The sequence below is a fragment of the Erithacus rubecula genome (assembly GCF_903797595.1).
Source record: "Erithacus rubecula genome assembly, chromosome: 10".
NCBI classification, from domain to species: domain Eukaryota; kingdom Metazoa; phylum Chordata; class Aves; order Passeriformes; family Muscicapidae; genus Erithacus; species Erithacus rubecula.
Window position 1 is genome coordinate 23,747,993 of NC_136662.1, and position 143,734 is coordinate 23,891,726.

A 143,734-nucleotide genomic window follows, 5' to 3' on the forward strand; every position below is an offset into this window, starting at 1 on the left:
ATTCTTCAGTGGCAGGGAAAATACCATTTCTGGACTTTTCTAAAATATACTACAGCAATCAGGACAACAAACACTTTTCAGTAAAACTCTTCTAGAAAGCAATTCATGTATTCTATGTGACTGAGGGGTGGAACAGTACTTCAAACCCCAAGAGTTCTGGGCTATGGGTAGTGAGGTGTTTTCTACTGCCTGTTTTCCCCCTCCCAAAACACAATTGTTTGCACCCTCCACAGAACAGCACACCAGTATTTACACTGTGTTCATTTATACAATATCTCTAGGATAGAGGGAGGGGATAATGATGAAAGTTGATGTCTGAAAGCCAATCTAAGCTTCTGAACTACATAATACATTTGTCTTGGTTTATGGATTCAGTTGGGGCAAGGTTTTTTCCAGCTTAGAGAACATCACCATTTACATTAGATGAAATATCACTGGGCACACAATTAGACAGCAGAACTATGCAGTTACATTTTACATAACCTTCTGAACTTTAGACTTAGTCACAGCCTTTCTTTTAAAGCATACCTGACCTGACCCAACCCTAGGGGAAAAAAAGCCCCAGATCAGGGAGCCTGAGGTCATCCAGCCTCACAGGCTTTCTCTGAGAAAGGAACCTGAGCTTCCTGTCTTTTCACTGCTTTCAGTTCTGCTTCCCTCAGATAAGAGAATTGAGGGTCACTGAGTTTTCTTCAGTTCCATCTTTAGCAGAGCTGGGGGGAAGCTGCACCTCAATGCAACCTCGGCAACAGGAGCCACTCACACCCCAATTTAGGGGACAGCCTCACCCTCACTCCAGGCAGGCAGGCTGGAGCTGGGGCTGCACTCAGCAGCAGGGGCTCTCACCTATCAGTATGAGGCGGGAGGTCTGGAAGAGCTGCTCGTCGTCCCACTCGGGGTGCTGGCGCTTGAGCACGTCGCAGACGCGGTTGTGCTCGCGCAGCCAGATCGTGGCGTACATCATGAGCCCCGGCACCAGCCCGAACACCTCCTGCCCCACGGAGAACTGCAGGTGCTCGGGCACGTGGGGCGGGTACAGCATCTCTGCCTGCGTGTCCCGCACCGTCGGCGGGTACATTTCGCCATCGATCATCTGCGCGAGGGGGAACAACAGGAGCCGTGAGCTGCCGTGCTTGGGTTAAGCTCTGTCGGCTCTGACTCACACTTCAGATCACCTACACCATCCACACAGCGCCCATTTAGGAAATCTGGGCCGTTCAGTAAGAAGGTAGGAATTCTGAGCTAAGACATACCTGGTATTTTAGCTTTCCGTCCTTTCGAAGCCTCAGTTTAAGTTGTCTCTCCAGAGTCTCTCCATAAATGTGGTTCAAGTCAACCTATAAAATAGAAGCATTTGGGACATGAAGCCAACCTGCATTTTTTGCTATTTTAGGATAAGTCCCACTTCTATGGATACCAATAGGAGCTCAACCTCCTAGATATTTACCTTTTAATTATATTACCACTACCTTATAAGTATCATGCACCAATATTTAAGATGAAGCCAAATTATTTCCTGGCAACTGATGCCATCTCTGCACAAGAGGAGGTCGTTACATTGGCAGTTTAAAAGGTCTGTGTTTAAAGTGTCAGCAACTTTTTATTATGCAGACAGCTTTCTATATATACACACACAATTTATAGCTTTTGTTTGGACATAGGAGTGACACTTCTAGTGAAGAACTCTTTGTCCAAAGAATGTCTATCTTGTAGGTAAAGATCTTAAATCCAAGTCTGCTTTTGAAGCTCTTTTTAAACTAAGGCTATTAGCAGTACATAAGCAATACTGAAGTGCTGGATACAGCTCTTTGAAACTGACAGAGTCCAGAGAAGTTCTGGATATTCAGTACATCTAATACACTTTAGGTGAAAGCAGATTTTTGGGAACAATAAGAAATCACTGGGCAGGTATTTTAAACAGAACCACGTGTACAAAGCACGCAGCTCTGACCAGGGAAGAGAGGTTACCAAACACTGGAATTTGGCCTGAGGAGCAGTTACAGAAGGGGTAATCCCAGGATTGTGTGCACAGGTGTTTGTGTCCCCTGGCAACCCAGAGGATGCCATTCCAGCCATTGCAGGTGCTCAGCTGCCCCCAAAGAGCCTGAGCCATGTCCCCAGCTGTGACCGTACCCCGTGGCCGAGCGCTCTGGTGAAGGCAGGGCCCCGCTTGTGGTCAGTCTTGAAGAACTGGTGGGTGAAGTGCTGGGCAAAGAACGTGAACATCACATTGGTGCCTTGCGGGTCGGGAATAAACTTTCTCCTCAGCAAAAACTTCTCCACGATCAGCTTCGAATCCGGAAGCTCTTTTTTACCTGTGGGAGAAACAGACAGTGAGATACTCAAGACAACCCTTTATGCAATACTTAAGTTTATTCCTAACAAAAAGGCTTAAGACTTTCAGTGGAATATGATGACAGCAGCATACAAACAAGAGGAATTACCTATGGTCACTTTCTATGCTCACTTTCTTGATTTTATTGGAAATTTCTAAATTCCCTGTTTATAGCATACAACTCAATAGCAAGAACCAGAATTATATATTTTAGATCTTCAAACAATATATTCAAAACATGGTTATTCCTAAAGTCAACTACCCTGAAAAAAGGCTAGAGACAAGCAGGTCTCATAGGAACTACTACTTTTTTTTTTTTCCTCTTAGAAAAGACAAGCAATCCTTAAGTGTCTGGTTTATTCCTCACCTTTAACACCCATTGGTGTTGGGCAGTCAAGTCCTACTGGTGGAAGGCTTCTCGTGTAATAGGAAAGATTGGAATAAGCTTCCCAGCTTTTGTAATGGTAGTCACTATTGTAAGTTGGTGGGCTCTCAATCAAGTGTGATCTTGCTGAAAGACAAATAAATATTTGGTTATTTTTAACTGCACATTTTAGTCTCAAAAAGCAAATCACAGAGCCAGATCTTTTGCATATATTTGGCAGCAGCTGCAAATTCCACACGTATCAGTTACTGATGATAAGTGTGATTACAGTTACTGAATAACAGTACTGGATTCTGGCGGATCAGATCAATCTCACTATTAACATGAGCAATGGCTCAATGCCAGCAAAATGCTGGACTCTTGCAGAAAGCAGAATCAAGCTGCATTTCAGCATGTTTCCTACAAGCCCAAATCATGCAGAAGTCTTAAATTCTGGTGTTTTAACTTCAGTGCAATTTAGGCTGCTTGGTTTGTAGACAAACCAATTCAGTGCATTATTCTGGAGTAAGCTTTAAAAGGACTGGAAGAGACAATTCACACTTACACGTTAGTACATATCTCATGATAGCATCCCGCAAGAAGGGAATGTTGTTGATGATATTCCAGACTCCTTGGAAGTGGGTGAGGATGTAGTGGACAGTGTTTGGCGATGGTTTCAGCGTTACCCTCAGCCACGTGAAGAATTCCGCTGCGAGCAACAATAGGAGGGTTATTGTTAATTAGCTGACAGAGGATAACCCGCGAGGGTGGAATCGGACTCTGCGCTTCATTTCCACGGAGAGGGGCGCGGATACTCACGTGTGGTGCAGTTCTGCCCGTAGTAGCCTGTCCTGGTGCAGTCACACTCGTAGCGATCCGGCCCGGCCGTCATGCAGACGCCTCTGTTCTGGCAGGGGTTCGAGCAGCACGGGTTGGCTGTGGGAACCAGAGCTGGGGTTAGCATCCCTGCAACACACTCCCGCCTTGCCAGCACTTCACACAGCGAACCGAGTGAAAGCACCACAGCGACCATCCATCCACGGCAGCCTCCGGGATACCAGGCAGCAGCTTTTAAAAGCGCAGGAATTCCATTGTCTGCTGCCAGCAGCAATGCCCCTGAGAAGCGCAGATCATCCCTCCCGGGCCAGCGGGCCCACAGAGAGCAGAGAAAGGGCAAAAGAGCGAGAAGCAGAAAGGCAAGCGGGGCGGACTCACCGGCGCGGCCGGCGGCCAGCAGCGCGGCCAGCAGGGCCAGCGGCAGCAGCGGCATGGCGGGGCTGGGCTGGGCAGGGCTGGCTCGGCAGCTCCAAGTGCCGGCCCTTGCCGCACATCCCGTATTTATGGCATGAGGAGAGCAGCCGGCTGAGTCACTAGGCGGAAGCAATGAAGCCGGCGCGAAACAGTCGCTTGCAGCCCGCCCCGGCCCAGCCCGGCCCCGCTCGGCAGGCGTCGCCTGTGAGGGGACGGCGCGGGGAGCCCTGCACACGCCGCGGCGCGCTGAGTGACCGCTTACTGTTTATCTAATTCATTACGCAGGAGCTCGCAGGGCTGTGATCACACACGGGCACGGCGGGAAGGAAGCAATGCTGGAGGGAATCGAGTTCTATTCCGTTTTTTCCTTCAGCACTTTTCAATTCAGTCCCAACCCCCCCCCCCCCCTTCCCCCCCCCCGGAACCACCAGTTGCACTATAACAAATTTTCCCTCGTTTCTTTGAGAATACTTTATCTTTTGGTCATAGGTTAATTTTTATTAATCAGAAAGCTTTGCTGCTATTTTTAGTCCCTGTTGCGTGAGGAACAACAATGAAAGGAGGATGTCGTGATTGTGCAACCCCGCAGTGTGAGCTGCACTTTCGCCCTCGAGGTCAGCATTAAACACCAACAACCAAAGTGGCTTCATTAAAGATAGCTTGTGAGGCTGATGGGGTTTGAATTACAAATCCGTGACTCGACAGAAAGTGGATTCAAGCCGATTTAACCATCATCTTATTTTTGGTGCCAAAGTGTATTGTGGTCAGTGAGTAATTTGTGTACATCGGTAGTGGATCTTCCTGAATGTTTTAGGAGTGGTACAAGAAAAGCTGCATAGACAAGAGAAGGCAGATAATATTTCTTTATACATTTGCATTCAGAAACCACAGGCTGGGTCATACACTTAAGCAGAGGATGTCATTCAGCCCAACTGAACCAGGGGCCAGTGGAGCCTGCCACAGCCACATCTTGCTCAGTCTTATCAAATGTAATAAAGGTGATTTTTTTGCTCTTGCATAAGCCAAATAAATTAATTATGGAATGCTGGTTATTCAGTGGATCAGCCTATGGCATGCACAGCACCATGATCTACACACATTTTTGTACATTTCATATGTACATTTCACACTGATTTTGTTCCATGGCACAGAGCTTTTGTGGATGCTGTCACAAACAGCAGGCGAGACATTGTGTTTAAATAATATGCATAGCAAAAAGTTTTTGAGTGTAGAACCAGCAGCATCAAGGGGAAAACTGAAGTAATTGTATGCAGCCAATTGCCCATAAAATGATAAGACAAAGGTAAGTGTATTGTGGTTTAGAGGACCCTGGAGATACAGGTAACACAATAGTGTTGCTTCTCTGAAGGCTGCCCTTCCCCACTTGTTGCTTTGGGATTAGCTCAGGTAAAGAACTGATTATATGTTGGAGAGGGAATTTTTTTTAAGAAGGGAAAGTTTGCTGTGGCAGGATTCACCACCAGGTGGAGATTTTATACATCAAGTGCTCTTTTTGTTTTCAGCACATAAACCATCTTAGAAAAATAACACTAATTCTTAACATTCTGTTACTTGAAGTACCTTTGGTCCAGGTGAGAGCAGCCTGTGGAACAGAGAACCTTCGTCAACTTCAGCCTTTTTGCATTCACTGACCTTTTTGGAGGAGGCAATTCCCTGAAGCTGTTCCTGTTTCTATTTTGGTGTAACTGTATCGATTCACACCTTTCCAAGGCAAGGGTTCAGGTTCAGTAAGGACTAACATGCTTCAAGTAATGCCACCAAAAGAAGAGGAGATGGAGTGGCAATAGGGAAAACATATCTGAGCATTGGTGCTGCTCTGTTTTGCAATGGATTAGCTGAACCCAGCTGAATTAGCACTGAATTGATCCTTGAGTCTTTTTTATGTGTTTGAAGTATTTTCCTTCCCTTTGTGACTTTTTGTAGTGCAGTAGTTTCCTGGGATGTGATTCAGTTTCATTTGCTGTGCCTTTTTCCTGCTCTTTTATAGCAGAAGGAGCTCAATCTGAAGTTTGCTGCCAGTTTGGATGTGTTGCTCCCAAAGCAAGCACAATCTGAGGCTGATCAGACACAGATATAATAACAATCCTGGAAGTTCTGAAAATATTATTGAGAACTGAAGGACTTTTGAGGGAAGTTAGTGTCTTTAAGCTGCTATTTTGTGTCTTTTGCAGTATTAGAACACTCTTAACAGAAGGGTTTGGTTATGAAATTGCTTTGTGCTTTCGTGGGATCACCCTGGCCAGACAACTGGGCTCTACTTCTCTCTCTTCCTGCTGTGTGCTCATGGAGCACTGATCACTTGGGTTCCACTTTTTTTGGCACCCTGGGTTGTGCTGGAAAACAAAAATTGGAGACAAGAGAGGTTTGCTTATTTTCTCCAGGAATTTTTTTTTTTTTTTTTTTTAATGTGCAAAAAAAATGGTGTGTGGCACATAAGTCTACATCTGACTTAAGCAAGACCAGTGCAAGTTTGATTCCCTCCTTTTATTTTCCTTTTTAGAGCAGCTTCCCTTTGGACCTTAGCTGCTGGAAAACAACATAAATCCACAGCTTGTGTTTTATTTGCAAGCCAGTAAGAGTTTTGAGGAATGCTTTCTAGTATGATAGATTTTATTTTATCATTGACATCTGCATAGAGTAAGCCCTCCTCAACAAACCCTTTCCAATTTAATAATGTCTCTGAGTTCTTGTTTTAATTCCCTGGCATTCTTAACAGACCTAGTTGTAAGTTAGAGGCTGTAATGAAACAGGTGAGTAGAGTGACTTTACATCAGATTTACCTGCAGAGAAGAGATTCTTTGCCAGATGCCTGTGTGATATCATGACTGCTTGGAACATCAATTTGTTATCAAACCAGAGAGGAAAAGAACACAATAATTGCTCCATTTTGCTCACCTTAATTGTGGATCTCCACCTGATCCAAAGCAAGGCTGAGCTCTTTCCTTGGGAGGTGCCCAGACACTGAATCCCCACAATTTTAAATGAAAGGGAATGAATGAAGCCCCTGCAGAAATGGCTTTCAGAACTGTGTTTTGTTTGTTCAGATGAAGTGGATTAGATGATTCCTTTCCTCATTGGCACTCTTGGTAGTCATAACTTCAGTCCTGCCTGACTAGTTCCTGGACAAACAAGCCCTAAATGACTTAAACTCAGCTTGAAACTCTCTAGGACGAGCTTTTTCCAAGGAGTGTAGATGAATGGAGGGTGAAGCACAGTATTTTTATCCTATATGGTAGTATGAGGCAGAGGCTGACTGAAAATTTCATTCTAGCTATGATCGATCCCTTTTTTTTTTTTTTTTAAGTCACTGGACTTTAAATTTCTTTTTATGGTAAAGGGGAAGCTATAAACATGAGTTATTAGATAAACATAAGATTTTGGCAGCCACACTCTGGGTTAGACTTTTTGTCTGTGATTTTTTTTGCTGTGGATTAGACTGTGGATTTCTTTAAGCTTCAAATATTTTTTCAGAGACTTTGCTGAACTACACTCATCTATGGGATTTTTTTTTTCCTATATAAACTGTACCTGCTAAAATGGAAAATATTTTTCGTTGTTTCTTGACTGAAGAAAGGGATATTTACTTTATTGGCAGTTGTTACCAAAATTAAGCTGTGAACTTCCCTGGGATTTGCAGAGCCCCTGTTTTTTCCCCATGCAGCCTCCATGTGTTTCTGATGTGGACATTTGATCACAGGCAGCTCTGAAATACGTCATGAGATTTTGTAACTGCCTTACATAAAGAAACGTCAGCTGACATTTTATCTGCTTTTGGTCACCAGCTGCAACTCACATTAAGGTAATTGCTGGGCCATTTTTAGAAAGCATTGTATATTGAAATGCTATCTTTCTGTGGGAAACCCACACAGAAAACCCTCCTTAGAGAGATTTCCAAATACTTCCCTCCTCAATGCAGATGCTAGAGTTTTCTTTTAGCAACTTCCTGCTTAACTTTTAGTGAAATCTATCATCCAGCCTCATTCTCTTTTGTTGTGCAAATACAATCACGTGGAATTTTCCGATGCTTCAAGAACATGGACATTAAACTGGGATAAAGGAAACTGAAGTAGATTTTGCTGAGTGGAAAATTGTTTCAGTGTAATGCTTTCTTACATAAAACATGCCTTTGGGTGCTGAAGTTTATTTAGCTTTATTCATTAACCCCATATTTCATTCAGTTTAAAGAAAGGAAACATTACTTCTGCAAATAAGATTTTTTTTTTTCTATGACAGCATTTACCAGATTGGTTTACAACAGTGCAAAACCTGATGTTCCACCCAGCTCTGCAGGGTTTTGTAAGGTTGTCTGTGAATTCATTCTTTCATGGAATCACAGAATCCCAGGACTGTTTGGATTGGAAGGGATCTTAAAGCCCATGCAGTTACACCCCCTGCCATGGGCAGGGACACCTTCCACTAGTCCAGGTTGCTCCAAGCCCCATCCAGCCTGGCCTTGGACACTGCCGGGGATTCAGGAGCAGCCACAGCTTCTCTGAGAATCCTGTGCCAGGACCTCACCACCCTCAATATCCTTCCCAGTATCCCATCTGACCCTGCCCTCTGCTAGTAGGAAGCCATCCCCTGTGTCCTGTTCCTCCATCCCTTGTCCCAAGTCTCTCTCCAGCTCTCCTGGAGCTCTTTTAGGCACTGGAAAGGGCTCCCAGGTCTCCCCAGAGCAATGACATCCAGTTCTTTGAGAAGGGGGAAGCTTCACTCTGAAACTCCTGGTTGTGACCCTTCCCTTGGTGCCCACAGGGAAGGTGCCACCAAGGTATCCCCAGGCTCTTCCCTGGCGCCTAGAGGGGATTCAAATATTTATACTGGGACACTGAGTTCCTTAAAATTGACTCTAGCTCTTCCCAGCTGGAGGCTGGAGGAGTCATCTAGTGTCTAGTGACAGAAGAATGTTCCATGACACAGCTCCCATGGCAGCCCTTGGGATGGACAGTGCCCACACAAATGATGGCTGTGGCTTGTGCCAGGGTGGGGAGGCTCCTGCAGCATGCCCAAACTCCTAAGGCTCCTCTCTACTTATCTTCACTTCCAGATTTAAATCAGGACTGTTTTCCAATGATTTGTCACTTTGCCACACTTCCAACATACTCTGACAATTTAAAAAAAAAAAAAAAGGAAGAAATGAAGAAATAAAAGGGATGAAATGATATTGAATGAGCTGATTACTGGTGAGGGAAGAGGACTCGGTGACCAGATTAAAATTGTGCCTTATGATCCTTTTACATAACAGGTCTCCAGAAACTCAAATTATTTGTAATTACCGCTGGGAATTGTAAGCACTTGAAGAAATACTCTGAGTTCAGCCACTCAGGTCAGAACAAGAGCAAGACAATGTACACCTTGGGAGAGACAAACTGGAGAAATTTCTGCTTTATTCAAAGTAAAATTAGATGATTGGGAAGGAGACATCACATCATATTGTGTCTTGCCAAGACATATGACTCTAAGCAAAAGCAGATCATCTGGAAATTGTTCAAATGCTTTTGTACTTTTTTAGATGGCCAATTATGCAATGGCATAAAAACCTGGCCAGCTCACTGTGCTTAAAATCCAGTCTCCAGAGAAACTGTGCCCTGGAGATGCTCATCAGGAGATAAAGCCTTGCTGGCTTTGACTCCTCTCCCTAGAATGTGCACTTAGGGAAAGCATATACTGATCAAAGTTACAGAAATAGAAAATAATTAAGGATCTACAAGCCCTGCAGTGGCTGTAAGACCTCAGACAAACTGCCCAGGGAGTTTATATTTGCCAGGAAAAACATCCCATGTCTCTTTTTGGTGCTGGGGCTGTGTCAGTCATCCCTCTTCAGGAATATCATCTGTTTATTGTTGCTGTTTGGATATCTTGGGGAACCTGAAACCAGCCAGGTGCCCCTTCTGCCTGCAGAAACAGCTCTTTGCAAAGAGCAGAACTGGGGATCACAGCATCCTTAAGGCTGGAAAAGACCTTGGAGACCATCAGCTTCAACTATGATTCCCAAGGGAATGTGTTCTCATACAAGAGTGTTTGTTCCAGGACCTGAAGTGCCCAGGTTAGGGACTAACTCATATCTAGATGAATTACTGTTTTTACAAGTAAAGTGTGTGAATTTATGGTTCTTATTACTGTCCTTCACACAACTCATCCAATATCACAAATTTTGATGGTGTTTCTTTGTGGAGCAGCAAATTTGGTTTCATATTGACATGTCTCTCTTCCACTATTTTACTGTTTATCCAGAGGCAGTCCTGACTATTACTTTGGGATTTATTTCTCATCCTGACCCCCAGTGTAGAGAAGATAAATCATACAAGAAAACAATCAGCTTGTCTGGTTCAGTGGTTTGCAGGAGCTGTGGAAACTCAGTGCTGGTTGCCTCCCTGTGTGCTGCTTGGAGGGAGTTCATTAAGTAAATGAGAGCTTTGCAGCATTCTGGTGATGTGTGTTATTTTGGGGTTTCTGTTCAGGTGGCATTCTTCCAGGGATTTTGTTTTGGAGAGAGTTGCCAGCAACCTCCAGTGGGCTGGAGGCCAGGTTTAGGTGAAAATAGCAGGGTTTATGTCACCAGCAAAAAGCTCTGTCTGGGCAGCTAATTTTGGGCTGGTGCTTCTTTGAGGCATTGGCAGTTCCTGCGTATGACTTGTTCCAGCCATCACAAAGGCTGTCACAGCCTTGGGACAGGCCATCAGTGAAGCCCAGGCCAGCAGCTGGTGGCAGGGCTGGTGGGAATCACAATTCCCTGCTTTTCAGGGAGCTTTTCTATGCCTGCAGCTCTGTAAGGGGAAAGAACACACCTGACTGTCTGCAGCGCCTGGGTTTCCTCTTGAATAGATTTCTGTGGGAAGGGCCAGAGCTGCCATGCAAACCACTCCCCGTGGCTCCTTTCACCACAAACACACTCCTCTACCCTCTCTCCTGGACTCCATGAACTGGGATCACCCAGGGTTGGGCCCATGTGGGGTGGCTGGGAATAGAAGTGTGGATGTGGCAAGAGAGACCTCGTGAACTTCTACTGACTGAACTAGTGTGAATGGCTGCAGCTCCTGCCCAGATCCATTAAATATGGATTGTTCCACACATGTTGCAGCTCGGCTCCTGGGGATTTTAAATGTTGATAGACTTTCCAGAGGGTAGGAAAGAGGGGAAATATTTATGTGTATATTTCAGGTATATTTCTGTTATACTTGAGCAATAGGAATGCTGGGCCCCTTACCCAAGGCTCCTTTCTCCCTGCTCTGCAGCACTAATGAATGTAAATGAGTAAAGGCAGGACTGTGAGCAATGCTGAAAGGGGAAAAAGCCCCCAACAAATGCAAAGTAGAGCAGGAATCACCAGGTAACCACGTCACATCCTTTTCTGCGTGCTGCACCCACTGGGCATGCAATATTTTCATATCAGGTGATTTGTTACCTGCTCCAAAACAAGTCTCTGCAGCCCCATGGAGATTTACATTGCAATGATTTGGATGCTCTACTTATCGTTGGGCTGGAATATTTTAGTGATTGCCAATTACCTGGAAGTCCTTCTCAGCACAAGGCAGTGCAAGATCAGTATGAAATAAAGAACTTATGCACAGCATCAGAATCTGGAGAGTTAAAATGTTTATGAGAGTAAGACAAGCCTGTTTGCAGAACTCCTCAGCTCCAGTGGTTTCATACGCTGCTGGATAACACTTATCTAACTTGGAACCACTTCCTATGCAAAAAACCCTAAATGACTTCAGGCTTGTGTTGATTGAGGTAATGTGTTTAATTCCGTACCCTAAGGCTGTTCGGATTTCATCCAGGTGAACATTTCAAAACATTCCCTTCCCAGGTGTTCTGATTCCAACTTAATTAGGAGGGTGATTTTAATTTTACTCTTTCTCAGCTGTTCCATTTTCTCTGATGCTTAATCAAAAGATTAATAAAATCTTCACCTCCTGTGCATTAAAAACTGCTTTTCCACCTGATTTAGCTCTGTCCTTAAGGTGAATCTTTTTCTCTCACTTTGAATTTCACATTTGATATAGCCATTTTTAACCTCCTTTTCAAATTACCAGTATCTGAGGTCAGTCCTGATTTTGGGATGGAGTGCTCGTCCCTCAGCTCTGATGCCTGTTGTGCTTGGGATCAGGCATTCATGAACAGGAGCTCTTCTTGAGAATGTCTTTAAATACAGTCATCCTGGGCATATCCATAACCATTTCCAGCTGTGGAATAATGTATTTGAAGCTTGTGGCAAACAAGCCACATTTGCAGAGTTTTTCTTTAAAATACATTTTTTCTTGAGGATGTGCAAAGTGCTTTGTTTTGACAAGAGCTGAAATTATTTTAGTCCAACCTGGTAAAGGTATTCACTGCTCTGCCCTTGCCAAGCACCTGACGTGGATTAGAAGTGTGGTTTCCTAGAGAGGTTTTAGAATCACAGAATCATTGAGGTTGGAAAAGACCTCCAGGATCATCCAGTCCAATCTGTGACTGATCACCAGAGCTGGACCAGAGCACTCAGCCCAACATGGCCTTGTCATCCAGACCTGAGTGCCATATCCAATCATTCCTTGAACACTTCCAGGGATGGGGAACTGGGCAGCCCCTGCCAGTGCCTGCCCACCCACAGTTTTGAGTTAGTAAACCTGCTGGGTGCTGTGGCTAGGGGGAGATCCCTATAAAAATAAAAACCTCTGGAGAGGAAAAAAAAAAGGAAAAAAACCTTTATTTTGCTACACTCAAAACGGAAAGGTAATTATTAACATGAAGGTAACCAATGCTAAAAAAAATAGTTTGTTTAGTTACTGAATAAGTACCATTAGGCAAATGAGATAGCAAATTTGAATTGACGTGCATCCTAAAATAATCCATACAAATTTTGCAGGAGTGATAGCCAGTGGTGCCATTCTTTGAGGTCACACCTCCTCCTTCTATCCACATGACGTAATGTGGGCTGGGAGCTGTGTGAGCCTTGTTTGCCTTCCTGGTACAGGAGATGTTCAGCTCCCTGAGGTTGTCAGAAACCCCTGACACCTCCTGAAAAGTTTATGGGGGATTATGTAAGCTCTGGAACACCAGGCTATCCCCGTGTCACTGTGTGTGTTCAGCACAGAGACTGGATTTAAGGAATGATGGGCATGGCTAGGTGATCATTTTTGGCTTCCTGTTGTTCTTATGTTTGAACAGAGAATAAAGGTGAAAACGTAGCAGGAGCAAAAATAATCATCTATCTTTAGGCTATCACTCCCATTGTCTTCCCACTTTGTTATCAAAAAGGAAAAATGTTGGTTTTCAAACAGTTTATCAACTGAAAATTTCCAGCAAGTTGCTCTCAGCTGGGTGTGGACACACATATGATTCAGTCTATTTTTAGAACCCCAGAATCCCAGAATGGTTTAGTTGGGAAGGACCTTAAGGCCCTGCCTATCCCTGCTGCTTCTTACTATCCCAGGTTGTTCCAAGCCCCATTCAGCCTGGCCTTGGACATTTCCAGGGGTGGGGAGTCCACAACCTTTTCCTGATGGTGAGAGTGTGCAAGCCATGGATAGTGATGTACATTACATGCCCTGCTCTATCTCCTCTCCCTGACTCTGACCTCAGCCATTCTCCTGGCCAGGTTTCCAGTATTTATGTTGTATGAACTTTACTAGATAAACATGTGTAAGGCATAATAAAATTCATTTAAACAGGAAATTGTAAATAAGAAAAAACAATATTAAACAGATCAACATTTTGGAGAGAGAACACAAAATTTATCCACACGTCTGTTGAAATAGTGACTCTTTTTGGGCTGTTTCCCTACAACTTTAAAAATGGAAAAGGTGGAGCCAAAATAAGGGTTTACAAAGGATTTTGATTTAATCCTGTCTGGTGAATATCTCCATTGCAAGTGGCACAACCTTGTGCCCATCCTTTAATGCACAGAATTATGATGAGGAAAAGTGGACTCTGATGCCCTCAGCTCTGAAGAGCCATGCATCTCTGTAAGCATGAAAAAATAGTAATTAATACAAGTGGGACTCTACTGGAAAAGCTTTAGGAATAGCTGAACCTGGGGAGAATTGAATGGGAGGTTTGAGCTGCTGACACAAGCCCCAGAACAAAGACAATTGAAGTGTGTGCACTGTGTTACAGATTTTCCTGTGATGCTCCTGCTGCTCTTCCAGCACGACCTGCCTCATTCAGAGAAGGGTGAGGACCCATCTATGTATTTCCAGACACCAACCATATTTATGTTCTCCCTTATGCTCAAAGATAATTACTTAAGGAGATATGTATTCTTAAGAGCAAACCCATTGCTGTCTTTGCTATTAATGGCATTATTAATCATATGAATGTTCTCAAATCTTCACCCAATCCCAGTCTCAAAGCTTCTGTATTTGTGACCAATTTTCTCACTTCTTCTGACAGAACATGGGGGAAATATAGGGTATTATTTAAAAGAAAGCATAATATTAGGAAGTGAATAATTATTTGTTTTGCATATTTCTAGTTCATCTCAAATTTCCATGTATGCAAGGCTCTATGTTATCACCTTAAGCTTTATGCAAGATATCCCTGGAGAAACAAGCAAGTAAATTAGTTCTTCCAGAGCTAGAAGAGGAAGGGTGACTTTGAGATTAAAATTAGGTTTTTGCCATTAACTTTACATGCAGCCTGGTGAGAACAGTTGGGTTCCTGTGCCAAACCCCAAAATGTAAGAGGAACAGGACTGGTTTTTCACCTCTGCCTTGTCCCCTGGGCAGGGGCACACTTTGGAATTCTTACTGAATTCACCATACTTGGGGTGCAGGGGCAGTGGGAGCTGATGTCACAAAGTGCAAACAATCTTGCCAACAACATGGATTGGGGGTTGTGATGCAAACTCTGGTCACCAGGTGTGAGCTGTGCTCATTGGGTTGACCCTTCTTGTGCATTTCAGTTAAGATAAATTTCCAGGTCACTCCATGCATGCTGAGAAGGGGTGTGCAAGCGAGTTGTCTTGTACTCATGTTTGTTCAGGTCCATCCATGCTCAGCCCCAGCTTATTGGGTTTCCAGACATGAATCCATGACCCCTTCCTTCCAGGATGACCCTTGCCCATGAGCTCTCACTTGCTTGGCATGTTGTTGGCTGAGCATGACCTCAGTTTTCTCAAAGCCAGCCTATTTCCAGCTGAAGTTTTAGGATCCCAATCCCATTTATTGATCCCTAACCATCCACCAAATATCTCTCTCCTAGCAAATTTTAGCTGTATCTTGTACATCTTTTAGCAAAAACCAACACAAATGACATTTGTTTTTTCACAGAGGGAAGAGTTTCACAGAGTTGAAAACCTGTGAAAATGCCCAAGAATTGCAGCTTTTGATTAGCATTAGGACGGTGAAATTAAATCTGGAATCAACAGGGATGCAGGGACATCTTTGCTGTACAGAAGAGCATCTGGCTGCCAGAGAGTGATGAGCATCCTGGTGGAAAGCATCATTCCTAATCTTCCAGCTTTCTTGGCAGCAATTTTTACCTTTAGAGTAGAGAGGCCCTGGCACAGAGAAGCTGGGATTGCCCCTGGATCCCTGGAAGCATCTAAGGTCAAGTTGGATGGGCTTGGAGCAAGCTGAGATAGTGGAAGGTGTCCCTGCCCATGGCAGGGGGTGGCACTGGGCTGTAAGGTCCCTTCCAACCCAAACCACTCTGAGATTCTGTGAATTTATTAAACCTGAGCATATCCAGTTGTATAGAGGAAATCTCAGCTAGTTAGTATTTCTCCTTTGGTTTCTTTTGCCTTTTTTGGTTGGCAGCAATGGGTATTACTCCACAGTAATGCAGGCTGTGTTTGCCTTGCTTTTTGTGCCTGTTTGTGGCTCATACTATCCTGGACAGATACATTTATACAGATACAGATAAACCTTTCCTGACAGGTTTTCTGACAGCCCACTGTGAACAATTTATTTGGTGTGTTTGAAGCTCTAGATTTAATTCCAATCTGACTAAGAAATCTGGCTATGCATTTAGAGAGGTCTAGCTGTAGATAAAATTTTAGGTAAAATGTAGATAAAATCTTACTTAACCACTATAAGAACTTGCAGTCAAGTTGATTTAGGAGTAGGCTGTTTCAAGCCCCTAACCCAAGTGAATGCCATTAATGCAGAGGCTCTGTGTGGTGCTGGTGGGTTCAGAATTTCACCATGCTCTGTGCACCCTGTTTGCACCAGGGGCCTGTTGCACACAAAGAAGGTAAAATTAACAATGGCAGATGGAATTCCTGGTCTTCCTTCTCACCCTTTGCTCCTGCATGCCCAACCAATTACTTGAGGCTGTGGATGGCGAAAAGACAGGGATATTTATCTAATTTGGGAAGGGAGTTGAAGACTATTTGTGTGCCAGGCACAATCCTAGAGATTGCATAACTGCAGTAAAATCACAGAGCTGTTCTGGCCCTGTCTGAGTTGGCATAGAGTAGGAGCAGAGTCCTTTGCTGGAACAAACAGTTCTCAAGTCAGCCTCAGTGCAGGGATCCCCTCCCTGGGATCCTTTCAGTTTTGTGGAGTTTTTAGTACTGTGGTGAGTTTAAACTGGAAATAATTTCCACCAGGGAAAGAGCAGTTAGTTTTTTCTACCTAATCTTTCCTTGCTAATGGCCCTCTGTGTCTGCTGGACTACTTGGGATTTTCTGAGCACTTTAACTTGGATTTATGACCTAAGCTCAGCTAGAATTGCAAGCACTGGGACCTTCAAAAATGTTAGAATTGCTGCTCAGTTCTTAGAAACAATAAGGCATCTGGATGTTTTACACTGATGGATAAACATTTGAAAAAGAAAAGGTCTGGATCCAAGATACATTTTTAGGACATCAAAAGTGAATCAAACTTTAAAATCTTCAGGTGTTTTGTTCAAGCTTGGGCTAAAAATTATTTTTTTATACCCAGAAATAGTAATGTGCCCCTTCAAAATTCCAGCATGCATTCCTAGGAGAGTTTTATAAAACTACTGTCTGAAGGGATGACAGCTTAGTACAAAACAGAGTTTGAGTGAAGCATTATCAAAAGGGAGAAAAATGTAATTCTGCCATCTTAAATGCAAAGCTCCTTGAAATTTCCTATAGGCTGATAATGGGTTGATCAGCAGTAAGTCAAAGATGTTCAATAATTATGGTTTCCTTACAGAAGTAACTTCCTAGTTATTAGGAAGTTAAGTGAGTATGATTTTGAGGTTGGTCCCATCCCATACCAGAGTGGGATTGTAATGGTTTTTAGTACAATTCCACCTAGAGTCTGTCATTCTCTTCTGAGTAGAGAAGAGCTGGAAGAAGTTCAGACCCAGAAATAAACCAGGTAAGTGCCTGGAAGGCTGGAGTTCTGAGAGGATAATAAAGTAGGTAAATATACAGCACAGCTTGGCTCCATGACAGTTCACCTTCTATGGACACACTGGCTGGGGAAAGAAGATTTTCAGGTGTCTTTAAAAATAGCAGATGAAGTAATGGAGGAAATATTCATCTGGATACAGGGGAGGGAATCCTTTGAAAATAATGTCTTGCATATCATCCCATTCTCTCTCTGAGAAGTGATGGAAACATTGGAGGGTGCTGAGCAAGCAGCACGTGAGGAATGGGGAGAAGGTGGCCTGGCAGCAGGCACAAACTGCTTTTGAGAGGCAGGAGAGAGGGCAGAAAAGCCTGTCCTGTTCTCTCCTCCCCCCAGCGCTGTGCTGGGAGTGGCTGCTGGAGGACAGCATCCTGCTGAGCAGCTGGGCTGTTCCATGTGCCAGAGCCTCTCCAAGCACAGCTGCTCTGAGGGTTTTATCTCAGCGCCTGAGAATCCCTCCAGCCCTGCCTGGAACACACATTCCATCCCAATGACTGGGATTTTAGGTAGCAGGACACACTTTAATTGCCTTTCTCATGTGGCTGGTAGCAGAGAGCTGTGATATCAGAGCTTGAGTTCAGGGCTGGCCTGAGAGCAGAGTGAGAAATGTCCATCCAGAGGAGCCAGAGCAAGGAATTCCCATTGCCTACAGTGACACCAATTAACACCGATTAACTGGGGAGTCATGCCCTGACAGGAGCCAGCCTGGGAGGACTGGGGGTGTTCACCTGGAGAAGAGAAGGCTCTGGAGAGACCTCAGAGTCCCTTCCACCCCCAAAAGGGGCTCCAGAAGAGCTGGAGAGGAACTTGAGCCAAGGGATGGAGGGACAGGACAGGAGGCTTCCCACTGCCAGAGGGCAGGGTTAGATGGGATATTGGGAAGGAACTATTCCCTGTGAGGGTGAAGAGACCCTGGCACAGGGTGCCCAGAGAAGCTGTGGCTGCCTCTGGATCCCTGGCAGTGTCCAAGGCCAGGCTGGATGGGGCTTGGAGCAACCTGGGCTAGTGGAAAATGTACATGGCATGGGGGCAGAGCTGGATGAACTTTTAGATCCCTTCTGACCCAAATAATTCCATTATTCTGTATTTTCCATACATGATAACATTCCATGTTTATTCTTTACTGAGGGGTGCTGGGGGTTAGGTTCTTTCCTTTTGTTACTTTTTACTTAGGGAATTTTGTCCAGTAAATTACTAGGAAACAGTAACGACTCTGTATTTAAGAAAAACAGAAGAAGTGGCCAAGGGAGAGGGACATCTGCTTGTGCTTCTCCTATCTGGTGCCCATGCCTGTGGCTGAGAGGAGTGTAACTGGGTCCCTGGTTCTGCTTGTTATTAAATCCACAGTTGCTGTTGTTTTGTTTGCCTTGTTACACATACTAGTAAAGAACTGGTGTTTCTCTTCTCATATCTTTGCCTGAGGGCTCCCTTAATTTCAAAATTACAGTAATTCAGAGGGAAGGTGGTTATATTTTTCCATTCCATGGGAAGCTCCTGCCTTCCTTAGCAGACATCTGTCTTTCAAGCCAAGACAGTGGGTGATATTCCCAAAGGGACAACAGAAATCCACAGAACAGAACCACACTGGAGAGGTGGAGTATGGGTAGAAAAGGCTTCTGGCAGAAGGACTTGTTTGGTGACCTTTACCCCTCAGTAGTGTTATAATAAATCCCAAGGAAACACATAGGAAATTGGACATTTGTAGCAAGTAATGGCCTGGAAGAACAGCCTGCAGACTTAGGCACAGCTGAAACCAAATTAATCATTAAGCACAATAATGGTTTGTCTTCAACAGTTTATTATAAGAAAAGTAGCTTTTTATTGTCAGGTATTCATGCTTTAGGATTTTTTCCTGGTTAAGCTTAGGATGGTTTACGCAAAGAGAGCGCAGAAAGGATTTGGTCTTGGAAAAATGAATGTGTTAATGAGAATTAATTCCCCTGATGGAAATGATCCCATAGGATGCAGAGCAAATAAAGGAGGTGGCCATTTATGACCCATTTCAGACCAGCCCTTAAGCATACAATTAAAATTAAGCATATATTTCTATTTCTTTGACATCAATGGGACTTCAACAGGTCTTAAGGGATGTCTTAACTAGAGAAGCTTCCACCACCTCATAGTGCTGCTGATTTAAACCTTGACTGAAACAGACATCCTTAAAGCCTCCATGCATTTTTATGTGATGTTCAATCCCACTGGCAAATGTATATTCTATATAACAATAGAATAAAAATCTAGTGCCAAGTCATATTCAGAACCAGAGCTGGCTGCAGGATTAATGGCAAGATTTTATGCAGCTTTGTCACAATTTGTCTCCCCAGGAAGCTTTGTTTGGGGGTGTATAGGGAGAGGGCTCATTAGGGAAAAGGCAGCAGGGAATATTTTTACATTCCTTGAATGAAATGCCATCCTCCCACATGAAAAGAGAGGAGGTGGCCAGCAAGGAAACAAGGGTTTGTTCTGATAAGCAAAGTGCTGGAATAAACTCTGTGTGCTTGGCATCAAATGAGAGGGAGTGCTGGTGTAAACTGTGCTGAACCTGCTCTCAGGGCTTGCTTGCTGAGGCCTGGGTATTGACAACTATTGATGAATGCCAGCAATAGTTTATGCTACTTCTGTGTTTAGGAAAAAAAACCAAACAAACAAAAAAAAAAAAGGCAAGCAGAGCAAAAGGAGAAGGGTAGGGGTCTGCAGGCTCAGGAGTGGAAGGTGCAGAGGGCCCTGCTCTGCAGTCAGCACTGTTCCACCAGGGCAGCTGGGTGGAATTCCCCCAGAGAAAAGAGAAATTCTGCAAATGTCTCATGCACAAGAACTGCTTTGTCCTCCTTATTTTCAGCATCCTGACTAGTTCTAACAATTTGCATACCTGAGTATCTTGTTACTATGATGATTCTTCAACAGGGTCTTTATGAAACTACCAGTATTATTTGAGCTATTTTTCTCATGTTTTTCTTTAATTTGTTTGCTCCTGCAAGTGGCATAGGACTGTGTCCTTCTGCCACTAGCAGGCTGGTTTGTCATACAGAAACATTCCCATGTCACATAGTGACAAAAATATAGTTTATGCCTCAATCTGTGGGTATTTTTATTTCAGCTGTTTTAGTTGGCACTTCCACAACAGTGAGCCCTGTTGGACTCATGGTAAATACAGAGTTATGTCCCTTCATAATTTATTTTGGGGAAATCCAGGAATGTAAAGAAGCATAATCATTGAGGACTAAGCTGTTGCACCCATTTAGTCATTAATAAGAAGAATTATGCTCTATCAAATAACATCCTCTTCTAATTCCTGAATAAGGCTTGTTTTCTTTGGCAAATTGCTGTGTATTCTTTTCCAGTAGATAGTGATATTTGTAAGTGGTGAATCATTGGGTCAGAGAATATCCTGAGTGGGCTCACAGGGATCATGGAGTCCAACCCCTGACCCTGCACTGACACCCCAATAATCCCACCCTGTGCATCCCTAGGAGCTTTGTCTAAATGCTCCTGAAGCTTTGGCAGCCTTGGGGCCCATTCCCTGGGGAGCCTGTTCAGTGCCTGCCCAGCACCCTCTGGGAGAAGAAGCTTTCCCTGATCTCCAGCCTGACCCTTCTGTTGTGGCATTCTGCACTCTGATCTTTGGTTCTCCCCCAAGGCAGTGGGTAAGTGAGACAGAGATGGTGTTTAAAGGCAGCATCGTGGAGAGAGGCCCTCCCAGAAGAGACACTGCTTGTGGGGAAGAAGTCCCCTTTTTCACAGAATCATTGGAATCTCCTCAATTTTCTTATGTAACAAAAAAGTTACCTTATCCTGGGAGGGTCCAGTTCATTACTGTCAGAGGTAACAAGTAAAAATCCCAAGGCATAGCTCATGTTTAGGAATCATCCACCACAGAGATTTTAATTCCTTAGGAACAGAGTAGCCTTAGGCCACCCCTTCCTTTCCCCAGACCCCTCTGTCCCAGCACAGAGCATGAGTCCATGGAGCTATAGAACAGAGATCACAGGGCTGGAAGCCTTTCTTGCCTCATACTGCCTTGAGCAGAGACACCATGGATGCCAGGCTGGGGCCAACAGACCCCAAAGTTTAAGAGAATGAAGGAAGATACAGGAAAATTACCAGAGTATTATTGTAACTCAACATTGTGCAAAAAGATTAATTGGAATAGTCAGGTCCTGAGACATGAAATACACTTCTTTTTCTTGATGTATTGGAATGCCCAGGTTTGTCTGTAGAATTGTAAAAAAATCCTTCTGCATGCACCATATCAGCTGATCTGTGTTGATCCACATCCCTCTGTGATGAAGGCTTTGGATATTTCCAGGTTTTCCTTATGTTTCTTAACTTCTACTATTCTGGGGAGAGTAGTGGCTTCCTGCTGGGCATGGTGGTGTGGGTGATGTTTGCTTCATCCTAATGTTTCCAGCTATTTCTGAGAGCAGATGTCTTTAATCACAAGAATCCTCCACTTCAGAAATGAATAGTGGAAATATTCATCACTGAATAGAATTGACTGCCAGGGATCAATCTGATAAGGAACAGCAACTCACAAGTTCAGCTGTCAGTGAGAAATCTTTTTGCTCTTAATCCAGAGTGCCTTTGACTATTTATAAGATAGAGAAAATATTTCATAATTTCTCAGGGAGAGATGTCCAAGTCTGTACAATACCTGAGAAACAGCTGGCTCCTGATTTCCTTATTTTTATTTGTTTATTAAGGCAAACATGTTTAACCTCCAGCTGATCTATTCCTCAGCATCAAACAAAAACCAAGCTAGAAAAAAATGCAATTTTTTCATTCCACAGACGTAAAAATTGCTCACTATTCTGTGTATTCTGCAGATTTGGACTCAGTTCTTTCAGAAACAGCAGGTTGGGAGATTGTTCCATATAAGACTTATTTTTGATTATTTGATGCCTGGTACCAGATTGAATCAGTACATTGAAGTTCTGCTGCTCTAGAAGTATTTTGAAAATTCAAATTCAGCCTCAGCACACAAAGGTATCTTTTTTTTTCCTATGATGGAAAAGGTCTGAGGGTCCATAACCCCTACTGGTTAAAAAATTGTCCTGTTTGAGTTTAACTGGTTTTACAGAATGTTTCTTTGTGGTTAGGGAATGTTTTTATGTGCTTTGCCTTTGTCATAACAGTATAATAGGTTTAGGGCATTAGGGAATAAGATTTCCTGATAGCCAAAAACTTTGATGGTAACTAGGAAGTTTCCTGAATATTAGGGCATATTTAAAATAAACCCAGCCTCTGCCTGGTGTAATATCTCATATCAGTCTTTGATGTGGGGTTTTCTTGTAGTTTATGGGTGTGAGACAAACAAAGTAACAGTAAGGAGAATGAGGACAAAATAACCCAAAGAGGTTAAGGCAGTTTTTGTCAACAGAAGATGCAAAACTCAGCAAAGACATTTCTCCAGAGCTTCTTGTTGGTGTGTCACACCTGGAGTTTTGCACTGCTCCATTATAATGGATTTCCATTATAATTTCTGATGTGGAACTGAGTCTCTCATGGGCACAGCAGAGCTCACATTGATTTTAGTCAACAGAGAAGCAGAAGAGTAATGGCTGCATGGAAAGAAAAAGAAGGCCTTAGAATAAAAATGGCCTCATTGAGAGAGGAAATGGGCAAGTTACCCTTTAAGTGTTGTCTTTGAAGAGCCTTGAACTGACCATAAAACCAACGACCCGATGCTAATAACAGAGTGTGAAGTGAATATTGATGGTGCATTACTCTTAAAAGGGGCAAACAAGGTTGTCCAAACACCTTCAAGCTATTTAATGAAAATATGTCTTCTCAAAAATGTATCTCCAATATAATCTCTGGGTTCCTCTCAGTTTTCTTGTGATATGTGGTAGAATTCTTTGTACTTCTTAGGAGTGGGGTTGACTTAATTTCTTTTGATCACAAGGTCTTCATTAGTTACTGATTTTTCGTTTAAATTTCAAACTGAATTCTATTTCTTGTCACTTTTTGTTTGCACTGACTTTTCCTCTAATAATGGTTATAGGACACACCTGAGTCTTCTGGACCAGTGAGTCCTCACTTCTTTCCAGGGAACATTAAATTATATCTGTAAATATGTGATAGCCACATGATTTTTTCAAGGGGAAATGAATTGGAAACTGCTGGGCACAGTTGTCAACAAGGTACTGGGAAAAAGGCTGGTGGGAAATGACAGTGACAACAACAGATCTTCAGAATAATGAGCTTCCTGCCATTCATGCTCTTAAAATGTTTGGGGTTTTTGGTCTATTGGCTCTTTTAGTGAGTGTTTTTTGTTTAGGCTGAGGCAACTTTATTTATATCCATAATGTAAGTGCTACTCCTGGATATTATTTAATAAAATATTTGATCCTATACTCATCTCACTTAAAGTGTCCCAGTATAAATAGGATCAGTCTCGGTATAAAACTATTCTAATTTGTTGAAAAATTACAAGTCAAAATCACATGAAAATCCAGTTTCCTGTCTAGGAAAGCTGGAAATATCAGGCTCTGGGCAACATGGTCTGACCCCAGAGCTGCCTCTGCTTTGAGCTGGAGGTTGGATAGGAGCCTCCTGATGCCCCTTCCAGCCAATTCTCCTGTGATCCTATCATTTTATGAGGCCAGACACCATAAATACAATAGCAGGCAATTACAGGGACTGACTTCTCCCTTAATATAAAGGTTTCCCCCGACATGCTGCACTTCAAGCACTAGGGGGATATTTCAAGATCACAGGACTGTGACTGAAACCTGCTGTTATTTTAGCCCTTTATGTTTGTTTCCATAAGTGCCATGGGTGACTCAGCCATAGCCCCAGAAATCCACACTGTAGGTGGAAGCAAAGAGAGAAAGACGAAGAGGAATATCAAAGAATCAGACACCTGATTGAGAACTCCCTTCAGAAGTCTCTTCTGGTGCAAAGTTTTCTCATTCACAATGAAAAGTCCTCCAGAATTATTATTTGTTTTTTATGTCACAGGGGAAATACTTTCATGTGGGAATGGGGTAGGTAGGGGCAGAAGTAAATTGGCTTGGAGGAAAAGCCATTTTTCTGCAGCCCTGATGTATCTGATAAATGGTCTTAAGGAGTAAAGTGGGAAAAAGGAATGCATTTACTCTGCCAGATGTCAATGGCAGAAGGCATCAGCTTGAAAATCCTGCATTAGGCAGAGCCCCAGCTAAGCCATGTCAGGATATGCAATGGATAAGAAAATGGCTATTTTGCACTAGGAGAAATCTTAATACCAAGTTTACAGTTCCCTCCCTCACCTCATGGTGCTATAGATAATGATTTTCACCACAGGAGGAGAGATATTTTATCTTGAAAAGAGCAAATGTCAGCCTTCCATGGAACACCTCATGTTTGTGAGCCTGATCAAAGAGTGATTTTTCTCTGTTGCATGGTGAAACGTCTGGAAGAAAATAGTGGGTTTGTATGAAGCATCTGACAAAATATCCCTTTTTGTTTACTTAGGAGCTGTTTGTCCTGCTATTCCCACTCTCTCTTTTCCATGGTTTGCCTGAAGCCATGCCCTGGAGGACACACTAAGAGGTCCCCTGTAATTTGGCATGGTTTTCCTTAAAGTTCTGCTTCAGGAGAGATCTCTGTGTGCTGGGTGACTCTCAAGGCTCTTTTTCACACCCTGTCATTGCCTTGCCGCAGCCCAGGGCTGGTTTCCAGTGCGGGGCAGCCGCAGGAAGGGAGGGAAGCCAAGGGGACAGCGAGAAGTCCGGGGGCTCTGGCAGCTCTGGACACACGGCAGGTGGGGCGAGGGACACTGCAGCAGGCAGCTCTTAGTGGGAGGAAATAGCCTGAAACTAGAAAAAACAAACCTCACATAAAAGACAAAGGGAAAGTGGTTTCTTAACCCGTTCCAAGGTTAGTTGGTGAGGCGCCCCGCAACACAGGACCTGCAGTGTGTGGGGGAAGAATGAGGGGTGGAGGCAGGCGGCTGCTAAACTACCTTTGTCACGGGGAAGAAAAATAAATCGTGAAATCCGACCCATAATTTTCTTAAAGAAACAGGATTAAGAGCAAAAATAATTCATAAAGTAACAAGAACGGTCACAATGTATAAAAAAAAGCTTTTTATTTCTCCTTGCGTCAACAAGAAGGGAAGAGGAATTTTTGACATTTAGTTACTCAGCTCCTTATCAGCTCCTTAGGAGTCTGAGTTGTTTCCTTGACCAGGGAGAAATCAGGGTTTTGATAATCAGAACAAACTCTGGGAGTTCTAATGGAAATACTGGAGTTCCCCTGTTTGCTGGGGGTTGTGTTTATTCCGGCGTTTGCTATCTGTAAAACCACAAAAACTATAACCAGAGTCCTCCCCTGGGAATCGTGCTTTGGAGAGATTTAAAATGCTGAGCAAGAGAGTCAGAGATAAAGGCTGGGTTTGCAATGCCCCCTCCTTGGCAGGGTTCAGGGGCAGCTGATCAGGAGCAGCACGTGGCTCCACACAAGTCTGTGGCTGGAGCAGGGCTGTGCCAGGGAGAAGGTGGAGCAGGATGACCCCCAGGAATGTGGCTCACACCTGCCCAGGGCACACCTGATCACCTCTGAGAGCTGAGAACTCTGCTTCTCCTGCTCAGCAGGGCATCTCTTGGGCACTTCAAATAAGAACATTTGGAGGAGTTAGAGCACAGACAAGGGGGTCAGACCTTCAGCCTTGGTGGTCAATCCCCAGTCAAAGGGGAAAGAGTAACTGACTCAATGAGAACAATTTTATTCATGCTTTTGTCATCTCTGCATGTCTCCAATCCTGAGTTCGTCTGACACATTTCAGAGTCCTTTCCTACCAAGAGACGAGGTGGTCTTCAGACAGTGGTTGACCGTGGAAAACAAAAGAGCCCAAATAATGGCACCATCGTGGATTCGCTGCATTTTTCTGGTTAATGTTCCCTCAAATGGCACATTGAGGATGTGGAGGAGGAGGCTGCCACATCAAACAGGCGCTTTCTGAGCTGGCAGTCCTAAGCTGGCTTTCTAAACATACACTTGCCCTTCTTTGTGACAGCACTTACAGGGCAGCTCTTCCCTACCCTGCGTTTTCCCCTCACAAATGAGACAGACCACTAAGTCATCAGTGGTGGCCAGAGAGGCTCAGCCCCTCACTGCATCACAGCAGGGGACCAGTAAGATAATGGAGAAAATGAGGTTTCTGCCTTGCTTTGGGAATGGCTTGCTGTCCTCTAATTATGGCTACTGCTTTGCCAGACACTTAACTTTGTTAATACAATGTGAATGCCACCTCTGTGCCCTTGGTTTGTAGAACAGTATCCTTTGGTTTGCTGCACTTTGAGGAGGTCTCGGTTGAGTCATTTAAGCCTTTTCCTCCACCCTTTATCTTTGCTTTCTTATGACCACATTTTTCAAAGAAGTGAGTCCCAATTTAGGCACTGAGTTTGTGCAAAGCCCCAGCGTAAAAATGGGTCTTTGGAAAGAGCTTGACGTCAACATTGAAGTGAAATTCAGTCTCATCTTTTGGTGTGTCTGGAGAACAACTGGCATCTTTGAGACGTGCCATATTAAGAGTGCAGGTTATGGGCAAGAAGCAGCTGAGGTTTGAGCCTGTCAGACTCTCCCACTGACTCATTGTGAACTCCAAAAGCCCAGGTGGGAAATACTTTTTAGGGTGTTAATCACAGGATCATAGACTAATGGAATAGTTTGGGTTGGAAGGGACCCTGAAATCCATCCAGTGCTACCCCCTGCCATGGGCAGGGACTCCTTCTACTATCCCAGGGTGCTCCAAGCCCCATCCAACCTGGCCTTGGACACTGCCAGGGATCCAGGGGCAGCCACACTCACAGGAACAATTATTTCTTAATCTAAATCTGCCCTCCTTCAGTTTGAGGCCACTCCCTGTTTAGCAGGAAACAATGCAGCAAATAACACAATACAATTTAGAGATAAAATTTCCAATTTCAGTTTATTTCAAAACACTTCAATTTTAAATCTATTAAAGCAAAACAGAAAAAAATGCGAATGAATGGAAGGGAATTCTGAGATCTTTAATCATTACAAAGGGTGAAAGTGACAGAGTTATCATTACTTTAAATTCCACTTTTTAGGTGGAAGTGCAAAGTGGACCAAAGGGGAGTGAGTGATCAAGCAACACCTTGGTGGACGTGGCTGAAGTTCACAGGGCACAGTCAACGCTGTTTCAACACCCATCCTTTCAAAACCAGGAGTCTCTAAGTCGAAGTGTTACACGTGCAAATGTTCACGAGGTACTTGCAGAGAACGAAAGTGTTTTCTGGTCACACCTGCTGAATTAAACACCTTGAGGGAGGCACATTTTCACAGTAACCGCCGCCGCGACAGCAAGGGATTTTTAAAGCGAGGGATATTTTAATGCAAATTCCATTTATTTGATTGGTATTTTCTGTCACACCGGCCGCTCGCTCCGGCTGCAGCGCCCAGAGCGACGGAGCCGCCGCAGCCCCGCCGCTGTCCCTGCACACAGCCGCTGTCCCCATCATGTCCCCTGTCCCCTCACACCCCGGTCCCTCTCACAGCTACTGTCCCTCACAGCCCGGCCGGCGCCCGGATCCTCCTTAAGAGGCGGTGGCGGCGCGGGCCCCTCCCCGCCCGGAGCGCGGAGTGCCCCGCGGCGGGAGCGGGAGCGGGACGCGCCCGGCGGAGCCCGGCACGGTAAGCGCGGGCTGGGAGCGGGGCTCACCGGGGCCGGGCGCGGCTGGAGCGGCCCTAGGGCGGGCGGGGAGCAGCGCCGGGGCTGGAGCCGCCCCCGCGGCGGGACAGGACGGTGCAGCCCGGGCCGGCGGAGCTGCCCGCGCTCCCTGCGCAGACACCCCCGGTGCGCCCGCCCCGCTCGCTGCGCGGAGAGGGTCCGAGAGGTACGGGGGGCAGCGCGGGGGAGCGGGCTGGGAGCGGGACCGCGGCTCCCGCACAGGTCCCGCAGCTCCATCCCAGCCGGGCCGGGGTGCGTGCCCGGCCCTTGTCCGGCGGCTGGCACTGACACCGGCACCGGCGGCCGTGCGAGCTGGGGGGAAGTGCGGCAGGGCGGCTGCAGAGGGAACATTTCGCAAAATGCATGCGAGAGCAGCTTATCTCTTGGGTCTGATTTGAGAGAAATACCTGTGCGAGTTCCTGGTCACGGCCTTTAGCAGGTTTTGGTTCATTTATATTGGTGTGATCACGGACCAAAATCACAGGAAGCCCATCTATCCCACTCTCTGCCCTGGACAGAGACACCTTCCACTATCCCAGGTTGCTCCGAGCCCCGTCCAGCCTGGCCGTGAGCGCCTGGTTTTAATGGGGCTCCCTGGGTTTCTTTGGGACCGGGCTCCCGCTTACAGGTGCAGCGTCACTTGCTCTGTCCTGCACCAGTGCAGAGATGCTGGCACCAGTTCCGTGCTGGTGCTCCCGCTGGGGAGCTGCTGGGGCTGTGTGACCCCTGCCCAGAGCTTGTCCACAGGCAGCTTGTGCCTTTGCTTTTGGGGAAAATCCCTTCGGCTGCCTGAACTGCTGAGTGTGGAATTTCCCATGTGGATGATGGGATGCAAACTCCCGGTGAAAGCTCCAGCCCCGAGGGAGGAGCAGTGGCGTGAGTAGGATCTGTGACTGCAGTGGATGTTCCTGGCAGAAGATGCTGTTCTGCACTTCAGCGGGGTGAAAGGCACGTGAAGCTACTGATGCAGTGGATGAGCTGCTTTGTGGTTACCAAGAGTTGTTCAGCCTGCTGAGCAAGATTCAAGACAGAAAGCATGAATCTAAAACTCGTGTGCTTATATTATTTTCTTTTCATTAGCGAGAGGTTTTCACTAACAAGATAAGAGATAAATGCTCTTCCAGCACTGTTGTCTCCCCAAATCTTCACTTTCTGCACTCTCGTGTTCCCCTATGGCATTGATCCATAACAAAAAAAAAAAAAAATGCAATTATTGATTTATGCTTGAATCATGTAAATTAATCTTTTATTGCATGGCCAGTCAATCTGCGCCGGAAAAACACCCGTTTGGCTCTTGGCACCAAGTGCTGTTTATGACTTGTTTTTCTTAAAAAAATTAGAAAAAAAGCCAAAAAAAAAAAAAAAAGAGGAAGAAAGAACAGTTATCCAATGCTGCTGCGTCACTGGGGTTACATACTTGATTTCATCTTAACTTGAATACGTTTCACTGAACATTGTTCTAGTGACTATAATTTTCATGGCACTTTGAATAGGTTACTTTTGCCAGTTGGCCTAAACCAGCTAGAGTGGGAAATATTTCAGGTTTTGCTATGGTTTTTCCCTTCAGTTCATGAATGTTCATCCTACAAAGGGGAAAAATCATGAGCATGGGGGTGAACACTGAGTATTTCCCTCAGAGGTATTCCTGCAAAGCCATTGAGCAAACTTCACTGACACTTTGGATAACCTCAGTTCTTCCTGACAGTGCCAAGGGCTGAACCCAGTGTAATGCAGAAATGACTTTCTGGGTGCACACTGCTGCTGCAATAATGGGAATGGCTCTTTTGGAGTGTTTGAATTGATGTGCAATATTCAGGGATGTGGCAATTCGGAGACTTCCATGTAGGTTGGAACAGGACAGTGTTGGCAGTGGAACTGGAGACTTGGGAACTGTGAATTCAATTCACATGAAGTTAATTAAATGGCTTGGGATGGAAAATATCAGGGATAACAGCAAGTAGCATCCAGAGAATGAGGTGTTCAAGTATATAAAAACTGACTACAAAATATGAGAAAAACTTGGTTTTCCATGGAAAATTTCTGGCTCAAGAGGTAAAAGCTCAGAGTATGGTATGGCCTGTGGTGTATGTGGAGTTGAGAGATTAAATTCCAATTTATTTTTACTTGACACACAACACTATCCTCTGTATCAAGGAAGGGGAGTGGCATTCCTTGAGGGAGCAAAACTCAGTTCTTAACTAATTGTTTAATTGACATTGATGGGCAAGAATGTGTCAAAAATATTGGTGTCTTACAGTGTGGAAGTGATTTAAGCAATAAAAGCAGGTCCTTCCCTACAGCTGTGGTTCAGCTAGGGATTCAGCTTCCAGTGAAAGCCTGGGGGCCCCTCATGAGACACACTTATAAACTGAGTATGTAACTGGTCTGGCTTTATTTCATTCATCCTTTCTAAACAGAAGCTCCACATATTTGTGGAAGAATTTGTCTTTGATTTGATGAGCAGGGGCAGCAGGATCTTGCTGTGAGGTGATGAACTCTTGTCTGGGTTTGCTGTGGCACTGTGATATAACTGTGTCTTTCTCAGTAGTCTGAAAAACAAATCCCAGAACCTGCCTTGGTAATGGAAATTACCTCATCCCTGCCCTAGGTTATAATAACGTGATGTAGTAACAGAATACTTTCAAAAGAATTCTTCCTTTTTTAAAAGAAGAAAAAAAATCAGCCCCTCACCACCTTGGTATTCAGACTTTCCTGAGGGTTTTCATTCAGTGTTTACCTCAGAGAGATGACCCAAATTTCCTGACTGTACCAATTTCCAGTAGCCTGTGTGTCAACGTCTGGGGCAGAGTTACTCAGTCTATGAGGCAGGGATGGGAGGTGGGCTTTAGACAGGGGAAAGTGGTCCCCAAAGCAGGACCAAACTAAGCATCCAAAGCTTCCAATACTTTCTTTTATTTTTTAAACAGGTTATGGGGAAAGCAAAAGAAACCCATGAACATTTAAATTTTACTTCAATGAAAAATATTGTGCCGATACTGCAAGTGAGAATTAATGGACATTTTTTTGGAAATATCAATTAGTTCTCCAGCTTGAACACATAGTGGAGGTGTCCAAGACCAGTTGGAAAGGACTTGGAGCAGCCTGGGATGGTGGAAGGTGTCCCTGTGCATGGCAAGGGTGGAACTGGATGGACTTTAAGGTCCCTTCCAACCCCAATCACTCTGGGCTTCTGTGGTATTATACAGAATGACACAGTTCCTGTAAAAAATAAGCCCACAGGGTTGGTGAGAGGAAAGTATCAGCCATATATTGATAGATGTACAGATTTGATTAATTTTCTCACAGGTTCATTATGGGCTGTCAGCAGTGGTGCTTCCTCAGCCTGTGCTGGTCCTGTCTTGGCTGACAGTATAGCCAGGGCACACAGACACTGCAGCTTTTCTCACACAATGTTTTCCTTTCCCTTGTGGGGATGACACTTCCATCTCAGCTCACACTTTTGCTGCGTGCTGGTAATTCCAAGACTCTCAGCACGTGTAGGGAAGGATGTTTTTGGGATCTGGACTGACAAACAGCCAGAGTAGGAGTCAGTGTGGGAGTGTCCCAGACTCTTTAAGTGACCCCTGGAGGAAAAACTGGTGCTTCCATAATAAAGTCCATGTGATTCCAACAGATATCCCTCAGAGCACAAAGATGATGTGCTGGGAGTGCCCTCTGCTCTGTGCAAGGGGCAGAGTCTCTGGGGCTGGTGTCAGAGCTGGAGTGCCTGTGATGTCTCTGAGCTTTGGGCTGCTGTCCAGGCTGCACAGCTCTGCTGGCAAACCCTCTTAAATTGTGATCTTTTATCTCCTTCCAGATGAGTGGTAGCACTGGGTAATTTGTAGAGAAGGATACAGAGCTGCTTTTGCTCCTGATAACAACATTACTTCAGCTTAGGATGCTGAAAGTATATTTTTCAAAATACAGCTAAGTCTGCAAACAAAAATCCTTGTCTTTCCATCTTTCCAGCTGCCCTAAATATGCAAGTTTAGGAAGGAGACACAAAATACTGGGTCAAAAGCTTCCACATACACAAGTTCTCAACTATTTGAGTTGTATCAGTCACATCTGTGTTTTTTTGTGGTTATCTGATAGTAAAGCTGTTGAACTGACTCATCTTTGATACTCATCTGATATTTTCCTTAGAATGATTTCAGCATAAATCAGTAAAACTCTAATTTCTTTTTCTATTAGTATTATCAGTGCTCATATCCTTTGCCAAGATGTATAGGAATGTGCACTTCTACAATAAATTATCCTTTTATATTTACTGGGATTATAAAGGTCCTCATTTATGCACACACAGAGATAATAATCTGTAGAAATGTCTATTTCTTGCAGTAAGTGGCAGTCCCAGCTCCCAAGGGATTGCATTTTATTACACATGCATGAAGGACAGGACTGATAAATGGAATTGATGGAGTGAGAATTGTATGCACTTGTTCAGGCTGTCTCCTCCCATCTGCTCCATGGCCTTGGCCAGACCATTAAATGAAAAGATTTGGCTTTGCAGGTTTGGTGTGAAGTTACTTTTGATTTGGTGGTGCTGCCCCTCCCTCCCATTACCATGTCTGTTTCTCAAGGGTAGAGATTATAAATAGGATTTAGTTACTAAAACTGTGTTTCTCATGCATTTGACTTATTACACTGTCAAGTGAATGCTAAAAACAAATGGCCTCAAGCAGAGGTTTCATTCTGCCCCATCTCAGGGTAAAGCAACCAGCAGCTGTGGATGATTGCACTGAACAGGGAGCAGTGCTGGCTGTGGCATGCACCATCACTTTGCATGCTCCATCCCAAAAACTGTGCCTTTGGACCTCGCATGCAAAACTGGAGCTCTATGCAAAGCCAGCAGCTGCTGCCTGATCTGGCAGTCCTGGAAGAAACAACATAAAACTACATTTTGGGGAGAGGGTGGTTGTAGACCTGTGGAATGTGACTAAATAGAAACTTTCTGGTTGGATCCGCTTTTGTTTTGTTTTTCAAAACTAGCTTGTAATGGAGAATTTTAAAAGACTTTTGAGGCATATCTGTTCTTTAATTTGATCAATGTGGGTGTGTGTTTAAGTGAACGTTGCAATAGTGGTCATCTCTTGTCCTGCACAGTTTCTATGAAATACAGAACTAACCATTCATGTGTTGCTGTTCTGTTGGAATTCTTCTCCTCTTTAATCCAAGCCAAATAGATAATGAGTTTCTAACCATAGCACTGATTGTAACACTCCTTTATTTCCTGATAAAGGCAAGACTCTGTCATTTTCATAAACCTGGTGGTTTTGGACTGTTGTATTGTGAAGAAAATATAGTTTTCCCCATGTAACCAAAGCCCTACAGCTGACGTAAGGACAGTGCTGGTGAGAAACCTGACACAGATGGGAACAGGATCTAAGAGGAGGGTGCTGGGAAGCAGGTCCTGGCTTTCCCTAAATCCAGAGTATTTTTATGAGTGTGTTTGTTTCAGTGATGATCCTGTCAGACTCCCTGCTTTCCCCAGGCACTGTAAGGTTCCTGTAGGGAGCTGCTGTGAAGCCTGTGCTGCTGGTAATGAGAACCAGTTCTTTGCTAATAGCAAAGCCTGCCAACATCTTGCATTTCTCTGGCATTTTCCATTTGGAATAGCACATGTCCACACAGGCTTTCTTAGTGAGTGATTACATTCAGATGGGACATGCTTCCAAGTGTTATTTTTCTCTCTAAACTTAAATTCCTTTTTCCAAGAAGCCCAAATTCATTAATGCAGTGTGCTATTCAATAAGCTCTTCAGCTCCCCTGTGGCCTGAAGAATGCAGGTTAAATTTTTTTAAGGGTATTTTTGATATAGAGAATATGATAGTGGATATTAGGAAGAAGTCCTTCCCTGTGAGGGTGGGAAGGCCCAGGCACAGGGTGCCCAGGGAAGCTGTGGCTGCCCCATCCCTGGTAGTGTCCAGGCCAGTTTGAACAGAGTTTGGAGCCACCTGGGATAGTGGAAGATTCCCCTGCCCATGGCACAGGACTTTAAGGCCACTTCAAACCTTCTGTGATTCTGTGAAATTAAAATCTTCTGAGGCATTAAGTCAAATCTGAATCAAAATCACCATCTGAAAGAAATGGTGTGGGTAGGGCAAGATTGTTCTCCCCCAGCTGAGTGTGACCTTTCCTGGCCACTCACTGCCTGTTTTCATTTTGACTATAAATGGGGTTAAACTCTCCCTCAAAAAGTTTTGTTTAAACTGATGTAGTTCTCTTCTGGCAATTTTGTGCTTTGACAAATTGACATTTTCTTTATAAAAAGTCTTGAAAGGTGCTTGAACACCTGCACTATGTAATCTCTGCCTCTAATGTGTCAGTCATTTCCCTTTCACCACAGAGCCAACACATCCATGGGTGTTTAATATGCTGAGAGAGAGTTTGAGTTGGCAAGGGAGATAGTAAGCCCTCAGTGTCTTAAGAAATAGTTAAATTAGAAGTTTAGGTAGTTTGGTAAGAGAGTAGTCATAGTTCATTTAAGTTTCCTGAACCAATCCTCTGTGCCTCAGAGAGGAGTATGAAAGTCCCCCTTGTGTCCCAGATTTTGCAAAGCTCTTTTAACAAGGGGATATGTAAATTTGGGGTTTCTTCCTCCCTTTGATTGCTGTCCTTTTACTTTTGAAGTCAGTGTTTGTGGCTCCTTAGCGACTGAAGTTATTGTGTCACACTCCTGAAGGCCATGTTTAAGTTGCTGTATTTTTATGGGTTTTGTTACTTCCGTGGATTTTTCTGCTTTGTGTAACCACTGATGGAATTAACTTCCTGGTACTAGTAGAATCACATAACTGTAAAGAGAAATGTTGTTTTCTTTTTCTTTTTTTTTTTTTTTGCTCATGATAGGGAAGATTTTCCAATAATTGTATAAAAATCTATCTCCAAAGCTTTAGTTGGGAATGTTGGGCATTCATTTGTAGTGGCTTCAGTCCTTCCCTTCATCCTCTCAGGGCTTCACTGTGTGTCTGTGTGGGTAACAGTTACCTAAAAATGAAGTGGCACTTAATTCAAAGCTTTCTTCCTAAATCAGCACTTCCCTGTGGGTGGGACGAGAGGGTGATGCCTGGAAAGGCTGACCTGGAACAGAGACTGGGCAGAGTAAAAGGAATAAAATAGGTATTTATTGAAAGGATCCACCTTGGGCAGTGCAAGAGCCTGGCTGGGGCTATACCCAAATCAAATCCAAGATAGATCCTGGTCACGAGTTTTTAACTTTTATAAGTTTTGGTTCATCTGCATGTTGGGGTCAATTGTCCAACCACAGCCCCAGGCCATGAAGTCTCAGCCCCCTGGCTTGCCCCCTTCCCTTCACCATTGTTTCTGCTTTTTGGGTACAGTTTGTCCTTGGTTCTCAAGCTGGAAAAGGATTGTTTTGTCTAACTACCCTGTGAAGAAAATTTTCTAACGCCTAACATGAATTTTCAGAGTTACACACCAAGCAGCAGAGAATCTGAAAAATATAAAAGCTAAAACCCAAGTCATCATTTCCCCCCTTTAAAGCCCATCCCAATCCAAACCAGTCTGACATTGTATTTAACAGCTGAGATCCAGGGCTGAAGGTCTGCTTGGCCAGAGGCTTGGCAGTGTGGAACCAGGTGGGATTTGCTCCAGGTCTGGCTTTGCTCAGCGGCCAAGGGTTGGATACAAGACAAAGATCACTGTTATGGAAGTACTTAATCTCTCATCTCAAAAATGTAATATGTGTTGGGCATGTCTATGTTTGACTTTGTGTCTGTGTGTTAAACATATATTTATGTTACTTACTCAGATCCCAGCTTGTCAATACCCATGAAATATTTCCATATAAATTTTACTCTCAGCATTTAAAGAGGCTGAAAAATGTCAGCATCAGAAATTTGTTCATCACTACTTTTACTAGAAAGTCCAGACAGATTTCCTTGAGTCACTCCAACTTTGTCATGCTTTTAGTGCTATGACCATAGAGACCAAAGGAAGTGCTGCACAATTGTCCCCTTGGCTGCAGACGGTGACCAGGAGCTCATGTTTGCAGTGAGGATCCCAAAACCAGAAAGTTGAGTCACATAGTGCAGACATGACGAGCGGGAGATGACAAAACACACCTTGTGCGTGCAGCCCTTCCTCCAGCCTGGCAGTGCCAGCAGCCTTTACCAAAATGCCAGGAAATCCCCAAAACTGATACCAATTCAACTAAAAAGGAACGAAAAAGATACTGAAAGGAAACACTGACCTTAGTTCAGCTAAATTTGTTTTACATGCACTATCTAACCAGAAGCTAGCTGTTAAATTTTACCAGCTCATTCCATTTTTAGCTGTTTTTGTTGGGTTTTTGTGTGAAGCCGCTGCAAAACTGTAGTGCAGGACTGTTGAAGCCTGAGTGCATCAGGCACCTTTGTGTGTTGAATTCTTCCCCCCAAACCCCATGAACACTTAAATAAAAGCTTATTCTAGAGGTTTTGTTTTTAAACCATTCCTGCTTTACAGCAGGGAAGCAAAAGAAGGGGAATGAAGGTGTGGATAAGTTAAAGGTATGTACAAACCCAACCCTCATGATTTTAATAGAATCTTCAAAAGGCGTTGGCCCAGAAATACTTAGGAGTTGGCTGAGCTCAGTGCTGTCCCCAGGGGACAGGGATGGATTTGTAATGAGATTTTTGGAGGCTGATTCTAGAGCTCTAAATCATGCAGCAACAGTTCTTTCAGTGGTGCCAGTGAGGCTTCTGGAAGGGGGATCCTGAGGTTTTGGCAGGAAGCAGCTCTTGACCACAGCACAGCAGAGCAAGTGGAAAGTTTTGCCAATGCTTCAGGTAAGAAAGAAATGCAGGGGAGGTTTTTTTCCCTTCCTTTCCCCCTTCACATGAGCTTTAAAAGAATATAGTCAACAAAATGCTCTGCCCAGTCAGGTGTTGCAGTTGAGATGTCTATCATTTAATTTTAGGAGTTCTTGCATAAGTGTTTGCATTCCTGGCAAGACTTTGGAAGCTGCCACTGGCAATGAGTTTTTCCATTTCAGAGAGCCTGGCTCTGAGTACTTGGGGCACCAAATATCTCAAAATTCAAAAGTGAACCTTAAGCTGGGCTTCCAAAAGTGAAAATACCCTTAAACAAATAACTGTCAAACATCCTTGGAAGTGTCCAAGCCCAGGTTGGATGGGGCTTGGAGCAGCCTGGGATAGTGGGAGGTGTCCCTGGCCATGGCAAGGGGTGGCACTGCATGAGCTTTAAGGTCCCTTCCAACCCACATCATTCCAGGGTTATATGATGGAAAGTTTATTTGTGGAATAACTAGGCTCCAAATTCCTATGGTATAGAAATGTTAGGCATCTTTCCATCTGGTTTTCCTAATTGCACTGTGCCCATAGTAAATTACCTGCAGAGATGATCTTGAAATGACACAAATAATAGGTGGACCTGAGTAGTGCATTCTAATTGTTTTAGATCTAAATACTAATAATTCTTTTTCGTGGATCTTCCGTCAGATTTTTCACATTCCTCTTTGTTTCTTGGCTTTCTTGCTGGAAAACAAGTGAGCTGCTTCCCACAAAAGCCTGACCCACGCAGTGGGGATTACTGGTCAGCTGCCTGAGGTTTCTTGACCAGTTTTGAGACTCTGCCATCTAAACTCTCTTCCTTGTGGCTTTGATTTCTGTAGCAAGGGATAGTCATTGTTGCCGTTTTTGAAAAGTACTCTTGGCATCTCTCAGCTGAGTTTGTTGTTTCCTCTCAAGGCTGTTTCTTATTTTCAGTGCAGTTTCACTTGAAGTGAAACATGATGTTGAAGAACAGTTATTTAAAGGTATTAACTCAAGGAGATCTTTCATTCCTTGGATAAGTGAACTTCTTACTTTGAATTTGCTCAGTTCCACTTTGAAATCTTGTTGTGAGTTAGCCATACAGTGAGTTCACATATGGTGACATGGGTTTTTCTCATAACCTCACAGGCTGTTGAAGTGAGTGGTTCTTGTTAAGTTTCCTTTGCGTAAGCAGGATAATTGTAACATAAACCGTTGTGCCCTGAATCAGTTGTCTCTTCCTCAGGCCTGCAGATGCTGTCTGTGGGGAAACTACAGCACTTGTCTGGCTTTTCAGTCCAGGGAAATTCCATAGCCAGTGTGACACAGGTGTGGGTATTCAGGCAGAGATCCTTCTTGAATATTCCTGCTGGGGTGGCCATTCCTTCCAGAATGTTAGATAGGGAGACTGTTTTGAATCCAGCCTAATTCAAGTTTATTTGATGCCCCTGACTCACCAATTCTTGCCTCCTGTAACATGGAGTGTGCTCATGGCTTGATAATTTTGTAACTCCTGTCTTCCTCACTTTTGGCCTCTAAAGTAGCCTTCAGCACTAGAAGAGGTGAAACTTAGCACTGGTGGTGATTGTTGGGACTTTTCCAGAGTTTCAGCCCTGCTAGAGTGTTCACAGCCCTTCTTCCACTGTTGCTGTGTCACCCATACTTTCAGTAATTGATTGTAGGCCAACAAGTCATCTTTAAAAAAAGATTCACTATCTTTTCGTCTATTACCTCCCCTGTAGCAGGAAGTCAAATCTAAAAATCTCCTCTCTAGCTGTGCTGTGTCAACTTCCTTGACAAGCTTCACCCCACAGTGTCCTCCAAAAATGTGGCATAAAGGTTGAATTTTTGCCCTTTGGCTCAGAATCCTTCCTCCCACCCGTGCTTCCTTAGCAAGGCATGGGGAGAGCAGTCATAGATAACTGCAGAATCATTGGGGTTGGAAAAGGCCTGTGTCCAATCCCCACCTTGTCACCAGCCCAGAGCAGTTCCTTGGACACCTCCAGGGATAGGGATTCCCCTGTGGGCAGTCTGTTCCAATGCTGACAAGCTTTTCCATGAAGAATGTCCAACCTCACAGCTCGAGGCCATTCCCTCTCATCCTGTCCCTGTTCTCTGTGTGCAGAGTCCAGCCCTCCCAGCTGTCCCCTCCTGTCAGGGAGCTGTGCACAGCCAGAATGTCCCCCTGAGCCTCCTTTTCTCCAAGCTGAGCCCCTTCCCCAGCTCCTTCAGCTGCTCCTGGGGCTCCAGCTCCATTCCCTTCCCTGGACATGCTCCAGCCCCTCAAGGTCTCTCTGGCCATGAGAGCCCAGAACTGGACTCAGCACTCAAAGTCCTCAGCTGTGACACCAGAGCTGGGACAGCCCAGGAGCCATTGGCCTCTGGTCCACCTGGGCACACCTGGACTCATTTTTAAGTTCTGTCCCAACACCCTCAAAGCCTCTCCCAGCTTTCCAGCCACTCTTCCCCTCAGCCTGGAGCTGCAGGGGGCTGGGGTGACCCAAGGCCAGGACTCAGCACTTGTCCTTGTTGACCCTCATCCCTTTGGTTGTGGCCCATGGGTCTCCTTGGCACATCAGCAGCCCATCTACTTTTCCATTTGTGGTGGAAGTGGAGTGATGGGTGCTCTACATGGAGTCAGAGGTAATCCTTCCTCCTTGTGTGGGAAGCCCTAAATTAAGAAATAACATTACAGTGACTTTCCAGGATGCTAGTAACAGAGTATTTGTTATTTCTGTTATACAATCACAGGATCAATCTAACCAAATAAAATGCTGTAATCTGATTTGATAGAAATGGAGGGTGACATTCATACAAAAAGCTTGAGTCATTACTTAGCTTATTCTTTGCCTCTTTCTATTCTCCTAATAGATTGAAAGTTAATGACTGTGCTGGTGAGTCACACTTTTTATTTTAAAACTGTTTGTGTCTTTAATTTTTGAAAAAGAATTGGACAGCTTAATATAAACAACTCCCTCTAATGATTTTTCTTACACTCGTGAGGACGTATTCTGGTGATGATATTTATATTGTGCTGTGTTTACTCATTTTCAGAGCTTTTCCACTCAGTGAGACTAACTCCAGAGTAAGCTTGTGCTCAGCATGGGAAAAATCTCATTATTCTTCTTATCTTTTGGCATATCCTGTACAACTGAGTTATCTGTAGGAATGTTCTGATAATGAAAATGTTCCAGTAATAATTTCTGTCTGTGTGTGTAGCTTCTTTTTGTGAGTTACTCTGTTATAATTTGTCTTCCAAGACAATAATCCCTTCTCTACTTAAGTCTGTCACCTCAAGTGAGTATGAGCTGATATCACAGAAGACTCTTGACTCAAGGAGTGACCCAGCTATCCACTGATAGCTTGGTACTGATGGCTTCTGAAACTGTGCCTAGCAATGACACCCTTGTCTTGACACAAGTAGAGTTCACTTTTGGGTGAAAGTGAGATTTAGGCACTTAGGGAAAGGCTGGCTCTCCATGACAGGGCCAGGCTAAACTCTGGCCTGTTTGCTGTGTAATTTGTAAATTTGGACATTGACCAATAAAAAAATCAGAGAATCAGAGGGTCATGGAATGGTTTGGGTTGGAAGGGACTTTAATGCCCATCCAGTTCCACCCTCTGCCCTGGGCAGGGATTCTTTCCCAGGTTACTCCAAGCCCTGTCCATCCTGGGCTTGGATACTTCAAGGGATCCAGGGGCAGCCACAGCATCTCTGGGCACCCTGTGCCACCCTCACAGGGGAGAGTATCTTCTGTATGTCAAACCTAAATTTTCCCTCAGTCAGTTTGAAGCCATTCCCCCTTGTTGTGTCACTACAATTCCTGATGCAGTGTGCTCCTCTGGCTTCTCTGTAGGCCCTTTCACATCCTGAAAGGCTGCTGAGAGGTCTCCACATAACCCTCTGTTCTCCAGTTAACTTAATGTCTTCTTTGATTACCTATCATATACAGTTACACAGTCTGGCCAGCTGTTTTTCCTTTAGGAGGGAATGCTGTCAGCCCCAGCAACAACACAGTCACAGAGGGTGTGATACCACCAGGGAAACAAAACAATCTGTGTTGGTGATATCAGAGTGTCCTTGAAGATGTGCTTAGAGGCACTGCTTCCCTGCATCTGCCAGGGGTGGGGTTCACCAACTCCAGCTAAAGAGCAGGGCTTTGTATGTGCTTGTGATACAGCCCTGAGTTAGCTGTGATCAGCCTGGGGGAGAGGAGGCTGGGGCAGAGCTCACTGGGGGCTGCAGCTCCTCCCAAGGACCAGCTCCAGTCCCTGCTCCCTGTGACCAGGGACAGGACCAGGGAGCTGGGCTAGAGGAAGGCTTTCCTGGATACCAGGAAAAGCTTCTTCTCCCAGAGGGTGTTTGGAGCTGAACAGGCTCCACTGGGAATGGGCACAGCCCCGAGGCTGCCAGAGCTCCAGGAGAGTTTGGACAGCACTGCCAGGGATGCACAGGGTGGGATTGCTGGGGTGTTTGTGCAGGGACAGGGTTGGACTGGATGGTCCTTCGGGATTCCTTCCCACTCAGGACATTCTGTGATTCCATGAAGACTTTTCTGTTAGGCTGTGTGGGATGGACTGTGTGTTGGGGAAGTGTTAAGCAAGACAATTTTGGGATCACAGCTCTGTTTGCTGCAGATGTTGGCAGTAAACATTCTTCAATACTTTCTTCATGGCTCTTGATGAGTGTAATCAGGATTTCCTGGTAGTGCTGTATTTGGCTCCTCTAAAATTTTTAGATCTAGAAATCTCTTTGTGTGCTTTACCCAAACTCCATGGGTTATGTAGTGTGAGATTCCAGAGGGTGTAATTAACTGATTTGAATTAAATCCATTAAGTATTCAAGTCACTTAAACATCTTTCTCTTGAGATGTCTTGCTGGCTCTGGGAAGAGCACGGATAGCTGTCCCTCTGCCAGTCCTACAATGGGACCTGTGCTTGTCACATCCTGAGAGGCTCTGACTAGCACAGCAAGCCAGGAGCTGCATTTGGAGCAGCATGGCATGGGCAGGGCTGGGCTGGGGCCGTGTGTGAGCTCTCCCTGCTCCCTGTCCCTGCCGGGGTTGTGCCTGTTGCCCGCTCTCTGTGCGGGTGTCGGATGCAGCCGCTGATGACGTGCTTGCATTTTTGTCCATCTGCACCATCCTTGCCTCATCCAGCATGGAGGGCAGATGGTGCTTGGGGACTCGTCCTGGCCCCAGTTAAAGAGATTGTTGTCTGCAGCGCCACGAATGTGCTTCCTGCAGATGTTGAAATGAGGTGGGGGTTATAAAGGAGAGAGAGATGATCTCATGTCTGAAATTTTAAGGGATCATCTGGGGAGCTGGCGCTCTGCCTTTCGGATGCAGGACATTAACTTGAACCAGGCTTTTTGTCCTGGGTCTAACCTATTCTCTTATTTCCCAGACAGAGCAGTATCCTTGGCTTGGTTTTGTGTATCCTCTCAAAGTAAGCGTGGTAGTTGGCTGTGCACTTAGGGGAAATGAGTATTTTCTGGTTTTACAAATTTCCTCTCCGTTACGTGATTGGATAGCTCGTGCTCTTCCCTTTCCTGGAGTGCCTTCTAAGATGGCAGTATTCCTCCAGAAATTATGTAACTGGGAAGGTTTACCATGGTTCTCCAATGTTGAAGTCTTTTTTATTCATACTTCCTCAGATAAAAATGAATAAATAAACCCAGGGTGATTCCAAGCCTCAAACTATTGTTAGGGCTGACAGGAAAGGGCGGTCAGGCATGACCAGGGGAGTGATGGAATCACTGTCTCTGGGACAGAAGACGTGTTGGATATGGTGCTTTGGGACATGTTCTGTGATGGACCTGGCAGTGCTGGATTAATAGTTGGACTTGATGATCTTGGAGGGCTTATCAAGCCTTAATGATTCAGTGATTAAAGAAAGACATTGTAATGTTCTAGTGATGATAATTAAACTAATTTTTTATTGTGTTACCTTCATATAGTTGCTCAAGAGCAAAGGTTTAGGAGTGACATAAATCATCATTTAGGGTTTATCCTGCTGTTTCAGAATTTAGCATTAGGAATCATTCCCTTGAGACCAAACCCCACGTGGTGCTTCACTTCTTTTCACTTCAAAATTTCTGCTGATGGTTCAGGTCTGACTATGGTCCAGCTGGATCTGAGAACTGAGAACAGTTCCCAGGGTTTTTTAGAGATGCAGAAAAGAATAACCTCTGTTGCTTTGATGGTTGAAAACAGTTGTGACTTTGAAGGCCTCTGATGGCCCCTGATCTTCACAGAGTGCTCAGAAAGGAGTGGCCTGTGGAGAGCCTGTAGAAGAGCCATGAAGTCCTGGTTTACAGTTTGCCCCTCCAAGCCTCTGGAGCATCCCCTGACAGCCAGGGTTGGCTGGGAGGTCACATACAGCTCCAGCAGCTGGAATTCCCTCCCTGGATTTACAGAGGGCAGTATTGCTGCTCCTGCAGAGCTTGTAATCATAAGTAGGATTGTAATGCATGGAAGAATAAATACTACAATATATTTATGGGATAAATGTAATTCCTCTCTTCATTTGTTTGTCTGTAGAGCTGCTAGAAGCACTGGGATGACTGGAATTTAAGATACTTGATCCCTGCTCTTACCCTGAGGTAGAGGAAATAAGTGCAAGAAATTTCTCCAGCTCAGGCAAGTAAATACCTATATCTCCACAGCTTATGTGAAATTAAGTTCTTGGTAAAAAAATGAATTGTGGAAACCTTCCTAACGAGTAGAAACTCATTTGCTCTGTAAAATACAATTTAAAAGGAACAGATTAATTTTAATTATATCTTTTTATTTTATTTATTAGTTGAAGGACCTTTAATACGGAACTCTGCTCTGAGAAAAGGGGAAGCCTCTCCTGTGTGGGACTGAAATAGATATTTGGCAGTTGCCTAGAATAAACTAAGGCAAAAATGTCTATCATAGATCCTTATCAACACATTGTGGTAAGTAGCACTGAATCTTATATATGTATCATCTACTCTGATATACACTGTCTTGTATAATGACTTCCCTGCTGGAAATTACTCTAAATAAGCACATAACATTGGAGTTGTTACTATTTCCTTCAATAAATGGTAGATGTGTCTATCTTTCTTCTTTACAGTGCAGTTTGGGGGGGAGGGGGGTTGTACTCTTTTCATTAGTATGAATGAAGGGATAAGTTGACAATTTGGGATATTTAGATCTGAAACTGGTGTGTATCACTAATGTTGGTTAGAGAATCCTCAAAATACATCATGCAAACTCTGAGTAAGATGATCTGTGCCACTCAGCAGCACACTGTACCCCTGCTGCCTTCCTCCTGCTTTATTCCAGTGTTCTGCTGCATCCTTGTCCCAGCTATCAAACCCTTGGGGTGGCAGTGAGCCAGTCAATCCTGCTGAATGAGAGAAAAACGGTTCAATAAAAACAAGACAAAAAATTCTTAGGGAGAAATCATTCCCTGTGAGGAATGTGGGGAGGCCCTAGCACAGGGTGCCCAGAGAAGCTGTGGCTGCCCCTGGATCCCTGGAAGTGTCCAAGGCTGGGCTGGGCTGGGCTTGGAGCAACCTGGGCTAGTGGAAGGTGTCCCTGCCCATGGCAGAGGGTGGCACTGGATGAGCTTTAAGGTCCCTTCCAACCCAAACCATTCTGAGATGGCATGGAAGGGTTAGAAAATCCATCCTGTGCTGTTGGAGCTGGCCCAGGGGAGGGTGAGCTCAGCCCATGGAAGTGTAGAAGTAGGAACAAGGGAAGGAGGAGGGAGATGGGAGCAGAACTGCCCTTTGTGGGGTGAGCCTGTGGCTCAGCAGCCTCTGAATGCAGCTGTGCTGGAAGGGAGTTTCCAAAGCAAACACTGGAATGGCAATTCCTGCCCAAGCCAAATCTGGAGCCACACTGGGTATGTTCCTATCAGGGGCTTCTTGTAACAGCACCAGGCTGACAGCAGCAACAGTGAGGTGTCCCCAGAGATAGCTGCCAACACTTGTCAGTGTTTTACTTTTACATGGCTAAAAATACTCCCTGTGCTTCCTAGAAGTGATCTCTTATCAACCCTGTGGTTTGTGCCCCATGCACTCACATCCTCCACACCAGTGTACAGCCAGCAGATGTCAAACTGGCTTTTACTGCCTCTCCAGTCCTGTGAACTGCTGGGAGGGATGACAAACTTCAGGGTGATGTCTGTGTTAAAACAATACTGACTGAATTCCTTTCAGCATCGGTGCCCTCTTCTGGATGGATTGCTTGGAATGATCTGTACCTGTATGGGAGAGGTCTCTGAGGCACTCAGTTTTATTTTATTAAATCACTTACTTAAAAGGACTTTTTGATACCAATTATCAACAAAATGGAGCTGTCCTACAGATAGATATAATGAATAAAAAAGTGTGTATAGTAAATGTAGTTAGAGCTCCCTGGGAATGCTGAACTGTTGCTGTGGGAATGTTGCTAATTTCAGAATCAACACTCTTTGTGCAAGAGCTGATCTTTTAATTGCTTGGCAAGTGAAGGGAAATCTTTGAAGTTTTTGAATTTGAAAACTGAAGTCTTGTGGAAAGTTTTACAGAAATGTTGAACAGGCATGGGCAGCAGGCTCACATCATTGCAAAAATCTTGGATTTAAATGATATTTAGCATTAAATTACTCAAAAGGATTCTGCATTTTTCAGAAGTCCTTGTTCTGACTGTTGTGTGTTTTCTGATCTTTTTTTTTCCTCATTTTATGAAAGACTCTGAGGTATAAATTAAGATGTTCAGAAAGCTGCCACAGGTGCAGACAGAAGTTACTATTCAAAAAATGCAAAGAATTAAAGTATGTAATACAGCTTCATTTACTTTGATAAAGTAAATATTATAACAAGGATAAATATTATAACAAGGGAAAAAAGCACTTGTGTGTGGGCACAAATGTTTGTCTTAATTATAATACCCTGTGAAAGAAGAGCATGGACTCAATGAAAATAAATTACTTAAGTAAACAGGCAGATATTTTCTTTTGTCCAGCCCCATTATTGGGAAGTAAACCCATTTAATTCTTGTGCAGTCTGCCTGTGCCAGAGCTTCCTGCCTGGCACAGAGAGTGGCAGTGTCCTGGTGGAGCCCTGCTCTGTGACTCAGCATTCTGGAATATGACAGGTGTGATACTGAGCCCATGCAAATCCCTGCTCTGGAAGGGTGGCAGGCACAGCGAGATGTGGGGCTGTGTCCCAGCCCATGGTGGGAAGGGGGTGGGTGGTTCTGTGCTCACAAATGCAGGGGCATCTAAAAGAGAGCAAAGCAGATAATTAGGGAAATTCTGCTGAGGGGATGGAAAGCACTCAAAGGTGAGAAAGGAGCAAAGGAGGGAGAGCTGAGGTGTGAAAACAGGAGATGCTGTGCAGTCACTGGAAACCTTGTGGATTGAACACTGCCCACCCAAGTCTCCATAACTCAGAAAACCCATATTCAGACAAGGCATGGTAAAAACTTTTTGGTATTTCACCTTTTCTCTCTACATTTATGGAGAAAGAAGATGTGAAATGAAACACATGTGTAAAGTGAGATCACTTTGGACGGTGTATTTAATTTTTTTAAATCCATAGAGTCCCACAATGGATTGAGTTGGATGGGACCTTAAAGCCCATCCCACCTCACTGCCATGAGCAGGGACACCTTGCACTGGAGTTAATTGTGAGCTTTTGAAATTTGTAACCTGTCCAAGATTTTTAAAGGAATGTAGATGTTGCTCCTCTCAGTGTTGCAACGTTTAAGTGATTTATTTACCATCATCTGTTTTTCAGAAGTACTTGAGGAATTTGTACAGATTGTTATCAAGATTTAAGGTGAACATAAGTCACTTGAGAAAATGCAGCTTAGTCATCTAAACTAGCAAGGTCTGGATTTGTAAAGGCATTTGGAATCAATTCATTTCTCATGGTGTTTTCAGGGGCCTTCTTCAGAATTCTTAAATTAAAAGCTAAAATAAAAAATAAAGCTAATTAAAAAATGCTTCAGAAATGTGGACATTTAGGCCTTTTGATCTCCTTAGAAACTGGACCCTAAGTGGAAAATTGCCCTAATTTCCACCTGCACTTAATTTGTACAAAAAACATTTATTTTGGTGTAAGAAGAGATCTAGACTTTTGAAATTCCTGTGTGTATCTGTGTATTTATTTTTTTTTTTTTTACTAAGAGGGAGATTGTTTATTTCAGTAGTGGCAAGTTTCCTCCAAGTGTATGACTATGGCCAGATATTAATAACTGTGTATAATTGTAATCTTCAGTGTGTTTTTTTTGGGTGAGGCACAGGGAAGAAGACACTGCTTTTCTTTTGCCAGGCCTCTGTGTTCTCACATGCCTTTCAGAGGATCCCAGTCTTAAACCAGACTTAATTTTCTTGGCATGATGGAATGACGTGATTTGCTACTTAAGTCAATAAAAAGCAATTTTTGTGAAGGCATTAGTAAAACAGTTATCAACTTATAATAGAAATAATGGTGATCTCTGTGCTGCTAGGAAGAGAGCAAACTGGTAAGTGGTGGTTTGGTCTTGCTTTGATGGTAGGCATATGAGTTTAGACATATGGGAGGTGCAAGCAAATTACTTTACAGAGTGCTTGTTCTCAGGGAGTGTCATGTAGTACCCCCTTTGTCCAGTCAGAACTGTGGGGTATCACAATTGCACATAAATTTCACCTATCAGCTGAGAACTAAACCCAGCACACCCATGTCCCATCCCTGTCACTTAATTATAACTCCACTGTTAAAAGCTCAGTGATCTCTGATTTGTGGTCGAGGACAAGCTCTTTCTTGACAGCTGAGGAAAAGGAGGAGGGTAGTGTGTTTGTACTTTGGGCTGTTTTCTTAATTACAAGGTTGTATATGACAAAGGAAATGCTTCAGTCTATGGTGAAGAAACTGAGGCCAGTTGTGAAACCAACTTCACCAATCTGGCAGACTTAGGAGATAATATAGTAGGAAGATGATAAAGCAGCTTTGAGCGTTTTCAGACAGCAAACTGAAAACAGGGGGCAGCAAGAGTTGGTGATTCCTGGAGAGTCACAGCTTGTAAAGTTCTTGGGGCAGGGTAAATGACAGAGCTGGGGTGACTTCACACAGCTGTGTTGTCCCAGCCCTTCCCAGTTACCCATGAAAATCCCCATTTACCCCACCGTGGAGGAAAACTCTGGACTTCTTTTTGCCCTGTGGCAGAAGCAGAAATTTGTTCAGGGAGATGTCACATCCTCCTTCCTGTTGATCCATCTTGTAATCTGCAGTGCAGAAGGTGATGGATATCACTCAGCCATTGGGATGTCAGCCCATGGAGGGCTGTTAAATAGGTGTTGCTTCCTAGGAACTCTGGGCTCCCACAGCTGAACCCTCTCTGCTGGGTCTGACGCTTCTGAGGTGAGCAACATCCCACTGGGAGTATTGGGAAGAGTCTGAATTCCCCTTCTCCTGTGGTTGCTGAAGCACTTACTGTGCCATGGCAGTTTCAGTGCAGCACAGCTGGCATTGCCACAGTTTCCCCCACGTGCTCCCTTGGTCGTGGATCCAGATAGTTCCTATGGCTGCCAGGGGAAAATTCCAGAGCCAGGCAGAGTCCTGGCCAGAGCCTCCCACAGCTGAGTGCAGCCAGATAAAGCTGATAAACTCGGTGTCTGGGGCAGGCAGTGGCTGCAGTGAAGTCACCCCTTGCACTGCTGTGGGTGTTTTCCCTGGAGCCTTTGCCATGGGATGTGGCCGTGCCTTTGCACACCCCAGGCTTCTGCAGGAGTTGTGTTGGTACTGCTGGAGGTGCTTCTTAATGACTCCTGACTCAAATGCCCCTTAAGCACTCACAAGTCATTCTGCTGTCTTAGGAAGATTAGTTTTAACTTTCTTTTTTTCTTTTTTTTTTTTTTTTTGAGAAAATGGTGTGTAGCATCTAAGATACTAAGTTTTTTCTTTATTCACATGAGAGGGATCCAGTTTAGCTCAGGTCTCTGGGTGTGAGCTGTACACACAAAATAAGAAGGCTTGGCTAAAAAAAAAAAAAAAAGGAAGTATCCAGATGAAAAAATAGCAGGAAAGCACCAGGCAGAGGCTGAATAAGCATGTCCCATAGCACGGGTATTGTCTATAATTTTAAATTAATTTCAGTGAATTTCCTGATGGTGGCCTTCTCCATGATTGTTGTGGTCCCAGGGACTGATAGGCTGTGTTTATTTTAATGTACTTCACAAGGTTGGTGGGTAGTTAGGAAAAGATAGAAAATATACAGATCCTGACTTTAATACCTCATATTTCCTCCCAGTTTTGTGTCCCTGAAAAGCCAGTATTGGCTGCCCTGCAGTTGACACTGGTCATTCTCAATAGTATTCAGCAGGTTGGTCAAACTCAGGGCTATGTAGATAAAACAACATATCAACAGCTGAGTCAATATCCTCTTTTACTTTTTGTTTCTTAATTTCACATCTTTTCCCACTTCCCTAGTTTGTTGAGGACACACTTGCTCCTAGGGCAGGCAGCTCCTGCTGTGTGTTTGGGCTTTGCAGGAAAGGGAACCTCCAGAATGTGCATGAATGTGCTGGTGGCTGTTTTAACAGCTTGCTTTGCACCTTCCTTACATTGTCTTGAGGCTGCCTTCACGCTGAATATTGATGTGTACTAGAAGGTACAGCACTAACTCTACCCCTTGTGTGTGCAGTGTGCATTTATCTGCTCCAGAACACAGACTTTGAAGTAATTCCTGCCATTCTTTTTAGCAGGGGAAGGCAATTACTAAGACGAGCTGTAAAACACTGTTTTTATTCTTCCCTTGCCGTACCCAGTGGTTCCTGCCTGACTAAATGCCTTGGAGCAGGTTCTGTGGTGAGGGGGAGTGTTGTTGGTTGAGATTAGCAGGTGTGGCTGCAGGAAAATCCAGCAGCCCCAGTGCAAGTAGCTCTTGGTAAAGCTCCAGGGTGCAGTTCAGCTTTAGGATGCTCTATCCAGTATGAGTTTCCCTTACGTTTTGACTGGGTGATTTCTCTCTCTGTTTTTGTACAAAATGAAACTTTATTTTGATAGATAAGTTTTTTGTTTTTTTTTTTGGTTCTGGAGTTTAATCAGCTCTCACTCTCTGACTTTCAGGTGGAACACCAGTACTCACACATATTCACTGTGACAGTAAGGAAAGCCACAAATGTCACCAAAGGAGCCATTGGTGACATGCGTGAGTATTGCTCTTTCTGTTTTGCCCTTTCTGTTTTGCCTTCCTTCTGTGAGCCTGTTGCCGTGGGCAGGGGGAGATGTGACTCATTAAATGGTGCATTAAATGGTTGTTAGTGGGCTGGAGCTGGTTTCTGTGTGTCTTGCTAAAGCAGGGGCAGTGTCCCCGTGTCACTGCTCACTCTCACTCGGAGAGCAGATCTGCCGCTGCTTTCCATTGATCAGAAGGGCTGAGTGAGTTGTAAATGATTTGCTTACAAGCCAGCAACACCTACAATTAGCTTTTTGGCTCCCTCAGAAGTGCTGTGTGAGTGCAGTGAAACTGGAAATTGCTGCCGCCTCATAGGGCTGTGGTTTGGTGGGGGGAAAAAGCCTAGAGCTCTGCTGAGTCAGTGCAGAAAGCAGAAAAAATGTAAGCCATTTAAAAAAAAACAAAACACTCAAATGGGTCAGCAGATGTTGTGGTGGAGAGATGGATGACACCAGCACTTCTTCCTCTTTCTGGGAGGCTGCTGAGCCTCTGGACTTTGCAGCTGAACAGGAAGCCACTAGGAAGAACAACTCTGCTCTGATCTTAAGGAGGGAAGAGAGAGAATATATTGGCCAAATCTGCAAAAAGAATATTCCTGCTTCCTTGGCTCTGTCTGCTTTGGTGCCAGGCCATCCCTCCCTTTCCCTGTGCTTCCCAAGTCTTGCAAGCTGGGGCAGGGAGGATGAGTGTGACTGTTGTCTCCTGCTCTCCCATCCAGCTGACTGGACATACAAGTGTTTCCCAACTCCTGGAAACTGCTTTTGGGTCAAACTCTGACCCAGAGCTTTGCTTCAGAGGATTTTCATAATTGAAATCTACTGATGATGCTAAATTTGCAGGAGGGTTACTTGAGAGGGAGATGTTCAACAGCCACAAGTACAAGGGAAGAGAGGGGAGCCCTGGCAAAGGGGAAAAGAGGGAATTGGGGGGTCTATCTTCCTGTGGAGTAAGGGGAAGGAGCACACAGAGAAGATGCAGTGATTTTTGTGTGTGTATACAGATATTTATAATTTCATATATATGGTGGTCTTTAGATAAGAAGAGCTCAGGAAAAGTGCTGGAAGGGTGGAATAAGGAGCCCATGAGTTTGTGTGTGTAAGATGAGTTAAATGGAAAGACACAGGTTCTGCAGTGGGTCACAGGCATCTGTCCTGAGACAGTTTGGGCAACATGGGCAGGGAAAAAAGGGAGGCTGAAGTGGGGACCCCATGATATGATATTAAAGGGAGTACGGAAAGGGTGACACAAGACAGAAGATCGTAGCAACCAGAGCAAATATGGGTGACCTATAATATAAACTTAAAATATTATCCATTAATGTAATTCCTTGAAAAAAATCCTCTTATCTTAACAAGTCATCAAAATAAAGAAGCTGCTCAGAAAGAACATTTTATTTTGATAAAACCTGCCGGAGTTATGCTGTAGGGTCACTGAAACCTGCTTGGCTTCTTGTCTGAGGCAACTGCCAGCTCAGTAGCCTGAGGCACCCCTAGTCTGTGGCATCTCTGGGTGAGCTTCCAAGGATCCAGGGCTGGTTCTTGGGGTCCTGTTGAATCCCCCAAAGTGAGAAAAACACATCATTGCTTCTTCTGTGACAGACCATATATAAGCTCTGTTTGGGGTGGGTACCTGAATTCCACTTCCCTCATGGACACTCCCAAGCTGTTGACTCTTCTGGGAGATTGCCCTTAATTTTTTTTTTTTTTTTTTTTTTTTTTTTTTGGCTGTTGTTGCTCCAGATTATGAGCCACAGGTGCTCTGGGAACAAGAGAATTAATTTTACATTGTGGGGTGATGGAGGCCTGGGGAACCATGAGGGATTTTGTTTGTGTTGTTGTTTGTTTTTCTGTATCAGCCTTTTCAAGACTTTCTGGAGCAGCTCTGACAGATCTGTGCAAATCTAAGTTTATGAAATACACTGAAGTGCTTTGTGTGATATTTTTCATCTGGAGGCTCTGAACTCTTCCTGTCCTCAAGGAGTTTTAGCTGGCAGATCTGGTGTATTTGTGGTGCCCCACACAGGCATTGACTCCTCTGGCATGGCCATCCACACCTCTGTCTCCTAAAGCCCAGGCTGGGCAGATAACCAGTATTTCCAGAAAGTTTTCCAAGGTTTCTTGAGCTCTTCATGAATGGGCAGTGTAAATGGTTGTGTCATCCTCAGGCCATTTCATCATTCTGTGAATTAGTGTGTGGGGGTGATAAATGAGATTTCCTGTAAGAAGTCACCACACAGAATGGAGGGGATGGAGAAAAAGAAGTTTGGGGGAAGACTCTTTCTTTCCCAGTTCATTCAAGTCCCTTCTTATTTCAGGTGCCTGCCATTTACTGTAGCCTCTATAGAAGTCCTTCCTTTATTGGTGTCACTTGTTTCAGTTTTAGTGTCCCTGTCTGAGTGACTTCCACACCCTGCATACTGTCCTGTCAACATCTAGGTGATGCAGCTGTAGGTTTACAAAGGTTTAAATCATGGTTTGTTTAGAGGCTGCTGCTCTGGTGGGTGTGCTCAGCTCCTTTCCAGGCTGGAAAATTTATGAGCTGAGTAAGTGCACAGATGGGTGCTGGGTGACCTTGGCTGGCCACTCTGTCACTCCCTCTGTCAACAGGACAGGGAGAGAATATGTCCAAAGGGTCAGCATGAGGACAGGAACAGCTCTCACCTCTTACCCACATAGGGAGACAGGCTCAGTTTGAGGAAATGACTGTAATGTATTGTCAGTTAATTGTAGCAGAGTAGGATACTCAGAAATAAACCTAAAACCACTTCCTGCTGTACACCTTTCCTTTTTTCCATCTGCATCCCTCTCTACCAGCTGTTGATGGGATTGGAATCAGCCAGTGGACCCTGCTGAATTGGCAGAAGCACAGCTCAGTGAAAAAGAAGACAAAAAAGTTATTAGGAAGAAATTGTTCCCTGTGAGGGTGGTGAGGCCCTGGCACAGGGTGCTCAGAGAAGCTGTGGCTGCCCCTGGATCCCTGGCAGTGTCCAAGGCCAGGTTGGACAGAGCTTGGAGCAACCTGGGATTGGGGAAGGTGTCCCTGCCTGTGGCAAGGAGAGCTTTATAGTCCCTTTCAGCCCAAACCATTCTAGGATTCTGTGCCCCTGCTGTCCAATACCTGCTACATAAAGCTATTACCAGGTGAAAATTCAGAAAATCTATATGGCTTTGGTGAGGATTTCATTAGCTTAATTGCTTAGATTGCTGCTGATTACAGACCTTGTAAAACCACTTCTCTGACTGGACCTCTTGCCTCTGTCCCAGTGAGTTCTTATATAGTAGATGTGCAGTTTTGAGTCTTCTCAGATGCCACCTGGACTGCAGAGCCTTTCCTTGCTTCCATGATAGTATAAGAATTTATAAAAAAAATACAGAGTCCCAAACTGCAGCATTGTGGAAGAGAAGTGCTTGCAAACTGGGTCTCCTTTCCATAGCATCTCTCCCCTTCTGGACTTTCAGGCATCTTGGCAGAAAACTGGGCCAGAGGAAGCATTGTAAAATTTGTCTTCTGTCTTTAAATGTGTATTTAAGTGTACTGGCTTTCACAACAAATGGTGGCATCTACAGAGGAAACCAGTTGTGTGACTCTGATCTTAATGATCACTCATCTTGCTTAATCCTGTTTGGGATTTGCAGATTTTTCTTGCTTCATTTTCTTTGATGCTGTGGTAGTGAACAGTGTCATTACAAGTGTTTTTAGGAAAAAAATCCCTTTTTAAAAATGTTTCAAGTTTGATAGGTTGCAGCACTGGTACTCAGCTTCTCTCCCAGTAGCTGTCCCCTCTGTTGGAATCAAAGATGCATTTTCCTGCAGCTCAGCTGTCAGATAAACAAGTGCTAGGAGCAGTGCAGTCACCAGAGCTCAACTCTGGTTGCAAAACTTGCCCAAACAGAGCTGGGAAGCAGCTCCTGGGTGGCTCTTGGCATGGTCAGCCCATGTCACTGCAGCCAGCTGTGGACATCCCCCAAGTTTAGGACATACCCTTCATCATTGCTTCCTGCATCTCCAAAGGAAACTGAGGTGGGAGCACACCTTTACCTGTCTGGCTCTGCTCTGGGATCTGGGAATGAGGAAGGGGTGTCCAGCATGCACTGCTTGTCCCTCACACCCTGTGCCCTGTTCCCCATGAGCCAGAGCTCCTGGAGTTGAAGCTGGCTTGGTTAAACCCAACTGACAGCAGTCCAGGCAGGTGTGAGCAGGGTTTTAAACCTGGCCTAGCTGAAAGGAAGGAACTGGAGATTTGCCTGCTTGTATCATGGCTTGTGTTACTGCAGCTTGTTCAGGACTCATCCAGCTGTTCTCTGGAGCTGGCCATTCCTGCACCCTGAATTAGCTACAGTGCACTTACCTGTCAGACTGCCATCAGATAAGGCTCTTCCTGCAAGGCCCTGGAGCAGGTCCTGATTTTTGCAAGGGGAAAACAAGCTAAACTGCTCCCCTTCTCCAGCCTAACAGCCTGGGAAAAGTAGGTCAGAGTTGGCCAATCCTCCACATCCTACAAGCTGCATGTACAAATCTTCATGTGGCTGAAATATGGATCCATAAAAGATGGATAAAAGAAAGAATCTTAAATGAACAGTGCTGCTAACAACTGCTCAAGATCTCAGTCTAGCACTGAGGCAACCAAATTCTAGATTTCAGTTTCCTTGGCACACCCAGTATCCTTTCCCTTTTGTAGGGATATCCAGTGCTGGGATGTGAAAGTCATGTTGGAAACAGGCTCGTGTGTTCCACAGTGAAACTGATCCAGAGAATGCTGCTCTTCTCAGCTGCAAAAACATCATTTTGATGAGAAATTCTGTGCATGAATGCTTGCCATGAAATTGCTGAGGGGGGGACCTGTTTCTTTGAGAGGTCAGTTAAAACTGATTCCCATCCTAGATGAAGCTCTGCCATGACTTTCTTATGTCATGATGGTGACATGGAGCAGTGCTGGCTCAGGCCTGGGATCCATCAACGCTGTGTTCTACTTTGTTCTGATTTTCTTCTTAAATCTGTTATCACAGAGGCATTGCCAGCCTCTCTCATTGCCCAGCCTTGGCCAGCAGCCTGTCCATCTCCAGAGCCATCAGGGATTTGCTCTGACAGACATGGTTGGAAGTTTCCAGCAGCTTCTCACAGAAGCCACCTCTGTGGCCCCTGCTACCAAAAACCAGGCTGTGCAAAAACAACACATGGAGTGAGATAGTTCACTGGTTTAGCAGTGGGAACTAGATATTTAAATTCCTTAAAAAATCCTGGCTCTGGCACACTACTAGAAAAATATTATTTTGCGTAATGCTTCAGTCACTTTTCCGTGTGTGTCTGCAAAGGGGCTTGTACAGATAACATAGAGGAGGCAGTGTTTCTTTGCTCTTGGCACTTCTACAAATGTGGTTTGACCAAAAGCTGACATGTTTAGGGTTTTTTTTTTCCCTTTCAAGGCTGGATCAATGGAAGCACATCAGTCCTGCACCAGTGAACTGGGTGATAGTCCAGCGCCTGTGCTGGGAGCTGGTTCTTCCCCTCGCTGAAGTAACACCAGAGATGAAAAGCACTGTCATAAAAGGCACAAATAATTTTTAATGAAGGTGTTACCTAATCCCAGGATTTCTCAAAGCATAGCTGCTGCTTCAGAGCTGCCTTACTTCCCTTGGAGTCACCTTCCGCTCACAAAATCTGGCACTGCATCACCCCTTTGCAAAACCTCCAAAGCCACCAGCCCTGACATTCCCTGTGGTGCCTTAAACACAGGCAGCAGTGAGAACTCCTGAGGGTTTTTGGTTTCTGTGGCCTTCTGGCAGGTCTCCTGGCAATCTGCATTACTGCTAGGATATGGATTTTGTTCTGGAGTATCTCAAGTATCTGTTCCATGGTTGGAGGGACAGTTATTGATAAGTGCCATTTTAAAGAATTCCCTTTTTTAAAAGCTGAAAAATCACATGAAACTGGGAAAACTCATGAGTTTAAAATCCATTATTTTTTCTCCTGACCACGGCAGAGACACCAAATCATATTTCCATGCCACTCTAAAGCCCCATAAAATTCACAATTTGAATAGATATGCCATTCTTATTTAGCTTCCTTTCCCTTTGAGGAAGGAGAGGTCATTCAGCAATTCCCATTATTGGCTTGACCTCTACCAGGCTGCTCAGCTGCATGTGCAAAACAAGTTGTATTGTGGTGCAGCAAGCCAAAAAAATGGTGGGAAATACACAAAGAGGGTCATTTGGGACCTAGTAAGTTTTTATCAATGGGATTGAATTTAATGGTGGATAAATTAAGGTTATTACCACTTTTTATTTTGAGATAGTTATGTGTCCATCTTAGTATTGTACTTGAATGGGCTTTCTATAGTTTCTTTATGGTAGTTATGCTGTTGAAATAATTAAAATTGACATGACTGAAATATAAATCATATATCTGAAATACTAATCATATTAGTATAGAGACCTGATGACAGTCATTTCACCAGACTAATAACATAAGATCAAATGGTTTCCAGTCATTGCAGAAAATTTTACAGGTTTCCCTAATAGCCAGATTGCTTAAAGCATTACTCATTTTTCACTGTGAAAATGTTTGACCCTAATTACTATCCACTATGTGTTTCACTTGGTGATTCATAATATAATTCAAAAGGAGAATCCTATAGCCATGACTTAACCAGGAGATAAATCAAATGAGGAAAAGTCAGCAAATCCTTACTTTTTACTTCTCAGCCATTCCTAAGGGATCAGTTTAAAAACAGCAGTGGAGATGCTGACTCTGCTCTTGTTTTTGGATGTGTATCTTCAGCCCCTGGAGCTTTGGATGGGGGGGGGCTGTAAGTCTGAGTAGTTTTGCTGGTAGTTTTTGGTCCCCATCCAAGGAGATTTTGGTTAATATATCTTCAAGAAGTATTTAGAATTGCTTATAGCAATATCTTAATCAGAGTAAGCAGTATATTTTCTCTTCATCTAAAGAAGGAAGTTAAAAAACAATAGATTTTCATTTTCTTAACTGAAAATAGCTCCAAATAAGCTTTTGAACATGAAAGGGCAGGTGATTAAATCTTTGCCTTGGGTTAAAAAGCTAATAAAGAGATGGAGTGAGGTGACTTGGCAATACTGAACTACCAAGACTGATTTTTCCAAATTTAGTTGATCCATGCCTTGGGTTTAGTTTCTGTTTCAACACTTACCAGAGTTTGCCTTATAGGAAGTTAGTAATGGATCTGCATGTCAGAGTACTGGGGTTTCTATGTGCTTTGGGCTTTTAAATATGGATAGGAAGCCATTTGTTGTTTGTGCTGATAAGAAAAATTAGATTTTTGTAACAGAGTTGGGACCCATCACAGCATGATCTGAATGGAGAGGGAGGCATTGATGTTTTGCCCACAAGTCTGCCCAGCCATCAAGATTTTATCTAAAATCCAGGTTTTTGTAGGCAACTTCAGCCTTTTGGCAGAGCAAACCCAGGTGTTTATTGCCAAAGTGTGCTGGATATCAAGACTTAGCAAATGAGACCTTGTCGCTTCATGGATTTTTATTTCAAAGAGCCTTGTTTCTCTTGATTCTTGTCTTTGTGGCAGAGCTTTGTGTAGCAGTTGAAAGGAACTAATAGAAAAGTTGTCAAGTTGGAACATCTGCTGAGGAAAGACTTGGGGCTTGATCCCCCACTTGCCCTGCCCATAACAAAGACACAAGATCAGACATAATTCCTCAGGAGCTAATAAAGGTTGCTATTTAAAGGCTTTCCAGCTGATCCCCGGCTTTAAATACCTGCTTGTTCCTTACTCAAGGAGCACTGAGACCACCTCATTGTAGCAATTAGCTGAGCCCCACAGGTATGGAGCACAGTCCTAAACTCCTTGAGAAGTTGGATTAGGATAACACTGAACAGGATTTGCCTGGAGACACATTCAGAACCTCCTGAGTTCTCCAGCCTCCAAAAGCTTTTTTTTTTTTTTTTTTTTTTTGGCTGTTTGGTCAGGTTTTTTTCCCCCAAGACATTTGATTTGAAACTATCCAACTTCTTTGTTTTCCTCTTTTCCCTCCTGTCCCAGCAGGAGGGAGAAGTGGTTCTGGGCCTCAGGAATCTCATGGATAAGGTCTCATTGAACTCCCAGAGTTTCTATAATTTGCCTTTATTGAAAAAAAGGTATCTTTAGACTTAAAATGTGTACAAGGAGGAATGTTTGGACTTATTTTTCTTCATGATAGGATTTAATCTCTTTCCAAAACAGGCCTTTAAGGAATTGTTTGTGGTGAGTATTGGTTTGCTTGATAAGTTTCACTAAAGTAGAGGACAAACTTGGAGGAGAGGATTCAGGTTTCTCCTGAGGGACAGCTCTGGATTCTGCTCCCTGTGCCAGGGACAGGACCCAGGGAATGGCTGGAGCTGGTCAGGGCAGGGTCAGGCTGGAGATCAGGGAAAGGTTCTGCCCCAGAGGGTGTTTGGAGCTGAACAGGCTCCCCTGGGAATGGGCACAGCCCCGAGGCTGCCAGAGCTCCAGGAGAGTTTGGACAGCACTGCCAGGGATGCACAGGGTGGGATTGATGGGGTGTCTGTGCAGGGACAGGGTTGGACTCCACAATCCCTGTGGGTCCCTTCCCACTCAGGATATTCTGTGATTCCCTGTTTCAGTATTGGAAAGACGTGGGTGTTTTACCACAGTAGAGCAGGAGGCTTTTCATGATGCACCACAACCACAGAAATAACCTCCCTTACTCTCCTGGGAAGTGTCTGAGCCCTGGCCCCATTTGATACAAAAGTCCCCACCCCCCTCGTTGTACAGAAATACAGAAATATTATTAGAAAGTGCATTTTTAGGCTGCATTCTGTGATCTCAGGAATAGTTATTTTTAGACACATCCGATGGGATTTGCCAATGTTTCCTTTTCTCCCCCTGGTAATTCCTATCAGCTGCAGTTGCCATATCTCTGCTTCCAGTTGGGCTTCTGCTGTGTAAATAAGGTCCTGATCCTGTGGTGACTCCCCAGAGCTGTGATGGTGGCAGTGTGTCAGAGCTGAGTGCTTCTTACGCTGCAGGGCTGTGACTGATTCCCTCCATCACTCCCAAACCAGCAAAGGTGAAAGAGGATCCAAAGCTCACAGCAAACTGCTTGTTTTCCTTGTTTTGTGGGATACTTGCTGCTGTGACACGAGCCAAAGCCATTAAAGGCTAGAAAGAGAGGAGGAAGTAAAAGCTTTTAAAAACGTTTACCACTGCCTGGCAGATGTTTGCATATTCCCAATAAACTTGACTCAGTCCCTGTGCCATTGTTTGCTCAAGGCTTTTCCCCACCCCTCCTAAAAGCCTAATGTTTCTTTTGGGGAGATTATTGGTATCATTGTATCATTTCTGTCATTACACTTATGCAATTTATAGAGTTATATCTTTCTGTCCTTGACCATGAGCAGATCTGTGGTTTCACACTATTTTATCACTTATTCCTGCCCAAGCTGGAGCTTTCCCTGGCCTGACCTGTGTTCTGCTCCACAGTTGACACTCCAGATCCCTACGTGGAGCTGTTCATCCCCACTGCCCCTGACTGCAGGAAAAGAACCAAGCATTTCAACAACGACATCAACCCTGTGTGGAACGAGACTTTTGAGTTCATTCTAGACCCCAATCTGGAGAATGTTCTGGAGGTAAATCCCAGGGCTGGGATGGCTGGGGACATGAAGGGTAAAATAACAGTGGCTTACGTGTGTGTGGCATCTGATATCTCAAGATTACCCCTTTGTTTAAAATGCTAAACCTGGGTTTAGCTGTGGTGTTAAGCAAGAGGTGTTGGATAAATTGAATTCTTCAAGGAGTAGCCTGAAGAGTCATTTGAAGATACGCCTGTGAGTCATCTCTTGGACAGCTCCTGAGGGATAGTAGTTTGTTTTCCTTACATCAGCTGTGGAGTACTCCCTGCTTCCTCCCTGATTCCACTCTTACAGACAGGGAATAGTAACTCAAATGTCTGCCCATGGAGACAATGCAAAATGCTGATTCTGCTGTGTCCTCCTTGCCTGGAGCCCACCCAGGAATCTTCTGGGTACTATTTCAAGTGCAGCCTTGTTGGCCAAGCTGCTGTTCAGCCTCAGTGTGTTAAATTTCTCCAGTCTGAGTGGGCATGGCAAAGATCTAAGGTTATCTCTGGTCCTTTGTGAGCTTTGTTCTTCGTAGAGAATGTCCCTACCACCTGTTCTCTTCTGACCCAACTTACACAGTTCAGTCTAAATTGGCCAACTGGAATGGGGCTGCAGCCTTTGAAGGTTTTCCTTGAGCTTGTGATCATCAGACCTTGGGTCTGAAAGGGAGTTGTGCTTCCTACAATATCCCTGTGTTCCTGGGGAACATTTTGAGCTTTTACACCCATAGTCAACTTGTTGGATCATGAAGAGCTATCCCATGCACTCTGCTCTAGGTACAAAAAGTATTAGGGAATTCACAATGATTTTCTGGGCGTCAGTTCCTGCCTGTTCCTCTGGTGCCATTGCTGACCCTACTGGAGCAGACCTTGCTCTGAGCTGTCTGACACTTAAGCAGCTTCCATAGGAATGTTTGAATTTCTTGAGGACAAAATTTGGTTCAAGGGTTTTGAAAAGAAGAAAATTTACTGCAGTCACAAGCACAGCAAGATGGGTTGCAGGTAGAGATGTGTCTTTGCAATAAAGAAAGGCTGTTGCTGGTTCTGAGATAGTGCAATAAAATTCCCTGAAAATTGCCTGCAAGGAGTAGATGATAACATTTAATAATGGTTAATTGTTGGCCTGGTAGTGTAGGCAAGAGCCTTTGAATTCTGCAGTGAAGTGCAGTGTCAGAAATATGTAAAATCACCTCTCCACCCAAACCCTCTGTGAATTCTGAAGCTCAGACTCCACAATCCTTGTGACTCCTTGGATTGTTTTAATCTGCAATTTTAACTCTATCCCGAGTGCAGGTTTCCCTCTGAAGTGTAAGCAGCTCTTCAAAGTTCCATTAAGAAGTTTTTGCTTTTTTTTTAAGAGACAATGCTCACAGCTTGCAGGAATGAGTATAAAGTTCTGCAAGGAAACAGAAAAATGTAAATACCATTATAATAACGACTCTGCCCTAAAATAAAGATAATTCATAATTGCAAAGGGTTGCTTGTGGCACAGGATGAAAAAGATTCTTTATAGCTGAGAAGAGGCTGATCCCAGATGAAGCAACTGATTATTCAAGTGATTGTATCTTGATTTCTTTTGTTTCCTGTAAAAGATACAGTCCAAGCCACGAACATGTGATATTTTAGAATATATAATGCCACAAAGTGGGAAAAAAACCCCGTAAATCAAATGAGTCTGGAGATCTCATTTAATAAACATTGTGTAAATGATAATTTGAAATTCTTTCTGAATATTGCACTTGGAAAGCAGCCACTGAGGGGGAAAAAAAAAAAAAGTCTGCTAAACATAGATCCACATGGATTAGAGCAAAAGCATAGATTAGTGTTCTGACATATCCACATCCATGTTTGGATATTATCACATTTTGGAAAGGTCTCTGCTCCAACATGGAGGGTATGAGAAGAGACTTGAAGGTCTGCCTGGATACAGAGAGCAGCTTTGTGTAAATTGGAATGCTGCACACTTTGCCAAATCACTGCTGTAACAGTCTTGGTCTGTAGACTCAAGGCTGGGGTATGTGGATTCCATCTTCTCTCAAAAGTTGCTGGATGGTTTTCTGCCCTATCGCAGTTGGAGCTATGCACGTTTCTCCATAGGGAAATTTTACTGACTGGAAATCTAAAGGTTCTGTGCTTTATATGTAGAATTTGAAGGTATTAGAAAGATGGTGATATTTGCTGCCAGAAAGATGCTGGGATGAAAATCCCATTGTGAATAATCCTGGTGTACTCTTGCAGTTCAGTTCCTTGAATTGCCACCTCCATTGTCCATTTGCTTATCCTGGTTTAAAAGAAATGTCAGTTGGCACTGGGCATTGACTGGATTGAGTCAGGCCCATTCTTTTTCCATATAGTTTTTTTTTTTAATTTCAGGCATAGGCTTGATGGAATTAAGGGATTTCTTGCAGTAGGATTGACTATTCAGATATCTCTTCCAGGTAACTCTCATGGATGCCAACTATGTTATGGACGAGACTCTTGGCACATCCACATTTCCCATCTCTTCTCTGAAACTGGGAGAGAAGAAGGAAGTCCAGTTAACTTTCAATGATGTAAGTTGGACATTCATGACTTTGCTCTGGTCAGAAGTTTTCTGAGCATTCACTGTTGCCCACAGATAAACACAGAGGCTAAAGACACTTTTAAGCCTTAACTATTTATCTTCTTACAGCCCTGCTGAGAGGAGAATTAAGCAAAGCAGTGCCACTGAATGCCTTGGTGTCCCTGCTGGAAGAATCATCTTTGAAAGTCTAGTTTGGAACTTTCTCTGCCTAAAGCAGTTTCTTCACACTCGATGCAGTTTAGTTTCAGTTAGTGTGAGGTTACTCAGAGTTTGCTGGTCAGTGCATTCACTGCCCCTCCTGCTGCTGCCTGTGGCTTCCAGAAAGCTGGAGGAATTCTTTTATTATTACACGTTTCACTTTCTGTAAGTGGCTTGTTGTAACACAGCCCTAGTTAACATGCAATGATGCAGTAATTGGATTACTACCTTCAAGCATGTCTGCAAAACAGCTGAAATCACTTGAAGGGGACTTGTCTGTAATGCCTGGAAACTATTGTTAAATCTGGGTGGAATTGAGCTTGTTCTGCACATATCAAAATCTATAAATACCATCTGCATTGTCATACCCTTAGGGCAATTGGAAATTTGATAGCCTCTATTATTTTTCATTTTTAAAATAGCAGCATTTTTTAAAGTTTCTGCATATTTATTTGACTAAGTGTTTCAGTACCTCTTGGGCTTCCAGAGCATGGGCTGAGAGCAGGTCCTGGTTCTGCCAGGCATGAGGTGGGGCAGTGAGAAAGAACTGATGAATACATTTTGCAAACACAGTTCACAAAGCTCATTCAATTAATACAAGGCCTTGCCCTGCTTGAACTTCTCATCAGTGTTCAGCAGAACTTGGTAGGGAGTCACAGGGGGAAAAAACAGTGCAAAAAAGGCAAATACACTCTGAAATTTATAAGCAAATAGTTAAGGGGAGATAGGTTGAGTCTGATGTAGACAATGTATACATAGCATGTGTTCCTGAAATAGCTGAGGCAGCTTGTATAAGGCACAGAAAATGCCATGATACTTCCCTGTAGGAATGCTTCCCTCCAAGGATTTATTTCATGTGCATACATTTTTATAAGCATTGGATCACTGCATGGTTTCAGGAGTGCTTTCTAAATTAGTAATTTCAGGTGGGGAATAATGTAATTGCTTCCCTGCCTTTGAAGTGCTTCATCAGTGACTCTTCACTCTGTTTGTTCATGTTCTTCCCTTTGTTGTTTCTCTGCCTTTTCCCCCTACCTTGCTCATGCCCTGCCTCATTTGCAATTCCCATTTCAGAATTGGGTCTGCATGTGGGAGTCAGAGGCAACTTTGAATCCCAGATCCTTCAGTGCTGTCTGAGGGTCAAGCAGACATTAAGTCTGGTGGTGTAGTGGCTCCATCCTTGGTGCTCACATGCCCCAAGTGAGGAGGAGAATCTGATTTTACACAGAGGACAATCTGAGTCTGTCACTCCTCCAGGGCTGCACCAGTGAGGCCATTGCACAGAGAGAGGGTGAAAATACCTCTCCATTCTGTCTTAGTTCCACAGCCAGTGCTCCTGGATTGTGCCTGAATTGGTGCTTTAATCATAATTTTTAACTTCTTGCCTGCAGGCAACCCTTTCTGTGAAAGGCAGAACCTGTAGCTCGTGGCCAGGGAGTTCAGTGTGGTTGGCAAGTGAAGCTGTTGTGCAGTGACATTTATTGGATTTTCCAGCAAGTTGTAAGCAGTCACCCTTCCTGATTGCTAATTAAGGCATGTTTATCTGTGAAGAGACACTTGGTGGCTCCTGTGGAACACAGAGCAGGGATTCCCTCACACAGGTGGCACTTAGATGTGATCCCCTGGTGCTTCTGCCAGCCATGAGTGGGTGAAGAGAATCAGATCCCCTCAGGACAGGGATGAGTTGCACTGTCAGGAAAGGATTAGCAGTGCAAGAAAGGCAAGGCAGTGGGATCTGAGGAATGAAAGCACTTACCAACATTTTCCACTGTATTCAGTGCTAGTGGTGTATTTTGGAATCACACTGTATGCTTTAAAAAAATCCATTGAGAAGAATCTCATTCATATGTGCCAAAAATATGTTCCTTTAAAAAAAAAAAAAAGAGGAAAGAAAGAGAGAGAAAGAAAGCAGTTCTGACAGTGGTTGTTGATGTTTTTGTGGTTTTGAGTGCTGTAATCATATTTAAACATTTCTTGTTTAGGTCACAGAAATGACTTTGGAATTGTCTCTGGAAGTATGGTGAGTATCTCATTTTAATTTTTTTTAAGGGTGAAAATTATGCTAGCCACAAAGAAATTTTTTTATTTAAAACTTTTCATTAAAATTTTCATGGAATCACAAGATATCCTGAATTGGAAGGAACCCACAAGGATCATAAAAGTCCATCTCCTGGCCCTGCACAGGACACCCCAAGAGTCCCATCCTGAGGGAATTTTCTTAAAAATATGTGAGGTGGAGTGCAAAAATTCCTCATTGTAGCATAGAAGTACCAGGTTGTAAAAATGAGGAAGTCTTACCCCTTTGGTTTATTTTCACATTGTAATTCTGTTATTGACCAAACACCCTTACTGGATTGAGAGGTTCCAAATGTTTTCAGGAGTGAGGCCATCCCATGTAAATCTCTCAGCCTGGTTTATGTGAAGGCCTTTCATTCTCAAGGGTTTTGTTTCTAAAAAAACCCACAGATCTCACTCAGGTGCAGCTTCATCCTCACTGTTTCACCTTCTCTGGGAACTTGGCCCCTCACATGAACTTTCAGCTGCTGTTACAGAAGCTGCCCCTAAAATGTATTTAAATGTAAATACCACACAGTGAAGATTCAGGTGAAGATTTAGGGCCAGGAGTTCTCCATGTAAAAGCTAAGCAGGTGCCTACCTTTATTTACCCCTTTTTTTTCCCCTCTCTAGCTATCTTTCTCCCTCATTGTTCACTTATGCTGGGAAAGACCAAAAATCACAATGAGGCATAATCAGAACAACACATTTCAAGTCTAAGACTTATTTTCTGGTAACAAGGAATTTAAGGAGTCATTTTTTTTTTCTGTAGCTATAAATAGGAGCACTGTAAAAGTCAAATTATTTCCTGATTACTCCAGAGACTGACAAACATCCTCCAGGGATAATTTCTGCTCATCATGTTGTACTAGGAAAATGCATTTTGAGACACTCTAAACCAGTCAGACTTTGTACATGACAAGAATTTCATATCTCTGACATTAAATAAACACAAGATGCTTGGCTGTGTCTTCTTTTTAGGCTTTGAAATGTAAAGAGTCTTATAAAGTTCTTCTGCTATTCCCTGTTATCCATGCAAATTGTGGATATCTTCATGGAACATTGCTTCTAGGGAGTCTTTTCCCCCTTTTTCTTAATCTTATTATTTTATTACATAACAGGTTGTTTTAAAAATCTGGACAATTATTATCTGAGCCTCAATGGATCCATTTCACCATTGTGTGCTTTTCAGTGGGTACCAGGGTGGATTGTCCACTCCTGCTCTCTGCAGTCCATGGGAAGTGGCAGCTGAAGTTGTACCTTTATTTTAATACAGCACTGAGATCCTTACACAGCCTTGTGCACATTTTTTATTCCCACAACATGGGGAAAAATACAGAGAAAAGGGCTTAGTTTTTCCCGTGGTGTGCCAGTGTGATCTGTGGTGTAGATTTATAATTGCATGTGAGTGGAGAACTCACTCTATTTAATTATTTGCTTTTGGCAGGAAAATTAATCCACAAACACCAGAGGTTTATGTCCAAAAAGGAAACAGAGGAGTCTTTTTTGCTTTATTGGAATAAAGGGAGAGGCCATGAGGCAAATTTTTTGAGGATCCAGCCTCCTTTTATCCTAATTTCCTGGCCACATTCCCCTCTCTCTTTCCCCACTGGATGAGGTACTTGAGAGGCATAGACTTCCCAGAACACCTGATACTTGAGATTCCCCTGTAATGTATAACCCTCCCCTTTAATTTTTAATTCTTATAGAATTCATGGTTTTCCCTCATTGCTTCTTCCATCTTTCAATATCCAGTTTCATTTATCAGCAAACCTGCAGTTTGTTTGTAAAGGCAAGTATCCTTTTCAATTCATCAATCAGTGGAATCCATCCCATTGTTTCTTTTATCTCTCAGTGCTAACCTTATCTAACAGCAGACCCTGCAGTTTATTTGTAAAGACAAATCTAACATTGCTCTCACTTTTAATGGGTTCTATATAAAATGCACGTATAAAATGTACTTTGCCTCCATCACTTCAGAGCTGATGGATGGTGTCACATGGAAAACACTAATTTCATTTCGTGTGAGTGGGTGAGGCCTTTCTGCTCCTGTGCCATGGAGATGCTTGGAGCTGCCCCTCCTGTGACAGCCTGTCCCTTTTGCCCAGCTCCTCCACAGACCTGCGGTTCAGCATGGCCCTGTGTGACGAGGAGAAGAGGTTCCGCCAGCAGCGCAGGGACAACATCATGCACAGCATCAGATCATTCCTGGGGGACAGCAGCCACAACCTCACCTCTGCCCGTGATGTAAGTTTGGAGAGTTCCTACCAGCATCCTCTGCAGTCCTTCATTTGCCTGGGAGAGGAGAGAATGAGGTGTGCGAGGTGGAAGGGTTCAATGGAGAAAGATTGTTGTGTATAAAAATTCTTTTCCTCTGTGAGCATACAGTATTTAGCCTGGAGAGTAATTTTTCTTGGCTCTAAATTTGTAAATTAAAGTTTATGGCCGGAGGAAGCTATAAAAGGAGAGATTTAGATTAGGTATTAGGAAGAAATTCTTCCCTGTGAGGGTGGAGAGGAGCTGGCACAGGTGCCCAGAGAAGCTGTGGCTGCCCCTGGATCCCTGGCAGTGTCCAAGGCCAGGCTGGATGGGGCTTGGAGCAACCTGGGATAGTGGAAGGTGTCCCTAGGATGGCAATGGATGAGCTTTAATGTCCCTTTAAACCAAATCATTCTGGGATTCATTGGCCCCTTAAACAAACTGCTCCAATTTTTCCCTGTTTGAATCCCAGGCTTCGTTAAGGTGTTGGCTCTGAGGGGAGATTGCCATCTGAAAAGTGCCTCAGGGTGTATGAAATACCTGCTGAATCCTGCAGTGGCTCTGGGCACTCACCCAGCACAGAATGTGCCCCTGCATGCCCAGTACCCATCCCATACTTTGTGACCTTCATCTCTGAAAGACTAGGCAGGAAATGAGCTGGTTTAAATTTAGAGTCAGCTTGGAAATTAGTTTATTTCTTTCCTTCCTTCTTTTCCTCGAGCCTTGGATTTCTTTGGGTTAGGGTTATGAAGTTTTATTTCTTTGAAACATGAGGAACTGCAGTTTTCCTTGACTGGCTTTTTGAACCAAGCCAAGGAGAAGGGAAGCCAGTAGAACTCAGTGGGCTGATGGTGGCTTGGGTTAAATCACAGAATCAGGGAATGGTTTGGGTGGCAAGGGACTGTAAGGACCATCCAGTCCTACCCCCTGCCATGGGCAGGGACATTTCCACTGTCCCAGGTTGCTCCAAGCCCTTTCCAGCCTGGCCTTGGACACTTCCAGGGATCCAGGAGCAGCCACAGCTTCTCTGGGCACCCTGTGCCAGGGCCTCCCACCATAGTGAGAAAGGGGCCCAGATCCTACTGAGCTCTTCAGTGATTTCATACAACACTACATTATTTAGGGTTAATTAAGAATCCACTTGGTACAGATCGCCTTACTTTCTTGTAGCTTTTCCATCCTCTTCCTTCCCTGCCCATTCCCTCTCCTGTGCTGCTTCCAGAATTGTGACAGGAACACTTTGTGCCTGTGGGGGTGTTTAGCAATGAACAGAGTCCTTGAATTAATCTGGGTTGATTCCTTCATTGGCATTGATTCCTTTTTGTGCATTTTTAGTATAAGGAGAGTGTGACTGTTTTGAAACCAGCACTGAAGAATATCTATTGCATTTCCATGAAGTTTTCAGTAGGTGGTAAATGCTTTATTGTTGTGTACTTTTGAACTCTGTCTTGCTTTGTGAATGTTCTTCTGTGAACTTTTTGAGGAACATAAAAGAATTTAACAAGTATGGTACTAATTTTAATTGGACTGAGATAAACTGTGTGTATTGTGAAGACACATTTTCAAGGTTTTTTGATTTTCAGTTCAGTTATTTTAATTTTGACACATGCAGATCTTATCAGAGTAAGAATCTGTCAGTGTGGCATTAGTGTGACCTAAAGCAAACAGAATAGGATCTTCCTCAGAAAGGATTTGGATATTCTACCAAACTCCAGTTGGAGCTCAGTGCCTCAGGTCTCAGTTCCATGCAGGTGGTATCTGTGCATTAATTATTACAAAGGTTAGCTAAGATCTCTTATTCTTTGTGTCATCATCTTCCCTTAGTATCCCTCACTGTCTCCAATATTGAAATTTTATCAGTTAAACTGCATCTTCCCAGACAGTAACTGTAGGTATCATCCCATTTTTCATATGCCAAATGTGTATCTCTAAGCTGACTTCTCAGAATTTTTATCTGTTTCTTAGCAATGAAAAAACCCTTTTTGTTCAAATTAAACTCTAATTTTGCTTTTATTGCTGCAAAAGGAAGATAGCAGGAGGATTTATGGGATGTTTGCAGTCTTAACATGAAGCTAGGAGACATTGAGTAGTTTTAGCTGTCTGTGGGCCTTGTTTAATCTTGGACAAGTCACATACTCAGAGTTACCCAAGCTGCTTCATCTGTGAGTAGCTTGTGCTTTGCAGGGCTGCTGAAAGATTTTAATACCTCTGAATTCATTATACATGTCTGAATGGGGAAGTGAGTAGTTTAAATTTCCTAACTTAATCCTGAGGCACATTCTGGAAACACAGAGGTAGAGATTTCTTGTACTTCTGTTATTGCTCAGTTTATTGTTTTAATTTTTGCTGCTTCAAGCAATTTTCTAAAAATACCATAGTCTTCTAAAGAAAGCATATAGTTCTTTGTGACTGGATTTGCAGAACAATTTTTTAATAATCATTTCTGTGCCCTATGGCATTCTTTTTCCACCACAGGTATTCAGATTTTGTGCACTGTGTTTCCAGGGCATTTGGATAAAGACATCTGCACTACTCATTCCCAAAACAAGATTTAATATGGTTTAGCTTTTTCTTGCCTGATTACTGGAAGATATGATTAAGAACCTTTTGGTTTGAGTGAACTCATGTGCTGGTTGTTCTGTACAAAGGATTTGGGATTCAGGAGTGTGCAGCCCTTGGTATCCTCTTTCCTCTGTTCTTCATCAGGACATCAGGTTTCTTGGTTCTTGGCTCTGGGTGCTGCTCCTTCCCCCCTCCCTGTTTTTTCTGTATTTATCCCCTAGGGCAACTTGCAGAATGGGTGTATTTCATTTCAATTTTTAGTGTTTTGTGCCCTTAAACACATCAGAGACTGAATTGGAGCTAAAAAGCTGGTTTTAAAAACCTGCCTGCTTCCTCTGCAGAGCAGGAGAGGACTCTGAATCTGCCTCATTTGATTTATGCTGTAGCTCAACTTCTATTGAAATAAATGAGTAGAAATGTCCAGTAAGTGCTTCTCTTCAGTTATTTTTAATCATAAAGTTAAACTTTTCTTTATTTACTGTGCAATGCCCACGGGTGCTGGGGAGGTTCATCCTGGAGAAAAGGAGGCTCAGGGGGTCCTTCTGATTCTCTGTAACTCTCTGACAGGAGGGGACAGCCAGAGAGGTCTGACTGTTCTCCAGGGAACAGGGACAGGAGAGGGAACAGCCTTGAGCTGTGCCAGGAAAGGGTCAGGTTGGATATTAGGGAAAGTGTCTTCATGGAAAGGGCTGTAAAGCATTGGAAGGGGCTGCCCAGGGCAGTGGTGGAATCATGATCCCTGGAGATGTTAAAAAATGTGTGGTTGTGGCACCTGGGGACCAGGTTTAGTGGAGAAGACAGTGTTGGTGCTGGGCTGATGGCTGGACTTGATAATCTTGGAGGTCTTTTTCAACCTGAAGGATTTTGTGATTCCATCATCCACCTCTCCCTGTATCCACCCTTCCCAGTGCAGGGACCTGGGATGCCCAGCGTGGATCCAGGAAGCATCTGCAGTCAGGATGCTGGTGGCTCTCCTGGACACTGCCAGCCCATCCCCATAGCAGATTCCTCTGCCTGCTGGGGGACACTCCCATTCTCCCTGCTGTCAGTGCACTGATGAGTGGAACAGTGGTGCTCTCACATGCCTTCTCCAGGCTTGCACCTGCAGGTGACATCTCCATCCTGTTGGGATGTGTCTGCTCAGGCTGAGTGGGCAGTGCTTTCAAAGCCTCCCCATGTTATTAAAGGAGTGATTACTGACATGGCTCTTCCTTCAAAGCAGCTGCTCTGTTATTTGGGGTGTTGGCTTAACAAAACATATCCCAAACCCTTCCCTGGGCTGTGTCATTTTTGGGATAGATCCCTATCTCTGGAGATGCACCATGAATGTGGGGCTGGGGAATACTTGTGGTTTCTATTACTAAAGCTGAACACTTATGAAGGAGGTAACAAAATGATCCCACTGCATCAAGAATAAGCAGTTTTGGGGAGTGGAAGCCTCAAAGAAACATCTTGAGTGCCTTGGTCATTGTTCATGGGCATTTCCTTGTGACAGTCTGTCCTCAGGGTAGTTTCATGGCTTGGAGCATGGAGTCTGCAGAAAGAACAGGACTCTGTCATCATATGGATCCTTTTCTTGTCACTAATCCCATCTACTGGCAGCTGAAATTGCCTTTCAGGGAGATTTTTGACAGATTAGCAGTTTGATCAGATAGGGGCTTTCTGCACAGCTGTGTGATTATTTTTACACTCAGTAGCAACCAAGAGGTGGTTCCTTTGTCCCTTTTGAACAGTGGAAAATTTTCCTGGGTTTTGGAAACTGGGAACCAGGTGAGCCCTTTACTTAGGCCAAAACATATGATGGTGGGAGCAAAGGCATTTTTATTTAATTTTGTCTTCTTTTTAGATACCTGGGGAAGGTGTGCAGTTGAGGGGAATGGCCTGGATGTCTTGGCTGGGCACTAAGAAGGAGAAAAGTGTAAAATAAACCCCTATGGACACAATTTTAAACCTGCTGCCACAAAAAACATGTCTAGTTCTGCTCACTTCTCTGTTGGTGGCTGAATAGTTGTCCAGATCCCCATGAATTCCCATTACCTCTCTGGCAGTTTTTGCAAAGTGGTGGTAAAATTGAGATTGTCTTCATGCTATGTAGTAATACTGGATGTTTTTGTTATAAAACTTGTTTTTAAACTCCCAGTCAAAATATTATTTGTCTCTGTTCTGTTTCTCATTAGCAAATTTTACTGCCTTTGGCTCTGTCACAATTATATGAGTTGGATTAAAACTGGTGTTTAGGTTGCTTTAAAAATCTCTGTGGTCTTGTAACTGAATAGCTCATTTAATAACTGAATTTAATATCTCCTCCATTTCGGATTGTGGTTAAGAAGGACAGACATTCTGAAGAAATTCTGAGTGTATTTTTGTTAAGAAATCTTGCTGCAAGTGATGACTTGTTCAAGTTCTAGTTGCTCCTGGGGTGTCCAGGGGCTGTGCAGGGTGCTGCCAGTGTGTCCCCAGTCCCTGATGTGGTGTGCTGCTCTCGCCCTGCAGGTGCCGGTGATCGCCGTGCTGGGCTCGGGAGGGGGGTTCCGGGCCATGGTGGGCTTTGCTGGAGTCATGAAAGCACTCTATGAGTCAGGAGTCCTGGACTGTGCCACATACATTGCTGGGCTCTCTGGATCCACCTGGTAAGGCCTTTCTCTTGGTTATCCTCATTTTCCCTGCAGCATGTTCTGGTGGAATTGTCACGAGAGAACTGACTTGTTTCTATGGTTATAATTTTACACATGCAGGTCTGCTGGGGGAGGTGTTTTGGATGCTCTTTCAGGAGCTTTGAGAGGAGGGATGGGTGAAAAGAGGTGCCACACATATGCATCCATATTTCTTTATCAACACCTAATGTGTGTTTTATTTTCCTGATGAAATGTGAAAAACCAAAAAAAATCCCTTGTGGTTTGAAGCTGATAACTCGATCAACCCAAAATGTGTTGTATGCTTTGAGAAGGCTTTTAGAGCTCCTCAAAATCATGGAAAGATTGCCAGATAACAACTGGCAGAACCAGAGGATACAGTCTTAAGCTGCATCAAGGAAAATACAGGTTGGATATTAGGAAAAAGTGTTTTACAGAAAGGGTGATAAAATACTGGAATGGTTCGCCCAGGGAGGTGGTGGAGTCACCATCCCTGGATGTCCTTAAAAAGACTGGATGTGGCACTCAGTGCCATGGTCTAATTGAAGTGTTGGGCTGAGTTGGACTCGATGATCTTGGAGGTCTCTTCCAACCTTGTGATTCTTGTGAAAGATCTCTTGCTCCAGTTTACACCCAGTGTAAAATGCTGGTGGATTTACTGGGAATGTCTAGGGTCTGGCTGCCACCCTCCAGGACATCCCACTGTGGATTACCCACTGTCTCAGTCCTACTGGCACTCTTTAATTTAGACAATACCTCAGGTTTTAAATAGTTCATTTGGCCTTGAGGAGCAGGCACAGGTATTGATGGGGGAGATATTACTGTTATCTTCAGCTCCTCCTAAGTAGCTGTGAAGAAAAGAGATTATTTTTGGAGAAGCCCAGAGAAAGGATGAGGAGTAATTGGATTAACTCTTAGAGAAACTGTGTTGCAGTGAGAGTGGCCAATCACTGGAATGTGCTGAGCCATTCTCACCTGAGTAGGCTGGGGATAGTGTCATCCTCTCAGCCTGACTCAGGCAGTGCTCATGTGAAAGCTGAACTTGACTGAGCACAGCCCTGAGCAGCCTCACCTGACTTAGGCTGGCTCTGCATTGAGCAGGAGACTGGAGCAGAGACCTCGAGGGTCCTTTCAGACTCAGGCATGAGATTATACAAATGTCTCGATTCTTAGAAGAAAAAGACTTGTAATATAAATGAGCAGGGAATCTACCTGGGATGAATTTTATCACCTGGTTTAGCTCTAAGGAAGCACATGAATTTTAATTCCACACTCTAACTCCAAAGCTGACTCTTGAAGGAGATAATGATCATTTTATTCCTTGTATGGTTTTTTTCATCAATTATTTTTCATTATGTGAAGATTGCTTCCCAGACTAGAGGGAAGCTTTCAGAATGCCAGGAGGACTTGAAATGCCAGAAGTATCCGTGAACTAGAGTAAATTTCTCAATTAGATTGGACTCTAAAAGGTTGGAACCCGTGTTTTCTATCACTGGTGGTGGGGGCAGGTTTATCACTGTCCGTTGAGAGAGATGGATGGACTTCTCTCACAGCTGTAAAAAGCAGAAGGTGGATGAAGAGCAGTGGAATAGTGCAACGTGGTGTTAAAACAGTCCCTGTGATTCTAGGGAAGGGTTTGCAATCCCTGCTGAGGACAGAGGTCACTCTGCTAGTTATGAGGTCTGTTCTGGGGAAAACCCAGGGGTGAATATGTAGTTGATCTAATGTAAACCTATACAATCTGAATTAAAATAGCGAGATTATCTGAACTGTTCCAGATTGGACACCCGCTGTGTTTGAATAAATTTGCTTTTGCTCTCTGATGTCACCCTTCAGTCTTTCCTTGCTTGATGAATAAATAAATTGACACTTTGACACTCCCTTTCTTTTCTTTCTTTTCCATGCAGTCTGTCACTTGGGAATAATTCTCTTTTCTTTTTTTCCTGAAGGGTGGAGAATTCCTTTCCTGGCGGGAGAGGCAGGTTTTTGCTTGTCCCCTCAGCTGCATGTCTAACCTTGGAGCAATGCTTTTCTGCCATCTTGCTTCAACTTTGTGCTGACTTCTCCAGCTGCATTCCCCCTTCCCTGCATCCAGGAGTTGATATGGAAGCCGTGGATCGAGTCCTGGCATCCCACGTGGGACAGGGTTGGTTGTGCTGTAACAGAAATGGCTGGGCATGACCTCAGGGCCAGGCTGAGCCCGTGTGTGTCTCAGAGCTGTGCCTGGAGTAAGGCATGTGTGCCTGAGCCAGGTCACTGAGTAAATAATAGTAAATGAGCCTCTCATAGATTAGAAGGGCCTATCTTGAGTCTTGGTGTGGCCTAACCCAACCAAGTGGAAGCCAGGGCTGCCTGCACACGTGTCTGAGCTTTGTTTGCAGGAGAACTAAACTTGTTTCTCAGGAACAAACTCATGATTTGCCTCTTCCACATCCTCAGAGTCAGCTAACTGTCTGCACAGGTTGTACTTACTGTGCTTCAGTTTATTATGGAAGCAGCATATCCTGGAAAGTGGGGCTATATCCAGGTGAGAGCCCCTCGTGCCCTGGCTGAGCCCCCAGCGTGGGCAGCAGGACAGGGATTGGGGCTCTGCCCCTCTGCCCTGCTCAGGTGAGACCCACCTGCAGAGCTGCTCCAGCCCTGCCCCAGCACAGCAGGGAGCTGCAGAGAGCCCAGAGGAGGCAGCAGGGTGAGCAGAGGGATGGAGCAGCTCTGCTGGAGGAAAGGCTGGGAGAACTGGCATTGTTCACCTGGAGAGGAGGAGCACTGGGGTGACCTCACTGTGGAATTGCAGCGCCTGAAGGAGCTGACAAAGCTTTCAAGGGATAGAGGGACAAGACAAGGGGGAATGGCTTCCCACTGACACAGAGTAGGTTGAGATGGGATATTGGGAAGAAATCCTTTCCTGTGAAGGGTGATGAGGCCCTGGGTGCCCAGAGAAGCTGTGTTTGCCCCATCCCTCTAAGTGTCCAAAGGTCAGGTTGGACAGGGCTTGGAGCACCCTGGGCTAGTGGAAGGTGTGGCTCTAGAGGGGCTTTAAGCTCCTTTCTGACCCAAACATTCTGGGATTCTGTGATATGCTGAAATATTTTAGGAATTTTTCAGTAGTGATAATGAGCTGGAGGGCAGAGAGATGCCTCTTGCAGAGAGAGAGCTCCATGTCTCCTTCTAGGACCTCTGGTCTGCCAAAGGGCTGTGCCAACTGGAGGAGCTCCTTTCAGCTTTGGACATTCTGTCTGTTATCCCTTAAAAAAGAAAAATGAGGACTCTTTAATAATTTACTTCATATACATTATGTAAAATGCATGTTGAGTGTCTAATCCTATGCTTATATTTAGAACAAATTGCTCAGCTTTCTGTGCTTTGAGAAAAAGGAATTGACAAATTCCTGTGTAAATGGAGAGTTAATTAACCTGAATTAATCAGTAACCCCCCCAAGTCATTGATGAGCTTTTTGTAGCTTTCAGGCAGTGACACTGCAGCCAGTTTGGTGCTCAGAGGGTGTATTTGCATTGCAGGTACATGTCAACTCTGTATTCCCACCCGGATTTCCCAGCCAAGGGCCCAAAGGAGATCAATGAGGAGCTGATGCACTCTGTGAGCCACAACCCCCTGCTGCTGCTCACCCCTCAGAAGGTCAAGCGCTACATCGAGGCTCTGTGGAACAAGAAGAGCTCAGGGCAGCCTGTCACCTTCACTGACATCTTTGGGATGCTCATAGGGGAAACACTGATCCATGATGTGAGTGCTGTGATGCTCTTAAAGCTGTCAAACTCATACCATTCCCTCTGTTGCTATTTTACCTTAATTACCTTAATGACATTTAATAGAGGGTGCACAGTTTGCTATAAGAAACAGCATTTGCTTTAAAAAGTACAATTTCAGTGTGAAAGATCCCCTTGGTTTTTTTGAACAAAAAACAACAGGAGAGCTTCACACTTGTATTCTATAACTGTCAGGCACAAAGATTTGAAGTTCAAACGAGTCAGGTAAGCAGCAGCTGGATTTGATCTTGTGGCAAGATTGAAATGTGTCAGTAGATTTGCAAATGTATTTTATACACTCCTGTCCCTCATGAGTGTACACTGATAGTGGGTTTTAAACAATATAGAACACTAAAAAGAGGCAACACAGCTTTTAGTGGCAGATGTATAGAATTCTGATGCTGAAGGGCTGTTAATTATTGTGTGACATTGGTTAGAAGTCCCTGTTTACCAAGGGATGAAAAAAATGCACAGACATTTAATTTAAATCACAACCTGACACATCAGTGAAAAACTTTTCTTATCACATTTCATCAACAGGAGGAGTCTCCCAGATCTTTATATGAAATAAAAACATGATATTGATTTTAAATTCTTTAAAATTATAAAGTCACATAAATATATATATATAAATAGAAATTATTTTTATTTTAAATTATAAAATATAACTATAACTATAAATATTGTATGTTATATATATATATGACACAGATGTCTTTCTTTCCCTGCAGAGGATGGACACCACTCTGAGCAATATGAAAGAGAAGGTCAATAATGCCCAGTGTGCTCTGCCACTCTTCACCTGTCTACATGTCAAACCAGATGTCTCAGAGCTGATGTTTGCAGGTGTGTTCCCAGTCTGTGTTGAGTCACTTGTAGCAAGAAGAGAGGTGTGTGGTTGCTTAAAAAAAAAACTTTTTTTTTTTTTACGCACCTGAGACTAATTGCATCTGATTTCTGGGAATCTGACAGAGTGATAAGAAGTTACTCAGGGATAGGTGATCACATATTCAGGTAGGAGTGCCAAGCCAAAGAGAAACCTGGTGACTCCAACAGGGAAAAGATGTTTAAAGGAGTGTATCAAACAGGGAAAGGAAAATGTCCTCAGTCACCTTCTATTTCAGAGAATGGTGAAATCAACAGTTAGACTTGATGATCTCAGGAGTCTTTACCAACTTTCATGATTCTGTGATTAAAATTGGACAAATTAGATACAATGCTTCTTTTTCACTTCTTGCCCAGTGTGAAGTGCTCTTGGTAACACACAAAAAACCCCCAAACCTTTTACTTGTATTTATTCCATAGGTTTTAATCCCCTCTGGTAACTTGAGAGTGGGCCTGGTTGTGGAAGATGCTACACTAAGATAAGGATGTGTGCATCTATATATAGTTATATCCAAGACTGGAAAGGGAAGTGCCAGGTGATTTGCCTCAGGTTTATTGTATTCACTGTGTTCATTGTATTTCCTAAAATAGCTTTTTGGAGAACTTACTGTCAAAGCTTTGATTGGAAATGAAAATGAGGAATTGTAAATTAGGCTAAATATTTCATGGGATAATGTGTCTTTAATTTTGCTGCTTAGGAAATTGATACCTTTTTGTTTGGAAATATGAGTATTTTGGGTTTTAGATGAACTTCTGTTTTTCCAATAAATTTTATTTGGATTACTGTTTTAAAACCAAAATTATGTTTTTGCTAATGATGTCTTTCTCTAAGCAACATAAGAAGCATCTGTAGGCTTTACTTTACTCTAAAAAAATGTATTCCCTATGCCAGCGGATCTTGAATTTGCCTTTTGGGGCTGACATCTCTGTCATTATAGAGAGTGCTAGATCTTGATTGGTTCTTATTTTAAACTCTGTTCCTTCTTTTAGCTGTTCCTGATCTGAGAGCTTCAGTAAATTTTGAACAGAAATATTTACACTTCCTAATTTACATTGATTTTAAGGCAGAAATTTTATATCCCTGAGCAGGCTTTGTGATTTGAAAAATCTCCTTCAGTGCAAATGCAAGCTGGAGGTAAACTAACACAAATTAATTCTAATTCTCAGTTCAACATTGCTGTCACCCTGGTTCTGAATACATATCTGCCAAATCATGTTTATACAGTTAAAAGGAAATATGAAGTTCCTGGACTGGGTCTTCAAAGGAATTTCCTTCTACTCCAGTGAATATGAAGATTTGTGGTGATTTATTTGGAAAATAGGATGTTGTATTTGACTTAGTTCAGATAAGCATTACCCTGTGAGATGTAACTCCCAGCAATCATGATTAAATCTTTCCTTTTCAGGACAAGTGTTCACCTTTTGCTCCACACGTCAGCAGGAATATCCTGAGGGTGGATGGCATTCCATCACATGTTGGGGATATTTCAAAGCTGTCTCTTTTGCCTTTCTTTTTGAGAATTACTTCAGATTTATTTCCATTCAAATTAATCCCTGCTAAAAGTAGGGAAAGTAAAATAGATGAATGGGTGAAATGGTAAAAAGAGAAATTTATTTTGTTTGTTATTTCCTCTGTTTTTGAACTGAATTCTTTGATGGAAGCAACTTCACTGATATAAAAAAAAAAAAAAATGTTTCCAAGTCAGCTAAGATTCATTTCCAAAGACCTACATCAATAGAATGCAAATCACTTTTGGTATTTTCTGCTGAGATCAGAAAATGCATTTGAACATTTTATTCCATATTTTTTCTTGAGCTCTCTGTTCAATAAAATGGACTTTTAAAGATATCTTTGGCAGTGTTTGAATTGTTAAGTTTATCAGTTGCCTCTCAGCTTTGCCTTTTGATATTGGAATTCCTGCAAAACTTTAGGTTAGGGTAGAATCCAAATGCCTCTGCTAGAATATTTCACAGTCCCTAGGATATTCACTGCCTGGTTTTGTGGCACCTCTGTCATTGCTTTCCATTTTTTTGGTGGAATTGCAGTGAAGGAAAAGCAGCTTGGAGCTGAGACCCACATGTGGCAGGGAATCATGCTGAAGCAGGGGATGAAAAAAAGATGTCACTGTGTGTTCCTCATTTGTGATCTCTCCTTTTATACCTCTGGTTTTCCATCTTCATTCTTTTCACTAGAGTTTATTGTGATCAGAGAGAATGAGGATTCTTTCCCTGCTGAGACATCACTGATCTTGATTTGATATTCCAAAGGGTTATTTGGCTTCCCATTTCACTAAAATTTCTCTGTTTGCTTCATTTATGTGTTTTCCTCCTCTGTTTCTATTCAGTCTGAGATTTCTGACTGAGCAGAGTTTTATTTCTGACTTTCAGACTGGGTGGAGTTCAGTCCATATGAAATTGGAATGGCCAAGTATGGCACTTTCATGTCTCCTGATTTGTTTGGAAGCAAGTTTTTTATGGGGACAGTGGTGAAGAAATACACTGAAAATCCCTTGCATTTCCTGATGGGTGAGTATGTGACAGAAAAAAGTTCAAAAGTAAAATCAATTTCAGAAGCTCATGGACTTTTAAATGCAGTACACAAAGTGTGAGACAGGAAGTGGAGCTCTCTGTTAGAAAGATTTCACAGGTATGGATTGGCATTGTTTATTTGTTTATTTCCATGGATTTTTTTTCTGATTTGGACATCTGAGCCTATGACTCAGCCTGCTCCAAACTCAGAGGTGTGTTCAGGGAGCAACCAACTGCTTAAATTGCACTTTTTAAGGTATGTGGAGTTTATTTTCCTTCTGGCAAGCACTATTCATTGTTTATTTTTTCTCTTTCAGGTGTCTGGGGCAGTGCATTTTCAATATTATTTAACAGAGTCCTTGGTGTCTCCAATTCTCAGAATAAAGGGCCCACCATGGAAGAAGAATTAGGTACTATAAGTAAATAATTCCACTATACAGAGCAATTACTGGCAAGATTCTCCTTCTGTGGAAGGATGGCACTGCTGGTAGTCATTTGAGAATGTGAAATTAATTACTTTTAATTGCTGGCACTGCTGGATGCTGCTGAGGTGGGGAAAGAGTGTTAGAAATGTTCTTTCCTTTCTTTTCCTTTAGTTTCTGGTCAGTCAGAGCTGCTGAAAGTCACATGTGTCTATCCAGCTCTTTTCTGGTAGTTAATAGAATCCTCTTTTTATGCTGCTGTGTGATTTTTGGACAGCAGAAGCTGGCAAATATTTGATATATTTGATAATTACTTGTGTAGTCTTGACACTGGGTTGTATTGTTAAAGGGATTAGCAAAATGCACCTAAACTTTCTCATTGCTGGGTTGTTAAATTGCTCCATTCTAACCACAACCTGTTGGTATCTGGTCCTTTGTTTGCAAATTGAGTGGTTTTGGTATCACTCCTGGCACACAAATGGCAAGATGACTGTAAAGAAAGAGTTGTGACTTGGTTTGGATGGACTTTATTGAGTTTATCTGAGAATGTAGTTAATGATGAATTTTTGTTTCCTATTGAGAAGGTAGCATTACAGGGGAAGATCTGACCAATAAAAAAGCTGTCCTAGACATCCAGCTCTTTCTGAGGAGCAAGAAGAGAAAATGTAGATTGAGATAGTTTTTAAATAATAAACTGTGTCTGCCTCCTAATGAATGGAATTCAGCTTCTTGATAATCTCTTCTTTATGGATGAGAAGGAGACCTCCAGATTCTTATTTCTGAGACAACTCATGAATGTTAACACCTCCTCATGGATGGTTCTTGTAAATAAATGTGATCACAGAAAAGTCTGCTTTTGAAAGATAGTAAAACACAGAATGTTATCTGTCATCTGTGACTCATTTCACATATAATTTTAAAAATACTCTTTGAAGTAGGATCAGATATGAAAATATTCATGTGATTTGAACTACAGTCTGGAGCAGAGCTGCAGATATCCCAGTGCCTGAGACAGTTATCATTAGATAACTGGGACTGTAACATTAGATAAATGTTACAGTTATCACAGTAACATTTTCCTGGTTCAGTAAGAGCTACTGAGAGGACAGAAGCTAAACATCTCCATTTTAATGGAGGTAAATAAAGTGTCAGGTATGTAGTGCAGAGGAGAGTGGGAAGTACTGCTAAGGTTGCATTTTCTTTTCCAGCCCAAAAATTGCAGACAAAATCCAGTTCCTGCTGCTCACATTCTAATGTCCACAGCAGACTCAGTCTCTTCAGTTGTATTTTCTATTACAAAGACTATGAGAATTTTATGACTCAGATTGTTTTGAAATTCTTAACTGTTCTGCCAGTTAAACCCCAGCAGTTTAAAGGAATTTATATTTCTTTCAACAGAAAATATTAGGCTAAAGCACCTTGTGAGCAACGACAGTTCAGATAGTGATGATGAATCACAGCATCCAAAAGGTAAGGAAATGCTCAGACTTCATGTCATCATTTCCTGTTTCCATCAGCTTTTGTGTGGCTCAACAAAATATAGAACAAGAGACCCCAGGAGGTTCTGGGCTTCACTTCATGTCTCCTGCTCAAGCTCATCATCAGGGGATTCTTTCACACACGTCTGGAATTTCACATTCACCCAAAAATGTGGTTTGTTGGGCCAGAGCTCTCCAGAAGTCTGTTTTCAGCAGCCTTGGAATTGCTGCCAGCCCCCTAAACCAACACTATCCATTGTTTTCAAGGGTTTCCTGATCAAATATTTACCTGAGAATGGTTTAATGTGTGTTTCCAGCATTCACAGGTGTCTTCTAGCACCTCTACAAATGACATCTGATACAGGAAATTCTTCTTGCATGGCATAGTGTTTGTAACAATGCCCAAATCCAGGTGCCCAGAAGAGGCACAACCACAAAGGGAATGTTGGGCAGTGGGAAGAAATAATTCTACTGACAATTATCTCTAAGTATCTAAAGCATCTGGAGATTTTTGATGTCTTAGCTTTTTTGTATTTGATGATATTTTTGGGGTGATTTTCATCTGCAAAAATCTGGTTTTATTTTTAAAAAGTGGAGCCAAGATGGGAATGCAGCTGTTTGTGATTTCAGGATCTACAGAAGAAAAGAAAATCCTGTATGGTGACACAGGGAATTATGTCATAGCTCAGCTCAGTGATTGCTTCTTCAACTCCCCTTATGTGCAAAAACCATAGGTAGTACCAGGTTTTATGTTTATTTGTGGATTTCCTGTTTAAGCACTACAGCCAACACCAAACATATTTCTCTCCTAGTTTGTAGCCATAGTGAACAACCAACAAATCTGGGATTGTAAACACTTGGAAATCCTTCTTACTTCCATAGAATTTTATTGGACAGATGTTGGATTTCTCTGATAATTGTTTTCTCTCTACTTTTATAAAACTCAGCTCCTTCAGAGCCTGGGTTAAAGAGAGAAGTTTAAAAGCTGGATTTAAAGTATCAAGCTTGAGCTTGAATTATTTTCTTATCCAAAACACCCCAAAAATTCAAGTTTTGACAGGTGAATTATTATAGGGTGGTGTTCAGTCCAGGTCATTTTACTGTGAGCTCCAACTGCAGCCATCTAAGTCTGGATATTTCACTGTACTCTTTATTTAAAGCCAGATACTAATTGTAGTTTACAATTTACTGTAATGATGATTTCATGTATTTTAAAGTTTCCATGCTATAGCACTATCCTTTATGCAGACTAACTCAGCTTTCCTGAGGAAAGCTGGATTTCTCACAGGCAGGAAAGATGGAGAAGGCTGTCAATGCACATCCAGATAAATCTATGTCTACATCAGGTATGGATCTTACCAGCTCAGGTCTATCCCTGAACCCAGCAGAGCTTAAAGAGAAAGCCCTCAGCCTAATTAAGTCTTGCTCAGGTCATCTGATGTTCCCAGTCTGTTTTCCTGATGGGCACATCCACGCTGTTGTGCAGATGAAAGGTCTCACTGGGCTGTTGAAGCTGAGGGGATGGATTCTCTGCACTCCTCTGAAGTCATTGTGGCAAAGCTCCATCATCCAGCCCCCGGCTCACTGAAAGATGTTTGGGGTTTTTTTTTATAGGTCCTGCAGTGGTGGGGTTACACTTTCTGTGTTTAAATGCCACTCTGGGTGTTTCCATTTCTGTGTGCAGGCACTGAGGGCGCCGAGGCAAGGCAGGAGAGCAGGCAGGAGAGCAGCCAGGAGAGCTGGGTGCAGCGCATGCTGATGGCGCTGGTGGGGGACAGCGCCCTGTTCAACACGCGCGAGGGCCGCGCTGGCAAAGTGCACAACTTCATGCTGGGGCTGAACCTCAACAGCTGCTACCCCCTGTCCCCTCTGGCAGAGCTGCTCACCCAGGAGTCCCTGGAGGAGGAGGAGCCGGCAGCAGTTGCAGGTGGGTTCACCCTGGGGCTGTGTGCGGTGATGAACGCAGCCAGAGGCAGCGCGTTCCCAGCGCGGAAACATCACACCAGAGGGACACGAGAGCACCGTGGGGATTGTCCAGAGCACAGATTGGAGGCTCAAAGGGCACACAGGGACTTCTGTCTGCTCCCTGCCTGGCTCTTGGCACAGCATGTGGAACAGCCACTGGAGGGATGGTGGCTCTTTGTATGGCAGAAGGGGACCAAACTGCTCTTGTGTATGATGCCCTTTGTTACATCCCTTTCTCACTGTCTTGGCCTTCTCCAAAGGGTATCCAGGTTGTTCCTTGGCTAAGGCTGTTCCTTGATGCTAAGCCTGTTGGTAGGAATGAAACCTTGGTCTCCTGCAGCTCATCTGCTGTCTTCATCTTTTGAAAAACCCCTGGAGGCAACACACTTCTTCACTTGCAGGATCACAGGATCAGTGCATTTTGGAAGGGACCCACTAGGATAATGGAGTCCAACTTTGGCCCTGCCCAGACACCCCAACAATCCCATCCTGAGCGTCCCTGAGAGCATTGTCCAAAAGCTCCTGGAGCTCTGGCAGCCTTGGGGCCCATCCCAGGGCATCCTGTTCAGTTCCCAGCACCCTCTGGAGGAAGAACCTTTTCCCTGAGCACCAGCCTGACCCTGCCCTGACACAGTGCATAGACTCTTACTTTGCTGACACCATGTTCTTCCCAGTGTAAATCCACCTGACAAACCACTCCCATTCCAGGGTCCCTGATGTGCAGGTGTATCCACATTTCATGTTTGCTTGGGCAAGAATGTAGATAGAGGATAAGAATTTAAAAAAAAATAGAAATTTTTAAAGAAAGTTCTAAGTCTTCCCCCACTCCATGAGGGATGTGGTATATGGGACAGTAGCTGTGAAGAATAATTGTTTAGTTAGGATTTTGGACCCTTTGCCTTAGTGTTCATAGCAATCTGTTCAGTGAAAGGCAGTTAATTTCTTGTTCTTCTGGCACTGGAAGTGTCCATCCCAGGCTGGACAGGACTTGGAGCAACCTGGGATAGTGGAAGATGTCCCTGCCTATGGCAGGGGGTGGCACTGAGAGATCTTCAAGGTCCTTTCCAATCCACCCATCCCGTGATTCTGTGATCCATCAAGCAGAGAACTACACCTCTCTGAAGGGCGGGGTGTTCCTTCCAGGCTGTTCCTCCCAGCACAGCCCTACCAACCATCCTTGGTAACAGCAGCATTCTCTTCAGCCCTCAGTTCCTATTCAGAGGAAGGAGATTGTCCAAGCCACTCATTAAGCAACAGTAAATACCAGATGTCATTTAAAAGCTTAAGTACCAGCCGTGCTCTAATGTGTATTTGTTAATGTAACAAATCCCTTGCAGGGCTTGAAGAGTAATTTCCATCTGGACTCCACTTTCTAAATATTTCTATCATCTCAGAGGTGTTTACAAACTGGGTAGTCTTAATATTTATAGTACTTGGAAAAGAGGCAGGAAAGTGGGTAGGAAATTTATGGTTGGAAAAAATGACAGTTGATGAGAATTTTGCTTAATTAAGACACATGGATAGTCTTCAGAATCAACTATCAATTTCCTGGGATTTGGTTTTGATGGAAATAAAATGCTGGTTTGACAGAACTCCACACCTCTGACACAATTACTTTGGAGTGCCTGAAACTTCTGTGGGTTAAAATGGGAAAAGTTTAACAATGACTGCAGTTTTTTGCTGTTAGCCAAAGCCCACATTCATAAACCTGCAGTAACAACTCAGATCTGACAGCTGTGAGTGGTTGCAATATTACAGTCAAGAACAGTTAAAAACCCCTTGAGGCGTCAGTAGTTAATATAAAATGTAATCATTCAGTAGTGTGATGAGTGTATCCATATTTTAATGCTGTGAATTTTCCTAATATATGGAAGAGCTGAGGAGCCCAGAGGCACAGATAGAAAGAAGACTGTGGTATAAAATTTAAATCCTTAGATTACCATGGCACTGGATACATTTAAGCTGTGCATATTTATTCCTAGCACTGGCAGTTTACCTGTCAGCTTGAGTGCAGAGAGAAATCTGTATTGCTTTAAGTCTTACTCTCTTTTATTGCCAGACACTGCAAAAGAGAAATAAGTGAATCAAAAAGGATATCAATAATACTTCCCATCTCCAGTTGTCCCAAACCCTCTGCAGAGGATGAGCTGTGGCTCACCTAAGGCAATCTAACAGTCATTACTGAGGATTGGATTTAGGGTCTGCAGTGCCTGCAGCAGAGATCCCAGCTGCTTGGTTGGGGAGTAAAACCCTTGACTTTGCTTTTCCACAGATTCTATTTGTGGACATCATGCTAAGTGTTTCCTTATTTCATCAGGAATTATTTCACTGTGAACTCTGAGTTGTTCTGTTTCTTTTCTTGATGTTACAACACACCAGAACAATTTGAGAAAATGCCAAGTGCATAACAATGGGGATAAATACCCCCTAATCTCTGCTTCCTTATTTCAGTATTTATAGAAACAGTTGTAGTAGATGGACGTCAGTAGCAAATGCCCTTCTCACCCCCCTCCTTCCACTGGAGCTGCCATCTGTGGCAGATTTGGTCTCTGGGATGTGCCCTCTTTATAATTTCCCAACAAATATCTGTCAGTGTATCCCATTGCTGGGAAGTTGGCAGGACTGAGCTGGCTAAACATGGAGCTGGGACTGGTAAACAGACCCACAGAGTTGTTTAGGCTGGAAAAAACCTTTAGGATCATTGAGTTCAACCATCAACCCAGCACTGCCACTAAACCCTGTCCCCAAGTGCCACATCCTCCCATTTTCTCCCAGTTTGCTCTTTGATGGACTGGGAAGTGCTAGTAATAGGAACGCATCTTTCCTAAAAGGCTGAAAATCCATGTCCAGGCTCTGGGATTCTATGGAGACTGTGATTACTGAAACCCATTTTTATGGCTTTTCTAAATTTATTGACGACATTAAGATGTTTTCTCCTTTAAAATATAATAAGATTATTTTGATAAATTTTATTTTAGGGCTGTAAGCAATGGATCCATCTTGTTCTTCAATGCTGGGAGGAAGTTTGTGTGGCAGTAATAACACTCCCATCATAAACACTGTTATAGCTGATGCTGTTCTTGATTAAAGGATCTTTCAAATTCAATTTTTGTAACATGAGAAAAGGTGAAACTTGAACAAAAATATTTTTGCAATTCCTTAGAAGTTCTAGTGAGAACAATGGTTAAATTATGTTTGACATGTTATCTTTAAACAAGAAGAGGAAAACCAAATTGGTCTACTTTTGCTAAAAGGAACTGTAGTCTGGGTGGGATTTTTACTGTTTTTTTAAATTGTGGTGAATTTGATAAATACTGATAAATTTTAATTCATTTTTGCAAATTGATGATTATGAAATATATCTGGTTCTGAAATAGGTTTATAAATACACTTAGCCCTTTAGCAATAGGCAATGATTTTAAAATGTTCTCTCCTTTAGAAATCCAGGCAAATAGTGGGAAAATGGTGCTTCATTACTAGGAAAAGGGTCCTCTTATAAATAACAACAGAAATAAAAAAACCAAAATCATCTGTTTTAAAATTTGGTTTGGTGCTTACAACATGCTGCTCCTAAAATGACAGGGACAAGAGTTAGAATTATTTTTGATTTATGGTTTTTCTTTGCTTCAAAAATACCTTTTTTTTTTTCCCAGATGACTATAATTGTCAATAGGTAGGTGCCAAGAAATTAAATTATAGCAGAAATAATTATATTTTTCTGTCCAGCATTCCTTACATTACACTGCCCTCTACAGATTATGAGCATTAAATTTTTGTTGAAAAGCAAAACCATGCTCTGGAAATATTTGTAAGGCCTGGAACAAGAAAAGATTGTCAGGGGGGAAAATTTAAATACAGCAGGGATAGTTTACTAGTGTTCAGAGACTTTCATTTTCTAGTATTCAGAGACATACTAACTATGAAGATAACAAGGGAAAATGGATTGGATTTTCCTGGGCTGCACCCAAGGGAATGTTGGGGTTAGAGGGAAACATCATCAGCTTGGGCTCAGAGAAAAGAGTGGTGGATACCACACTAGGACAGCACCAGCAGCAAGTGGCTGACAGGGAATTCTGTGCAGTGCCTAAATTATAGATATAGACATAGATGTAGATATAGAGATATAGATATAGATATAGATATAGATATAGATATAGATATAGATATAGATATAGATATAGATATAGGTCACTATTTCTCTTTGTTCCTGGTGGAGTGGTGAGTGTGAGGTCTGGTGCAGGTTGAAAAACAAAACCTGACAGTCCCAATTGAATGAGCAGAAGCACACACATTGTGTCACACGAGGGCAGAGCCACACTGAGAATTTTTGGGTCAATTTGAGAGAGCTGGGAACAACGTGGGGTTGGGAGGGAACCTGGGGGAATTTTGATAAATTTTGGGTTTGGGCAGAGGTTGTGGGACACTGAGGGGATCACAGAATATTAGGGTTGGAAGACCTCTGGGATCACTCAGGCAGGTCACCCAGAGCAGGTGACACAGGGACACATCCAGGGGCTTTGGGATGTTTCCAGAGAGGGAGACTCCATGCCTGCTCCCAGGCAGCTGTTCCAGGGCTCTGCACCCTCCAAGGAAAGAAGTTCTTCCTCATGTTGAGGTGGAACTTGTGTTTTAGTTCATTTAGGCCATTGCTCGTTGTCCTGTCACTGGCACCACTGAACAGAGTCTGGGACCATCCCCTGATACCCTATGGAATATCTCTTAATATTCCATAACCTTTTTCCTTTGTGTTTGGATTGTTTGGGATGATGGAGTGAAGGTGGGAGGGCTGGGATCAAACTTGGTCTTTGTTCCCTTTGGTTCATCTCGAGCCATCTCTGGGTCTGCCTCGTGAATTTGACCTCCTGAGGGCCCTTACAGTTCTGGCTTCTCACCCCATTCTCCAGTTTTTATGAGTTTTAGTTACACTTGAATTCATGGTGTGTTTACCTGGGATGTGCTGTGCAGTTCAAATTCCATGCTCTCTCCAAAACTTAGGGAGACACTGGAAAGCTCATCAGAAGCTCAGTTCTTAACTCAGGCGTCCCTGCCTGGTTTGGTTTTCCCGTGTTCCACGCAGATCCTGACGAGTTTGAGAGGATCTATGAGCCCCTGGATGTGAAGAGCAAGAAGATCCACATTGTAGACAGTGGGCTGACCTTTAACCTGCCCTACCCGCTCATCCTCAGGCCCCAGAGAGGTGTGGATCTCATCATCTCCTTTGACTTCTCAGCCAGGCCGAGTGATTCCAGCCCTCCTTTCAAAGTAAGTGACACAGGCTCTTCCTTTCCTGGGTTCAGGAGTTTGTGGTGACTCAGTTTTATTCCACATGGTCCCAGAAAGGCCTTGGTGCTGTTGCATCTGCAGCTTTGGAATATTTCTTCCCACATCAAGGCAGAATACTGCCCTGTGCCTCAGTTCCTGTTTACATGCCTTCCATGAGGCAACTGGCACAAAGAGGGATAATGGAATACCTTTGAAGCAGGAGCTTGGTTGTTTTTATGGAACTTTTGCTTTGGCACTGGTTGCAGAGTTTTATTTTCCATCAGAATTAAACAATTAAGTCATTTTCCCTGCCATACTCTCCCTCTGCCCAGCTGCTCTGCTGTGTGTGCTGTGATGTAAATGGATGGTTTCATGTCATCATCTTGCAGAAATGCATCATCTCAGGATTGCTAAATAAATAACCTTTTGGAATCAGGGCTCTCCCTGGGATAATCCCAGAACTGGTATAAGTGGGACTCTTAAATCCATCCAGACCAGAGCAAAACAGGAAGAGGAAAACAGGGAGTAAGTGCCATGGCTGTTTTCTGCAGCAGGTGTGGAAAGCACAGCTGTCAGTCTGTCCAACCTGCATGTCCACAGAGCTCCAGCTGTGATCCCAGAACCTTTACAGGGATCACTTTGGTAATTGCCACAGAAAAAACAGCACTTCAGAGACTTACTGTGAGGTTCTCTAAATCACTTCATGCTGTGATTTAATGGGCATGGTGGGATTTGGTTGATCTCTGTGATCTTGGAGATCTGTTCCAATGTTAACGATTCCATCATCCTCAAAAAAGAGGCATTATTTATTTCAAATCCAAAAGGATTTTTAAAACAAAATTTAAGGGAAGTCAGAAAATATTCCTGTTTAAGAAACAGCTGGCATTCCTTGTTGCTTTACAGACAAATTTCAGTTAGAACAAACAGAATTATTTTCCTTCAGCTGCTATGGAGTGACAAAACACCCAAAATAACATCAGAAAAAACCAGCAGTATCAAAATGAGCTTGAGATCAGTGCTGCCAACTGCAAAGCCAAATCACAGGAGAATAAAAGGGAGAAATTCCTGTAATTTCTAGGTCTCTTGAAGCTACTGGGGAGAATAGACCACTGAGAAGACTTCCTAGTGCTTGAGATCCTTTGCTTTTCTTTAAATTACTTAATCCCAGAGTCCGTTTTTCCTTTCATATTCTATTTGCATAAAAATGTATCTCCCTTTTTTTGTCAAAAGTGTTTGCCCCAACAGCTAGATTTGCTGACACAGCATTGCCATTGCCTCTGCAACAGCTTCTTCCTCCCTCTTTTAACATTCCACAGGTGGAGTCTGTGCAAAAGGCTGTATATGGTCACCCCTGCTACCCTCAGCATTCTGTCTCTGTCAGCTGCAATTTTCTGGGCTGTTTTGGGGAACATTAGGAGATTCATTAGCACTCAAGTGGCATCCTGAAAGTTTTTCTCAAAACTGTCATTTCCAAAAGGCAATTACTTAACACTAAAAAAAATGGTGAGGATATTAGATGATGCCTCAGGTTTTCCAGAAGTCTCTGTTGAAGAGAAGGTTCCATTGTTTCTGGAGCACAAGCTGGGGTAGACACAGGTGTATTCCTGAGACAGAGGACAGGAGCAGGAACCAGCTCTGTCCCACTGCTGCATTGCAAAGAGCAAGTGCCACTTCAGAAGTGGGCCTGTATCTATGGCAGCACTCTAATATTTTGCTCAATGACTCGAGCCTTAGTTTACCATTTTACACCCACTATCTCTAAATCTCTTGCGTATCCAAAACAGTTGTCCAAAGAAGGGTCCTATTTCATTGAAAACCAAGATTAAAGATGTTTGACCTTCCCTCTCCTCCCTCTCACACAGCCTCATTGCATGCTTTTGAGTCATTATTTACAAATTATCTTGTTTACTGGGTTGTCATGAGGAAAAAGAAGCCTGTTTTCCAGAGCTCTTCACTTGGTGTGCTTTGAGATGCCTGAGTACAACAATGCATGGCTCAGTGTTTAGGAGGTCTCAGTGGTTGCCACAGCACTGGTACTGCTTTGCAAAGTAAAATTATGGATGGCTTTTCCCTCGCTGTCAGCTCTGTAAATTCACCCCCAGGTTTCTGGGGCAGGCCACATTCCTTCCTGTGATTCATGTGGCAGGTGGTGAAGCCAGAGCAGGGTGAGGTGCTTAGTTGGTCCTGCTGGATCATCTGTGCTGAGATGGACTTGATTAGTCCTGAGAGCCAGAGGCTGGTTTGGGCTGGAAGGGACATTAATCTCATCCCACCCCTGTCATGGGCAGGGATACCTTCCACTGTCCCAGGTTGCTCCAAGCCCCCTCCAGCCTGGCCTTGGACACTTCAGGGATCCAGGGGCAGCCACAGCTTCTCTGGGCACCCTGTGCCAGGGCCTGCCCACCCTCACAGAAAAGGATTTCTTCCCAATATCCCATCTAACCCTACTCTGCCAGTGGAAAGCCATTCCCCCTTGTCTTGTCCCTCCATCCCTTGCCAACAGTTTCTCTCCATGTTTCCTGTCAGCTCCTTCAGGCACTGCAAGGCCACAGTGAGGTCACCCCAGTGCTCCTCCTCTCCAGGTGAACAATCCCAGTTCTCCCAGCCTTTCCTCCCAGCAGAGCTGCTCCATCCCTCTGCTCATCCTGCTGCCTCCTCTGGACTCCCTCCATGTCCTTCCTGTGCTGGACACTTAATAGTTTATGGATTACATTAACCACCTCACAGGATCCCTGTCTCTGCAAACCTCCTGACTTTGCAGTGGAAGCTTATGCACCTTTTCCTCTTTCCAGGAAATCCTGCTGGCTGAAAAATGGGCCAAAATGAACAAGCTTCCTTTCCCCAAGATAGACCCCAACGTGTTTGACCGGGAGGGCATGAAGGAATGTTATGTTTTCAAACCAAAGGACACCTCCTCAGAGAAGGACTGTCCCACCATCATCCACTTCGTGCTGGCCAACATTGACTTCAGGAAGTACAAAGCTCCAGGTGAGCTCACAATTCCTGATACTGAATCCTCCTTTTCCTCTGAAATTGCTTGGTGGTTATGCAGGGGATTAATTCAAAGGAGCATTTGAAAATAAGGTAACAAATCCTCAGCCCTAACATTTGGATGGTATTTTTGTATTTGTCCTGTGCAGGCATTGCCAGAGAAACACAAGAAGAGAAGGATTTTGCAGACTTTGATATTTTTGATGATCCAGATACACCTTTCTCTACCTTCAACTTCCAGTATCCTAATGAGGCTTTCAAGAGGCTCCATGACCTCATGGAGTTCAACACCCTCAATAACATGGATGTAAGTATATGGGGGGTTAAAGGGGCTGGGTTGTTACAAGGGGAAGTGGGTGATGTGAGTAAAGCCCTAAATCATCCCTACAGAAGGTACAGAGCTTTGCCTCAGTTTTTGCCTGATTTTCTCATTTGGTTCTTGCCTTGCTTTTGTCCTTTTACCATCCCAAGCCATTCAGGATAACTGAGCAAAGGTGACTGTTAAAGATGTAAGTATCATGTGCAGGATTTTATGCTTTTTTTTTTTTTTTTTTGTCTAATTGGACAGAAAGGACACTAGAAGTTTTCTCTGAAGGAAATTTCTTTATCAGCTAGCTCAGTAATAATTATTTGTAATTGATAGCTGGCAAAATGATCCCAGTATCTGTGGAGTGACAATGAAGTGAATGATCATCCAGATAAAGATATGGGGGTTTAATCAATAAAGTGAAGAAAACTTGTTACATTAGCACAAGGGAAATAAGAGAGAGATTTAATCTTTCTCAACATAATAATTACTTTCTACATCCTTCAAATTTGGATTTTCTCCATTTGGATTTACCCTTGTGAGTTTTGCTGGGGCTTTTAAAGTACTGTGTGACTTTTTTTGGTGTTAGTGGCCTCCCTAATATTTTTACTGACTGCAATTACACACTCAGGAAATACTATTTGTACTAAAACTCATCGATCCCTTTGCTCAGTGATGGAGCAGGGGCTGCTAATGGGAGCAGAGCAGAGCTAATGGTGGGAGCAGCAGCTGCTAATGGGAGCAGGGGCTGCTTCTGCCCATTTCCCAGTGGCTCAAATGAGTTTTGCTGTGGTGTGCTGCCCTGCAGGTGATCAAGGAGGCCATGGTGGAAAGCATTGAGTACAGGAAGCAGAACCCCTCGCGCTGCTCCGTGTCCCTCAGCAGTGTGGAGGCCAGGAGGTTCTTCAACAAGAGCAGCCTCAACAACAACCACACGTAGAGGCTGTGCCTGGCCCTGCCCAGGATCTGCTCCTGCCTGTGGAACTGGAGCCAAAAGGACTTGATGGAGCATCCCTGCTCCTCACAGGGCTGAGCAACACTCCTCAACACATCTGCTTGTGAATGCTCACGTCCCAGTGAGCATTTTGTACTGCTTTTTAAAGAACTAAAACATTTCACTAGGCTGAGATCCTCATTTTTAAAACTGTGGGATTAGTTGGAGATCACTGGATTCAGTGTCTTTTTGTTTTCTTAAAAAATTGTAAACACTGGTTTGTTTTGGGAGGGGTAATTGATTATTAAGTGATGTAAACTGGGCATGGCTTGAATGGTAAGATGGAATTAGAATTAAAAAATTGAAATCCACTTTACTAAGATATGACAATGTCTGTACCACTCAGCCAAAAATTAAACCTTTGATATTTTCTTTTTCTCATTTAATCCTCAAAATGACATTGCTTAAACTCTTGAGCTGCTGGAAACCATGTGTTAAATTATTGTCAGTCTGTGTGTTTCTAACCTGAATGTTTCTTCATAAATTGACAGTGATTTTGAATTTGAGCATGATTAAAACAACACATTTCTGCAAAGGGACAGTGGCAATGTTTACTGGGAATTGGTAAAACATGCCCAGGTAAGAATGTGAAGCCTTAAGGACTATTTTAAAAATATATTCTTAATACTTTGAATAATGAAATACTGTGCATAGACAGAGATTATTTTAGTACCATCTCAACCAGTATTGCTGTAACTCTGCAAGTGCACAGAAAGTGCTGCTGCACCTCTGAAAATTGCTAAATTTAATTGCTAAAACCAGTAAATCCCTGGGAAGGGAAATAATTACAATGCATTTCTTTTAACAGCCGCTGCACCAAAAGAATCATGGAAAGGTTGGGGGGTGGAAGGGACCTTAAAGTTGATCTCATGGCACCCCCTGCCATGGGCATGAACACCTCCCACTAGCCTAGGTTGGTCCAAGTCTACATGCAAAGTTCTGTGGTTAAATAACATTTCCTGTATTGATCAATAGATTTTATTTCTGTTTGAGTTAGTGCATGTTTAAAATCAAGAGAGAAAAGAAAAGTAACTTATCTTAGTGCTGCATAATTTAAACATTTTCTATAAATTCTGGAATACAGAAAGGAACTGGTACCATTATATTATTGTAATACTTTCTTTTAAGTGTTGTTTTTCCTTTTGGTAATGTAATATTTGTATTTTTTATTTTATGTACCTACTCTGTTTCATGGAAGAGTTTTATCATGCTTTATACAGTTTATATTATCACAGTGTTACCAGATGATAAAAAATAAAACTATATTTGTCACCTGCTGTTTTCAGACACTTTTATTTTGATAATTTGTAGGCTATTTTCAGGTTTTTTGTGAAGAGATGTGGAGCAGCTCAATGGTGTGGGGAAGCTCACAAGACTGACAGTACACAGGATGAGTCTTTGCTGCCTTTAATCTTGGTTTCCTTATAAAGCAGGAAAGTTCCTTAGACATTACTAAAAATAATGTGGAAAGAGAATAATAATGCAGGGAAAACCCTCTTTTGACACACAATGTGACACCAACCACACAGAGTTTTCCCATACCTAGAAATGTAATCCTTTGTTTCTCATTTTCCCTCCCTTTAATCCAGGTTCTTCTGCTTTCTGTGCACAGTATTTTTTTCCCCAACCCAGCATGTGGTCCCTAGGAGGCAGAAAAAGTTGGATTTAGAGAATTAATTATTTCAGGTTTCAAACATTAGGGGCAGCACATCGAAGATCCTTCATGCCTGAAGGACATGGAAGTGCCAGCCTGCACTCCTGAAGGTGGTGGAGCTTGGGATGAGCTCAATTCCTGGAAAACAGCTCTGGTATGGTCTGGAGAGCAGCTTTGGTGAGCCCTGGGACCCCTGGCATTGAGCACTGAGCATTTCTTTGGGACCTTGGGGCAGGCTGCAGTGCCTGGATGGGCACTGGAAATCTCTGCCTGCCTTTTCTTTACCAGCAGCAGGGAATGCTCAGAGTAAACCCCACCGAGCTGGGGAGCAGTGGAGCTCTGGAGCTGTGACCTCAGCGTGTCTCTGCTGGTGAGAAGAAAATCCCTTTTGGCAGGGAATGGGGCTGCAGCCAATGCCCTTTCCCGTTCCCCTGGGCGTGTTTTGTCTGATCTGAGTGATCACCTGCAGAGCACACCGAGCTGGTGCTCAGAATCGCTTGTGCACAGAGTGGATGCGGGATCCGGCGCCAGGAGCTGGTTGTGCAAGTGCTCGTGTTGACATAACAGGTTTTGCTCTGGTGCTCACTGGAAGCAGAGGCGTGCAGACGTTTCCTGGAGCTGTAAATTCAGCGCTGGCTGGCTGCAGGCACCTGGGCTGGCCAGGTTTGTGTAGGGATGACTCACCCGGAGTTCCCCATGGCGACACAAACACAGCCCTGCTGTGCGTGAGGAGCAGCCACCGGGGCAGAGAGAGGACACGGCAACTCCTCAACCTTCATTCAAACCAAACACACAGCCCCGGGTACAGCAGCAACAGCAATTCGTACCTCGTTGTTCTGCAGCACCTGGGGCTTCCCTGCCACTCCATCTTCACGTGGAGCCATCCCCAGACCTGCCAGAAAAACCTCAGGGAATTTAACATCAAACCAACTTTATACTTAAATATTTTACCATTAATCAGTACAATGCTCTTCCAGTGTGTCCTCCTCAAAGGCTGTGCCAAACTGGCCACAGAAACCTGGGAGCTTTGAGGAGGTTTTGGCCTTTGTGTCTCTCTCAAATTCTCACCTAGGTATATTGTTTAAGGCAAGTCAAAACCCAGCAGGGAGAAAGAGACACTTCTGGGCTTTTTTGGGTGTGAAACGGTAACATCTGCCATTGAAGAATAAACTACACTGGTGAAGCTACACCTCCCATCCCTGGCAGTGTCCAGGCCAGGTTGGACAGGGCTTGGAGCAACCTGGGATAGTGGAAGGTGTCCCTGCCCATGGCAGGGAGTGACACTGGATGGGCTTTAAGGTTTCTCCCAGCCCAAAACCGTTCCATGATTTTATGATTTTAAAGTTCCATCATTTGTTTGGTATCATTTTGTAATTTAGCTGCATTTCTGCTTCTCACCCAACTTTTTGGATGGACTGGGGGGGTGGGGGAAGGATGGCTGGGCCAGCACTGACAGCATGGGACACAAGAGTTTTGTCAGGCAGTTTGTAAATTCTGGGATGAGGAGGAGAACATAAAAGACATCCTCTACATCCCACTGGTGCTTAACACCTTCCAGACGTCTTCTCACAGCTTGTTTAGGGCGTGTGCTGGAAAACAAACCAGAATTAACGCCAGGGCTTTAGAAGAGATTGAGGGAAATGTTTCTTCAGCATGTTTGGGAAACAGAGACACTGATGCTTTGCAGCTGTGGATTCAATCCAAGTCCTTCTGCTCCGGTTTTACCAAACCCCAGGGATTTGCCTGAGGGCATTTTTGTGTGACTGAAGGTCCCTCTCTCCTCCGTGGGGCTCTCATTGTTGGCTGTGGATTGTGGGGTGGGATGAGGGATGGGACCAGAGGCTGAAAGGAGGGAGGTTTGCATCCAAACGTGTGCCTCTTTTAACATCTTGTTAAAAACCACATATTAAACCCATTTTTACATAAACAAATGTACCCCACCAAACCATAGGCCTTTTCCTGTTGTTGCCTCTTTTCTCTCTCTTTTTTCAAGGGCTGCCAGAAAATAAATGAGGGAATAATTTGACATCTGAAATCCATGTGTCTTTATTGCTCACTTCCTTTTCTTTTATTTTGGAATCTTGGGATCATAGAATCATTAAGGTTGGGAAAGACCTAACAGATCATCAAGTCCAGCCATCAGTCCAGCACTAAACCTTGTCCCCAGGTGCCACACCAACATGGTTTTTGAACACCTCCAGGAATGGTGAGCATCGTGCTATGTGACATGGCTGTGAGCTGGGATAGCTGGAAGATCCAGCAGCAGGTGTGGGGTGGTGTGAGGGAGCAGTGTTTCAGTGTAAATTGTTTGAAATACAATCTTATAGATGAAGATCCTATCAATGTGGGTAAAATTTGAAGGCTCAGAGTTTAGTCTAACATGGAGTTTTGCACTAAACCCAAACATCCATCTGCTGTGAATTCTCTCTCTGCCCAGCCAAGGCAGTTCTGACCTCTGGTAACCTGAGACACGAGTGGTCTTTAATCAGTGTCTTATCTTATTTAATCAGTGTTTCCCCTTTTTATTTAATGTTTTGTTTTATAATTTAGTTTTGGTGCGCTGATTTAAAAGGATTTAGCAAGAGAGATCTGAACTGGACCAATGGCATGGCTGATACACAGAACAGAAAACAGGCCAGCAAATGTTATAGAATCACAGATGGTTTTGGTTTGGAAGGGACCTTAAATTTCATCCAGTTCCATAGGTAGGGACACCTTCCACTATTCCAGGTTGCTCCAAACCGCATCCAGCCTGGCCTTGGACACTTCCAGGGATCCAGGGGCAGCCACAGCTTCTCTGGGCACCCTGTGCCAGATCCTCAGCACCCTCACAGGGAATAATTCCTTCCCAGTATCTAATTTGGTGTTGGTAGAGCTGATTGAAATGAAATAAGCCCAACAGACCCTGTTTGATTCCTTAAACAGATTTTAGCAGAAAGGAGGGGATGCCCAAAAAGGGCAAGGTCCAAACCCAGCAGCCCCTTCTGTATGCGTGGCTGGAAAGGTGAGGCCAGAGCTCCTCCTGCAAAAATACAGCAGGGGCCAAGCTGGACAAATGTGCCCTGGGAGCTATGCACAGAAAAATTGTTCCCTCAAGCCTGGCATATGGATCTGAAGGGAATTTGCTGCTTGAAATTTGGGTTCCTTTCAAACCAGAATGAGGAGTTGGAGCCCTGCAGCTACACATCTGAGCAGCTTGGTTTGGTGAACTTTGAGCATTTCACTCCAATGTAAAATTCCAAAATTCACATTCTGTAGTGTGACCAAAGCCAATTCTTCTGCCCTGTTGTGTAATGTAATAAATGTCAGGTTGACAAATTCAACTCCATTGAAATGGTTTTTTATAATTGCCTGTGGTGTTGTAAGATGCACTTAACAAATATGTGTTGGCTTAAAGGATGTCACTGAATCACAGTTCTCTGATGGCAAATCCTTGCAGTGGAAAACAGCCCTTGCTCATATTTTCCCAGCTCCCTGTGTGATGGGACACGGAGAAAAACTCTTGCAGAACAGAGAACTTGGTATTATGAATCCAAAGGTAATAGCCAAGCAATGGTATTTTGCCATCTAAATAAACACAGGGTGTTTAGGGGAAAAAAAATAACGTGAAGATCCAGCTTTTGCTTCCCAGCAGGAGGTTTCAGCCGTCCCTTACAAGAAGGCTTGGCTGCCCATTTGTCATCAGATTTTTCTCAGCAATCTGATCCCAAAACTTGATTCTCTCCTTCTCTACTACTCAGTGGTAATGCAGGAAAAATAATTGGAAGTCTTCTCTTTTCTTTTTGCCTCAGAATTCTGTACATGGATACAAGACATTCACGACTGAATAGCTGAGCAGCTTTATAGTTTTTGTATTCTCTAGGTAAGTGTAAGGAAAACTTGGAAAAGGCACTCAGTGCCTCTGTGCACTGAGCTCCCGAGTTTAACCGAGCCCCCTCCACCTGTAAGTGCTGTTCAGGACTCTAAGTTTAGTTAGTTAACTCAGGGATAATTGCCAAGTGATTTACATATCAATCCATCCACTTTGTAGGGGCTGTGGCTGCTAAAACCTTGCCAGCCCACGTTATGAACAAGGACAATAAACCTCTGCATCTGAAAGTAGGAAAATAAAGATTTCTCATTATTTTGGGGTGCTGACAAACCAGAGCCCTTATCCAGCAGGAATCAGTAGTGCCCAGGAGAGACCTTGGCACTGAGGTTGGGAATTGCAGTGTGGGATCCTCACGTCTCTCAAATTTTGCTCTGTGCCTTATGGGCTTTCTTCCCTTCAGGTATTTTCAGCTGTAAAGACCTAACACATAAGTGGCTCATAAATTATTGTGTATCACTCTGAGAAGGCAAGGAAGAAAATGAGACTCTTTACTTGGGCTTAATTTTAATCAATAAGACTTTTAGATGCAGATAAACACATGCATTTATTTATAGCAGGTGTTTTTTAGAAACAATATAACATTCAAGATGTGTCAGATTTAACAGCAAATTTTGGAAGAATCCCTGGCTTTTTGTAGGTTTTGGTTGTGTCTTGGGTAATGTTTTCTGGGTGTGCTCTACTGCAGTACTTCAACTGCTGTAGTTGACATTCCATACATTCATCCATAAGAATCCCAGAATGGTTTGGTGGGAGGATATTTAGGCTCATCTTGTTCCAACCCTCTGCCATGGGCAGGGACACCTTCCAGTGGATAAGATCTGTTATTTTACTGTTTTGAGAGGACACAAATGCAGTGTACATCATTTACCTGTGCTGATAGTATGATGGGAGGTTTGATCTCAACCTTTTTTTTTTCTTGGTCCAAAAATACCTGCCACTATTTCCTAAACTTGTTTACTCTTCTCTCCCATCTTTATTTCTCCTTCTTCAGGTCCTGTGAGGGTCCTGAGGGTGACACATCCCACCACAGAATGGCCTCTGACACTTCCTGCATTTTGTAGACAGAAAGGAAAAATCTCAGATTAAACATTTTCTATGTCAGAATTCCATAGTGAGGGGACTCACACAGAAGCTGTGGATGCCCCTGGATCCCTGGAAGTGTCCAAGGCCAGGTTGGATGGGGCTTGGAGCAACCTGGGCTAGTGGAAGGCTGGAATGGGATGAGTTCTAGGATCCTTTCCAACCTAAACAAGTCTGGGATTCTATGAAGAACAGGAGGAATGGAGGCACCAAGGAAAGAGATTTCAGCATCTCTCCCCCACACTGGACATCTCTGACAGCCTGACATCCATCAGAACACCAGTGGAAGTCATTTTTCTGCAGCCTCTGGCTGGCAGCACTGCCAAGGTCCCCAACCCTTCAGCCAAGAGGAGCACTAATGAGCCATCAGGCTTTTCCCAGGTGTGCACAGCATTGTTTTAAGCCTCCAACCCTGAACTAAACAAACTTTCATTCATTCTCAGTTAATATTTACCTGCACAAATGAGGCTGGATTATTTCACAGGTTAGTTTGCCATCGTTACCTGCTTTATTTTGTCTTCCTGACAATGAATCACAGAATCCTGAGGCTGGAAGAAGCTCAAATACTGCATCAAACTGTGGCTCAGATCCATCAGCATTCTGATTAAGGAAAGTTGTGCAGAAACTGTATTTTTACCCAGAACAAATTCTCTCCAATTAGTGGCTAAATTTGTTCTGGAATTCAGCAAATAACTCCACACTGAGAATTGTTTTTAGGAACCCAAGGAAGTTTTCAGAATTGCATAAAAACTACTAGAAATATCTCTTTGGAAATCATAAAAGCTTTCAGAATTGCATAAAAACTAAAAGAAATATCTTCAAAAGTCATGAATTTGTAACAGTGAGAAATGCTAACAATTAATTTAACACGTCCTTGGTTTAGAATTAATACAGGATATGTTTCTTTGATGTGAGAAGAAAAAAACCATCCTGGAGAATGTTTTGTTGCTGCTCTGAAATGGACAGGAATGTAAATTTTCCATGTAAATTTTCTTCCAGCACTAAGCCAACTCTAGTTAGTGACACTGTGGAAATGGGCTGGTTTCAGTGGGCAGAAAATAGATAGCGTGGCCCAGAAGTCCAAAAACTTTTTCCCTGTTTTCCCCTAAGTCTAGTTAGATCCTGTTTGCAGCAATATTCCTATTTTGTTCTTTGTCTCCCAAACAAAATGTTTACTCAAAGCTCTGTTCAGGTGACCCTCCCAAAAGTGTTCAGCTGTCCCCTGCACATTGTCTCTAAATCAGAATGACAATAATTATTAGGCAGATCCAGCAGCACGGGGAGGAAATATGTTATTCCAGGCACTGCACAGATTTTTGTTTTAGCAGGTGAAGTGTTTAAATTCAAATGTGATTTTTTGAAGAGTACTTCAAAGAAATTTGTGGTTTCTCTGTGTGGCACTGACAAGAAATGGTGTAAATAAATACAGAGCACAGGGGTCAATATTACCTAGTTGTATGAATATTACTAGTGTGCTGTTTTTCACTGTAGCTCAAGAGGTATATAAACTCTGCTTTGTGTGTTAATAAATGGCTGAATTCATGCAAATCATGAAGATCCTCTCTCTTCATTTCCCTCACCATCAAATGGTGCCCACCATGTGAGGCATTGACAGCTGGACCATGGGTCCTGTAGGAAAAGACTCCACTCAGAAGTGGGAAGAAGAAGAAAGAAGAGGGAAAAATAAGAAGAAAGAGAAGAAAGAAGAAGAAGGAAGAAGAAGGAAGAAGGAAGAAGAAAGAGGAAGGAAGAAGATGAAGAAGGAAGAAAGAAGAGGAAGGGGAAGGGGAAGAGGAAGAGGAAGAGGAAGAGGAAGAGGAAGAGGAAGAGGAAGAGAAAGAGAAAGAGGAAGAAGAAAGAAGAAAAAGAACAAGAATTAGAATTAGAAGAAGAAGAAGAAGAAAGAAAAAGGAGAAAAAGAAGAAGAGGAAGAAGAAGAAAAAGAAGAAGAAGAAGAAAGAAGAGGAAGAAGAAGAAGGAGGAGAAGGAGAAGCAGAAGAAGAAGAAGAAGAAAAAGAAGAAGAAGAAGAAGAAGCAGAACCAGAAGAAGAAGAAGAAGAAGAAGAAGAAAAATAAGAAGAAAATTTCCACATAAAGATGTTTAATTGAGTTAGGTCATGTCTCCTGGTTTCTGGGCGCCACCTCTTGGTGCTGGGACAGCTCCTCAGTTTAGTGCTGAACGTGGGGCTAAGGGATGGGCTGTGCCCAGATTTCTATTCTTTAGCAAGGAAAATCATGGATTTGAGGGGCAGCAGCTCATCTGACACGTCCCTAAAGCAGCAGCTGGAAGTTTAGTACCACCACCTAAGGAAATGAGCAATACCTGCACCTCTGAAACCAATTCCAAACCTGCCCTTGTGAATGACACAATTGTGAGCTGAAATGGATTTTAATGTTTTGGGTCAGATCAGGTTTGTCTGGTTGGGTTTTGTTGTTGTTTTACTTCTTATAATTGTTTTTGTGGGGGTTTTTAGTCCCCATGAGTGGCCCACACCAGATCTTCCAGAGAAACCCACTATATCCCATAGGGAGACAGGGGTGTGATGTGGAAACACCACAGGATGAGGCTCAGTGTTTTGTTCATTAACTCACAGCATTTCAGGTGCATTTCTCCACTGCATTTTCATCCATCCCTCCAGGCTCTTGCACAGCTGACTGAAGTTTCAGTAAATGATTAAGACAATGCATTTCACATCCTCTGTTGTTCATGGGAAGGCAGATTTCCAGGGATGGTGCCTGCTGGAGGGGTTTAGGAGTGGTCTCCTAAAGACAGGGATGGCTTGGAAAACCATAAGGATATTCCTTCATTTCAGCCCAGCTTAAACACATATTAAGGAATTGTTATCAAGAAGCAATAAAAAGTTTTGAAGGAATGGAGGGAGGTCCATGAGTATTTAAAGACCAGGTTGGAAAATGCAGGTGGTGAAGGCAAAGCAGAAAGTAACAAGATCAAGCTCCACCAGTGAAAATCTGGTGTAAATGTTCCCCCCTCCAATACAAGACGTTTTTTACTGTGAGGGTGGTATGGCCGTGCACAGGTTGCTCAGAGCAGCTTTTGCTTTTTGTGGCTTTCTTTTTTTCCCCCTTTCAGAAGAGAATTTTTCCACCTGCAGTCAAAATGATGATTAGGAAGGAAAGGAACTGGAAATGAGTACAGCTCTGAGTGGACAATTGTTTGCTCTTATTATTGGATTAACTATTACAACAATCCCAGCAGGGCAGGAGCAAAACACTGGTGATCAAAGTGCCAGGGTTTATTTTAATTTTTTTTTTTTTTTCTTAATTGAAAATGTGTGTGTCTCCCCCCACCATTTCCTCCCCAGTCAAACACAGGATTTTGACTCAATGCTCTTACAGGTCCTTTCCAACCTGAATGATTCTATGATTGTAAGTACATCATGATGACTATCAGCTCCATAAAATTTCCTTCTATTACTTTCTGCTGTCCTAGCCATAATTCAAGGGCCCAGCTTGGTTCCATGAATCTGAAATTGTTGTGAATGCTTGGAGCTGAACACCAAGATGGGAATTGCAGACTTATTTCCAGCACCAGAAAGGAGCTCTCAGGGATCATTACTCACCTTGTTTACCCTACAGGCCACCCTTGGGAAGTGTGTCATTGCCCATTTTCCATATGGCATCCCAGGGACTGGTGTTCTCCTTGGCTGGCTGGTCCAGCAAAGCTGGAGGCTCAGGGACATCGATCAGGCCACCCAGATACTCACAAAGCTTCTAACACTGCATTATATTTCTGAGTATTTGAGTTTATCCTCTTCTGGCTCCTGTGTGCTAAGCAGTAAAACTGGAATTATTGCAGCAAATCTCCTTGGTTTTTTTCTTTGCCTAGAATATGGCCAGGTTTTCCCATGTCTGGAGCAAAAGGCAAGGGAAAGAAAAGGAAAAAACAAAAGAAGTGGTTCCTATTTTTTCTCATTTGGTAGGAGTGTGGAAACAAGCTGGAGTAAAATCTCTAATTCTAACAGTTTAATCTGGAGATTAATGAAAGAATGAAAAAGACTTCATTTGAAATAGACATTTCAGGTCAATTTTACAAATATGGGGATATGGAATTGTCCAGGGCCAGGTTGGATGGGACTTGGAGCAACCTGGGCTAGTGGAAGGTGTCCCTGCCCATGGCAGGGGGTGGCACTGATGAATTCTGAGGTCCCTTCCAACCCAAAACATTCTTGGAATCTGTATGTAGAGCTAATGGGAGTCAAGGGAGAGAGTGAGGAAATAATTTTGGTAATGTGGGATTTTGGGAAGTGTAGGTGAACATTCAGGGCTGAAAAGAGACCAAAATCTTCTTCTACTCTTTTATTCTTATGAGGGGTCAGGAAATCTGCAAATGGCTCAAAGGACAATTGGAGTGATTGGTGCTTTGACCTGACCTTGCAAAGCTGGATCTGGAAGGGAATACCCTGAGAGGTCAATGTGTGTTTGTACATGGGAAACACTCTGAAAATGCAATGAATTCCCCTTTGTAATCTACCCTCTGCTTTGACCCTGAGTTATTGTTTAATGCAAGCAGTAAATGAGAGAAGATGGATTAACATTGAAAGAGACTAAATAGTCCAAGAGAGCAGAAAGGAACAAACCGAATTAGTCTTAAATCCATCTTTTGTGGGCAGTGTCGCCTTTTAACACCTTGTTCATGTTTCAATTTCTTTGAGGGGAGGGAATCAGAAACTATGGAAACTATGCTGATGTGTCACTTTGGGTGCAGCAAGCCTTCCCTGAATGCTGGGGCAGGGAGGCTGTGGGACAAATTCTCACTGCTCATTTATAGTGCTAAATTGGTCTTGTAGCTGTAGAGAATTTTGCCTCTTCTCGAGATCATATCTGTCTCTAAAGGTAGAGGAGTAGAATGTGACACTGCTGTCCCTCAGGGCTGCAAGCATTTCATCTGGAGAGCCCTGGAAATGAAGTCAGAGGGCCCTGAAATGAAGTGCTGGGGAATTTTGCTTTCGAGGCTGCATTATCCCGATCTGCACGAACTACCCGAGCTGATGATATAAAACCTTCCTGCTTTCCCAGGGGATGGGGTGCTGGAGGAGCTCTGCAGGAATAGATTTACTTCCAATTTGCTTGCTTAGCACACTGTAGCATGCAATTTATATATTTTTTTTTTTTCTGTGGGAAACAGGAGTATATGCAGCCTCTTCCCAAAGGTTCTTTCTCTCCAGGTAACCTTTAAGCTCTGTGCTGTTATTGGCCCCTATTTTGGGGCTCCTCAGGAGTTCCCCACCAGGTTTATATTTTTAGGGATAGCAGGAGGAGAGTAGAGGCAAAGGAAAGGCACCCAATGTTTTTTTAGCTGTTGGGAAAACCAAACCACGGTGGTTTGACCTCTCCAAAAATGAGAAACTATCAAGAAACAGCAAATCTTGCCATGAATTTGACCCCTGGCAAAATCAGCTCCCAATTCTTGATGTATTTAAGAGCTAGGCTAAGACACCACAGGTGGGATCCAGTTTTCAGCAGGAGCTGCTGGAAGCTGTTCATCTTACAAAAACACACATGGAGGAGATACCAGCCCTCCTTTACTTTGTCACACTGGAAATTTCCCAGTTGGAGAAAACCCTGAAGTGGGTAATAACAAACATTTAGGAAGAAGAATAAATGAGCCCAAACCTGATAGCCCAGCAGAATCTGCCCCAGAGAGTTATTTAGATTTAGTTCTTTAAACAATATTTCAAATAACCATTAATTCCAGTTGGTTGGCAGTTTCAGAAGATGGTTGGAAGTGAGGAGAAAGAGTTTCTCATAAAATACTGAAGGAAAATCAAGAGCTGCTGGTACTTTTGTCTTATTTGCACATGAACCCATGTGAATGACTCTGCCTCCTTGTTATAGAAGGTCATGCGCTCCCAGAGCTCTGCCTTTTCCCTTATTCAGACCTTTGTTGAATTTTGTTAAGGTTTAATAAATCTTTGAAATTTTAAAAGTGGGTGCAATTTCCCACACTCCTGATCTCTTCTCTGCTGGAGTCGATCATTCACTGGCACTCTGGAGAAGGGATTTTTGTGGAAAGAACTTATACTGGTTACTTGTTACCATTAAAAAATAGGAGAACATGTAGCAGAGAGACCCCAAAATGCTACCAGGGAAGCTAGAGAGGGCATGGAGCTTGTAAAAACCTACAGGGAGTGAGCACCAAGGGTCCTTTAGGGATGCACAAGAATGCTGACAAAGTTGATTTGGCGAATAACAAAGGGAACAAAGAACAAGAAGCCATCATACAGTGACTGCTAATAAAAAAGGAAAACTGGATATAGCATGTGATTTATGCACTAATGAGGAAAAAGCAAGTAAGCAAACCATTCAAAAAAACACAGACTGGAGAAGAAATTCCACTAACAGCATCAGAATCCTCCTGGTGAGGAAGGTGGGATGTTCAGGGATGAGTGGGTCTAGAAGTAGAAAGGGGGAGCTTCCAGAAAAAGAGGGAGATGTGATAAAGTTCTGCATGTGCAGTTTGTAACCACCCCATCATTGCTGAAGGGCTGAAACAATTGGCTGCTTTGCACCCCAAATGTTTGTATCTTGCAGTTGGATTGATAATAATTCCTGGATTGGGCTGTCAAGGCTTTAATTACCCTGTCAATAAATTCTTGGCCCTGCATGTAAACTGTGTTCCTTTGGCTCAGTGCATTGGCAGGGAGCTGGTGAAGTTGTCTGCCCTCTAAAGTCTGGGTGCAACAATAATGTAGGATGGCTAAAAGGCCTTTTTGTGTCTTTCCAGAACGAACAGAAGTGGTTCCTTGGGCAGAAGTTGTGACAGCTGCAGCTTTAGGTGGAGTTCCAGAAAAGGAAGAGAGAGATTGGTTGGTCTCTGCCTGGAGTTTTGCTGCAGGTTTTTTACAGTCGGGGGGAATTAGCTCTGATTTTAGTAAATACATAATGAAATAGGAAAGAGGAGAAGATGCCCTTCCAAAGCTTGTGTTCTAGCATAGGCACATTCAGACAAGGATGCAAACCCAGCCAAAGCTGTTTGCTTTGAAATTATCCTGCCTGCTCAGAAAAGCACAGGTTGGATTGAACAGCCAAGCCCATTGGTGAGTTTTAGTGAAAACTGCCTGTGTTATAAAAGATACTTCTGAAAGGGAAAATAAGAAGTTTAAAAAAATATCTCCTAATATCTAGCTCTCGATTTACTCTCCTGGTTTGGATTGCAGTTTTCAGATGTTTTGTTAAAAGAGCTGATGTTTTTGCATCCCTTCTCATCAGAGATGAGGCTTCAGGTGGCTGAGCCAGCTGACCAATCCTCTGCCATTGCTGGCTGTTAATTCCAACAGAATGGAGAAACAGAATTCACCTGCTAATCACAGAATTCCAGACTGGTTTGGGTTGGGAGGTGCCTTAAAACTCACCTTGTTCCACCCCTGCCATTGTGGGGACACCTTCCACTCACTACCTCTTCCTCCCTGCAGTCTGTCATTTTCCCCCATTCCTGTGGGATATCTTGTGTGTGTGTGTTAATTATTGATTTACCTATTTTGTCAGCAGGAATGCCATAACATCCCATTTAAATTTGGCAAAGTGGGATTTGACTGGGGCTGTTCAGGCAGCTCTAATGGGGAGGGGGCAAGGGCACACCCTTATTTTCTCCCTTAATCTGTTCCCTTTCCCGAGGATGAGCTTTCCCTGCTCTGAAGTTCTCCCCACATCCTCTAGATGCTCCTCGTGCTCTGCAGGAGCTGAAATTCCTGAGCAAAGCCCTGAGCTGAGCTGGGGAGCTCTCCCTGTGCCAAACCCAGCACCAGCAGCCTCCCCTCCCCTCTCCTAATTCTCTTTCTCGATTGTTCCTGTCACATCGAGAATTTACAAAATTGTCACTTAAGAGGAGAAAGTGACAATTTCCCTGGAAATCTTCTGGTTGCAGGGACCTCTCTCGCCCTTTTCCTCGGCACATTAAATGCATCCAGTTCAAGGCAACACTTTGGAGAGGAAAACAGCAAATAGTAAAGGCTGCCCATTTTAACTCTTCCCCAAGTCCTGAGAGGAATTTCTAATGAGCTTTGCACTCTCTGTTATTAGTTCAGGGATTAAAGGGATGTGCTGTGAAGTTTGCCATTTATTTTAATTTTGGGCTCTCATGTTTTCACGTGTTGTTGGTCTGTTACATTAGGACTTAGGAAAATGTATTTTTACTGAGAATTTGTGTGTCTTTGTGTCTCTTCTGCTGTGCTTTTGCCTGACCACTCCCTAGGGGAAGAACCTTTTTCTGATATCCAGACTAATCCTCCTCTGACAGGGGTCCAGCCACTCCCATGCTCAGATTAATTGTAAAACTGAGTTTTATCTCACAGGCTTGACTTCTATTCTTTTCCCTTCCACTTCACTGGGAGACTTTCAGCAAATCATCCCAGTTCAGAAAGTCAAGAGGAGGTTTTCAATCTGCTATCACACTGAGGGGTCTGTGGAAGATAAAACCATCCACATATTCTGCTGAATGCCCCCAAAATTGCCTCAGGCTGCCTGCAGGTTCAGCAAGGTGATGGGTTACCCATTATTTACAAATCAATGGCAAACTGGAACTGCAGCATGAAGGAGCAGCAACAGCTTCTGGGATTTTACAGGGAGATCCTGGCCTTCATTGGGTTAAGGTGTTTAAATCCCAGATTACATTCCTGTGCCAGGGCTTTGCTGGGTGGCCTCAGCCTCTCCTGACTTTTCCTTCCCTTCCTTGTCTGTGCCTGCAGTGACCACAGAGAAGGGCTCTTGGGCTCAGCTGAGTGTGGCACGAGTGTTAATTAATTATAGACCACTTAGAGCTGCTTGTGTGCAGTTCTGGGTGTTCTTTTCAAAGGTCAGAAGAGACATGAGCAGCAAACCCTCCATCCATCCTCTCAGAGGGGATGCTGTTTCAAAGTGACTTTGGACAAAAAGCCACAAAATTCTCCCTCAGTGACCACAACTACATAGTTGTGGTGTAAAACCTCTGGTCACATGTAAAAGCTTTCAGAGGAAAAATTCAACTTTTTCAAAACAAATCCTCGTGGCTTCAGCCCTGAGTTATTCCAGTTACTTCTGCATGAAGCATTTTAAAATGTTTATATATATAATCTAGTTAATATGAAGCCCTTCATAAATTTTAAGTGTCTTTGGCTCAATAAATTTTCTTGACCCAGCCAACTGTGTCTCTTGGAGAAAGCATTTAATGTCTGTAAGGAGCCCCAGGCAGGTGGGGTTTGGCAGATCCATGGCTGGGTGTGGACAAGCAAAGGGAGCAGCCTGGGAATGCTTGTCCTGCTCCAGCCCAGGTTGTGCTGGATCTGCCTCAGCTTCCTGGGGCTGGCAGAGAGGGAAACAGTAGGATCATGATGAGCTGGTGTTAAAAGGTGGGATCCCTTTCCTAGGATCATGGATATCCAGGATCTAGTGAAGGTGTCCCTGCCCATGGTGGAATTGGACAAGCCCTTCCAACCCAAAGCACTCAGGCATTCTGTGGTGACCCATGTTACAGCTGTTCTTCTCCCTGGAAGGTTTTAACTCATGCCTCCAAGAACAGCTGGTGGGGACCCCAGAAGTGTCAAAGGCATTCCACTTCTTAAATTCCTTTCAAAAGCACAGGGAAATTCTCATGCCAAGCCCTTCTGCTGGGTCACCAGCCCCAGATGATTAGAGTTTGCTGAGGTGAGGGAGGTGCTGAGCATCACCCTGCTGCACAGAGCTCCTCCCTGTAGTAGTGTGCTCCAAGACCTTCTCACCCTCTCTCACAACTCAGCAAAACAGAAACGTGGACAAATTTATCTTCTTACATGTTGTGTTTGCACAACACTTGGTTGTGTGCCCTGTTCCAGCTTAAAATGTGCAAAGTGTTGAAAACCCTTCATTTTTCTCTCCTTGTAAGATGCTAATTTCTATTTTTGCTGCCTGGCTGAGAATCCAAGTGCTCCTGGGAAAAAAAAAAAAAAAAAACAACTATGCAAAAGTGCTGGATCTCATCCCATCCCCAATCATTTACTTCCTTCAGCAGATCATGAAATAAAGAAAACAGAGTAGTTCAGGGGTGGTTTTTATATGAAACAATTCTCTTTTCTGCTGACTGCACTGTGCACATGGTCCCTGCACACCCTGGGACCAGCACCTGCAGCTGCTGGACTGCCCCAAACACCCCAATTATTCCCAGAAGAATAAAATGGACCATTTTGGAGAGTGCCCTGGGGATGCAGGCTCTCAGCCTTTTTCAGATTGTTGTGCTTTTGCTTTTACTGAGGCTTTTCCTGGCTATGGCTGTTCCAAATGATCCCAGACGGGATTTTACACAGGGTGTAAATACAACCTGATGGGTGAGGACTTTGATAGTTTGAAGGGGTGTACTTTCATGTAGGTGTTTTGCAGGTTTAATTTCCATTTGGTTCGGTTTGGTTTGTGTCAGGAACTGGAATTGGATGGGGATTTCATTGCTACAGATGGTGCCTTGACAGAAATCTTTGGTCTAGTACAAATGGAACAGAAATTTCAAATGATGCCCACAGGCTCAGAAGAAGAGAATGCAGATCAGTAATGCAGCAGGTGTTGGCCATTTGTAATTCTGCTTCCCCATTTGGGTGATATCAAGCAGCTCTTCAGTTCTGGGGCTTGTGCAGCTTTGGCTCTGATGTATTGATGTCAGCAATACCTTTTATTTTCTCTGAAACACAATGTCTGCACATGGGATGCAACCAGGGTTCAAGCTGAGTGCCAGCCAAGGCTTTGTTAACATTTTTTTGCCCATCCTTTGGGAACAGCTCAATTTGCACCTGAAATGAGCACGTTGAGCTTTCCTGGAGCCTCTGCCTAGGATAATCCTGATTTAAAAGCCCGGAATGGAAACTTCAACAGCCCTTGGCTCTGGTATTTAGAAATATAGAGTGTTTTGATGGTCTTGGTCAGTTTGGTGTTTCCTCCTTGAGAATTAAAGGGGAAGTTTGAAGATAATTATTAGTCTTGTGTTTTTCTAATGTTGCAACATGGTAAAATTTCCAAAGCAAAGGAAACATCAATCTTGGTGCCTTGGTGGAGTTTATCTTACATGGTGCTGATTGTACATTTGCAAACATCAGATTTTAGCTATGCCACATTTTTGGTATAGAAGAATGGAATTTGTTAAAGCAAGGTTCACCCTATGGCAGAAAATATTTACTCAAAATTGACCATAATGGGGCAATAATGGAAAGTTTCTGAACCTTGTGGGTTTTTTTAGAAGTCACTTTATGCCAACAATTCTTCCTAACCTGAGACATAACATAACATGTTTCATTTAAAAATAAAAAGTGTATGAAGAAATAGTCTTACCATTTAGTTTAATGTATAACTTTAAGAAAATGGTAGATACTTATTTAAAAAAAAAAAAGGGGGGGGGGAGTGGTTTTGAAACTATTTAGGTATAAAACATTCTAAGGTTATTTGAAAGGGCCATCACTAAAACTGTTAAAATACATTAATCTGTTCTTGTATCTTAGAACCTTCCTGTAGGTTTATTGAATAAAATGGAAAAGTCCAGTGCCATATTCCTCATATTGGTGCTTTTGCTGTAGAATTCCAGGATTCAGGACGAGGTCCTGGCCTGCTCATGTGTGATGTGCTTTGGCTTTATGGGCAGATTTCAGCCTTTTCCCAAAGCTTCACTGGAGGGGGTGTTTGTGTGCCACAGTTGTCTGAGGGGTTTCCATCTGAACTGCCTCATTAGCTGAAATCAGTTCAGTTTAATTGATTTTGGCTTGTGCTTCCTGGCTGCAGCTGGGAGATCCTTCCTGGTCAGACCCAAACCTGTGTCTCTTTGAGGGATAATTCTCTGACATTTACCTGGAATATGCTCAGAAATGGATACACCCCTGTGAGACACGGAATTTCTCCCCTCTCCTTTCCAGTCATCACCTGGCACACAGACAGAATTTTTTCTTTGTACAGTAACTGTAACGTGGAAACTGGGATTTTATTTCACATATCACAGAATCACTGACTGGTTTGGGCTGGAAGGACCTTCAGGATTATCTTGTTCCACCCCTACCTCAGGAGGGAACCTTCCACTGTCCAAGCCCCATCCAGCCTGCCTGGAACTGTCTAAACCACCATAAAAACTAAATCATGGGGAGTGGAGAGATGTTTTCTGAGCTCTGAGTGGAGCAACACCCACAGAGGAGCTCAGTACAAAGAAAGATCAATCATAGGAATGTAAACTTTGAAATAAAAGCAGAATATTGCTTTAGGTCTCACAGGAAAGTGAAACAAAAATGCCCCAAAAGCAGCAAAGGAGAGTGTGAGTGGACACCAGCTCCTGTTGGACACAGAATTCACTCTGTGATCCTTGCTCTTTTTTATTATTCTAGTTATTTATTACTTGGAAGGGATTATGCAAATGGATTCATTAGCATTTTAGCACAGATCCAGATGGAAAAGAGCACCCTCACACCTTTGAAGGAAGGAAGGAGTTATCCTTGTCACTCACCCCATCTCATGGTATCTGCTCTTTGCAAATTATTTTGCACAAAGGTGATCAGGAGACAGTGTCTGATATTGAAAGCTGGAATAGAGCTCTCTTCCCTAAGTTGTGTTACCAAAGCCCCTTGTTCATCAGGTGGATACTTATCCTTAAATGCTTGATATCCAGCTGAAAGATGAATTGAAAGCCTCAGTGGATTTCTTGGTTCCTCTCCTGGTTGATGTGAAAAAAGTCCTGCCAGGGATGGCATGGACTGGCCAAAGGACTTGTCTGAGAATAACAAAGCTGCAGACAAAAATATCCTTCTGTCTGTTGAGGTTCAATCTCTCCTCCCAGGATGGGAGGAGGATTGGGAAGAAAGTAGCAGTTTCATAGCTGGAACAAAAGAAAAGATAATAATAATTGAAGTGAAAGGGAAAGATGCAGAGGAGAACAATAGGAAAGATGAGTGATGCCCATCATCAAAGTCCCCCAGCAGTGATTGCTCCTTCCCAGTGAGCTCCCCCAGTTTCTGCACTGGGCATGGCATTCCATGGTATGGAATATCCCCCTGGGAGTTGTGGGTCAGCTCTCTGGGCTGTGCTCCTGGCTTCCTGTGCACCTCCTCAAGGAAAAACTGCACAATCTACCCCAGTTCTGAGAAAGAGAATAAATAATGCATTTGCAGATACACAACACAGGTACCTGTATGTAATTTTAATGAGTGTGGAGCTGGAATTTAAGTGTTTTTCCATCACAACTCTGCACATACTGTGAAACAGGCCACTAAAGGAATGCAGTTATGTGATCTTGGAGGCCTTTTCTAGTTTTGATGATTCTGAGCTGCTGTCTTGCAAATCAGAGTGAAATTGCTTCCTACAGTCTGGAAAAGTTGTGTGCATGAATTCCTAACTCTGTGTCAATTAACTCAGCCCAAAGCATTGAGCTGGCCTTTATTTACCTAACCAGTAAGAATTTTTTTGTGGAGAGACCAAGGCTTTAGAAATGCTACCTTATCAGTGTGGCAAGGAAAAAAATGCAATTTTAAAACACAGAGGATGAAAGTTAACATTGCTGAGGGGAGGGGTGGGACTGGCAGCACACACACAGCTGATGTTCTTCAAAGTGGTTGAACTGTGTTGTGGTTTCAGATGTGACTCAAGAAAGGACAGCAGAGCTGACCTACATCCCTGCCACTTTAAGGATGTTGACAAGGAGTTTAGATAAACAAGGATATAACTCCTTTAATCTGCCAGCAGGTTATTTGATTTTTTGATGTATTAAGAAGAATTCCTTCTCTCCTCACTCTGGCTGCTTAAACTAAGTTGCCTGGGAAACACAGAAACCAAAACTGTTCCGTGCATCCTTGGTATTCACTTGGGGATCCAACAAAAAAACCAAAAAAGTGCTCCCTGGAAAAGCAGCTGTTCGCTGTGTGGTTGGATTTATTTTGTTGGGTGTTAAAATCTGCAGAGCTCCTAGATAAAAAAACTTGGAGAAATCAACCTTCAGTCCAGCATGGTTTTTATCTCACCCCCAAGTATGAGGGTCTTAACAGCCCCATTTTCCTTTGTATTACAAGTTCTTTCCTATGGTTAATCTCCTTCCAATTCCTCAGCAGTTGATTAACCTTCTTTTTTTGGGTTTTTTTTTTTTTTGTTTTTTTTTTTTTTTTTATGAGCGAAAAATCAATATAAAAATGTGATAGCTCAAATGCATTTTTATTTTTGGAAAAGCCTTAAACCCCTCAGTAAACGAGGCCATAGGTTGAGGCTGAGCACCAGCCTGTCCTTGCCATGCTTTATTTTTAGAAGCTCCTGTTCTGGGCTTTGCCATTTGTGCCTCAGATCTGATCTAATTGTTGAAGACAAAGAACTGCTCTGGCAGCCTCTCCCAGGGATAATCTCTTATGCTGAGAAAATCTTTAGACTTAATTAAGACAGTTTTATCATTCCTGTGAACTTGCAGAGTGGCACAAAAAGGCCCTATTAATGCTCAGAAAGTCTCTCTATTCTAATCCAGTGATATTAAGCAGAGGTTTATTTCAATGAAGGTAACAACCCTCTCCAAGTGGGACTTGTTTTGCACAGAGCTGTGGATCATTCCTTTATCTCCTCTGGAGAGTAACTTGAAAACTTACTCTACAAATAATTATTTTTACATCTTGAAAGTGGTGCTAAACTTAAGACCCCGATTGAGCTGTCATCGGGAAAGTATAAATATCCTCTGAGTTTACCTCTTATAAGGCCTTTTTATTTTTATAACTGTTTAACAAGAAATGTAAAGTTATGCATCTGATCAAAGAAAGTCCCCTGATGTTTTATGCAACGTGTCTGCCTTTGACTAGAACAAAAAATAGATCTGAGAGTACTTTAATCTGTTGAAAGCAGAACTCTACTTACAGTAAGTGTCAGATCTTGATTGTTTGAAGTGACTTAGGGTTCTCTCATCTGACTTGACATTGTTTTACTTCATTGTTCGTGTATTTAAGATAAAAGAAAATCATTACTATTTTAAAGTTAACACAAAGAAAGTAGTGATGATCAGCAGCAAAGGTTCTCAGCTCCTTGTCTGTGGGTTTTGGGGATGCTGTTTGTGAGTGACTCTGAATGCTCCTTATGTACAGTTATGTATTTATGTTGAATTACTAGTGCACTACATTGTGGTACTAAAGAGCTGGAGGACAGTGCTGTGTAAACAACAAAAAGACTCAGGTCTTCACTTTGGTTTGCAAATTTGGGCTTGGATTCTTGCAGAAAGATTAGTGCTGTTTTCTGGTGGATTTACATGCTGGTTCAACATGAAGCCTTCAGTTAAAAGGAAAAATGTGTAAACTTTAGAAACTTGCTTTTGGCTTGAGACTGCTCATCACTTGCTCTCAGAGTCTATTTCACTGACTCTCAAACAGAGGAATTTGGAGGATTTGCTCCCACCTGGATACCCAGCAGCTGACTGGCACAGGGTGTGGCTGACCCATCCCTGGCAGTGTCTGAGGACAGGCTGGAAGGAGCTTGGAGCAACCTGGGACAGAGAAAGGTGTCCCTGCCCATGGCAGGGGGTGGAATGGGATGATCTTTACAGCCCCTTCCAACCCAAACCTTTCTGGGATTCAAGTACAGCTCCCATCCTGGGCAACATCAGGCTTCAGCAGAGGGTTTGCTGGGAGGGGAGCAATGGAAAAGGCACCAAGGTGTTGCACTCCTGAGGGGAGGCTGAGTGTGCCTGGGCTTGGCTCCATCCCACTGTTGTCCCCTGCCATGGGCCCTGGGGACGGCTCTGTGCCTGTCAGGCACCTTTGCTGCACCTCCTGCTTTTCAGATCACAGATTTCTTAGAGTTTTGGGCCATGGTTGAACCAGATATGCCAGCCATAATATTGGGAAGTTCAGCTCCTGCTTCTTGAGGCTCTCCCCTTCCTGCTCCCTCATTTTCTCCATCAGCCCTTCATTCCAGCCAGTCATTCCATCCTCAAGAAAGACTTCTGTACAAATCATTCCTTGAACTCATCCCCCCTCTAGGGAAAAGTTCTGACCTCAAATGATCTGCAGGGAAGGAAGATGTTTTGCCAAACCCCTCCCATTTGCTCTGCCCTAAATTTACTCCTTAGTCTCTGTCTTAGGAGCCACAACCAAAATCTGCTGTAGCTTTAGGTATTCCAGCAGTTCTGCTCCAGGGCTTTGCTAAATTACAGATGTTGGACAGGTAACAGAGAGGTGGTGGGGGTGAAATATTCTTCAGCTGCACAATTAGAATAAAATCAGAACAAATGAAGACCAGTAAAGTTTCTGTCCCTGCATCTTGTACCTGGCTCATCCTGTGAGCTCTGCCATTGTTTTTTCTTAATCTATTTGAGCTGTCTTTGCATGGGGCTTTTAACATGAGAATTCTTCCCAATCAGGATGTAATTAGAATCATAGGCTGAAATATTTAATGGAACAACAATCACAGTTTTATTTATTTTTTATGGCAGCATATGTTTCTCTCCTGAGTTTTGGAAGATGTTGCTGCTTCCTCTTCAATCACAGAAAGGAATGAGCCATGACATTTCTTTTTAATGAAAATGCTGATCTAGTGTTATCTTAATAGAACTAAACAAAAAGTTTCTAAGGCTGATTTGGTTGAATACATTTATGGTTTAGCCTGTGGAGTGCTGATTTAGTGTTGGTGAGAAGTTTGATATCTTTTTTCATGTTGAGGCCAGGGAAAACTTGGCCTGCTTGGTATTTGGTAGGATGGTTTTATATGGTAGGAAAATCCAACTGTTGAGCAGTGACAGGTGTCTGTTAGGGCTGTTTAAAAGGATCCTTTCCTGCCAAAAGAGAAGCAGTGCTCAGGTTTATCTTTATGGAAGAAAATGGATCATCCAAGGTGTGTGCATTGTTGTTTGGGATTTTTTTAAGGTACTCCAGTGTGGTTCCTGTTTGCTTTTTTTCTTTAGCTATTATTTTTTATTTTTAGGGAGGACAATATAGACAGTATAGTAGAGAGATAAAACCAGCTGTCCTGTTTTCCCCAGCTCTCCCTCAATCCACAAGAAAGACCTGGTGGGGCTCAGAAGGGTGGCAGGGTCTGTGTCCCTCTCAGCTGGACCAGCTCTGGAACCTTTGGCAGCTGGGACACCCCAGGACAGGCTCTTTTTCTGCTCCCTCCCCTCCTGTCCCTGTTCCCTGGGAGCAGAACCCAAACCCCCCATTGCCCCCTCCTGTTGAGCAGAGCCATGGGTGCCTCCAACACTGACACCAAATCTCTACAAGCAAGCCAGTCTCCATAAGATGTTCTTGGGTGATTTAAAAAGAGAATATTTAGGTGTCTGGCAGAACTGATTTTCTGCTGTTTGCAATGAAGTGTTTGGATACATGACTGCAGCAGTCCTTTCTCAGGGCCCAACGTGCAGAGTGCTGTTAAATACAGAATTCTACTTGGCTTAGAGGGTTTTCAATAAACAAAACATTTCCCATGATGATGGTACAGCACACACTGTGCCACAGGACTCCAAATAATGGAGTTGCTTGGGGAAAGTGCCATTTGTAAAGAGCAGAAGAGTACTGCTTTTAATGCAGGTCCCCAAAGCCATTGAGACTGGCTGGGCTCTCTTCAAATTAGTGGTTTCATAGCCCACTATCAAATAGTAGCTGAGAGAGTGAAAAAAACCCAATGGTATGCTTTATTGGTTGAAATTTCAAAGCTTTCACACTTTTAATTTTAAAAAGTGTGAAAATTAACATGGGTGAGCTATAGATCTAAAGTCTTAGAGATGCTTTAAGAGATGACCAGCAAATCCAGTGCAACAAGGAGAAAAACCCTTCCTGAAAGTTCAAACCCTTCCCTCCACCATATTCACCATATTTCTATCTAGAAACTATTTTTGGTGTGTTCCAAACACTTTCTGAATTGATTGAAACTAATTGCACCAAGTTGGGGTAGTACCTTTAAAGGAACACTCTTTAGTCTTTGTTAATTTATCCAAAACATCTCCTTGAACTTCCTCATGCAAATAAGTATGTGGTGAGACTTTTCAGCCTTTCAGAATTAAAAGAGAAACTTGTATTTCTAATTTTTCAGTTCAAGCAGTTTTACCTTGCTTCAGGTGATTTGAGTTTTTGCCTCTGCATTGAAAAATAAAAGGATAAAAGTTTTCCTTTCTTTTGGTTCTTTGCCCTTCTCTTTCCCTGTATTAAATTTTGCTGGCATAGATTTTGTCACTGGTGTGTGTTATCAGGGCAGCTTTTCCACTGGATGTGGTTGGAAGGAACTGGAATGAGATGGAGCCAGGTTGAGTCCCTCAAGAATAATTTCCTGAACTCTGTGCTTTCAGTCAATGATGCAAAGTTATGATAATCTGGCTCTTCAGATGAGAACAGAATCCCACCAGCTCCTTGAAGATTTTCCCTCCCTAAAAAGATATGTGTAGGATAATCATATAGGCAATGTAGCCCTGGAACATCTTTTCCCCTCATTTGGTAAAGAATGGAAAAATCTCTCCCTTACCTTCCTGAAATTTCAAGTTATGGGCTTTTTCATCCTATAAATCTCCTGGTTGATGTGATTGTTGCCAGTTAGAATGAGACAAGTACATTCTTGCTTTTCTTCCTATCTTAATATCATTTTCTTCAGATATATGTCAATATTCTTTAAAGGCATTTTTATCTGCCTCCTATTTCCAGCTGCTGTTCCACGTGGCCTTAAAATATCCCTATTCACACACATGTTCTGTTAGAGTCACAGAATAATAAAATCATTGAGGTGAGGAACTTCTCAGCCCATCCAGTCCAAGCAATGTTTCCAGACTTCTTGATCCTGAGGACTGAAATGACATCTGTAGGGATAAAAATAATATGTTTTCATGTGGATATGTGGGTTATATAGGTAAAAATTATATAGATAGATATTATATTACACAGGAGACCTTTGAACTGCATGGCTTTAGCCATAGGTAATAATGCAGCCAATTATTACCAGTTTTTCTCATTGCAGCTACACAAGTCCAAAGGAAGAACAGGAGGAAAGAAGAAGTGCCTTCTGTTTGGACAGCTTCAACCAAATTTTAGGCAAGTTTCTTTGACTTTCTTTCACTGACCCTACTCCAGTAGCTGTTTCTGGCAAGGATGTATTTCTAAACGCCCATATTAAATATATAAATATACATGGCACATATTTCTCATTGCTTCCCTCTCACATGAGGTTCTGCTCTGGTATCTGCTGCTCTCATGCAGTAAATTATTTTTCTGCTCCAGATTACCAAAGCTGCAACACTCAGTGCCAGGGGCAAATCCTGATGTACCTGCACTCCTGGATCAGGGTGGTGATGAATGGTGAGAGCTTTTCAGAGCCCAGTGTCCAAATGATCCCATTCCCAAGCTGCAATATAGACAATATCACTAAAAATACACAATACTTCATGCTGGTTTGCCTTGGGAAATTTTTGCAAATGAGGTGGAGGGGATTCTGGTGGGATTAACAGGTCTGTGGATGATGCAAACTCGACAGAAGGCTGTGCCAAACTCTGTCCTTTCTGTCTGAAATCACCCATCTTTGCAGCTGGCTGTTGTCCTGCCCTGAAATTCCTCTGCATCCCTCCCACTGTGTGTGTGGTGATTTCATGGGGTGGAAATCCCCTGAGTGACCTTGAGTTGTGTTTGTTCTCTCCAGACTAAGAAGCTGAGAATCCTCATCATCCTTTCCTTGCAGCTCCAGGTAATCCCACAGGAGTCTGGCCAAACTCCAGAGAGCTCCATGGGAGCAGACTGGGACACTTCACTGGGGTGAGGCTGAAACTGGACTGGGAGGATCCTCTGTGTCTGTAACAGCGAGACAATTCCACTTTTTCCAAGGTCCTTTGTGCTCCACAGGTGCTCATATTTGAAATCTCTATCCAGAATCCCAAGGAAAAAAAAAAAAGCCAAATAAAAAACAAAACAACAACAAAAACCAAAACAAACAACTCCCCAGACAAATAAAAAACAACCAACCAACCAACCAACCCACCAAACAAACAAAAAAACTCCAACCCCCCAAAACTCCAACCTGTTACTTTTGCAATTCCAGGAGTCCAATTTGTTCAATGTCCTGAATTCCTGAATTTGTCATATTGGCCATTCAATCTCTTCATCCTTGCTCTGATGTGATCCTGTTGAGGCACCATTAGCATTGCAAGGATGTAAGAGGGTTTTCCTGATGGGATGTCAGAAGGATAATGGGAATACACAAGGGAGGGGAGAAATTTGCCTAAATAGAAGCTGCATTTTCATCCCACTTTTCAACTAATTTCAATGAACATATTAAAAAATGTAAAGTAAAACAAAGAGGGAAAATAATCCTTACAAACCACTTTGTCTGATTTTAGAGCCTTCTATATTGTGTAACATAAAGTACAAGTGAATGGCAAAGTAGCAGCAAATCCCTACAGTAGGCCCACATTCCATGTTTTATGAAAAAGATATGATGCAAACAAGCATCTGATTAGTAATTTATGGAGGTGATTTGCATTTGTACCAAAAAAAAAAAAAAAAAAAAAAAAATCATCTTGGCACAATCTTAAGAGAAGGAGAATAATTATAAAAATCAGTTTTAGGGCTGCAACAACTCAAAGGCACCTCAGTGTAGATTTGAAAATGTTGTTGGTTGAATTGTCAGCCACAGCCTGAGCTTCACTTCCCTTTTGGGCTCTTCCTCATGTTCAAAAGGTTGGAAATTCCAGGGAATGCAACCACCCCACTTGTAAGGAAAAGATACAAATATAGGTCAGGACATATTTAGCCAAAAGATGGTGCTAATGTATTTATGGAGTTGGTTAGAGCCAAAATCAAGCAGAGAAAACACAAAATTCACCATGCTGTGCTGCATTTTAAATAATGAATGAGCATTTTTATTTATGGTAAGCCACGGTGAATGTAAACAATTTAATTTTTACAGATAACATTCAGCTTCTCTAAGTGGATTATTAGATATTAGCAGCTTGGTGGGATATTTCAGAGCTAAAGAGGATAAATGAAAATACACTTGGATGGTAACCTTTAAGTTTCACAATTACATTGCAATTCCTGAGACTGGCCTCTCATTAAAAAATACAAGTGATTGAAACTGCACAGAAAGTACCAGAAATGTGTAAATAGGATAGAAACAAACTGTATTTTCTGCCTAACCAGATTTGCATGTTTACCTTGATTTATATTAGTCTAGATTTGACTCACTTCATCCCTGAGATGTAGCACAGTTTTGGGAATTCTGCTGAGGTCCACATTTCCAAAATTCCCCCATAATACTGGAGAAGAACACTGTCACTTGCTTTTAGAGAGTGCAGCCTCTCAAATTCATTGTGGATTTGAATTTTTCTTGTGTCCTCCAAGAATTCTGCTGTCAACTCCTAGAGGGGGAAGGGCTGGCACAAGGTGCTGGCTGTGCCACTTCTCCCTGTCCCCTCCCTGAGTTATTCCCATCACACAAAGGGTGCTTCATTCTCTCACAATGCACAGTTTACTTCTTGATTTCACCAGAGCACATTAAAATCTAAGCAAAATAGAATCCTGGGGAAATACTCCTCCCCTCTCATACCCTGCACTGAGGTTCCAGATTTTTCTGCCTTGTTCTTGCTTATGATGACCAAGAACTGGTGCAGAGCTTCAGTGCTGATAGGAAAAACAGGGAAATCTTTTATGGAAAACAGTTCCTCTACATCCTTTTATCCATTTTGGGGGGATTTTGGGGGGAATCCTTCCTGCCTGTGCAGGCAGTCCTCAGCAGACCATTTAAAAGTTGTGCCTTGCATTGTTGAGTTTCACCTTTGATTTCCAAGGTTTAAACCTTGAGGTGACTTCCCAACCTTGTTTTTTTTTTTTTCCCATCACTTTGGTTTCTAAGCAGTGTCAGCATCTTCTCAGACATGGTTGTTCCACTTTTTTTTTTATCTGAAAAGAGGGGAAACCCAACACTTTCAAGATCTCCTGGTGCCTTCCTTTCAGCAGGGATGTAACCCCCAGACTGGTCACCAGCTACATGGAATAAAAAATGATGAGCCATTTTCCAAAAATTTGGCAGCATCAGTCCAGTTTTTGCTTGGTTATTACTTCCACTCTGGGTTTTAATTAATAGTTGCATTTTTGACAGGGAAGAACATCTGATGATAAATATAACAAAAAATGCTTCTACATAATGATCTTTTTTTTTTTTTTTTTTTTTTTTTTTTTTTCTTTTTGTCAAATGCCCAGAAACTGCCTCACCATCTCTATCCTTATCAGTGGAACAAACTCTGGCTTTCCCTTTTATGTCCCAAAGGAATTGTTATCACAAATGGGCAACAGAAAAGATATTGAGCATCAGGAAATAAAATGTGAAGGGATATCTTGGGTTTTAAGACTTGTACATTGCAGAGTCTAAAAATACTCATGAACATATTTTTCCTGACTGCAAAGGGTATAAACTTTTCCATCTGACTTCTCATAGACCAGGTCAAATGCTTATAGTAGAAAATGAACATAAATTCTAAAACAGTTTGGAAATTAAAAAGATTGATTTTCTTTATGTACGTGGCAATTTCTTGGGATAAAGAAGCCAAAAACTATAAATATGCATTGCTAGAAATGGTGCACATTGTTTTCTTGTGATTGCATTTCAACAACTGCAAAACAAAAGCAAAATTATGTATGGAATTTAAATCCAGGGGTGTTATTAGGCTTTTCAAATGAAATTATAGCTGACTAAAACTCCTCCAATTCCAGCTTAGGACATTCACCCACTTCATTTAAATATTCTTTCTTTTGAAATGTCTGCATAAGTTGATTTTTTTTTTTTAATTACTGGCAAGTTTCTGACTGCCAGTTTAGATTTCTTTCATCAGAAATGCAGGAATTTGCCCGAGTTTTTGCTCTGCCTACCTAGTTTCTATATGATTTATGAGGGAGGAGTGAATTGGTTTTTCTTTCCCTGTGTGCTGAAGCTCCCCTTGCTGCCTCCTGCTCCTCTGCAGCCTGATCTGGAGCAGAAACAGGAGCTTTGCACAAATGAGATGGACTGGCAGGAAATCCAGGTGGGAAATGAGCAATGTATATGCACTGAGAGCCATTTACAGGCTTAGAGGCAGCACTGAGCTCTGTGTTTTAGGTTGTGTTTAAGCTGATTTGGGAAATAAAGTGGTGACAGTTTGTGCCCAGAGAGTTTTGCTGTTTTTAGAGATGACTGTAAGTGCAGAGATGATTTAGCTCTGTCCAAAGTTGTGGACACACACAGAGGATTTTTGCATCCCTGACATTTTTATGATTTTAAGTTAGGTGCAATGTGTGCCCTAGGAGAGAAAGGGGTGAAATTGTAACCAAAAGCAGTTAAAATGACATTCTGACACTTTTATTAGACACAAGCAGATCAGGGCAGTGGTCAAGGCTGCCAGAGCTCCAGGACAGTTTGGACAATGCTCTCAGGGATGCACAGGGGGGGATTGCTGGGGTGTCAGTGCAGGGACAGGGTTGGAGTGGATGGTTCCTGGGGCTGCCTTTCAGCTCAGGATATTCTGGATTCAGTATTTCCTAAGCATTAGCACCTTGTCTGTAACCCCATCTTATTCCCAGCTCTGCTCTGAGCTCTGGTGAGTTCTGAGAGGCAGCAAGCTGCTCTGTGTCCCAGTCACCCCTGACAGGGTGTCCTTATGGGCAGAACCCACAACTTCCAGCTGCAGCTGCCCAACAGCACTGTTCCTGTCTCAGACTGCTTAATGCTGCAGTTAATCCTTAGCAGTGGAAAGAGATGTGCTTCTCCTAACTTAGTCCAAGGACTAGAGAACAAGGGAGCACCAAATGTGCTGCAAAGTCAGTGGGATGAAGCATGTGTTGAGGTGAGATAGGGGTTTAGGAACAGAGTGGTGAGCAGCATGGCTAGCTGCAATCCATTAAGGAAAATAAAATTTTAACTTGCAGCTCCACCACTGAAAGTGGTCTCAGTTTAATGGTGCTCCTGGGCAGCTATGGAAGTGCTGCTTTTATTGGAAACCATTTCAGGTTCTAGGGTTTGTGCTAAATTTGATGCCAGCAATGGCTAAAGAGGAGATGTGAAATAGCTCTGCCATCCAGATGAACGTTTCAAATTCCTCTTGCTGGTGGTGGTTTGGCTTCTCCTGCTGAAGTGAACTGTGTGTGGTGAAGAGATTTAAAAGGAGTTATTGGAGTTTAAATGACCCTTCTGCTAAGCAAGCTGAGAAGGCTTATCTTCCCCACCCTACTAGGAGAGCTCTCTGCAAGGAGGGATGCTCAGGAGCTCCCAGGCAGGATAAAGCCTTCTCCAAATTATTTGGGGAAAGTTTCTTTCCTTTCCTTGCTCCACCAGGCTGTGACCACCCTTTGTCCTGCCCTGGAATCCCTCCAGTCTCTCCTGCTCCTCTGTCTCCTTTTGGTGTGAGTGCCAGCCCTGCAGGGGCCAGCTGCTTTCTGTGACTGCCTGCACTTGTTATATGGAGCCCAGTCAAAACAAAATGAAACAGCAGCTAAGATTTATGAAATAATTGTCTGGCAAAAGCCTACTGAAAAGGAGAAGTGATAATAAAAAGGCTGCAAAAAAGAAAAAAAAGAAAAAAATAATTGCTTGTTGCTGGGACAACTGAAAATGTAGCAGCAGGTAAGGCTATTGCTGATGGGCTGAAAATCTGAAATTTAAATGTTCTCTCTGCTTTCAACCAGTGCCACGAATGAATTTTTCTGCATGCCTGACCTGCTTTGTAGTCGACTGGCGTGGGATTGTGACTTGCATGTAGCTTCATTTGCTAATGCAAACCCCAGTGCTGGTAATGCCTGACTGAGTGATGCCTCACTGCCCTTCTCAGGCTCCTGTTGGAGTGAAACACTGACTAAGATGATCTGAGCTCCTCTGTTGCTACCTGAATCCATGTGCAACTGGGCTACTTTCAATTATAGAATAGTGAAAGCTTTGAATTCCTGCTCCAGACGAGTTATTAACGTCAGTATCACACTGTGATAAAACCACATTTTTAATCTTGCAGTACTTAAGGTACATAAAGCATCAGTGCTGCTTGAGATTTACTGGCATCCCACTGCTCAGGTTCACTCTGTCAGCAGCAGAGGAATCTCAGCTTTGAGCTTGCAGGTAAAATGGAAAGAACTGGAAGAAGTTGTTGTTCAAAGCTCTTCTGTGGGTGAGGTGAAAATAACAGAGTTAGTACAAACTGTCTGCTTTGCTTAATTAAAAACAAAGCAAAACACAAAAGTAAATCAGCACCTGCCCCTCAAATCTCAAAAACATATAGGAACTATAGAAGCATCAGTAAAGGTTAAGAAATTATTAAGTCTTATCTCTTCACCAGTTAAAGTTATCTTTGGTTCCTGTGGATGGAATTTAGACCTTAACAGCAAATTCTTCCCCAGGGAAATATGGGATGAGAAATAGTGTTTAAATTCAAGGCTGTTATAGTCTGGGTATTGGAGAGCTGAGCTCAGGTTGGGCACCCTCACCTCAGCACCCTGGAAAACTGGAGTTTTGGATTATCCAACTTGTGCTCAAGCTCTTACAGCTCTTCCTGCTTTTCCCTTGCTCCAAAGGCTTTTGTCAATGCTATTTTTGCTGCAGAAAGCTTTGGCTGACCCTTTTGGGGGGTTTTGCAGAGCAGAACACGAGCTGAGATTAAATAATGGACTCCTCTGCTGGCAGCAGCTCAAGGCTTTAGGTGTTGGTAAAAGCTCAGAGAATGTCTGACTGCACCAAATTCCCAAATTCCTCACTTCTGCTTCCCACTTGGACACCTGTGGGCAAAGAGGTTCATATTCCAGTGGATAATTGGGTATTTCAGCACCAGCACCTCACTACTTAGAAGTAGCTTTCTATGAAATGCTGCAATTTCATCACCTCTACCTTTTTTTTTTTTTTTTTTTTTTTTTTTTTTTTTCTTGGCAGCCAGTGTTACAGCCAGACTTTGCTGGTGTAAGTGGGCACTAAAACTGCTTTAATTATTCTGCTTTACCCCAATGGAGGCTGCTGGGACTTTGGCAGCTTTTCTTCAGGGCAACCTAATTACTTTTACACAGGCAACAATTTTCTCTTCACAAACTACCTGACCTTGTCAAGTGTGTTCATTATTGACCACAATATGCTCCCAAAACTTCCAGCTCTCTAAAAAAAGGTGATTATAAGCACAACTTTCTACACAGGAGTTGATTTGAATTTTCCCTGGTTTGCACAGGAAGGGTGTTTCCAGCAATGCAGGGAGAATTGGACACTGGGACATTGCAGCCAAAATAAATTCATTCCAAAGCTGATAGAATGTCAGAGTTTTAGTGCAAGATGTGATGGCCTTCAAATATCTCAGCATTTTCTGCAGGTTTTAAAATTTATATATTGCTCTATTGGCATCCATTTAGTGGATGGACTTGTGGGATGTGTTTTCAGATCTGGTTTGCTGTAGTAAGCTGGTGTCAGACTACCACAGATTTTCAGACTGTTTTGTCTAAAGCAGATACAGATGGAAGAAACAGAAGACTAGATATACAGAAAGTCCAAAATTAACCTGGGCTGCTCTTCCAGTCTGAGGCTTTTCAATATCCAATTTGGAGAGCAATGTGTTGGGAGATGGGATTCCATCACATCCCTGGGAAAAATGCTTTCTATCCTGTGCTTCATTTGCATGTTTTGAGATACAGAAGGTGACCTGAGCAGCTTGTAAAAGATGGTTTAAATCAAATGGTTGAGGTGTGCAGGAAGAGGGAAAATGAGGTTTCTTCATTCCCTGTGTTGCAGAGGAGGAAGGAGGAAGGGCTGAATGGAGAGATAGGGAAAAATCTGAAGAGCTCAGCTTCAAAACTGAACTCAAGTTTCCTGAGTATAATATTTTTACCAATAGTTTTGTTGGGTGTCTCCTCTGAGCAGCTGCACACATCTGTCTCTATTCTTTTGGGAGTCACATTCCTTCCACAGTGCCTGGCTGTGTCCTCGTGGTGTCCCAAAAATGGCAGTTTAGTTTGTTTATTCCTTTTTTTTTTGCTTATTAGCTTGCATTCCAGGCAAACTAATATTAATTATAGCTGGGCTGTAGCTAAATAGGTGTCAGAGGCCTCTGAATTTGCTACAGCTCCCCAGTATTGATTTGGGGAACAACCTGATAAACATTTTGTCTTGCAGAAAGGAAGCAGCTTGTCAACTTTTGCCTCATATGTGGAACAGGTAATGCTTGCTCTATGCACAGGCTGCCAAGTTGAATTTTAATTTGCAGGCATTAAATTAATATCTGCATGGTTGCAACCGTCAGACCAATATATTCTTTGAGAATTTAAACTTGGAAATAAAATATGCCTTTGGGCAGACACATATCTGTATTTTTGGGCTTTCCAGGTGGAAAATCCTCAGTGGGTGAATCCAGAGCCCACTCTTGTTAAAGAATGCCAGATTTTATCCCGACCTTTGTGGGATTTGATGTTTGTTTTTTTTATAGCCCCCAGTGCATTATTTTGCTGTGGTTACTCCACAAAACCCTGTTACCAATGCACAAATTGGCCTTGAACTCTGTGCTCCTCTCTTATTTCATGTTCTAGGGTATTTTTCTCTATTTTGGAAGAGGTTTGTGTCAGGCAAGGCTTCAGGACTTCTCAGTGTGCAAGATAAAGATTTGAATGCTTAGTTGTCCACTTTACCCCTTTAATGGACTTTATTCACTCTGTTACTGAGTAGCAGGAGGGAAGGAGCATTTGTGCATTTGATTTTTTTTAAATTCACTGTTATTATTTAATAAATTATATTAATTGGTATTACTGATAAATTAAGATTGGCAGATTTGAGGTTCCAGATTTGTACTCTTCCAGGATCAGGAAGGGGTGAATGAGAAGGGATGCTGAGCAGGTGGGGTGAGCCTGGGATCACAGAGAGGCAGGTACAGGAAATCAGGCATTTCCCTCTTGTCCTGGGATAAAACCAAAGTGTCTCTAACTGCTGCAATTTCCTTGTAGCCTTTGCTTTCTTTTTAGTCTCACAGTGAAGATGGCTGGATGTGGTTTCAATCTGATATTAGGAGGTCTTTAAGAAAACCAGAATTTCTTAGAAAATCCCCCTTCTGGCTTTCTTCTGAAATGCGAGCAGCAGTGATAACCCCCCAAAATTTTATTTATGTTTCATTTATTGCTACTTTGTCCAAGCCAACATTTTTATCAGTGCTCTGGGCAAAAGCAACCACGCCAGTAAATCACAGAGCATTTCCTCTGCTCTGGGGTGTTCCAGGGAGGCTGGAAGTGCTAATGCCCTGCACAACATCCCTGCTGGGTATTCAAAGGCTGATCTGCTGTGGCTGGTACAGGCCCAGGGAAAAATCTTGAGGATTTTTCCAGTCTAACTTTCTCAGTCTCAACTAGAGTTTTTTCCCAAGCTAGAGATCTTTTTCTAATGTAAACATAAGAGAAAGAATTATAACAAAAGATAAACACCTGTTGGATCCATGAGAAAGCCTGGTCCAAGAGGTGTTTCCTTCTTTGACCAATGAATCTTTTATATTTTGTTTTGCATGAACTCTTTTATTTAAAGCCATGGCTTTCTTCAACAAACTTCAATAAACTTGCACCATGCAAGAGAGGTGATGTTCCTGCATCCTTTCACCACTCCACAGCCCTATGCTGTAACAGATCTCCCTCCACCCTCCCTGTGTGAGGGTGGGACATCCTCTCCAGCCTTGCCAGACCTGAGTTTAACGAGGAACTGAACTGAGACACCTTGCAGGTAACTTGCTCCTCTCCTCATCTCCTGCCATGGAGAAGGTTAATGAGCACAAAACACTCCAAACCTCCCAGAGCTGTGGGAAGGGCTGCTCCAGGGAGATGTTCTCCCACCACCTGAGGGATGAAGGGTTCAGGAGATGTGACCCATGAAAGGCAAGGATAAATAACCTTTCAACCAGTCTAGTTAATAGGAAATGTTTATTTCAGTGCTGGGCAAACATGTGGGATCTCTCCCAAAGCGTGTGTGCCCCTTGCAACTTTTGGTCCTTCATTTATTCACAACAATCATGCATATTCAAAAGGTCCTACACATATTTATTACCTGTCACTGCCCTTTTCCACTCAGTATTAAAATTAGCTGCACACTCATTGGGGTTGTGTAGTATCCCCTTGGTTTTGGGTCTAATTGAGTCAAAAGGCTTCAAGGGATGAAGTAAGGATCATCTACCTCACTCTAAACTCTTTGCCTCTGTCCTATTTCTATGAATACCTGACCTGTTAATCCCTTCATCTTTATTAATTTCAGTGTCCAAATTTATGATAGATAGGTTTCTCTTGGCTGGCTCTAAGTATTTTCTAATGTATATCAGTTTCACTTAAATGTTTCCATACGTGTATTCTGCTGGTTCTGCATATTGTACATCCAGACTTTGTCAACTTCTAATCCTTCCATTAGGATATATGTCTTTAAGGGTTACATTCTTAACCTCTAGCTTCTAAGCTTTTTAAGATATCCCATAACTTGTTCCCCAAACATGCCATTTTCTAAACTATAACAGAATACTATGGGAAATACTATGAACACTATGGCTCAGATGGACATTTCAGCTTTTTTAAAAGCTGGGGTTTTCCTGGCTCCCTGAATTGTCCCTGAGCTCCAGGCACAGAGCTGCTGCCCTGCCAGGTTTGTGGCTCCCGTTGACAGTGAGCACTTCTGTTAAATTCCTTCTTTCATCTCCAGACAGGGGTTTTTGGAGGAGGCTCATTTATCCTTTTTGGTTGTTGGTGTTAAATCCTTCTGTCCTGGCGCTGACTGTGGAGATCCTGACTCGATTTTTCTTCTCACGTTGCTACTTCAGAGAAAATAAGAGAGAGAGTTTTTAAACCTGGCTAGTGCAGAGTGCTGAGCTCCTCAGTCTCCTTTTTAAAGGCAGTGAAAGCTGCCACTTGTGTTAAAATCAAGAGGGATGTGAATCTCCAGGTTTCAGTAAATTATTCCTGTCACTTGGTCTCTGACTTGTGCATTTGTGCTTTTCTGAAACTTATTAAACATGTCTGAAAAACAGAAGAGAAAGCAGCACACCGCAGGTCACAGTAAATGATGTTGTTTATACTTTGTCTAGACTAGGAGAGGCAGTAAATTAGTCTGGGCTCCTCACATCAGGGAGACTTTAGATGACATTGAATATCCAAGTGTCTCTCTGCGGGGACACGGTGTGCTGCTGCATTTCCTAACTTTTATCTAATTTTGAATGGAAAGGAATGGAAGTGTGTGATGTCTATCAGCAAATTAGGATGCGGATAGACAAATAACCTTGGTCTGGGGTAAGAGAGCATGGCCTCATGTTGGTGATGGGGAAGAAATGGATTTTTTTCTGGTTTGTCACAATGTTTACAAGACCTTTCATGAAACATTAAATGAACTCATCTTTTGTCTTCCTCTCTTTTATAGCAGCCCCAAAACACTCACTAAATGTGTTTGGTGGGTTTTTTTTTGTTTGGTTTGTTTTTTTTTTTTTTTTTTTTGGTTTAGCTTTAACTGAAGTGTTTGTGGTTTTCCAGAGCAGATCAGATTGGGTGGCATTGCCCTTCTTACAATCTTCACTCACTCAGAGTGTGTAGAGTCAACACTGGCAGGATATCACAAACACTTGAAAAATTGGTTTTATTTTCTTTTTCTAAACATAAACCGTGGAAACCACACATAGAAATGACACAGAAGGAAAACATTAAAAAATCTGTGACTTGCCCAAAACCAACTGGTATTCTGGAACTTGCAGGTGTTCCAGAATCCTTTGTATTAAGGGAAACTCTTCTTTCTGCATATTATTTTCCTGAAGTAAATTGAGGACTCATTATCTTCCTGCAGTGTGCAGACAGAGTATTCCTTCTGCTAGTTCTCCTCCTGGCTTTGGGAACTGTGCATGACCAACCTGAGCTAGATCTTTTAATCCTCAGCCTGGGATTTTGGGAACTTTCCTGAGAAAATGAATTGTGACACAATTAGTCTGTGTAACCTTTTCTATTCCCTGGCAGATAGTCTTAAATTGTATTTTAAGTGAGAAAAAGATGTGAATATACCCTTGTTTTGGAAAGAAAAGAAAGGATTGAGTGCTTCAATCCTTGGAAATTGCTTATTACAGAGGACAGCTCCTGGTTTGTTTTGTGTGTGGGTGATACGTGTTTGTGAAGTTTTATTGCCCAGTTCAGGCTCATTAAAGTGCCCTTTGAAGGTGTCACTTCTGAAAAGGGAGCAGGAGGGATGGAGGGCAGAAAGCCCTGCTGCATCCAGGCACTCCCTCACTCCAAGTCCTATTATTCATGTTAAATCCTAGCTCTCCAACATTTATCTTGCAAAATGTCCCATATTTTTCTAAAATGATTAGATTGACTAAAGAAATAGAGACCTATTTTATATGATGATACCTTGTGAAATTAAAGTTGACAGGCGATAGACTTTGTCTGGAGAGGCACTTTAGAGAGAAAAGTAATCAATGGAGAAAGTTCTAGGGAAATGTTAGCATAAGAATGAGTGGTTTCAAATAGTCTGCTCATAAATTCCGGCTGGACTTCAGAAGTTTGCTCACAGATAGAGGAAATGAGGTTCTGGAATGACTTTCCAATAATAATGAGAAAGGCAATCAGGCGAGTTGTGAAGATTAAATAAGTTTTGTGGAGGTAACTGTGCTATAAAATTATAATCTCATTCATTCCCTGGGAACTTCCTCATGGGTCTCTGTTTCTGTCCTAGTGGAAATTCTCCAGTGGCCAGTACTGGGGCTTTGTAGGCAGAAGGGCATCCTCTAAAAACTCTTATGTCTCTGAAATTGCATAAAAAAACTTCTCCTAAGCTTCCAAGAATCTTTATGGATAAAAAGTGGGTTGTAGTGGCCCTGGCTGGCTGCTGTCTCACACCCCACTCTTCAACCCATCCCCTTGTTCATGTGCTGGTGGAGAAGATGTGATATAATTAGTTGATTCTTCTACCATTGTGCCTTGAAGTGTAGAAAAAAATTCCTTTATTTTTGAGCATTTCTGACTTTGTTCACAGTTGGTATCTCTAAAGGCCTTTGAGAGACATAAACAGCAACATTCCCATTTTCCATATGAAAATAAACCTTGCCAGCTTGGTTGGAACTAATTCTCTAATTAATGGCTCCCTGATTTTCTCTTTTCCTTAGAAGCTGTGGTATTCCTGTGGATAACAGCACTTTTGTTGTTGTTACACTCGATTTGGTTATTTTTCCCTAGTGAGTGTCTCTTTTGATTTAACTGTAGACACTAAGGGGAACAATATGGAGAAGATAAATGAAAGTACACAGAAAATATTCATTAAAAATATAGGTCCATGTCTCACTTGCCACGAAAGAGCAAGATGTAAGATTGTTTCTCTTTAGATCCTTTTCTCACAGCTTATTAACAACCCCTTTTTTTCTTTTTAAACTTTATCTTTCTTTCCCAAAAGTCAGCAATGTATTTAATGAGTGAAAACATTCTCCTTTAAAGGTCATCCTACTCTCAGATTGACTTGACTGTTGATTGCACTTGAGCTCGTAGCTTTAATTCACATTAACCCCATTTGTTTTTAATTAAGCAATGTCTTTTGAACAAAGACAGTCCATCACTGCTGTCAACAGGTAAATTTTGCTCTTTAATACCTAGTCTTATCCTTTACTTTAACAGAGATGAAGCTTTGAGGGCAATTTACTCAGACTATAGATTTTTAAGCAGGAATGCAAATCGTCTTGCAATTTTCCATGGTTCAATTTAATCTAATATCTTTCAAAATGAATTCTAATGGAAACAACCCACTTAGCCATAGACTGAGATGTGCATATTTTCATGAGTCTCTACTGTCCACCAGGTAGCATTTCTGTCCATTAACACTTACCCTGTCCTGTAAAGAGCCTTTCAGAACTGCTGGGCTCTCTCTTCCCAGGAGAAAAACTTGTTACTTGCTGGAAGCAGAGACTCTGGGGAGTTGAAGAAACATCAAGGGCATGGAGAGAAAAATCTTCTCCCCACAGTCCTTTGCAATCTTATGTTAATATACCCCTGTCCCATGTTCCCCATTGGCCCAGACCATCCTTTCTACCCTAACTTGGTTTTCCCCTGGAATGTTCTCCCTTCCCCTGATCCCCATTGGCCATCACCACACACTGCTACAAGGGGTATTCACAAAACACTGCTTTGGGCTGGCTAATAGAACACAACCTTTGGTACATGGGCTGCAGTTCTTAAAAAAAAAAAAAAAAAAAGAAAACAAACAAATGAAAAAAAGCAAACCAAACACCTACACACTTTTGGAGTAAGCCCTGGGTTTGTATTTTTCATCAACTTACTTAATTTTTCCTGTTTTCTGAAGTGCATCAAAGAAGAGAACATGGAGAAGGCTGTCTGGGATCAATTAGCAGCAGCTCTTTGAATTAGTAGTATAGCAAATTTGGATGATACTGTGTCAAGACCTGCTCATGATGAAAACATTGTTATCTTTTCCATTAAAGATGTTTTCTGACTGACAGGTTTTGGATGATAAGTATTACTGTATTTGAATTTTTTCCTTAATAGTGGCAGGAATACGGAATTTTTTTTCCTATCCTACATTGTTTTGGGTGGTACCAACACCGTCCACTGAATAACAGAACCACAGGATGGTTTGGGATGGACCTTAAACCCCTCCAGTGCCACCCCTGCCATGGGCAGGGACACCTTCCATTATCCCAGGGTCCAGCCTGGCCTTGGACAATTCCAGGGATCCAGGGGCAGCCACAGCTTCTCTGGGCACCCTGTGCCAGGGCCTCCCCACCCTCATAAAAAAGAATTTCTCCCCAGTATTCCATCTAACCCTGCCCTCTGGCAGTGGGAAGCCATTCCCCCTTGTCCTGTCACTCCAGCCCATTTTAAACTGTTTATTTGTGTTGTTTCTTGTCTGTGTTAATTACATAATGCTGATTCTTTGCACAGGGCACAATTTCTCTGCAAAGAAACCAAGCAAGAAAATGTAATCCTGTCTAAAATTTGCAAGTGAAAGGGCAATAAGGGTCTTGAAGAGTATTAAAACATTTCAGATGATATTTGGCAGCTGAAGCCATACAAATTCCTAAATCTTACTGAATTAGTTGTGATTAGTAAATATTATACAAGCATTTCTAGGGTTTTTTTGCCTTTTCTTTTAAGCCACTTCTGTGTTCTGACAGCACAAGTGGAATCTGTGGCAACTGTGACTGGAATGCTGATAACTGAAGCAGCTCTTTGAGGCAGTGGGATTCATTAGCTGGTTTTGCTTGAGCTTTATAATATCATTTAGTATTACATGTATACACGTAGAATTATCTTGCTTTGTTTTTGCATTTTACAATTATTTTGCTTTGCTTTTGACAAAACAGAACAGAATTTCTGACATAATTCTTTTTTCCACCTTTGCTTTTTATTTCTTGGCAATGGAGGAAAATTTGTCTTTGGAGTAAACCCTTTCCTTCTAATAGAAGGTTGTGCTCAAAACATCTAAATTTTTGTTATTTCATGCATTCCCTCTTCCTTCTCCCCTCCTTGCTGGACTTTTTGATAATAGATTGTTGGCTTTTTCTATTGGTTCTTGGGAAAAGTATTGAAAAGGAAGTCAACAACAGTAATCAAACTGAATTATAGCAAAGCTCTGGCCTTCAGCTCACAATTGCTACAGAAATGGGGCTCAATTCATTATAAACAATAGGCACATACAAGTGAAATTTTCTTCCCTTTATTTGGCTGCTTACTTGATGATTTCTTTCTTACAGGCTCTTTTTTGCAGGACAATTTAACAGCCAAGTCCTGTCTGCCTACATGGGTGACCCCATTGCCCTTAACTTTGGGAGAAACAGGTAGGAAGTGTTTCCTTCACTTAAAATCTCAGGTGTTTTTTATTTTTTTTTTTTTCACCCTCCACTTAGCACTCTGCTCCAAAAGGTGTGTCTTTTACTGCCTCTCACAGCCACATTTCTAGTGCTGCTGCTGCTCTGTGCCTACATTTGTGCTTGCTAAGGAAAAAGAGCTGGAGGCTGCTTCCAGCATTTTTATTGCATTCCTCTATTTCTTCTGTGCAGAGCTCTGCTCCTGGTTCATGGAATCACAGGATCTCCAGACCTGGAAGGGACCCTATCCCAAGGGCATTCCCAGGGATGCTCTGCTGACATCCTGGAGGACACTTAGGGTTAAAATTCAGGTAGATTTGTAGCCACTGTATTGCCAATATGACTTTCCAGAGTCACAGAATGCTTTGGGCTGGATGAGACCTCAAAGATCATCCAAGCTGTGGCTGCCCCATCCCTTGAAGTGTCTAAAGCCAGGTTGGATGGGGCTTGGAGCAACCTGGGCTAGTGGAAAGTGTCCCTACCCATGGCAGGGGTGGCACTGGTGATCTTCAAGGTCCTTTCCAACAAACCATCCCACGACTTTCTGATTCTGCTGTTCTTTCTCACAAGCCAAGTGCCACATTAAAGCAGGGACATTCCACATCTAAAGTGTCTAAATGAAAAGCTGAGGTGGTGTCTAGAGCCATCACTGCAACTGGCTGGAATTTAAGGGCTGGGATTTAAGGGAAGAAAGCAGCACTGGAAGCACCACTGCTTCCTTTGGGTCTGGGATTTCACTCTGAATTCCAAAATATTTCATCCTGCAGTGCATTGAGCTGTCTGTGGGAGGAAAAGATGAAACCGGGAGCTTTGCAGATCCCTGAGAATGGTAATCAGCCAATTTTGTGTTTTGGAGGGGAAAAGGAAGCTCTTGCTGATAAGAAAGTATCTCTTTGATTCTAATCTCTTTCACCTGTTGAACAATTATTGATGACTTTCATTACAGTGCTTTGTTGTGGGTGCTAAGAAAGGAGAATAATCAGTGCTGCATTAGGGTACATGTAAAAAGCCTGTCTCTATTTGCATGGTAATGAAGTACTACCTAAGGTGTTAGAAGGAGAATCAATAGGCTAATGAGATTTTATGCAAACAATCTCAAGTAACAACCTGGGCTCACCCTTAGATAAAAGGATTTGTTTGAAATAGGAAAATACTTATAAGGTGGGTTTTCATTCTTGAAAAAAAAATGGATTTTTATATCAGTGCAAATTGAAACATGAAAAAAGATCTGTTTTCTTAAGAATTGCAGAAAATAATTTCAATCTACATGGGTGCTGTAGAAATAATGGCCTAATCAGGCTCATTCTTACAAGTTTTGTGTATTAGTTCAATTTTTTTTTTTTTTTTTTTTTTTTTTTGTGCTGGTATTTAGCCTTGAGGATGAAGGGTGTAGAAGTCCACAGCTTAAGGCAAACCATCATGTCTTGAATAAAGATTAAAATACTAAATATTACTGCCCCAGTGACTGTGCACTGGGGTAGACAACTTTTTGAGTGAAGAACTGATCACTTGGGGAAAGTGCTTAGATTGAGGTAAACTCACCTCTATTCTGGAAAAACGTATAGATTTGCTTTTTCAGTTTTGTATTGGTGGCTTTCTTTTTTTTCTACTTTATTCACAATTTATTTTTGGTATCATTTAAACAACAGTGCTGCAGAAAGAACATTTTTTTCAGCTGGGATGTTGGGCTGAAAATTAAGATTTGCTGGAGATTTTGGTAGGAAGAGGGAGATGAGCTCTGTGTTTTCTTGGAGAGAAGAGAAAGCTGCAGGGAACTGCTGTGCCCAAACCCCTTCTGGGTTAGCCTGGCTATGCCTGGGAAAAAACTGGGGAAAACATGCTTTTTATGCATGTAAGGTGCTGTGTAATAAGGTACAGAAATAGGGGTTCAGCTGTGTGAAACCTCAAAAAGTGTGGGTTTATCCACACAAAAATACATTGCAAACTCTGCTGGCTTATTAGAAAGACATGGGAAAAGCAGAGGCACCATCAGGAACCTCAGGCAAAAACAAAAGAATATTTAGAAAAGACGGAACTAAATTATTTTGTTTGTCTCTTTTCCCAGTAGCTCAAGCATGAGAGAGAAATACATGTTTTTATCCAAAAATCTTCCTTCCCACCAAAAATCCTTTCTCTTTGTGTAAGAAATAAGAGTTTTCTGTGTTTTCTCCAGTGCTCCTGACTGGGTTTTTCCACCATGGGTGCAGGAGGTGTATGTCCCCAGCCAGGGACAAACTGATGCACTGTCATGAAAAGGACAGGGGGAGGAGGAAGGCTTCCTGCATCCTTAGGGATGCATTTTTCCTGTCAGCTTCTCCTGCTGTCCTGCTCCCAGTGGCATTGGGATGCCCAGCTCTGAGCAGAGGTGTTGTCCAGCCTGTGCTGTTCAGCCCTTGCTGTTCCCAAGGGCTGGAATTTTTAGTTTCCATGAGTGTTCAAAGCTGAGTGGAGGGAAAGAGCCAAGTTACCTTCAGAATCCCAGAATGGTTTGGGTTGGAAGGGACCTTAAATCTCTTGTTCCACCCCTTGGATGAGCAGGGACACCTTCCACTTGGCTGTTCCAAGCCCATCCAGTCTGGCCTTGGACACTTCCAGGGATCCAGGGCAGCCACAGCTTCTCTGGGCACCCTGTGCCAGGGCTTATCACCTTTAGAGGGAACAATTCCTTCCCAATATCCCATCTGATCCTGTCCTCTGACAGCTTAAAGCCATTCCCCTTGTCCTGTCCCTGCAGCCCTTGTCCCAACTCCCCCTCCACCTGTTCAGGCACTGAAAGTTCTCATAAGGTCGTATCAGACTCTTCTCCAAGCTGAACAACCCAATTGTCTCAGTTTTTCCTCACTAGAGTGGTGTTTCATCCCTCTAATGATCTTTTGCTGAAGAACTGATAAATGGAGCAAATTCCCACTAAAATAAAATTCTTTCTTGCTAAAAATGCCAAGGGATCTGGTTGCTTATAAGAATAAAATAGGAACGTGTCCTTTCTCAGTTATCACTCCCTTATTACATTTTTATTTTTTACTTTTGCTTTCTGATGGAACCAAGCTCCAAATATGTGGGCAAAGCAGCATTTCATGGCAGAGCACTTGTGAAAATGCCCCACAGCGAGATGTATCTATTTTGAATTTCCTTGGGATACTGCCAGGATGCTCTTCAAGAGGCAACAAGTGACAGGAGTGCTGCTTGAGGTGCCTGGTGCTTCATTCCACTGGGAAACTGCAGGGATTTGAACAGCCCTAGGAAGAGTTGTGGGGATTTTTTACTGTGGGGAAGAAAGTAACCAAGCTGAGGTTTTCTGATACAGGATTTCCAAGCTGTTGGCTCACTGATTTCTTTTCACTCCCTTCCCTTCTTCCAGGGCAGGTGAGCCCTGTGCAGTGTGAACACAGAAATGCTGCCCTGACAGGAGGTGTCTCATTCCAGGAGCTTCCCAGCACTAAACTCCACAGTTTTGGGAACAAAAGGCAGATTATCTGAGGTTTGTGTGCTGTGTCTGCTGGACATTGGCAGGGACACATTCCCATGTCCCTGTTATCAGGAGGCAGGGAACCAGATTTCCCTGACTCTCTGGGATAATTATGGGGTGCTGATGCTTTTTATTTGAGCCTTTTAGCTCAAATCTGAGTAAAACTGGAGAGAAAACAGATGGGAGGGAAGAAGAGATTTGGCTGGCATGTTGTTTTTCCATCAGCTCTCACCACAGTTTTGTTTAGTGAAAACAATATAAGTTTTCCATTATGTATTTATTGGATTTTTAATTGAAAGGATCATTATTAAAAACCCTTGACAAGCTAAATTAGGCTCTCTGCTTTGGTTTTAACTGGTCTGATGACAACTTGCAATATAATCTATAACTATTTATGAGTCAATTTTTTCACTGATATAAATCCCTTTTTAATTCTTCTGCGAGGTCCTTCAGTTTCTCCCACTGTGGAGCCCAAGGGAACCAGAAAATTAAAATCTAAGGCTGCAATTACAGTGAATTATCATTTTACTGTTTCCCATACGAAGAATTAGCTCCCCCCATTTCTTGTTCTTGTTACAACCTTTGTCAAGAACATAAATCATCAAAATTTTTCATTGGTTAATATTCCATGTAAATTCATGGGGAAGTGAGACAGTGTGTCCTTTGTGCTGCACTGCTTCCTGGGCTGGATTTCTTTTGAAACAAAAGGATGATGAAAAGTTGAATTCTTGCTGTTTTATACAGTGGAACAATTAATTTTTTTTTTGTGAAGGAAGGAATTGTTCCCTGTGATGGGAGAGAGGTCCTGGCACAGGGTGCCCAGAGAAGCTGTGGCTGCACCTGGATCCCTGGAATTGTCCAAATCCATGTTGGATGGGGCTTGGGCCAACCTGGAATAGTGGGAGGTGTCCCTAACCATGGCACAGGGTGACACTGATGGGCTTTAAGGTCCCTTCCAGCCCAAACCACTCTGTTCTATGATTTCCAATCTTAAGCTATCCACCTGTTTTGTTCTGGACTTTGAAAGAGTTTGCTACGGAAAGCTGGAATGAGAAACACATTTTTGTACTTTTTAAATCAATAAAAGATAGGGTTCTTTTTGTTTTGTTTTGTTTTGGTTTTGTTTTTTTGGTTTTTTTTTTTTATGGGAAGCAACAGTACAGCTGGAGTTGGGGGATAATGAACAATTGTGGAGTGAGGGAGCCAACTCAAAGCACCATAAACACTCTAAATTTCTAAGGCACCAGTTTTAATAAGATCCATTTACTGAAAATAATCTGCTTTAGACTGGGAAGGCAAAAATCGTGAAGAATTTAAGAATCCTTCTGGGATTCCAAGATGTGTGAGCACAGAGTAAGTGCCTGTGTGATTTTCCAGTCTGGACAATGTGGGTTGGACAACTTTTCACTGAACTGGGGACTCCTTTAGCAGTGCCACAGCTGATTTTTGTGTGCTTTACTCTGTGTGTGTGCTTAAGAGTTTCCATGAAGAGCCTTGTTTTCCACAATCCCAGTGAGCAAGTTTTACTTGTAAAGCAGTCAACATTTAATCCAAAGTGGTTTTATGTAGATGTGAAATTCCTACAAAAAAAAAATTCTCTCCACTTTGTGGACAAGATGGTTATTGGTATCACTTTATTATTCTGCTTGAGAACTTTGATAATAAGATTTGTCTCCAATTCCAGGGATTTAATTTTGGAGGAGTACTGAAAAGTAAATCAATGTACAAGTTATGTTGCAGCTCAGTAACAACCAGTATTTTAAATGAAATTATTAATTAGATGAAGTTGAAAAATGTTATTTCATGAAAGCCTTTAACAGAGTTAAAAATAAATAAAAGAATGTAAGGGGAGGTGTTTCAAAGAGTAATAGAGAGAAAAATCACTTCCAAGGAGATGCAGAGCAATGGATTTCTTTGCAAATATGGAGAGTTCCAAACAAGTGCAGAAACTGGGAGTGCAGAAACCCTTTCTCAAGTGAAAATAGAAATATATTATAATTTGTTTTACCTTTGTCTTAGATCAATTCTCCTGTTCAGGAAAAAACAGATGCTAAAGACTATTTCTGTCCCTAATTGTGTTGTTTGTGTTTTTTTAGCTTGTGGGCCTGAGAGTAGAGAGTGAGAATAATAGGGGGAACAATCAAATAAAAAAAAAATCCTAAAAATTAAACTGTGTAACAACAAGAATCCTTCACAAATTGCACAGGCACAGACACAAACCACAGATTCTCTTCTGAGGACATGCTGCTGAAGAATAAACCTGAATTGCTGAACCAACACCAACCACTCCAGGAGCAGGATAATACTCTCATACAGTACACAGATGTGTCAGACATATTTATGGTTTTTTATTTCCTTTGATTTAATTTCATAGAGAAATCCTAAATAGAACTCTATAGATCTCTCACTTGTCTCTGTAGAGATCTCACCTCTGAGCCTCACCAAATTTTGATCAAAGGCCATGGAATAATGCAGCTTTTACATGGCTCTTTATGACATGTAGGGTTTTTTTTGCACATTCTCTTTAATTTTGTAATGAGTGAAACTCAACCTCAGTTTGGGACCTGCCCTGAGTATGGAGTTTGGGATGGATCCAAGTGAAAATCTACAGGTTGGCCAGGCTCAGCTGCTTCAGATGGACTTACCTAGACTGTAATTAAAAAAAAAAAAAAAAAAAAAAAAAAAATCTGAAAAGTATTTACTCTTTATTGCAGCCACAAATCCCAGAGTTATTTCAAAGCTAAAACCTATTATTTTTTGTTCTTTCTTTCAGCTGCTATCTTGTATCCAATTCCAGCATATTACAGAACATTTCCTAAGGAATTCAGTCTGCTGCTGTCTCTGGAGGTTCATTTCTGCAGCTTGGTCCTGGGGTAATATCAGGATTAGCTCCTCTTTCCAACCAAGATTTGTTTCCTGTGGAATTTATCTCCAAAGCTCTTGTTTTATATGTCAAATCTATGCATAGATTACTGTTTCCCTCCTCAAGTGAGACTACCTTTTCATCCATCAAAACAGATGTGTCCACTGTAATTCCTTCAAAACACCATCCTCACTCACAACTGTGGAAAATAAAACACTTTCATTCTGAAAGCTTGAAAATGTGTCAGCCTGGGGTAGTGGAAGTGTCCTTACCATGGCAGGGGGTGGAACTGGATGGGCTGTAAGTTTATTTCCAATGCAAACCATTCTTGGATTCTGGGATTCTATAAAACAGAAACTTTCAGACTTTTTCCAGGTTTCCTAATGAGTTTTGTCCACACGTATTTCTATCTCACTGGAAGCATCAGAGAAGGTGCTTCAGAGTCCACAAGCTTTATTTAAAAAATTGAGGAATCACATTGATATGACTAAATTTAAACACTGACCTGCATTTCTGAGGAAAAGAAATCTTTGACTTGTGGAAAAAGAGGTTTAAAATTTATATATTTTTTTAAATTACTTTTTTTTTGGTGAATTTTCCTGACCTATTTCAGTGTTTGCAGATACATTAAATGGCTTTGCTGATTCCTGCCATATTTTTATATAGCCCTTACCAATGTATAAACCAAATCTTTTGACTGTTCTGTCAACACAAGCTGATATCCTTTTTATCAGGTATTCCCATTTTCCCAGGTACAGCACCTGGGAATTTTTTCCAGTCATGCAGAGATTTCAAACTCTGATACCACAGAGTAATTTTGGTTTTGTGTATGTATTTTTAAAAATATATAATACAGTCAATTAAAAAATATAAATTAGAGAAATGCTCTTGAAATTCAATCTTAAAGCTGTAACTAGGAAAATTATTAAATTAGACTATAATTTAGCTAATAATCCCACTACATTTCTTTAACATAGACTTTATAGCTGTTTTCTAGTTATATTTTAGTCTCTCCCCTTGATTAAACATTATGCAGCAATATACAGCAGTGCAGAACTCTGAGTTGTAATGATAATTATAATTCATTAAATATTGATCAAATTAAATCTAAAATTGCTTGGATGTCATTCATTTGCTAAGTACAAAATAAAATCCTATAGCATGCAAATAACTTAGTGGTTATGTACATAAACTAATAAAATGAAAATATGCATGGTAATATTCTCAGTAAGGAAAGAAGTTTTCCTTAAATTAAAATTGTAATTTGACCAAGATGATTATCCCTGCTCCTGCCCTTGAAAATCTGCCATTTGACTGCTATCACCAGCAGCACAATTCAGAATGCAGAATTATATTATTTCTTTTTAAATCACACAGAAATTTCATCAGCACTCTGGTGCTGATAAGTGCATACCAAATACCTGATTTTTGCAGACAAGGAGGTTACAAGGAACATTTAGTATAAAAAAATCTGCCACTTTCAAGGACCAACTTGGGATTTACCAGCCAGTGATGCCTCCCAGCATCACTCCCAGCAAAGCAGAGCCTTCCTCACAGTTGCATTTGGGATAGGCAGGTGCAGGGGGTTGCTGCTGCTTTCTGCTCAGGATTTTTACCTTTATTTGTAAAGGTGCCTATTGAGGGATGAGCAGCATGTTTACCTTGTGTGGGACAGGATCCCTTGGGCATTTGATGCTGCCTTAGCTGCTTCCCTGCATTCCTGGGATGCTCAGATGTGGCACAAGACCCTGAATACTCTGAGCCCAGACACTTCATCTCCACATTTCCTTCCCAGGCAGTTCAAATCCTCCAGCAAGGGCCTTTTGCTGTGCCTGACACCAGCACAGGTCACTCCTCTCCCATTCTTCACAGCATTCCAGCAGGCTGTGAGCCTGCTCTCCAGCCCTGCCTGGAGAGGACAAGGTGTTTAAGAACATTTGGAAAGGAGCTTGATGTGTGAAAGCTCTTAAATGTCCCTGAAATTTCTGCTGGCCTTTTCCCTTCAGTTGGGCACATTTATTTTTGCCTTGGTTCAATAGATTTTTAATTCCCTCATAACCTTTAGAAAATGCATCACAAACAACCTCAAATATAGGCTATTTTGGAGTTTGCTTTTTTTCCCTGAGTAAGGGAGAAACAAGTGTCAGGTTTGGATTTCAAAGGGAGCCAGATGTTCAGGGATGCTTTGCCTGCACCTGGTGTAGGGAGAGTTGGTACCTTCAAAAAATGCTGTAGAGATTTCATTTCCATGGCAAGTTATCCACAACTGGAATGATTTGTCAGATTGAGGGAATCTTGTGGAATGGCAGTACTGCAGGAAGGAGGAGGAACTGGCAGCAGAGGGAGTGGCAGGGCTGGGCAGCACCAATAGGGAACACCAGCAGTAGGAAAGGAGAGGAATCCACACACTGGTGTGGAAAGTGAAACAATTTTGTAAAAGACAGAAGCTGGAGAGTGGGAATGACAAGCACACACACAAGCAAAATGCACCATTATTTGGCCAAAGCAGCTCTGCCTGGTGAGATCTCTTCTGGCGACCTACAGCTCTTTAAACTCGGCAATTTCCAACATTTTCCCTGTGTTCCATCAAGAGACATGTAAAAAGAGTCATCAATTCTTGTCAGCTCTGTGTGTGCAGCAGAGCACAAACTGATTGGCAAGATCCACAAACCTTCCACATCTGGGGACAAACCTGAGCATCCACAGTCAATTTTAACACTGTGTTAACAGTCAATACAGGAGGAAGAGTAAAGGACAACAAGAAAGAAATGTTTACATGAGGAATTATTTTAACAAACCAAATCAATTGGTCATTTCACAGAATTTTTACGGTGAAACTTGGCATATGTACCTCAAGCCAGAGGAGGAGAGGGCAACAGCAACAGAGGCACCAGAGCAGATACCTGTGCAATGGCTGGAGCAGGACTGATTTACTTTTTAGACAGAAATTTATATGAACAAGCAGCAAGCTGACCTGTTTTTCAGAACAATAGTCTGTAACAGCAGAAAAGGGAGGATTTATTCTCCCTGAGCAATGTAGTTTCTGAGAGTTAATGCACCTCAGCACCTATGGGCTGCTGCTTCTTCGACAAACCAGAGAGCAAAGCCACTGATGCTCAAAAGTTTGCTCCAGTTAGATCAATAAATACTCTGAAGGAGATGGATATCAGTCCTTGTGCACCAGGGTTCAACCACTTGGAGGTAAAGCAGGCTAATTACTGACTGTGTCAGCAGTGTGATCCTTGAAGTGGCTGAGAAACAGAGACTACCAGGAAATCTGAGTTACACCAGCTCAAATCTAGTTGCTGTTGCTTCAAAGAAAAAAGTTTACAAAGAGACTACAAATCCAGATGAAGTGCTTCTGATTCATCTGAAAATTCTGGAATTCATACTGGAAGTGTGAAACGAGCCCCTCTCTCCAATGCCAAGTGCAGGCTGTGCCCTAAGTTAAAGATGTTTTGGTTCACCCCCTAAAAGTGAGGATTTCAGCTCAAAGCAGGCTCTCCCTTCCTCTTTGGGAGGAGTTGGTGCTCTCTCAGCCGTGTGTTGGCTCTAAGGGAATAAAAGGATGTTTGGGGGTCCATCCCTCCTGGCTGGCAGTGTGGCAGACAGGCACTTTCATGCAGTGTTCAATTTTCACAACCCTGTTGTATTTCTTTCCTCCCTCTGTGAAATAATGACACCCATAAAAACTTGGATTGAAAGATTATCTAGA

General features: G+C 42.9%; 2 protein-coding genes across 3 annotated transcripts in view; one reads left to right on the forward strand and one right to left on the reverse strand.

The window, feature by feature from the left end:
* Positions 1-4,068, reverse strand: part of PTGS2 (prostaglandin-endoperoxide synthase 2) — a 7,487-nt gene extending 3,419 nt beyond the window's left edge. The window contains exons 1-7 of the mRNA XM_079313612.1: positions 3,915-4,068; positions 3,519-3,635; positions 3,265-3,408; positions 2,703-2,846; positions 2,134-2,315; positions 1,254-1,337; positions 847-1,093 (exon numbers count right to left, since the gene is read on the reverse strand). Coding sequence (XP_079169738.1) covers positions 847-1,093; positions 1,254-1,337; positions 2,134-2,315; positions 2,703-2,846; positions 3,265-3,408; positions 3,519-3,635; positions 3,915-3,969 — 973 coding nt within the window. The 5' untranslated portion in view covers positions 3,970-4,068. The remainder of the gene's footprint in view (positions 1-846; positions 1,094-1,253; positions 1,338-2,133; positions 2,316-2,702; positions 2,847-3,264; positions 3,409-3,518; positions 3,636-3,914) is intronic.
* Positions 4,069-27,860: 23,792 nt separating this feature from the next.
* PLA2G4A (phospholipase A2 group IVA) lies at positions 27,861-93,652 on the forward strand. 2 transcript variants are annotated; one of them, XM_079314385.1, is made up of 19 exons: positions 27,861-27,916; positions 43,270-43,372; positions 43,532-43,670; positions 49,800-49,881; positions 59,375-59,523; positions 61,952-62,065; positions 64,257-64,294; positions 66,438-66,576; positions 71,644-71,780; positions 75,302-75,524; positions 76,279-76,393; positions 78,821-78,958; positions 79,279-79,371; positions 80,782-80,853; positions 82,546-82,788; positions 87,904-88,088; positions 90,881-91,076; positions 91,229-91,386; positions 92,195-93,652. In XM_079314385.1, the coding sequence occupies exons 3-19, from the start codon at positions 43,638-43,640 to the stop codon at positions 92,324-92,326; spliced, it is 2,247 nt and encodes a 748-aa protein (XP_079170511.1). In that variant the 5' UTR covers positions 27,861-27,916; positions 43,270-43,372; positions 43,532-43,637; the 3' UTR covers positions 92,327-93,652. The 2 variants fall into 2 exon arrangements, with proteins under 2 accessions (XP_079170511.1, XP_079170512.1); XM_079314386.1 differs by lacking the exon at positions 27,861-27,916 and adding an exon at positions 27,923-28,119.
* Positions 93,653-143,734: the final 50,082 nt, after the last annotated feature.

Excerpts from the sequence above, each read along its gene's own strand:
- PLA2G4A (XM_079314385.1), top strand. The coding sequence starts at position 43,638 with ATGTCTATCATAGATCCTTATCAACACATTGTG. Across the intron at positions 43,671-49,799 it reads ATCCTTATCAACACATTGTG|GTGGAACACCAGTACTCACA; the intron begins GTAAGTAGCACT and ends TCTGACTTTCAG. Across the intron at positions 75,525-76,278 it reads GGGAAACACTGATCCATGAT|AGGATGGACACCACTCTGAG; the intron begins GTGAGTGCTGTG and ends CTTTCCCTGCAG.